Here is a 121,896-nt window from a genome sequence, read left to right as displayed (position 1 = left end):
GTTATATAACAATATAGATATAGCCTATATATTAATATACTTTTAGTAGAGCCAAGTTAAATCAGGGTCCATAAGAGTCATCCTTGTCGTGCAAAATGTACTTGTTTTAAAAATGAGGGGACGTGGTCCGGAAACGATAGGTGTCTTTTTGTGTAAGTGGAGAATAACACAGTACCACTCGTTTTCTGGATGCACGCTTCTCGCACGCGAGAGACAAAAGCGTCACATGGTCTTATCTCCACGGGATGCGGCTGTGGCGTGTGGTTCGCTACACCGCGTAGCTAACGTACCCTTCATGTTTATTTGCTTTCTTTCTTTACGCATGTAGCTAATAATGATCACGACGTGGCAATAGTATGCGGTGTTTTAATTTTACGGATGGGAAAATACATATTTTAGTACTCCTAAAAAAGCGCAGTTGATGAAACCTGCTGGTTCTATTCTACTCTGAATTATTCATGATTATCTGACCATATAGGAGCTTTGGGAAGGTATTTCAGACCTGCTGTTATCTCACTGACTCGACTCGTCGACAAGCGCAACGCCTTTGCGGAGCTAGTGTATGTCTTCATCACTGCTACATCATCGTAAGCATACTGAACGACGGAGATGTACCTGCGTTATTAACGTCTCCAGTAATGATGGAAACAAACAGATTTTTTAAAACTTAAGTTTCTTCTATGCCTTGAACATCCTTGAGCATGCGAAACGATTCCGCGCCTTTAACCAGCTGCGAGGTGGGACGCAGCATTAGAATTTCCCTCGCTACAACCTACACCTTGATGTGCGTTTTCGGGACAGCGCTGAACCTTTTGGTAATTTATCTGGTCGTTTCTTTTAAGAAACTAAGGACCGCCAGCAACGCATTCATTGTGAACGGTTGCGTTGCTGACCTCTTGGTGTGCACATTTTGGATGCCTCACGAGGCGGTGTTCATCTCCACCGGAACCCCTTTCGGAGATGGGTACCATGCTTTTAAAGAATCTGTCCTTTTTCTTGGAATCACTGTCTCTCTTTTCTCCCACTCTCTCATTGCTGTCAACAGGTACGTCTTAATTACTAAAGTACCTGCAACCTACCTGTCACTCTACCAGAAAAGACACACCGAATGGATGATCACTGCTTCGTGGCTTCTATCGCTCGCTTGTCTGTTGCCTTGGCTCACGTCGTCTCCGTACCCAAAGGAACGATGCTCATATCTACAGGTTGCAACATCTTTCTTCACCAGGAAAAAATCTGTATTGTCCAACCCTTTTGCAGCTGGTACCTTAGCTTTGACCATTTTTGCTCAGACTGTGGTTGTCCTATACTGTTATTTCAAAATATTTCGCAGAGTGCAGATCAGCGTGAAGAGAGTTAGCATATTAAATTTCCAAATCGTGAACAATCTCCCCTACTCCTTCCCTAGGAAGGACAAGCGTTTAGGGTTTTACGTCTTGGCAGTGTGCTGCATCTTTCTCATCACCACCGAACCGCTGCTCTGGGTTTTGTTTGTTGGTCTTTTAGTAAAATTGCCCATGGCAGTTCGGACAGCTTCGTGGATGGTTTTCTGTGCCCTCTTCGTTCTCAACCCGTTTCTCTACACTTGGAAGAACGAAGAGTTTAGGAGGTCTTTCAGATCCGTGGTAAGAGGAGAGTTTTGGAGAGGGTCGACGGTGGGCGTCGAGCCGGTCATGATCAACACGATCTCTCACCTCTTACCGAGACAAAACAGCAGAAGAGCGTTTCTGGGAGAAATGAGCTGAACCACTGTTATGCTTCGGCTATCAATTAACTAATTCAACACGTGATTCGAAGAAACTGTCATAATATGTCAGTAGATGTTGATTAGACTAACAGCAATGCCTGAGGTTTTGACATGTTCATTATGTACAAACTGACAAAAATGTCAAAATGCAAACAAGGTATTCAAGCAAAAATAAAAAAGTTTTGAAATCATTGTAACAAAACAGAGATGAAGGGTTAAGCTTGAAGGTTGACTTGAAATTACGCGTAACACATGATTATTTGCGGCATAGTTTTCCTGTTGCATTGATGCGCATGGTGTTTGCCATTATCTGCTCAGAACTCCCTAGGGTCCTGCATCCTGGTCCTTTAGGGCCGCTATCCTGCAGGTTTTCACTCCTGTTTTTCCACAGCTGGCTTAGATCCGAGCGGAGTCGTGTACGATTGTTCAGTTAAATTGAATTATTGCTGCTTTAAGGGCACAGGTGGAAAATGAAGATGGAGGCCAGTGTGCTGGAGGAATAGCGCTGGATGCTCCTCTAAAGTACATGTGGACTGCTTCTTCTACATTCATTACTGTGTGTGAAAACAAAAGAGGCCGCTATATGGCAAAGATTCGGACAAAATATGTTCTTTTTAGGTTCTTGAATGTTTTCATGTACATTAGTACTATTTTTTTCAGTATGTCACATTTGTACAATCCCCTTGAACAATGTTTATATCTCTATTTGTTTTTTTTTTTCCTCATTTGTTTTTATTTTTGTCTCGCTTATCACTTAATCCTTGTAGATTATCTTCCCTTTTAATTCCTCATGAATGTAACAGCTGTGATATTGTTCTTTTCCCCAAACATTTTCCTTTGTTGAGTGTACAGAAATGCACATTTGAAAACCATGGCATCCAAATGCTTGGCTGAAGACTCATTGCCCCCAGTTCTTTCTACTGAAACGTTTGCCATTACGTAAAAGAAATAATAACAGGAAGGGCGTTCAGATGCTGGGAATCTCCAGCGCAAATCAGTGAGAACTCAGTGAGAACCAGCATAACTGCTATGTACAGGCATACAGCGACATCTGAAAGTGAAAACCGTTATGAAAACCTTTAAGAAGAACATGAAGATGACCGTTATAAAGATTGTTCTCTGCATCTCCCTTCAGATTTCAGGTGAATATTGTTTCCAAAAAAAAAAAAAAAAAAAAACATAAACTGTGCATGCAGTCAAGAGATTTACTTTGCATATCAGTGAGAGTTCCAACAAATTTGATTTTTTTTTTATCGATATTTGATTAACTTGAATTCTTCAGTATGTAGCCTAATTGCCTTGACCCACTTTGCATTCTCACCCGTTAGTCGTGCATAAGACCTGTCTGTTTGTTTTGCTTTTCTGTATTTGTACATTTTTTTTTCTGCAGCTGTCTCCCCCGAAGTTGATCAACAAGTTGCAAAAGTCATTATTTCACCAGACAGAAATGTAGTTAATGTGATCCAAGGTACCTCGTTTCAATTCACCTGCAGTCTAACCGGGAAGAATTGCAAAACTATCGAATACGAATGGAGAAAGCCTGTGACGCAAGATTTTGATAAGACAACGTTCGCAAAGAAAGCAACTCTTTCCTTTCCCAGTGTAACTTATGCAGATGCTGACCTATACACTTGCGCTGTTACATGTGATGGGGAAGAAACATCGAAAAATGTGAAGATGAAGGTTTTCTGTGAGTACCAGATGTGTTTTCAGATGTGTACCCAAAAACACTCATTGGAAATTACCCTTTGAGGTTTATCAGTGGAGGTCACCAACTATCTTTACAGTTCAACAATATTAATACTCATGCACATATTCCACAAAGTATTCTGAAAGAGGAGTGCTGATGGATTTTTATTATTTTTTTTATTGTATTGCTACAAAAACGCACTGTACATTCTATAACTGTAATCCTTCCACTTTGGTCACTGTAACAAAACAAGACAAAACAAACAAAAACAATAATTTGTCTTTTGAATGAGTATGACAAATTACTCCTAATTACACCTATCTCTTCCTTTTAAATGACAACAGCTTTTGATGGACCAGTTCTGACGATGCCAAGCATTTTGAAGGAGGGTGAAACGTTCCCTGTTACATGCAGCACAAACAAAAGCCATCACATTAGTAACATGGACATAAATTGGTACATTGGAGGTAAACTAGTGAAGAATGATACTAAATACATGAAGGATAATATTGAAGCCATTTCTACACTGATGTGGACCCCAGAAAGGATGGATCATGGGAAAATTCTCACCTGTGCTGTTAATTTAACAGACTATGATGTCGTTAAAGAAAAGTCCCAAACTCTGACAGTATACTGTAAGTACTGTTCCACCACCCGACTCATACATACTGTGGCACAATGAAGTAACTTTCTGTTGTTTAATTCTTCCAGGTATTAGTACAACTGTTAATAACACATAATAATATCATAATGTTTTTGCATTAGAATGCATTTGCTGGGCAATCCAAAAATCCATCATCATGGGGTATATATTTCACCATTACTACTTCAGTTTTGGACCTATCAAAAACCATTTGGCTGAAGTGAACCCATCCAGCATATCAAATTTACCTTTTTAAATGGCTTGGGTTACTAAAGGTTTTTTATGAATGGATTTGAGGTTGTTGAACAGGTATTTTTTTACAATATTGATGCAGTACGTTTTATTCATGTTAAATGTTCGTTGGCAATTCATCACAAAACACATGGCATCTAGTCATATTTCAGAGTTCCTTTTGTCTGAACATTAAGAGTCACACAATGGCTCAGTCTCCTGTGGTTGATAACAGGCATTTGAGATAACTGTCACATATTTATCTTTGTGTTCACAGATGCACCCAGACTTTTTGTCACAGGGCCCTCGTTTGTTTATGAAGGACACGAGGTTCACATGAGCTGCACTAGTGATGGTCGCCCACTACCAACTACTGAGTGGAAAAGGCCAGGTCAGCCCTGGCCAAGTGATCTGCGCAGACATCCCAATGGAAGCGTGAGCGGTGTTCTCCACCGTGCTGACCGAGGAAACTATGAGTGTATAAGTTTAAATGCTGTTGCAGAAGCAAGGGAAAACGTATCCCTGGAAGTCCACTGTGAGTTTTGTCTTTCAAATAAAAAACAATTTTAACACAGGCAGTTTAAGAAAAAAATTGATGTTTTCTGTATTGCATTGGAATGATTGGAGTTGATTTCAGGCTGGGTTTAGGCTAGGCCTTCGTTTCAGTTTACGAAAGGTCACAAACATGGCCATAGAATGTAATTCTAGATTCTATGCCCATCGTCTAATTCTAGATCCAGTCATGCATAGAGTATCTTGTCTTTTGTGCCTCACAATATCTCATCATGTCACACAGATGGGCCTATGAACACGTCCATCACGGTCCTCCCAAATAAGCTCATTCACCAGGGAAGGCTGATAAATCTCATCTGTGTGACTGACATCTACCCTGAGGCCAAGCATTACACCTGGAGGAAGATCCCAGCCGCGACTCTGCCAGAAGACGCCAACATGGCTAACAGCAGTTTGACCATCAAGAACTTCCAGAAGGCCCACGAGGGGATTTACGAATGTGAAGTGACCCACATTAGTGGAAGAACAGAAAGGGCCTACTTCAATGCCATACTGCAAGGTGATAAAATCCAATCATTGTTCATCCTAAATTGCTGGAGATTCTCTCATTAGGAACTGTGCTAGGAATACCCCCTAGGATGATTTGCTACATTCAGGTTTTAAGTGGAGCCAAAGCGTTGAAAAAGCTGGAGCACTGGCTTCACCCTTGATCTGCGTCTGCTGCCAGAGTTGATTCCCTCTGTTTCTCGCTACAGAGCCCACGGAGAGCGGGACAGGCCAGCTGATAGGAGCGGTGATGGGGAGTGTGCTGTGCGGTGTCATCATAGGGGCAGCTGCTGGCTTCCTGGTGGCAGTGTGGCTCAAGGGACGATCCACTTGAATGATGAATTCAGATCGTTTCTCCAACTTCCTCTATTCTATTTTCAGTGTGTAGTCAAAGCAAAGCGAACCACAGGTAATTTCCTATTCTGTTGCCGTATTTAGGTCTCATTATGCCAAAATGAAAAATATTTACTTTTTTTTCATTCATTGTTATGTTAATTGCTGTTTCAATATTCACATCTTAGCCGTTGAGTGGAAACTGTAATGTATTAAACATGTGTCACTACTCAGATGCTCTTAGACATATTGTCATGATTGACAATCAATGAAACAGGATGTCACGTTTTCTACTGCACTTGAAGTGACAATGGAGTGCCTCTGTCGCAGTCCTAAGAACTGAAGTGGGTCATCACAGCGCAGACTCATCATGAAAGGCAAAATGCATTTATTAAAGTAGCAGAGGGAACAAAGGGATGTATTTATATTCATGAAGATGTGTTCATTATTAAAATGCAAGTTTGACTGTGAGACCATTGTACATAGTCATTGTATTCATTGCTGTTAGTCCCCGTTTCTCATCTTTGTTATCCGAGAAATATCAGAAGACTGGCCTCGTAGTTATACCACTTTTAAATGACAGTTGCAAATACTGTTCTGGTGTACATTTATGGAAATATTAGACAATTCTTTTTCAGTCAAATGAAATATGTATAAGTGTCAATTCTGAATGCTTTTGCTTAAACAATACCCACAAGAGTCCCACAAAATTTACCAACCGCTTGTATTGCTTCATAGGTCACAGGATCGATTCCTGGGTGGAGCGCTGATGTTGTTGCTTGGTGCTTAACCTGACGTGCTCTAGTAATTATTCAGCGTGTACAAATGCATAATGTGTAAATATGTGAGCTGTGTGACTCGCCCTGGCTTTGGGTGTCATCTTAGCAAATACTTGGTGTAAATGTGTGATTTTTCATAACTGCCAGTAAGTAGTTGATTAGCGAAGATGATTCAGAAGGGAAGTCATGATGCATATACCTAGGTATATGCTATGGATGAAGCAGATGTGACTGTGGGATATCTGAGCTATCTGGATAGCTCTAAGGGTATAAAATTCAAACTCTTAACTTGATGTTGCATCGATGCAGCTTATTCTCCAAAAAATATCTATGTTGGGGAAAGTTGTCATGTGTCATGTGTCATGTGCGTTCTTCTGAGCACAGTAAACCATTATAAGTAACACATTATAAGCATGGAATTTTATTTGATTAATTTTACGTTCTATTGTACTCACTGGAAAGAGAAATGATAAAGAGCAGGTATCTCTTTACAGTTAGGTCATCATCTTGACATACAGACACATTTTCAGTTTCAGCCGTTTGGGCCCCATATGCCCCAAATATTCCACTGTATGAGCTGAAAATAACCTTGTATGTCTATACCGATGATATCTGCTATCTCAGAATGAACACCCTTTCCTCAACAATCATGCTACCTGAAAATAGAAACATACTCCAAGGAGAGCGAGTAGTCTAAAATTGAAGAACAGGGTGGTTTGCAGTGTGGATTCAAATAAGATTTCTGTTCCAATATGGATTGAAAACAAACAAATCTTGAAGTCATAGGAGAGCAGTTCTGGAGGAGCTCACCTGTTGCAGAAAACCAAACTAACGTGATTTCTGTCCCTCACTGGGACCCATACACTTTCTTTAGATTTAAAGACACACCATACAGTGAGAATAGCTGGTAAGGTTCATACATGGTGTCTTCTACATGATTGTGAACACAGGCCACTACTCTGATTTACTGTTATATTTCAGATTTGCAAATGAATCTTCATAATGGGTCTATCATTTCAGAGCAAGAGAGGGAGGAAAGGAGGGGCAAAGTTTTGAAATTACAGGAAGTACTAAACTAAAACTAAAAGTTTTATTCTAGATATACAAAGAGATATGACATATAAGATCAGCCGTTATCAAGGGTTTGGAGAGTTCCAGGAAGTTTAGGCAATCATGTCTTAAGTTTTGGAAGGGAAGCCAAAGAGAGAGCGACTTGGGCACAATCCCAAATATTTAATCTCCAGAGAATTTCATATTTGAAGTAATTTTATACATGGTACAAGTGGATATACAGTGCCCTCCATACTTTTTCCATTCCTCAGATTAATAAGGAACACAAAAAATGCTTTAAAGGAAAAAATAAATATTCGGTTTTCTGTTTAATGAAAATATACTTTTATACTTAATATCACTGAACAGAGCAAAGTCATTTTGTTTTCAAATGATACATATCATTCTAGAAAGCTTGAGGGTCACATTTATTCACCCCCCTGTAGTTGGCATTTTGTAAATCCTCCTCTGGCATGGATTACTTCCTGTGGAGTTTTATGAGGTTCTGCCTCATCGGAGTGGGGATTACAATACATTCATTTTGGAAGAATTACCCTGCGTTCATCAGATTCTTTGGTTCCCTCTTGTGTGAACTGCTTTTTGAGTTGCATTCTGGTCTGTTTGAAATGATCAGCTGAGAGCATTGACTTGTGCTAAGTTAGCTATTTCATTAGACATTTGGATGTGTATTCTCTGAGACAGACAGAACAAACATCGGAGCACACCTGCCAATACAATACTTACATGGAATGTAACAATCTAGATTTCAGATTCCTGGAAGAGGGTAGTTTTAGTACATGTTATAGTTTATTACTCCCTCTGTCTTACCATGGGCTCCATGACCCATTTATGCCAAACAACCCCAAAACATAAAAACACCATGTTTCATAGTGGCCATGGGTTATTTTTCAACGTATCTAAAATCAATGAAAACAAACATATGAATGATAGAAAATCTTATCTGACTCTTTCAGTAAATGGCTGGTTTATAGATTTATTGTACTGGGAAATATTGTGTAAACAATCCTTCTATGGAAAATTCCAAAAATCCATTTAAAAGCCTGAACAACAATCTGTTTCAGTACCAAATTGTCCTCTGTTGGAACATGGCCAGGAGAAAGGGAGATTGAAATCACCTCTCGCCACCAGTCCCTGTTGGCTTCCGTTTTGCTTTCAAAACGCAAACCATGACGCAACCAAGCCGTTTCTTCTAAAACATATGGTTTCAGGTAATGGGCTTACTGACGAGTCATGTAAGTCAAAGGAATTTCTAAATCTCAGGTTATTCTAAATCTAAGGTCTCGCTTGCAGACAGAGAGTGAGTGAGAGATTGTTTTGGATTGTATTCTAGGTTTAATTGTTATTCCTGTCTACTTCACTGTGCCAAATGGCATCTCAACCAACAGCAGGAATGTGGCAAATTTTTACTTCAGTGAACCACTCCAGCGGTCATACACAAATACAGTCATTTTCTACATTCTTAACATGTTTCATTAACAGTATTTTGCTAGATAATACATAATTAGACAAAGGACTTAATGGCCCATAGTGCTGATACATCTTTCAGACCAGACAGAGGGAGTTGTTGGCAAGTGGTTTGTGGTGAGTGAAGCTCTAGGTGCAGCTGTGGGTCAGAGAAGTGGCTTGACCCTGATAGCGGTTTCTTCAGCTTGTCCTGGAGAGCACCCCAGCCTTTTCTCTCTCCTGTTTACTTTATTTCCTGTCTTTCAATCTATCCTGTGTTTAAAATATCAGGGCCAGCCAAAGCCAAGAGGTAGTGGCAGCAGCCAAAAGGCAATGATACTGGACCCTGGACAAGCACGTAGGTGGAGTGGCTTGATAAGAACGCCCAGGCCTCTGATGCTGCACTGAATATCTGATGCTGCACTGAATATTTCCTTTAAAATATCTAAAGGTGACATGGTGACATAACAGCTGATCCATATTGCATTGCGCACATTTTTATACTGGAATAAGCATACTGCAGTCTGGAATCCAGCCCCTGCAGAGATTCAGAATACAGAGTGAATTCTCCGTTGGTTCCCAGTTCCAGATTGCGGCGGTATGTGGGTCAGCTCATCAAAAGAAAGTGTTGTGCTGATCTTTGATGTTGAGCCACAATGCGCTCTGAAAATAATGTGCAGGTTTTTACCTCTCCAGTGGCACTCACGCCCTCTTCACCAAGCTGTTATCTGGAATAATCTGAGGTAATCTTTCAACCCACTGTGGAGGGCCCTCATCCCATCTCATATGATCTCCCTCTGTGGAAGCTGATTGATATTCCACACCGGGGCTCTTTAAACATCTTCTGGTGTGAAACACGTCAGGTTTATTCAGTTATTCCAGCATGACCGCGATGAGCAGAGAACAGCCGCAGTGTTGGAATGAAGGAGGAGCAAAGAGTAACAAAATGTCTGTCTTGCAGTTTGGGTGTTTAGGGTGCTCTAGAGGTGGAGGAAGGAAAGACTAATCGTTTGTGGTTGTCCCGTCAAGGGCTTGTAGTTCAGCATTGATTTGAAGCAGTTAGGACTCCCCTCTCCCACATGGTTTCTACAAACGGAGTTCTCGGTATAGCTTCTTCACAGGATTGTGCCCTGAGCTTCTGCTGTATCAGTCTGCCCCGGCAGGCTCTGTGTTATTGTGTTGTGTAAGGCTGAGTGGGATGGAGACTCTCCCACTGCCGCACACTGGAGGCATTTCCATCTGACACACGCAGGTGCCCTCTCTCACCATGCATGCGGCTCATCCTAACCGAGGTGGTACAGTGTGTGCAACAGCCATGTCTTCACAGACTTGGCCCCACTACCCTCTGAGGAGGGATGTATACAACGCTGAGTAATGGCTGACCCTTCATGTGTGTAAAAAAACAAAACACCTGATGCCTAAACTTCATCTTATTTTTCCCTGTTGGTCATAGTGAAAATCTTTCTGCTGAAATTAATGATGTTAATGATGTCCAGATGGATGGCCAACAATCTCAGCCCATGGCCTATTGTGAGCCCTTCATTGGACTCCAAGCCATAAGTACTACTAGAACCGTATCAATCGCAAACCTCATACTTCAAATGCAAGGAAAGTTGTATCTACTGCATCAAAGGTTTGCGTGCCATAAGTTTCTGTTAAAATTGTCATTTGCAGGCATTACTAGTGTTACAGGTGTCATGAGTTGCCTGTCTCTCACAAATGGCATGATGTAGCCTACATGTGTGGAATGCTTATTTTACAAAAGGTAACTGTAAATAAATAATTCTGAAATCCAATATTGAATCTGTACTGTGTGTGTACTTGCCATAACATTTGGTATGGAGACAACAAATTTGTCATGTTTTGTCAAATTAAGACATGGTTTACTCATAATTCCACAATATAATAAATGCTTCAAATTGATTGGTTGACTTACAAAGTGTAGCAGCCATGGTTTTACAGATGTAAACATGATGTGCAAACATGTACGTGCACCAAATTCTGCGCAAATCAGTAAAAGCTTTGATGTTATTTTCTCTTATGTGTAAATTTTAAAATGTGTGTTATTGTATGAGGCACATGTGTGCAAAGTTTAAGGACCCAACAGCCCACCTTGATTTATTGTATTTATTTTTATTTTTTGTAATGACAAAATTGGTCTGCCCTATTGGATTATGCATCTGAATCATGTGGCCGAAGGATATGTATGCAGACTCCTCTGATGTGGCCTATCGCCCTCTACAAACCTACGGCATTAAACGGTTTGAGTTTTACAGCCTTTTTTTCCCCCAAAACCCTTTCAACAGAGCGTCATATTGTCAGGAACTTTCAACTGTGTCCTGTCATGGATTAAAGAGTATCCTCGGAGTCGTTCACATGTTTATTCAGATGTCTGTTCTTTAGTTAATGAGGACAGCTGTTGAGCGTTTGTGAAGCAACACGTATTGTCGTTGGAACGCGTGTTCATAATTAGTCTGTGTCAGTTTGCGAAAACTGTTACTGAAGAGGGCGCAATTTTCTCACTATCGCTCACACAGAGATCCTCACGCATAAGTCGTTAAGACAAACTTTTCCCGGGGGCCGGGAGTAGGGGAATTCATGCGTGACGTATTTGGTATTTTCAATGAGGGCATTTTTTCTGTCCCATTGGAACCCCCTCACATCCAAGCTATAAATCCTTTACCACAGTTTGGGCCCCAGCATTACACTGAAGACCATCTGGCTGACAGAGGCAGAGACTCATCTTTTTACATTTTAATAAATTTACCATCGATAATTTTCCAAAGTATTTCATAGTTAACTTTTAAACAATGGCGTTCACTATGGTAATGGTTTTGTTGCTACCAGTGGCAGGTAAGTCATGCTTTAATTGTTAGCGGTACGGAATAAAATGCTGTTATTATTATTATTATTATTATTATTATGAAATACTCTCTTAAATTAAATATTTTTAGCTTACGGTATAGTATTTTACTTTATGGCATTTATCTGCTTATTTATCTTATTTATTTATTAAACTTACTGTATTTTGCATGGTTTTTGGATTTTTGCATATTGGTCAGGTGCAAATCATACAATTACAATACTTTTGGCAAAGAATCTGAAAACGTTTCACAAAATCTATCCACAATATAAAATAGAAACTTTATGTGCTCATACGTGTACGTATTAAAAAGCAGCTTAACGTCTGTAAAGTAACTTAAACACTCCTTTCTTTAATCAGCGCTGTCGCTTAATGTGGAACTGATGCCACGGGATCCGGTGTTCAGAGCTGGCGATAGCCAGACGCTGAGCTGTAGCGTAAAGGGCTGCTCCGAAGACCCTACCTTTGTGTGGACCTCTTTAGAAGACAAGCCTCTGATGGGGAAGATTCAGACAGTGGGCTCGCAATCGCTCCTCACCTTCGACCGTGTAACTAGAGCGCATGAGAACTTGGTTGTGTGCAAAGTCCGCTGCGGGAGTGAACTGAAATCACAGCATACCTCCGTGCGCGTGTACTGTGAGTTCTCTCTGCTTTTATTTTCATTTACTTAAAACTTTTGACGCTATGCTCATTTAAAAATGCATTAGGACGAGCCAAATATCCTCGGATCTGATGCAAGAAAAAATAATCATGAACCGTTTTAGATAATTGCTAAGTATACACAAGCAGTTTTCCAACCTGCGCATAAATGTCTGTAACAGACATGTGGCGTGGTTTTTTTTGTAGAATATATAAAATTATTTTTATTTTTCATAGCTGTAAAATATCGAATATTTATCATTTCAGCTTTCCCAAGTGATCCTGTCATATCTGGGAATGATCACATGCTAGTGGGTCAAGAAAATGTTCTTACATGCAAGGTGCCTGACGTCTACCCTTCGGAGTACCTGGAGATTGAGTGGCTACAGGGGAACACGGTTGTTCACACAGACGAGGGGAGAGTGGACATTTCAACTGTTTCTTCCAGATACACTTTCACACCAACATCAGAGGATAATGGCAAGACCATTACTTGTAGAGCCAGTCATAGTTTTGAAGGAGTGCCCGAGGACCAGAAGATAAAAGAAACTCTTGCTTCCCTCAACGTGCAGTGTAAGTTATTACACGCTATTATAGTTATTGTGCATTCTTTGAAAGTCCACTTGATGTATGCTAATGCACTCTGCATGAATAGTAAGAAGTGGTTGTATTAAGTAGTGTTACTCTGCCTACCTGTTTTTATCCGGATTAAAATCTGTGAAAGCAAATCATAATTTTTGCTGTCACTTCTGCAGATGCACCCAGAGATATTAAAATATCAGAGGCAGTCACTGTGAAAATGGGAACGAGTTTCCAGCTGACGTGTAGCGCAGAAGGAAATCCACGACCAGTGACCTTGTGGAGGAAACAAGGACAGTCTGAGGCGGTTGGTTACAACAAGACCCTCGTCATTCATAATGCTACAACGTTCCACAGCGGCGAGTATGAGTGCCAGACAAGGAACGTGCTGGGAGACCTTTCAGCCACAGTCAATGTCATTGTCCAAGGTTAGTGATGATAACTTTAACAACTGAGTTCCTTCCTGGCCTTGTATGTTTGATGAGCTTGCTGTTAGACTGATCATGTGATGATGGGGAAGTACATTGTTTGTTGTTGCTCCATAGACTGCGAGCCCATATAATTTGTGTGTTTGTATGTAATTTTCAATTATATATAATTCAAAATAATGAGTAATGTGAAACATAGACACAGTTACTAAAACATCTCTTTCTCTTTTTGTGGTCTTGATTAATGAATTCCAATTTTTTCTCTGGCAGCTCCACCCAGGGACACGACCATTGTAGTGAGCCCCACCAGTGGGCTCAAGGAAGGGGACAACGTGACCATTTCTTGCCACTCTGATATGGTGCCAGCAGGCCGCGTGGCCCTGCGCAGAGTGTCTGAGGACCAGAGGACAGAGCTGCAGTCCAGCTCCAACTCCTCCACCTCCATCACCCTGCCCTCCATCCAGCTGGCTGACTCCGGCCTGTATGAGTGTGAGGCTGTCAACGAGTATGGGAGCCAGAGAGCCAGCGCCCAGGTCTCGGTTGCAGGTGAGAATGATAATTTTTCACATTGTGCTAAAATACGACATAATTTTTTGTGTCCTCTCATGACTGTTTATGAACACTGGTCGGGGTAAGCTGAGAACCAACACCCAAGGCAGCAGTAAGAAAAGGGGAATTTGATTTTGTGAAGAAGAAACCCCAGGTCCCCCAGGGGACATACTGGCAGAGCTGTGTGGAAATCACAGTGCCCACTTCACTGTATAAAAGAGTCTGAGTCGAGTGGCACACAGGCTGATGCTCTGAAGTGCCTAACACGTCGATAATTTAGCTCTCGCGCTCCAGGCTTCTAGAAGCACTGTAATGTTGATTACAGCTTTAATTATTGTGAGCTTGTGTTTCACACACTTTGCCGGGGGTAAGTGGAGAAGAGGAAGTTTTAAGAGCTCTAACAGAACACGGCGCTCTCTCTGCAATCATCACAGAGAACCAGAAATTAAGAACATTGCAATAATAGTGATAATAACTTGTGTGTTCTAACTGGTCTTTTCCCTTTGCTCTTTCAGTGCATCCACTTGAGGTGGTGATTAAGCCAGGAGAGGGTATGATCACAGCAGAGAGGGGATCCAGCCTGGTCTTGGCCTGCAGTGCCACAGACTGCTCCAACCCGGCCTTCTTCTGGAAGACCCTCCTTGATGGGCCCGTCCACAACCATGCTGAGACCCAGGGCTCCACCTCAAAGCTCTTCTTCAGCCCGGTAGAACTGGGCGATGAGAGAGCCTACACCTGCGAAGTCAAGTGTGGTTCGGTCCGCAAAGTCAAGCACACCGAAATAAAGGTGTTCTGTAAGTATATACATAAAACGAGATTTCCTTTACCAAGTGGAAATATGACAGGAGCATTTGCTAGGAATAGATAACTAGCTGTAGTATATCAGCTAACAAGAGAAATGATCCCGGGCAGTATATAACTATCCCATAATTCACAAATTTTTCTGTCGTTTGTTGTAGTTTGGGTAAAGTTTAGTCGGTAGCCCAGATGACCGGCTTCACCGTGGCTTTGTGCTCTTGTGTATTGTTAGCTTTGAATTATTTCAGGAAGGCAGGCTTGGGGTGAGGAAGCGTGGATGTCAGTGCGAGCGTCTGCCAGCACGACCTTTACAGAGGAGCGCCAGATAACACGCTTCCTCTTTACTGCATATGAACTCAGAGCTGAATAGATCACTTAATGATGCGGCTTCCACCCCCACGACATGTGACAGATTTAGGGAGTGCAAACACTCTGAGGTCACCGAAGAATTCTGTACCCTTCTGAAGTGGAGGGACAGCGTGTGTATTGCAGTGATCACAGGCCATATAGCAGCAGCTGCCCTCTAAGAGTCTTTTCTCTGGCGTTCTTTGCCTCGCACTTCAAAAATTGCCTGGAAGATAAATTAAGAGGACTTCCTCCTGACTGGAGTTGGCAACACTCCCTATTCCCTGGACAAAACTTTGCTTAGCTTTTCAAAACATGTGACAGTGCAACCGTTCCAGACAAAAGTTATGCAACAGCTTTGTGCAGCTAAAGCACTATGGCACATAAAATTTGTTATGTTAAAACGATGTGTAACAACAGTGTTATTGAGTTTTTGAAAGGGGAAAAGTAGAATGCAGACATCACACCCATTGGAAATCTCAAGCTGTCTTGCTTATGACTGTGATTTCTGTCCCCTGTCTCAGCCTTTCCCGCAGATCCTGTCATCGAGAGCGGCGCGGCCCTCCGGGAGGGCGAGGAGTCCGTCCTGCTCTGTACCGTCCAGGACGTGTTCCCCGCCAGCCTCCTGCAGATCCAGTGGCTGGTCCAGGAGGACAAGGTGCTGCTCACCGAGGAAGGCTCCTTTGACAACGCGCTGCAGAACATGACCTCCGTGCTGTCCTTCACACCCACGGCGGGTGACCAGGGCAGGCAGATCACCTGCAGGGCCACTTTGAAAATGGAGGGCGTCCCCGTGAGCAGGAGACAGAGGTCGGCTGTGACCACCATGACTCTTCAGTGTGAGTTACCAAGGTTTATATGCTGGGGCTGTAGGAGAGTGACAGTGTGCGTAATGTTGTTTTTTTTTACCTGTGAGGTTTCAGAAACTGAACCCTAATAGCCTTGTTCTCGTTCTTCAGATGCCCCCAGGGACACGACCATTGTGGTGAGTCCCGCCTCTGTGCTGAAGGAGGGGGACAGTGTGACCATTTCTTGCCACTCTGATATGGTGCCAGCAGGCCGCGTGGCCCTGCGCAGAGTGTCTGAGGACCAGAGGACAGAGCTGCAGTCCAGCTCCGACTCCTCCACCTCCATCACCCTGCCCTCCATCCAGCTGGCCGACTCCGGCCTGTACGAGTGCGAAGCCATCAACGAACATGGGAGCCAGGGAGCCAGCGCCCAGGTGATTGTCAAAGGTAAGTCCCGGTGCCCGGTCACATGCCGCTCTCTGTCACGCACTGCGATAGTGACATTTCCTCTGACCTCAGTAAACCTGTTTTGTAAATCTTTATTCAATGAAGTCTGTGTTATGCTGCCCACAGACACAACCCGTGCTCTCACTTCCCCTTTTGATTTCAACAGTTGTATGTTTGTCAGGCTATCACAGGATTGCTGTTCTTCTCTTTTTGAGTATGTCATCTGCATATTTTCACATGACTGCTAATGAAGTAGCAATAGAACAGAGGGACAGTTTTACCTGACCCATACTGGGGTATTCCCTTTGCTCAATACAGTAAATCACTAAACACCAAACACTGTGGGGTGTACTGTAAAACTGCAGACCTTCTGCCCACGATCATTATTACTGCACTATCACGCAGTATCAATGAAAGGTTTGGCCACACCTACTCACAGAAGGGTTTTTTGCTGTTTTCCACATTTTAGAATAATAGTAAAGATATTTAAACTATGAAATAACACAAATGGAAATATGCAATGCAATCTTTTATTTTACATTCTTCAAAGAAGCCAAAGATATTTTTTAAAACTAATTTTTTTGGAAAGAAATTCATACATAGGCATCGACTTCACTATATGTATTTGTCTAGGAAACAAATTTCAGGCATTTAAGAATAAGTCTTTAGATAAAAATATCTTTGAATGCTTATTCACATTATCTTAATCAGGTGTGTCCAAACTTTTGACTGGTACTGTATGTAGTACAATCATTATGTAATTTGTAATGTGGTAGTCAAAAGCTTCGGCTGTCTTTGCCTTTTGGTTGACTATGTTCCCCTGTAATCCCCCTGCTCCCAGGGCCCCCCAGGAACACCACAGTCCAGGTGCTCCCCTCCCCGTATGTGCAGGAGGGTCAGAACGTCACCATTTGCTGTAAGACCGTGAGCTTCCCCCCTCCCGCCGTCATCCTTAAACTGGGCAATGGCACAGAGATTTACTCCGCCGACGGCAACTTCCTCCTGGTGAACCTCACGCCCAGCGATGCGGGCGAGTACCAGGTCAATGTCACCAATGACCTGGGTTACGAGACGGAAATCTTCACTATCAGTGTACTGGGTGAGTGAGATGGAAAGGCGTGGGGGGGGGGCTCGGAGGGACAAAGCTGGAGGCCCCAGGCAGAGGCTTGGAAACAGGAGAGGCAGGCAGCGTGAGACCCAAAGAAGAGGCAGGGGAGAAGTAGTGGATGGAATCTTCCAGAATAGACCATCTCTACAGAGGCATAAGATTTAACCAGTGCTAGCTGAACTGTGTTTTGGGAAATTTTTTCCCACTTTTATCTTGTGGGAACATTGTGCTTACCGTATGATCCTAATTGTTTTTTTTTTCTTGCCACATTTAGAGAGGCAGTCCAGCCCTCCACCCAGCTGGAATAACTTTGTCATACCTGTCATTGGCCTGGGAGGCCTGGTGATGACGGCGACTGTAACCGGCCTGGTTGTCCACTACCTGAACCAGGCCAGGAAAAGGGGATCGTACGAGCTGGCCAAGTGCAATCCCAGCACTGTATAAACAGCCACTCACGGATGTCATTGTGGATTCACTCACGGATGTCATTGTGGATACCAACAAAGCTAACATGGAGGAATGACTGATGATGGGGAGGCCACAGGAGAGCACAAAGGACTGATTCTCCCAAGCTGATGTTGGTATTACAGTTGGTATTACATCAGTGTTGACGGTTTCATTTCAGTGGACATCTGCAGAGGGACAGCGCGGTTTGTTACTATTTGTACTGGTTGTTCGCCAGGCTGCGTTGGACACGCATTAAAGACTATATATGTTCAGGTCGGCTTTGTCGGACAACTCCTGTAGATAAATACTGAAAGACTGCAGTGACTGTCAAATGCACAGGATAAAGCCCTTTCCCCTATCTTCAGCTCCTCTGGTTCTGGGCAGCTTTCACTCAAACCACTAAGGTCAGCATTAGCACAGGAAAGGTGAATGTAATTTCTTTCAAGAGACTGTTGTTTTATGGTAGAAGCTGATGTTAGCCATGATAAAAGATGCTTAGCTATCTTAAATGTACTTTTACCAAGCAAACGCATATTGAAAGAATGCTGGAACAGCTTTAAGCCAGCAACTGAATTAATTGTGCAATTTCTTGCTTATAATGTACATTAAATGGTCGATTAGGACATAGATTAGAACTTTATTTCTATTTCTACCCTAATAGGTCATTCTTAAATCAGGAATCTGAAAAGGATGGGAAAGATGTATACAGTGCTGTAATACTCTGAGAGTGAGACAGTAATAAGCCTAGAAGATCCCAGCCGATGGATACTACTGGTTAAATAACTGATGGCAATGAAACAGTCACTGTAATCCCTTGACATTCCTTTGATTACCGAATCAAGTGATCTTCACTGATTAATCCTATACTGTTTGCATCAACTTTAAATCTGATAGGGCCAGTTTGGTACATTTTTGTTTCAAATGTGTGATTTTATCTAGACGGAACATTGTAAATATCATTGTACAGAAGTAGTTTAATGTTATGTCCATAACTTCTATTTTCACTAAATTTTTGGAATGTTGGAAAATATTTTTCATGTTTGTGTACTGAAATAGAATGTTGTGATAAGCTGTCTGTTTTTTTTTTTTTATTTTATTTTACAGATTTTTTCTAAATAAATATTTATTTTTAAAAATTAATCGAGGAAAGTATATTTTGAGCAGAAGAACATCAAAAGTGTATTTTAGGGTACTCGTAATGCTGGAAAGCACAGCTGGGAGATTCAGGGTCGTGAGGGGAAACCAGGGGAATTTCTATACCCTCACTATGTTTCCACTGTGAGTCACTGACTGCATGTGCGATGGAGTGTGCACTTTCACTTTCACTTCCCAGAGAGTGCCTTCTGTAAAGAAAGCACCATGTGCCTGCGTGTGCCACTAGGGAGGAAGCTCCCCCTTCCTCTACACATTACAATCATTCAAAATGAGGGGGGGGAGGGGGGGGCATTCAGATGAAATGTTTGGAAAGGTTGAAGCTGTAAAATGATCATGTGTGAAATATTGATCTTTCAGTATGAGCTGATTTCTTTGAAGTCACGTTCACAAATAAAATTGTAATAGGAATAAGCCATGCAATCTATTGAACAAATATCAATAGATCACAAAATACCCGAATAGGTCATTTGATGTTGGCAACATTAACATCTAGGGAATAAAACTATTTGTACTCTATTTGTAGCTATTTCCTTATTTTTGCTTTTTTGTCTCATTATATATAATGCCAAAATTACTTTAAATGTGCCTGCACAACAATGGGAGTAGAATTTAGAGCTTGTTAGTGGGATAATGAAGTGTATAAAAAGTGCTTATTCAAGTGCATTGTGCAATGTTTCTTTTTTCCTCTGCTTTTTCCATGTACTTTTCTTGCTTCCAGAATAGACAGTAGTCATGGCAACAAGACAGATGTCACCCTATGTGAGAAGAGGGTTTTTTTCTGTAAGCAGTGGGAGAAAGGTGCAAATGGAGCATTGTGGTTTTGCAGGGATGGGGTGCTGTGGGAGACCCGCTGCCAGGCCATCTATCCCTGTTTCCTCATTTAGTTGATGTTATATAATATAAGTTGACCTGTGAAAGTCAGCAAGTTGAGTCAGATGAAAAGAGCTCTTGCGCTAAATGCAGTTAAATACTCACAAGGTCAGTTGTAGTCTCCCTGCTGCTTAGATTTACACAACATCATAATTAAAAGGTATTGATCCAGGGCCTGATGTATAAACTCAGCACTGGTGCTAAGATGCTGAGGAAACAGACTAAGCCTCCGTTTCTAACTAATTAAAACAGACACAGGATAATTCTGTAAATATTTTTTGCTGTTTTTACATAGCACTTTTTAACAAACATAGCTTTTAGATCTGATGGAGAAAACTGTTGTTCAGTAATAATAGTATTAACAGGGGGTTCACAGTTTGTTGGGTGTCGAGCCCGCTCTTCTCACTAAAACCGTGTGACTATCGTGTGACTCAGTTCAGAAGATGAGGTAAGACCATGAACTGTAAGCCAATGCAGTGCGTAGCTCAGGGGAGTTAAGGTCCTTTCTGCTTTGTGTTGCTCAGGAAACCACCTACTCAACTGTGCTATGATCAGGCATCGGTTGAGGTATAACTAAAGATGTACCTAAAATACTGGTCTACAAGGCAGGTGTTTCTAACACAATACAGGGTCTGCCTTGTTCTTGCATCTGCGATCGGGAGAGTACTCATTTCAGCATCACTGCTGTTAAGTTTGGGTAGGTTTCATTGGTACTTTCCCATTAGCATGTGCTCATTGTGAAATTAATACCAGCTAAATCTACTGGTACACAGGGTTATAAAGATAAGCCAGAAACGTGAGAAAGAGGTTCCTCATACATCGGCTGGCTGAGCATTAGCTTGTAGTATTTTATGACTGTTTATGTGAGAGATTATTGGGAGGGCCTCATGGATCAGGGATGTTGATGTTGACCTCTAACCCTGTGTGGTACAAAGAGTGAGCTGTACAATGTGAGCTCTCCAGAGATAATATATCTGTCAAAAAGAATAATACATTTCCTTTACTTGCTGTTTATGCTGCCCATTTCAGATTGAAAGCCTTCTGAGGAAGATCTTGAGCACGAGCAGGAGCTCTTAAACTTTCGTAACCTCTGGCTCCTGGCGATACAGACCAGAACAAGGGAGGATGTTCTGTAGTACATGGACATCTAAAGTCAGAAGCAACAATTTGTGCTGAGTGGTGATATTTTTTACATATGGCATTTCCTGGCCAGAGTTCCTCAAGGACCAAATCCAGGTTTTTGAAAGGACAGACACAAGCTGTTTTAGTTTTTTAGCTGTTTGTTAAATCACCCCTGAAACAACACCAGATATTTGTGGAACTAACCCCCTGGTGAAGCAGATGTCAGCTGACCCGTGGGTCTCCAGTTTCATAAGGAATGTCCGGTAGTTCTTTGGCTTTGACTCAGGAATAATCGAAGTAATATTGCCGTCAGTGTCAGCAAAATTTTTTAATGTCAACACACTTGCACTGCTGGTTTGAATAGAGGTTTTTATTTGTTTGGACAGATCATCATGTATAACATTACAGCAACAGCATGGTACATAAGGTTTAAACCTACTATAAACCATACTCTGGTTAAGTAAGTTATTCACCATGTAAAAACAAAATGAGGATTTCTTACTTCAAATACACCATCAGTGATAGGGTTGGAATTCACTCTGATGCAGCTCTGTGCATGTGCAATCAGTTTTGTCTCTATGGTCAAGGAATTGTCCGCTGAAACTCCCTGAAGTGCCCACGTTATTTTCACATGTTGAAATTCTTTGCCTCTGACTGTTGGTGTTGCACCATGTAACCTTTCAGCCAGGATTCTTTTATTTTATCTGGTCTTTTATCTGGTCATCTCTTCAACCAGTTTCCTGTGCATGAACTCACCACAATGTTGCAAACATAATATTCTTGATAGAAATAGTTTTGGTTCTGTTTTCTGTACTTTTCGTCAAGATTAATCTGAATAAAATATCATTAACTAGCCTCAGTGTTGGCTACTTCACTCAAAAGTTTTCTTGTTTTCTTTGAAATTCTAAGAGTTGAAGAAAAACAAAGAAACACCCCAGTCTACTATCCAGCTAGGACCAAGACTTTTCTAGCTGCTCTGGTCCGTGTGAGAAGAATGTGGCAATGAAAGTGAATTTGTGTGGGTGAAAGATGAGCATGTTTGTTTCTGTAATTATACCCAGTTACTCTAGTCTCCATGGACACTGCCTGCATGCCAAATAAGGTCATCCAGCTGGGGGGATTTCCACAGGACCACATAGCTATGGGGGGCCAGAATGGTTGGGCAACATCCAATGAAAACTTCAACAGGATAGAAGGATTGATGCAGCAAAGATACAGAGGATAGATTTCATGCAATAAGAAGATAAGATGAGACATTGCCAAGAGGAAAATGTCAGACTCATTAAATGTCTATTGCACTTCAGCCTCCCCATGACATATCTGTCCTTAGTCAAAAAGATGCAACAATAAGTAAACACTTTTGGCAACACAATTTCTGCTTAAACACTACTCTGTGTAGTACTCGGTATACTTGTACATTTCAAGCTGTTGTCTTTTTCACTGGCAGAGATGTTTTAAGTATCCAACCATTTGGCCAGTTAAAAGGATTCTACAGTTTGCCTGACTTACCACTCCTGTCTTCTCTTTCAGAAAAGGAAAACACTCTATATGGAGAATTCTGTGTCTTCCTGCGTTTTAAATACATATACTCTTGTGCAATTTTTTTTTAAAAAAAAGAGATGGACAGTTTCATTTGCAGGGCCTATAAAATTATGTTAGATATACTCCGCCATGAACTTTTGGCTGCCTTGTCCCCAAGAGATGCCTTGCGCAACAGAATAACAATGTGTCAGCACAAGGCCTGTGCCTTTCCCGGCAGTGTGAAGATATTGATGAGGATCAAAACAAAATCCCTTCCAAATGCGCACAGGCTTCAGAGATGGCAGAAGCTTCACTGACCAAGGCCTTGCAATCAACGCCAACATTCCTGAGCTTTGGGAAACAACTTAAATCTGGAGTGGCCTTCATAGACTTGTCGTTAGCATGTGATATTTTCTGATGGGAGGGTCTGATACTGACGCTCTTTAAAATCTCCCAATGCCACAGGGTTCACAAGCTCAAAACCTTAACAAACTTAATGAGCAACCACAAAGTTTGCATCTATCATGGGGGCAAAATCAGTGAAAAATGGTGATCAAAAAGAGTTGCAGCGGGGGAAGTACTCATGCCATCCCGTTATAACTCAGAAAAGGTAGCAGAGTGTGCATTGTGCCTGAACAATGAAGACACCAGAACAGGAAGTACCTTAACGATGACCCACACACCAAAATATCTGTATGTTGCCTTGCAGAGGACCTGTCATAATAAACTTAACAGCATCAGTCAAAAGGCAAAAAAACCAGGATCGGTGTGGTCTGGGAATCTGCTGGAATGTCATGAGGAAACACAGTTTGAGCCATCTTCACTGCAGCAGTGGCCTGTGTCTACTCTCCTGCAGAAAAATGCCTTGCCTCACAGCCCAGGCCACCATAAAAAGACAACAGATGTAAGGTAGAACCTGTTACTGGGACAGTAACGGGGATGCTTAAGTGTAACTCATTACATTACATTATTGTCATTTAGCAAGTGTTCTTAACAAGAGCAACGCACATAGGTTACAGCTTTACATGTTACTCATTTATACAGTTGGATATTTACTGAGGCAATCTGGGGTTAAGTACCTTGCTCAAGGGTACAGCAGAAGCGCCCGATCAGAGAAACAAACCAGCAACCTTTTGGTTACAAACCCTGCTCCTTACCACTACGCCACACTCCTGCCCAGTTGTGTGGATCCTGGTGCTGTCCCATATCATACTGCCTGCCACCCATCCTGACTCCAGTGTGCAATGCGAAATGAAAAGATAATACAAAAAGTGAGAACAACCTTCAAAGTGCCTACCTAAAAACACTTGGCCAACCTGTCTGAAGAGCCATGAGGTGAAACCAGACATTCTCAGCCACTCAGGGATATAGCAGCTAACAAGTTTGCTTTTCATCATTACGTTTTCATCCAGAATAACCAACAAAGTATGGGTACAAACTGCATCTAATTCTCTAATACTTTATCTAATGCCTTTGGCAAAATGATGGATGGAATTCTTAAAATGGAGCGTCTGCAACATAGCAAATCAACACTGACATAAGAGCAGAGCTGCTTGGCTTTGACCTCTCCCCAAACACAATGGACAGCACTTGACCCCATCTGCACAAGACTCACTCATGGACAAACTCAAGTGTTGCTGCGACCATAAGCCTGAACGCATCGCTTCCTCCTGCTGAGTTCTGTTGCAGGAAGAGCTTCCCTTTTCTTTTTAGGATACCACCAAATGGCCCACCAAACTTCACATCCCACTTGCATTTCCTGCCTTATGAAAGGCAAAGAAAAATGTCATAGTCAGCTTTAGCTGCACTATAAGTCTTATTTGTGAAGGCTGGATGGAAAGACTCAGGCGTGACCTGAAGCACCATCAAATGGACCAGAATGGTTTACTCATGAATGGTTTACAGAAGTCTACAGAAAGCACTACTAGTTTTGATCCTTAAATGACAACTATAAGAAGAATGGCTAAACAAGAATGTGTCTGTAAGTAGTTCATTAAGTCAGCCTGTATAAGGGAGTTAAGGGAGTTTAAGAGAAAGAGTAAGAATAAGAGTAAGAATAAAATCATTGCTTCATGTTAAAAGTGGCTGAAGTGACTTTTGTGAAACTGGTGCTGATTTGTTCATTCATAAGAGCGACATCAAACACTGGCAAAACATCAGTAGTATGTATTTCCTCTCAATGAGGCATTTCTGAGAAGTGGGAGTGCACAAAGACCCTGGAGTCTTATGCTGGTTGAACACCAGGGCACTCACACTCAGGCAAATCAGAGCTTTTCTGTTAGTTGTAATTACTTGGGCATTTCTGAAAAGGAAGTGAGTCAATGCAAACATGAGTTTTCTACATTAAATAGTTCGATATGAGATAACATTTAGTAGGAAGTTCCAGAGCTATCTCCTGGTTAGCGCAGCTCCTTGGATTTCCTTTTATTCCTAAAATAATCCAAGCATAAAAGAAGTGCCCTTTTTTAGGTGTAGATCTAGGTCACAGAGTACAAAAGATTGTAGTACACTACAATTCAAAGTGAAACACCCAACAACCCAGCTTCCTAAATGTGATTTTCACTTGCTTGTTTGACTCACTATGTAAAAAAATGGATGCTACATGAAATCTACTACTTTGCCCTTCAGTTGGCTTCTAGTCAGTGAAATACAGGTCACAGGGCATGGCAGACATCCACAACACAACTATTAATTAACAGAGAAGACATTGTGCACAAGAAGGATTTACAGCTTGCCTAGATAATTCTATTCATTTTGTCTCCCACATAATAAAATATTTTTTGTTCTCTTTTGTCAATGCTTACACAAGAAATTACAGGCAAATACTGCTAAGGAAGAAAACATTTTATATTGGCCATTGATAATTCATACACATCCTTAAAAACCTCTGAACAGCAAAAATGTGAATGGGATTATATCTTACAAACTCATTTATTTAGATTATTTAGCTGTTAGCAACTAGCTGTTGCCTTCCAATACTAGGCAACAGCCAGCACCATGGTGTGTACCATTACATGAAGAAGAGAATTTTAAAAAGGAACATAATGTAGCGCTAGTCACGATTTGTATGGTGGCACTGACCTGACAAAAAGTGTATTATTATCATGGTTATGAATATTAATGAAGCTATTATATCAAGGACTTTTAAGTCTTTTAAGATGTAATTGTTCTGAATAATCCATTTAATTTGAACTTAATATGCATTCTGTTGTCTTTTTAAACGCATCCTATACATATCAGGCTTGCATCACATCAAACAAAATGATAGCTATCAATCTGTTGTGATCATTGTAATTATAATGTATCCTACCAACCCACCCTCACCATCCAAACACAAGCATTCATTCAATCAAAAAAGCGCATAAATAATTAAAGTCTACATATAAATGCAACTGGGCTAAGTGGAACTAACATTTGATTACAATAAGTTTCTAGTGGTTGGGAAGATGTTTGGACCTTTTGTCCAGAGAGAACACACTGGAGGGGTAAATTGGGATTACAACAGCCTTCAGGTGATGAAAGTGGCTTTAGAATGTCTTGGAGGTCTAGCTAATGCCCTCTACTGTACGTTCATCCTCTATGCTCACTCAGATACTCCTCTCATGTCACTCAGTTGTGTTTCCTTACAGTTGCAAATACTACATACACCGTTCTTTCCTTACAGTCGCAAATACTACATACACCGTTCTTTCCTTACAGTCGCAAATACTACATACATACATTCTTTCCATTTCCAAAACTAATTACAAAACACTCTCATAGCTAGATACCTACAGTGTCTAAGCTGAAACATGATTCCCTTTTTGCAACACATTTAAATACTTCTAAATATTTTCATAGTTTTGATCAGCATTAATTTATTTGTTTAACATAATTTTATACTCGTTAAAAACTATGCATTTTAGCCTAGAAAATCTTGTACTTTGTTGGCTTTGTTGGCTGGGTAACGTTGTTCTTCTGCTCAGTGAAACTGACCCCATAATTAGTAGAAATATTTCTTATGTTTGTGACAGGGCTCTTCAACAATGCAGATGCCGACCACAACATATCCCATTAATTTACCATCAGCTAAACCCTCCAAATATGACATTAAATAATAGCATAATTTAATCAGTGCTGATCTAATTTGCAACATAAATACAAAATAAAACATCAGTGTGCCAGTCTTGCAGCTTATGTGATGAATCATGGATGTTTTTGAACTCAACAAGGGTTGTTACAAATGAAAAAGTGTCATCTTTGGACCAGATGTCAATTAAGCAGCTCTCTGTCTAATAAGGCCTGACAGACATTGAGAGTGTCTGAGTCTGGCTAACTGGGCCTGCTGTCTGGACTCCTAATGGTGCCTACAGAGAGAGTTTCCATGGGAACCTTTCCATTCTAATGTTTTGGAAGATCATTCTCTTCCTCGCTCCTGAAGATTTTGTTTACTCAGATTTTTTTTTTTTTTGCTACAGTGTTTAAGATTCTATCCACGTACAGTACATCTTGAGCCCTTTCTTGTTAGTATCCATGTTATCAATGGCCCTTCGTTTAATCTTTTTTGAACTGTTCCTGCTTTTTGATTGTGTGCTTTAATTGTGAATGACCCAGCGTGCACTTGCATATTCTTGTTGCTATAGAGACTGTGTAGGAATGTCTTGTGTTTAAAACAAGGCAATGCAAGCCTTATTTTGGAGATTAACAGAAGAGTTTTCAGACCCCAGCAGATCTACCATTCTACTGCAAGATAGCTGCAGGCGATTTTAATAAGTCGAGGACAGGACTTTCCAGACTTCACTGGGTGAAGGCTTTGCGTGCTGTTTGTGTTTTTAAATCGCCAAACAGATTTAAAATGGAAGCTTCTGGGAAATGTCTATTTAAACAGATTGAAAAACCCGCATCAAATAAATAGCTCTCCATTTACACTTTTTGTGATTTAATGATGCCATGGAAAGTTTCTCTGCTGCACTGTGTGGTGCAGAAGCTACTGGAAAGGATTCTGGATTAATAGATTGATAGCAGGAAAGTCCCAAAAAACAAAGACATTTTCACAAATATAATTACAATAATAATTTTATCATTTACATTAGCTACATTCCAGTTTTACAATTATTTAAATACAACATAAAAGTGGAAGGAAGGCATTGGTCTCTGTCTGTCATGTAACGGATGCCCACAGTTTATATTCACATTATTCCTGATGTATTATTTTGGAGGAGGGGCTTTACAATTAGAAAACATACTGCATAACAACACATTGTTTTCTTGAAATAGACTTCTTCAAGCTGAAGTTAGCAATTTAAGCAATGATTGCCTCTTTGATGCTTGGGAGACATCTAGAGGGAAAACATGGAATGTTTCCATGTGACCTACTGTATCTTCTCTCTTAGAGAAGGATTCTTAGATTGAATCCTTTAAAAAGGATATCTGAAAGCATTCCTTTTGTCTCATAATTACATCTGGACTCAGCATTTGTTGAGTTAAAGTTTATATTTCTCAATCACTGTCTTCAACAGTAAAACCATTCCTATTAAAAAGTAACATATAACATAATCCTAATTTGAGTGAAAGGCATACATGGTAGCAAACATTTGTATTAGTGATGGTAGACTGAGGCCTCATGAACCCTTAAATGGGTAGAGCTAATATGTTCAGTGGCACACAATTGCATCATAGAATTTGGCCATGAAGAAAACAGTATTTGATTAGCTGAAACACATCAGAGAATGATAGGATATGCTCCACTCCACCCCGTGTGAGATTTATGAAACTTCACTTTCCTATCACAAGCTCATACCATAGATTAATTTATGTTGTATTCTCATTCATCCTCATTTAAAACTTACTTGTCTGCAACAGGACACTAAATACCACAGACATCAATACAGTAGATGTTTATGGTGGATTAAAATACAATTTCTTAAGATTTCAGTTATCAGTTATCAGCCAGCATGTTTAATATTTGGGGTTCTTTGTGGTCAGACAAGAACAAATGTCAGAGCCCAAAGTATGACATGTTATGTTGTGGTCACTGTGACAAGGAAAATTTGCACAATGCTGCCATCTGCAGGTGAAATGTAATGCAAACTCAACATTTATGGCGACGTACTGCAGTCCTCAAGCTTTAGGACAGCTGAATTGATGATATTTGTATGTGGATGCCAAATGCAATGACAGATTGCCAGCAGTCAGAAGGCATGAAAGACAGAAAATAAATGACACCCCATTTACACATGCATACCTTCTTCCGAAGCACTAGTCACTGAAATGGCAAATCTTCATGTCAAACATCCAAGGAATCCAACAGTTCTTCACCACATACTTTAGCTAGATACCATCTGTTCTCCCATCTGAACTAAAGCAAATTTTCACTTACAGACCTCCCTGACAATGTGATCCATCCAGTTTCAACAACTATATCTCTGCATCTCGACTGGTTTACCTTTCCCAAAATATGTTGTTCCTCTCCTCCTCTGCATGAAGTGCCATCAAGGGATAGATTGTAATCCCATTGGTAGCCTACAGTTTCCACTACAACATGTACAGGGTAGGAGAGCATAGCATAGGTTATTTTTTAAACTCTATTGGCATAATGTTTTGGCGATGAGAACTACATACAGGAACTTGTTTTGCTGAGGTAATTAATAAGAAGTCACTTTCTTAAAGGACCACTCAGTGCATGGTGAAAATGTATAATCTGAGGTTCCTGAGAGGCTCCTGAGTAATTGTGAGAAGTGTCCAGAGGAGAGAAGCCTAATGTACAAATGCTGATTCCAAAATAGGATTGAATAAAGGGGAAAAAAGCACAAAGAGTGCTTTAAAAATCAATAATTTGATATTATGTAATTTGTATGAAAAATGACCTTTGTGACTGAGAATGCTGCTTCAGAGTCCAGCTGTCCTGCTGAGTGTTGCTGAGGTAAGGTAGCTTTGAGCTGCTGCTGTAAGCTAAGTGGTGATGTGGGAAATTATTGTCATAACTTGATTCAGCATTTCCCATTTTTGATGAGCAAGTCATGACATGACAAGTTTTAAAAAACGTGCAGACAATGGAGAGCAATTTGCTCACCAAAAATAGATTTTCCAGTTACTTCATATGACCACTTAATGGCCACAGTCTTGCCATTAAATGACATTGAATGACATCCAAGAACAAGCTGCTAGGGAAAAACGTCTTCCCTGAAGCGTCAATGCGTGAAATGAGTCAGGAAGTGAGGCAATACAGATTTTCAGGTTTCAATTGCAGTGCAATCTTAACACATGGAGCACAAACAACTAGGAGCAACACACACAACACACTTGGGTACTAAAATCGTCTTATATCTAACATACACTAGGGTCCAAAATTATTGGGACACCTGGGCATTTTGTGGCTAAGTGTGGGTGTGTCCATGTAGCTATTAGTTTTATCACTCCAACCTAATTTATGGTGTGGCGAAAACAGTTACATGTTTTGGCAACTATTAACATTTTCAAAACATCTCTTTATGTGGTTGGCACACGATTGCCTGATGGCCACCCTTATTTCCAACATTTTAATAATATGTATGACATTAATTCTGCCAAACAAACTGACAATTCCATGACATTAACTTAATTTTAAAAGGTATCTACATACTTACTGAGTGCAGACAAGTGAACAAAAATGACCATCACATCAATTAGGCCTGCCCCCTAACGTTGCCCTGCCCCCTAACTGAACGCTCATACTGAAGCCTATATAAACCTAACAAGGTTGGAACATGGTCACAGAAGATGAAGCTGAAATTGACATTGACATAAATATGACTTTCCCAATGTCTGATGGAATATGCAGCAAAAATATTGTGGGTTTTCAGAAAAAAAAGTGAGTGTCCACCCCATCTAAGGACAAAGCTGGGGAGAAGGAGGAGAGGATGTGACCTCCCTGTCCAACCTGCTGGCAGGAAGACTTGCATAATTTGTATGTGCTGTGAGATGAAGCACAGAATCCAGGCAAATGCCTTAGAATCAATACAGAATTTAAATAGACACATAAGAGTTAGATACCAAGTAGCCCTAGCCTCCTTCAAAACAAAAGAAAAATAGTAGTGTAAATAAAGAGATGACAGAGATGCACAGCTGGTTAGGGAGGCTAGAGGTATTAAATAACCAGGTGCGAATAAGTGGCAGGTTATGAGTCAACCAAGACTGTAATATGATTTCCTTTGAAACAGTGAGAGCAGGTAAAAGGAGTCTAGAATTTGAGACAGATAAATATAACTTAGAAATCATAGCAGAAACCAAGATGTTTTAGGGCGTTGTTTTCAATCAGAGGGAACTGGGCAAGGATTGTTAGACACAATCTGCAACTGTAACAGGCTGACACAAAATATGTTATAGATATTCTTTTTGTATATATGTACATTTTATGCAAATATTTGCTTCCCTAATCTTTCAGTTAGTGAGAGAATGAGAAATGATAAGTACAATATAGCATATCATTTCAATAATTAACAATGTATTTATTATGTATATCAGAACTGTAGTAGAAGAAAGTATATGGAACCAGAATAAGGAACCAATCATATCACCCTGAATCCCTCAAATTCCCAGTGTGGCTCTACCTATCTAAAAATTCTTAGGTTTGTTGGCTAAAGAAATCCTTGCCTCCTGATATCAGCTGATGTATGTTAGTGTTCAACGCAAAATAGCCGCTGCACCTCATCATATGAGTGGAAGACACTGGTGGTTGTTGAGGCAAGTTACCAAAACACTCAAAAATGCTTTGGTGTCCATAAAAGGCACTATATGAATATAAGTTATCATCATTACCATAACTCGCTGAATTGTAATTGTGAAATGTACTTTTATCACAAAGCGTGACCGTGAATAATTTGGGTTTCTTGCATCAACATTTATTAGCCACGTAACCGAAGAGAGTATTATTTTATATTAGGTTATCTTGGGGAAAAAAGTTCCTCTTCAAGGCCTGGACACTGATACTTGCTTGAACTCGTGTTATTACAATGCACAACGGAAACAACTGACCAGAACTTTGAAGTCAACGAGCGGCACACACATAAAAGTGTCGCGCAAGGTTACATTAGTTAACCAATAAACATATCAGCGCCCCCAGACGACCGGAAGTGCGATAGCCCCTTCCGTGCCCAAACTGAGCAAATCTCTGCCCATATTCTTCACTGTTTGGGGAATCAGTGTGGAGATCTGGCTGTATTAAGATGTTACCATTATCCATCAAAGATGACGAATACAAACCTGCGAAATTTAACCTCCTCGCCAAAATATCCGGATGGTTTAGGTAAACTGCGCTTTATTTGTTGCTTCATGTGCTTTAACCGGCTACATTTAGCGGTATCAGAGTGATGGTGCACCCGGGTTGGAATGACTCTCATCGGGTAGTGTTGACCCTCACGCATCGAGGCCGTAGGTGCCTATCTGCATCGAAGTAGCAAGCTTGCAGCAAGGCAATGCTTGATGTGTCTGGATAGCGAGGTAGCCACTGAACATTAAAGTCGGAACCAGTAAGAAGTCAGATATTTTTACTTTGATTATCCACAGCCAGCTGACTAGTCAGGCCAGGCTTATAGCTGACTTGCTGGCTACAGTCAGTTGTTAACATGATCAAGTAGCTCTACTGCATGTATTCGGCAAAGTCTAGCTAGTTCTGCTAAAAGTCAATGACTAGCAAGCTGACGCTAGCTAACTTGGCTAAAAATTTGTTAATTAGCTAACTGATTAGCTCGATCGCTAACCAGCTGGTTGGCTAGCTAGGCTGTTAAAATTACTGGCATGAACGCCAGGGTTTATTTTGAAGGAAGTTAGCAAGATGGCAAGCAGTATTTCAGTTGGCAGCACAGACTTGTAGACAAGACAGCCTGTTTTCTAAGGCTTATCTTACTGTTAGTCTAGCTAGACAACGTTTGACAACATATGTGTGTAACTCTGGAGTACAATTTTTGTGATATGTAGCAATGTAATTAGTCTAACTAGTTGCTTGTACACGTTTAACTTTTCTATTTTTTATGCGCGCCTGGTTGCCGATTGTGGCGTTTGATGTGAAATTGGATTTAGTTAGTGAGCTAACATTGTGTCATGTTCTGTTTCCCAAAGTTAGCTACCCAATTAGACTCCAGTGTGCTTTCAGCGGAAAGTATTTTGATTGTGGTTTTGCTTGTTTTCAGATCCATTCTGTCGGACAAAACATCACGAAATCTCTTCTTTTTCCTGTGTCTGAATCTGTCCTTCGCTTTTATTGAATTGTTGTACGGCATATGGAGCAACAGGTAGGTAATAGTAGCTAGCTAGCTAGCTAGCTACAGTAAGAGGAAGGGGGAAAACCATAGAAACATCTCACAATACAGGATGTGCCACGTAGGTCTTAAGCGAAAGGAGGATCTCACGGTCGGTGGACTATGAATTAGTTGCCACATTGAGTGAAAGGTTGTAAACACGTACGGGCGATGAAATACAAATATATTTCAGCTGAATGGCTGTTTTGCATGTTTTTGCATATGTTTACAAGGATAGCGTCGCGTTGTCCGCACTAAGAAATTACTCTGACGAGTTCACTCTCCAGTTTGCTTTATTCCAATAGCACCTCAGTTGAGTTCTAAGCAGTTACTGGTCGTAGTCTTAATAAACAGCCCCGGAAGTGTGCGTTACAGCGGGGGCTATATTCTGATAATTACCCCCAATGAAACCTATCAGGTGTTACTGTTAAGCGTCTTGAGTTGCCAGGTCAGAGGGTGCAAATCGTTATTATGTGAGAGGTGATCACCTAACCAACAGTAACACAGGACATGCTGACACACCTTCCCCTAGTACAGACGGCTACAAGACACTCAGACACCAGCTCTGCATTATATTTTTGTTTCCTGGATAACAAGGCACATCACTTGAAAGGGTTTCAGCACGTGTTTATGTATGAACTCTTCAGCCTATACCCATTGGTGTTTAGAGTTCTGCATCCATGTGCCCCAAATTATACAGTAAGCACTTTCAAAACCTGCCAACTTGCTGATCAATAACACAAAAGAGACTTCTGCTGTGGCAGGTGAATTGAGAGAAACATGTGAAATGGTAACCATAGGGTGTGTGCGTACTTGTTGTTTGACAAGGTGGGGCTGAGGTCTTAACTTTGCCATCAAGATATTTTAAGTTTTACAGTCTTCCTTATGTGTTTAACTGGTGCCTGTTTTTCACCATCAGTTTATGGCACTGACCTGATCTCCTCAAACACACACCGCCCTCAGGTTGCCCCTTGCTGTTCCGCTGTTTGTTATTGCTTGCTCAGAGCCTTTTCTTTGGAGAGGTGTGACTTCCATTCCTTACCAGAAAACAGCGCCATTTTCCAAATACAAGTCAGTCAGACTGGTCCCTTGAGTAAACATCTCAAAAGATGGACTTGTTTGCCACTGCTGCTATATTTGATCCACTGCAGAACATTGACAAGAGCTGGAGGACATGCTGATGGGCATGTGAAAAGACACTGCAACAGCCACTGATTGTTCAGCTGTCATCTCCTCAGTTGCTGCCATAAAATTGGAGCGCTTGCCAATACCAGAACAAGCTGCAGAGCACACAACAGAGCGTCATTTGTCGCTCTGGCTAATTTACTGTGTCTTACATTGGCTTTTTGGAGTAACAGAGTGATGGACACAGTACTCGCCCACTCACTCGAGGAGAGTTAGATTTTTTTTAATTACCAAGTGTAAATATTACATACAGTATTTTTTTTAGATGGTCCATTCATGTGTTACTGATACATTTCGTATATTTCAGAATAAATATACGTATGTGCACATCTGTGTCTTTGTAATTGTCAGTTTCTCATTAGTGTCATCTCACCACAACCTCTGCAGTCGCTGAAGTCAGCTGAATGCAATCCTCCTCCACTTACATACAGGCAGCAGCTATTTTTCCCACTACATGTCCCATGTTGCACTACACTTAACAGGGCACCAATTGGAGCATGGGTGATACTCCAGAGCGACTCTCAGGTGCCTTCACATTTTCTGTTCAAAACACTAAATTGGTCAGCTTTGGGCCAGTGTGCAAGCACCTGTAGAAACTCCTGTCAGTGTAACAAGGAGCCTTAGTATATTTGCTGTGGAGTCAGCATCCAAGCTGAAAGTGATTTTTTGCAGTGGAAATATAATGTGTCATTTCACTTCAGATTTACTTGATATATTTAGTGATGTCAGTTTGTCATTCATAAACTAATTGTCGTGGTGAAGCGGGTAGGTGTCTGAGGACCCTGCTGAAAGCATGGTGGTTGGCATGGAACAGCCACTGAAGCATTTGAATGGTCAGGTAAAACCAGAATGCACAGGGGAGAATACGCACTGATCCGCACCCTGGCTTAGAGTAGGATTCTTCTGACGGTCACTCAAGCCAGAATCGTGAGTGCAGTTATTAAATCAGCCCACCCACCGTCTTTATTCAAAACATAGAATACTGTCAATGGTCCTTTCTCAGGAAATGATGCAAGGACTCAGAGGCTCGTCTGAGGTGTGAACCTAGTTTGAACGTAAATTTTGTGTTAGCACTCATTTCAGGTTTTTGTGTGTCACAGTCCAAAAGCCTCTACATTACATTACATTACATTACATTACATTACATTTATTTAGCAGATGCTCTTATCCAGAGCAACTTCCAGCACAAAAGAACAGAAGTGTATCCATTCAGAGAATCCATCTGTCAGAGAATCAGCTCATATGGGACAGCCTTTCTCACCTGTGTGTCCTGTGATGTGCGTGTCTCTGTGCCTCTCAGTTTAGGGTTGATATCGGACTCCTTTCACATGTTCTTCGACTGCACAGCTCTCCTGGCGGGGCTTGCAGCCTCCGTCATCTCCAGGTGGAGGTCCAATGACGCCTTCTCATACGGGTAAGAGGGGTGTCCACGAATGACACTCTGTAATCACATTGGCTAGGTCACTGACACGCATCAGTGCACTGGAGCTTTCACGTGGGGTTTGGACACTGATGTTTCGCTTTATTAGTAGGTGGTCATCAGTGTGAACAGAGTTTTCATTTCTTTGAAACGATACCGTTTTATGACGTATAACTGAAGAGTGCCATATGATGTACAGCTAAAAATAGAACACAGTATAAATATCAACTGAATCAGATGTGACTAATTTATATGGATCACTTTGGATGTGCAGAATTTCTCAGGACTCGCTGTCCTCACTGGGCTCCCCGCAAAAAGCACGCTGCAGCTGTTAAAGTTATAACCTCACAGTTCAAAGTGGTAGAACATTTTCACACATAGAAGCCTGGCAGGGAAAGTATACAGGATCTTCATTACTGGTGTGACCTGGCAAGACGGACCACACCTCTCTTGCTCACCTACTGTCTCTCTCTCTCACAGCTACGTCAGAGCGGAGGTGCTGGCTGGCTTCGTGAACGGCCTTTTCCTTATCTTCACGGCCTTCTTCATCTTCTCCGAGGGAGTGGAGGTAGGTCTGGCTCAGTGCCCAGAGATGGTGGGTGTTTGCTGACGTAGTCCTATTTTTTTTTGTTAGCTCTGTGACCCATGGTTATTCACATTTGATATTGGTTGCTCAATATCTCCTTCCTTCCCATTTTTTCCCCATAGAGGGCGCTGGAACCCCCAGATGTTCACCATGAGCGTTTGCTGCCGGTCTCCATTGCTGGGCTGCTGGTCAACCTGGTGGGAATCTTTGTCTTTCAGCATGGGGGTCATGGGCACTCTCATGGCGGGGGCGAAGGTAGGGCCACAGGCACGCTTCACTACAGCTCGTAGTACTTAACCTGCTGGTGACTTTTTTTAGGTCCTTGAAGCTGAACTTACATTAAATACTTTGAATTTTACGTATCTGTCCCTTCTACAGCAAGAAAGCATTTTTGCAGTGTGTTGAACTGTGTTTACCACAGAGATTTTGATTTAATTCATTGGGTTTGATCAATCTTTTTGCTCGGGCTCGTATTCACTGTTATTCCTGATCAGCATCTCTTCTGTCTAGGACATGGTCACAGTCACTCTCTGTTCAATGGCAGCGTGGGCCATGGACACAGCCACGGAGGTCATGGACACAGTCATGGGTCCAAACACGGACACAGCCATGACCACGGTCACGGCCATGACCACGGTCATGACCACGGTCACGGACACGGTCACGGTCACGGTGGGCACGGGCACTCACACGAGGACACACACTGTCACGGTAGAGCCAGCTTTACCCTTGTTCTCAGACATTATTTTTCACTGCTATCCACTGTGTGCAGGGGGATGTGCGAGTATGACTGTGAGCGTAAGACTGAGCGGGTACCTGTAAGTAAGGTACCTATAAGTACCTCTGAAAGTTTCTCAAATGGCAGGGCTTGAGCATGGCTTTGAATTCAGTGGAAAATAGAAATAATGTTTCAGAATCATTCCATGTTATGTTTAGTGGAATGTGCAGGCTTTCAAAACACACTTTTTCTCCTGTAATACATGTCTGTCTTACTTTCCAGATGACCTTTCACCAGGAAAAGGCTCCAGCAAACAGATTTTGGAAGGTAAATTGGTATAAAACTGTGTAATCAAAAGAATGAAAATGTATATCACCACTAGATGGCCCCAAAGCATGCTTGCTAATATTAATTTTGTGAGCCATCTTTCATTGCTCAACAGATCTTTTTTGCCATTCTGGTGTTTTGTTTAATATGTGATGTGAGGACATCTGTACTTCAGTGATAATTAATCTTGCAGTACAAGTATTTTACCAACAAAATCTCATTTATGCAGTTTCTTATAAAGTCCTGCTTTTTTCTGAATTAGTATACTGTAGTGCTCAGTGTGCACGGCAAATGCCTTCACAGCATTCTCTGTACAGGGAAGTATACTATAGGTCAGTATACTTAATGGTCATTGTTAACAGTATCTGCTGAAAATTGCTATAAGGAATCACCTGTAACGTGTCTGTGTGGCTGGTCAGAGAGGCAATCTTCTTTTTAGAAACTGGCATCTTCTATTGAAAAACAAAACTTTTTTTCCTCATGAAGCAACACATTATTTTTGGTTGCACTTTACAGCTTAAGATAAACATGTGAATGGTAGCATGGCATTTTGAAGTTTGAGTTGGCTGAACTTCCTCCTGAGTGCTTTGCTTGTTCCACGAAAACAAAACAAAAAACAGTGCCTTGGTTATCATAGATGTAAAATAAAATGCTATGTGTCACATGAACGAACACATGACACAAGTGTAGGACTTCGGAGGGAAGTGTTTTGTTCTTTTTGCGGTCATCATCTCCATCATTTCATCAGGTCATCCCAGCTCGTCCTTGTCGGTGGTTTTATGTGGGACATGGCATTTTGTGTTATATTTAATTGGTTAGCGGATGCTCTTACCCAGAGCAGCTTACAAAGCTTAAAATTTTTATGTGTTATCCATTTATATAGTTAGATATTCACTGAGGCAACTCTGCATCAAGTGCCTTGCCAAGTGCAGCTACAGTGCCGCATGGGGTTATCAAACCGGCAACCTATAGGGTATGAGCCCTGCTCCTTGCTGATGCCCCACACTGCTTGGTGTACCCAGGGACATGGCTGTGCTCCTGTGATTTAGTGGTTTGGTGATGCACAATGTCAGCGCGGTGTCTGGGAACGCTGTCCCTTTAAGCGCCTTTGTGTGGGGACCTGCAGGGCTCTCTGTGCGGCTGGTGGGAAAGTAAAAAAAGGGAATGTGGATTGTCTCCTTCAGTCTTGCCCGCAGAGAGAGAGAATGGGCTCTTTGGGAGGCCAGCGGCGGGAGAGAGCGACACAGAGCTCCGAGAAAGAGAGGACACCCGAGAGAGAGGGAGGGGAGGTGACCAACCCCCTTCTCTTTTGTCATCGCTCTAGAAGCCTTTCTCTGCCTGTGATGAATTGTGTTGGCTTGTATTGGGGTTGTAGCGTGGGCAGATCCTCTGACTCTGGCCCCCGTGCACACAGTGAACCCTCGTGGGGCTCCGCGGCCCTCTTCCACATTCCTGCCTGGCTTTAAAATCCCGTCCACGCAGGGTGCATGCTTTTGCCCCACAAAGTGAAAATGAGCCGCCTTGTTCTGAGGTCTGTTTTGTGTTACTGTCCTCCGCAAAGCCACGGCTCTGGTGACTTCACTGCGCTGTTATGTTGCGGGCATCGTTTGGAGAATTCGTACGGGCGTATTTACATCACTCGCAGTAACACGAGCGGAGCCGGGGTTGCTCACGCGCGCATCTCTTTCGCCCGGAGCCCACAGAGTGACACAGTGAGGAAGGAAGCGTGGCATCAGACGAGCAGCGGGAGAGGACGAAGCCACGCACCCTGTCAGCGATCTCGTTTCTCTCTCCCTGGGTGATGCGTGCAGCCCTGGCGGGGGGGGCTTCCTGTTTGTCCCGCGTGGGGGGACCGTCGCGGTGATGCTCCCCAGGGGAGAGGTGTAACGCAGGGCCCCCGCTCGCACGGCCATGCCGGTGCGGACGCTCGCCGTGTGGACACAGCGCAGTCCTCACTGCACACAGGCCACTCCTCAGCCCCTTTGTGCTCGTACTGTGGATGTTTGTAGGGTCCAAATGCGGAACAGCTAACGAAACGACTGCGCTGACCAAACATCCAAATGCTGTTAGCAGTGCAGCAACATTGAGAAGTAGCAGTACAAATACGCTAGTTTACTTTAACACGATTTTTGCAACTCATCTTTCAAAGTGGGCATATGGTCTCTGGAATTCAGCATTTATTTTTATGTGTATGTGTGGAAAGGCATAAGTGCTTTCCTTAAACATATTCGTATGCATTATGTGTTGACTTCTGCACATGTGTTTTGGTATGTTATAATCAATGTGTGTATGTGGATATGTCGTGTCGTATATTATTATTATACACTCATATTTAATCTCCTATATATTTATTTATTATTTCTTTCATTCGGGGCATTTAGGGCCAGTGCTTCACCTGTGTGTTCAGACGGTGGTATTATTGTCCTGTTAATCATTGTGATTGGGTAATGGAAGCACAGTTTGTAGCTGGGGCCTGTTCTCCCAGTGCCCTAACCGCGTCTCTGTGCCATAGGAGTGTTCCTGCACATCGTGGCCGACACCCTGGGCAGCATCGGCGTCATTATCTCTGCCATCCTGATGCAGAAGTACGACCTGATGATCGCCGACCCCATCTGCTCCATGCTCATCTCCATTCTCATCGGAGTCAGGTGAGCGTACCCGCTGGATACGACCACAGGATTCAAGATCGTGACCTTGCCCTGCAAAATCACACACACACACACACACACACACACACACACACACACACACACACGAACATTATGGTAAGTCTCTTTCATACTTGCTGGATATGACCATGATATCCTAGCTTGTTAGCATGCACTGCAAAATTACATTACATTAAATGCATTTAGCAGACACTCTTATCCAGAGAGACTTCCAGCACAATAGAACATAGGTGTGTCCGTTCAAGTTAATTGAGCAACAGTGTCAGACCAGGCTAACAACACTCCCAGACCAGTGAGCGTGAGCATAGACCAGCAAGGGTGAGCATACACACACATACATTGTGGTAAGTCCCTGTCATACCTGTGGCATATGACCATGAGGTCCTAGATTTTGACCTTGCCCTGCAAAATGACACTCACACACAATTGTAGTACTTTAAAGAATTTTCCTCACATAATGCATGACCAGCTCCACCTCTGACCCGCAGAGCCGAATGTAAACATGCCCCGGGGCATGTTTCTGCAGCCACTTCAGAGCAACGGCTGCTGTAGCTGCAAGCGGGAGGAATTCCCGGAGCTCAGAGCCGGGTGGGGTCCCGGCGTCTGTCAGAACATGTGGTCTCTCTGAAAGCGTGGAGCCTGCTCTCTCTTGTGGCGTGGCGTTTTGGGTAGTTTATAGCTCAGACGCGATACACGTGTGTGAGTACTGTAGGCAGATGTGTAATTGCTTTGAGCACAGTTTATGGAAAACATTCCTTATCCCAACATATCTTTCTTTTTACGGTGCATATGTTGTCACGTTCCTGCTGTTGCAGCAACATTGAATAGCAAAATAATGGTAGTACAGTGGTAGTTAGCGTAGTTGTCATGCTCGTTGATTTAGGCTCTGTCTGTGAGCTGCTTGTGGTTGCTGTGATGGAGATTTGTTTGTGTGAGAGGTGGCGTTGCTAAGAGGTGAGGCACAGATGGAGCTCCCCCTCCCCCCGTTGATTGCACACCTGGTGGCGCTGTTTACCTGCCCCTGAGGCAGTCTTACGTCAGCGGGAGATTCGGTCTTTATAACTTACAGCTGAGCTCCCTGAGGACCAGACCTGTTCTTCGTAAGTGTGGTTTCTGGACCAAATCACAGCGGACTCATGATCTACAGAAAAGAGCAGACGGCACAGGGCCAGGGCAGCATTGTGGCTGAGTTTTCCAGTGTATTACTGTATAGAGAGCAATCTGTTCCAGTAAAGGGGCACAGTACGGTACTGACAACTGTGTGTTTCAAAGAAGGCGTGCATTACTGTACTTAGAGCAGTGTATTCCAGTAATGCCGTACAGTACTGAACTGAGAGCAAAGTGTTGCAGTGAAAGGGTGCATTGCTGTGCAGAGAGCAGCGGTACAGTACTGTACTGAGTGTAGTGCCTGTGATTCACTGTGTTACAGGGAAGGAGTATTACACAATAGCAAGAGATCAGAAGCGGGCCGTTTATTCAAACGCATGAATTGCTGCCGAGCCCCTCCTGTATAATCTTTTTCCTCACTCGGCATTTCAGACTCGTCTTTGTACCGCTGGAATGTGGCCGTGATCTGTGACTGCTCTTTTAAAATATGCCGGCACAAAGGCATCCTTTGCTACGGCTTTTCCCCCTCTTTTATCGTACCCCCGCGAGTTGTGCTAAGGCCGTCTCTCTCTCTCTCAAGCCTCTCCTTTCAACGGCGGTACTGGAATTGCATAGAAATGATCAGTTGAAAGTTTTACAATAAAGACAAAAGGCCTTTTCTCAGACGCGGTCTTTGTCACGGCGCGGAGCATGGGCCCGGAGCGAGAGAGGGAGAGAGCGCCGTTTCGCTACAGGTGCTGTTTGTGAACGGAGGTGAAGAAGGGGCCAGGTTCTGCAGCCGCGTTCCCACAACAGCACAAAAGCGGGACTTGGCCCCCCCCGAGCAAAAAATAATTGGTAACAGAAACGCGGAATGGAAATTGATTTCAGTTTTGACTTCTAAAAACACCTTAACGAGCAGCTGTTTTTTTTTTTTGTTTTTAAAGATGCTGGAGGAAGGTTTCGTTGCTGCATTGGGGCTGCTCATTTGGCGTTCAGATTGTTTGAAAGTGGAGAGGGGGCGGAGAGAAAGTCTCGCTTGGGATTTGCAAACATTTCCCGTTTGTGGTTATTTTGCAGGCGCCCCACCCAGACGTGTTAACCATTTCAAAGATGAATATCCAATGCCCTCGATATCGCTTTGTTCAGCCCAGTTATGCTCACCATCCTGTTTACCTTAGTCCTCATGTCTCATGCGATATCTTGATGTAGATCTTGGATTACTAGACACGTGTGGAGAGGAAGGTCGGCCTGCAGAGTCATGTAAGGAAGCCGGCTTCCACCTGAATGTCTTTATCTGTCATTCTGGGGAAGAGCAAGGCCTCAATAGCTGAGGTCTGTATTATCTGCCACTGTGTCTGTTCAGCAGTTATGTAGCAGATATACAGACATCCTCACGGGACTGATGTATGTATGTCAGTCACTGTGTGAATATGCGGAGTGGAAGTGTGTTTAGTTTGACCCGGGGAGGAGGGGGTGGCGTTTAGGATGGAGGGAGGCAAGGACAGAACGCTGGCCAGTTGAAGTGATGATCGTCTCTCTGTTCTCACCATGGTCCCCAGCTGGGAGATTGATGCCACGGAAAAACATTCTGTTTTGCTTTCTTGACAGTCACCACATTTTGAGGTCGGAGGACGGCGGGCGGGGGTGGGGTGGGGGGGGGGTGCGCCGTTCCCTCAGCGCCGTGGCTCAGAGGAGCTGCACACGCTCCCGCCTCCCGCTGCTTGCACATGCACATGCATCTGGTCCGATCCCCCCGTGTCCCCACGGCATCCAGACCGGGCCGGGCGCGCTCGCCGGAGGGCAGATGTCTGGAATAGCTGCGGCAGGTCCAGTTGGCTCTACGGCCTGTGATTAGTGACTGACTCTGTGGCCAGTCCTCGGGCCCGGGGATCCTAAAGGCAGCGGGGTTCAGACCCCGTGTGGGTCCCTCCTGCTGCCCCGGACCCAGAGCGAGGCGCTCCTCTCACCCCCACCCGGTCTCAGCGGCATGAAAGACTTCCAGGGACCGTTAATCACCTCGGATTTAAAGCACGAGGCCAAATGAATGAGCAGAGTTAAAGCGTGTTTAGCATAAATTAACTCTGCGGCTGGCCGAAGGCACATTGCTAATCAGGGCCTTTGAAACCACCCAATAATTAGGAATCTACGAGCAAAGAGAGAGGGCTGAGCGAGAAGCAGCGGGCCGCTTTAGCATTCTTTTGAAAGGGCTGCGATTACGCAGCGGAGTGCTGCTCGAATGAGAGGGGACCTCGGGGTTTCTCAAAGGTTATGCTGATAGGATGCGTTTGCCAGTCCTAATGCTGGAGGGGTTATTTCAGGAGCTTTGCTTCTTATGCAGTTTGAGGAGATTGACATTCTTTGAGCTGTGCCTCGTGCCCTTACTAGCAGCGAAGTTAACCAAGTATCAGTGTAATGCAAACAGCAGTAAGTTAGATATAATATAGGGTGTACAAGTGTTTTAATTTGTACTGTTCTTATTCTCTAGTAATTCTTTACCCAGCTCACTGAAGTGGATCAACAGTCACTGTGTAAAGGAGCAGATATCAAGCTGAAGCAAAATCACATATGCTTTGCCATTTTAATGTGAATATGAGTTAAGAGAAAGTGTTACATGTGTTGTTGACACAACACTTGGGTTTTCCCACTTTTGAAACGTGAAACATGCCCTAATTGTGTGCTTGCGACACCTCTACGTGTAAAACAGGCTTTCGCCGTTCGAAATTCACGCCAATCCGCCACGTGGTTTCACTTGGAACGGAGAGAGGAGACGCACAAGCTCCTGATTTAAAGCTGACTGCCGAAATGGGGTCAGCAAGTTCACACCTTCCGCGCAAAGCTGTTAGGTGCTGCTGAAGAGGGGCACATGGCCTCCGGTAGAGTACCTCTGGTCTGCTAGACTCAGGCAGGTGGCAGGAACCCAGCACAGCTGCTCACACAGTGAAACAAATGGCCCTGTCTTTTGTATTGTTGCTTCTCCTCTTTTGCCCTCAGACTGTAGTGATGCAGTGTCTGAGCGAGTGCCGCGTGGAGAGCGGTGCTTTTTTTTTTTTCCCTACATGCTCTGTGGGGCTGCGCCTTCAGCTGGTGCGTTAGATTTGGTGCATTTTATTTTGTGCCGCATTTAGTTTTAATGTGTGTTGTTTTGACCCTTTCCTCCACGTGCGAAGCAGACGTTTGGAGTCGGCGGTTTGTGTGCTGCCTCTTGCCATGTGGCTCACACGTTAATGGAGGCATCGAACCCTAAGCTTTTTGCAGGTGGAGCAGGCGCCCGCTTTGCGTCTGTCTCAGCGTTTATTCGGTTACCATGTGTTTTAGTTTCATACGCAGGGGACACCATAGGTCATACCGCTGACCTGCGGTATCAGAAATAAGAAAAGCTACTACCTGGCTGATGCGGCATTTTAACCCTGTACTGGTCCAATCTCTCTGACCCACACTTTGGCACACGTGTTATGTCAGTAAATGTAGCACCCACCACAGATGCAATCAATTAACCTTCTTTGGGACCCGCTGTACCTTTATACATAGTGTCATGCTTTCAAGGATGACGTTTTGTTGTGTTTTCTCCTCTGAGCATCGAGGCTGTGCTAATGGAGAGAAGAGCACAATAGAATAAAAATTCATGAACGTCATACACCAGTAATCGGCTTCAAAAATGACTGCAATGGTTGACTCTTCCTGCGTCTTAGTATCGGTTTGTGTTATTGTTTTTTTTTCCTTCGTGTATGTTTCTTCTTTGTTTTTTTCCAGCAAAGCACCCCATCCAATAATAATAAATGTTTACATGTACTTTCCAGTCTCTGGAACATCTGAAGGCTTTGTTTGTCTTTGTAGTGGCGCAGAGAGCCGGGGTTAAACGAGATGGTTATCCCACATGGTGTTTATTGCCGTTGGCTTTTGCATCTCGCTAATAACAGGTTGCAGGGCTTGCTCCTCCGACGTTTTATCCTGCATGTATTCATTTTCAGCCGGTTCTGTCCAGTGTCAATTTCAGGGCTGAGCTTCTGATTCACCCCCCCCCTCCCCAGCTCGCTGAAACCGCGGCTTTAGCCTTTCAGATCTGGTACAGTCTGGTTGAGCTGAAGCGTCGGAGGACGCGGCGAGTTGGACTCGGCGGTCTCCCTCCTCCTTTACGGTCCCAGGAGCACGGGAGGAACCTGCCGAGTGCCTCTGGGTAAACCTTGGGGAGTCTTATTACGAGGTGTGGCGTAACTGAGCAGCGGTAAACGCAGGTCAAAGGGACGCTGGAATTTGAGCTCGGAGATACAGCGTTTCCATTACTTACTGTGGCACAGGAATTGCCGACATTCTTGGTGTACAGACAGGCTGGCAGCGACCATCTAAAAGAGCTTTTGTGGCGGAGGTCTGATTGAGAAGTATTTTCCTGTGTAATAGAGCAGGCCCTTAAGTAATGTCTTGTAATGAATGTCGATGTCAGAATGAAACATGTTTTTTCCTTGATTTTTTTTTGGGTGGGGATTTCATTTCACCTCTTGATCTCCTCTTAGAGCGTTATGAGTTTCAGTTGTAAGCGGTGCTGTGTGAAATGTTGTTCAGCTGAACAGGATTTGTCATGTACACAGTTCTACATTAGATGCGGGGTGTATGGGGAGAGGGGTGAGTGTGCCTCTGTGGTACATGCTTTGGAGCAGCTTGCCGATGCCAGCTTGTGGGATTCTGTCCCGCTCCTCTTGTAGAGATGCCCTTATCCGGGACAGCTTACTTGTGATCCGTCTCTACGGCTGGATATTTACTCTCCGCCAGAGTAAAGCCGGCAAGCGGCATGACAGCATGCTTTGTCCTGCTGGAAGGTTGTGAGCCCAAAGGAGGGGCAGTGAGTGAGAGTTCAGTGTGGCATCGTGCAGTCACTGTATACTCCTGCCCAAGCCAGCACACTCAGGCCTATCTTTGATTGGCCTGTTGTGCACAGCAGTGAATGTATCATTCTGCAGGTCTGCACGACATTCACCAGAATCCAAACTCCTCACTAAACCTGGTCCAGACCACGTTACATTACATTATTACACTACATTATCGCCATTTTGCAGAAGTCCCTATCCAGAGTGATTTACATAGGTTACAGTTTTTAGACGTTATCCATTCATACAGTTGGATATTTACTGAGGCAATTGTGGGTTAAGCACCTTGTCCAAGGGTACAACAGCAGTGCCCCATCACAGAATCAAACTGGCAACCTCTCAGTTACAAGCACTGCTCCTTCCCACTATGCTACACTGCCGCTACATCATGTTAACGGAGTGAAGGCCTTGTTCTGTAGAGAAGCAGGGCAGAATCGCTCCTTCATTGTTAATCTGCAGCAGACTGGAAGTGTGGTGGGCTGAAGCTGACTGAGATGTGCTGCTTGTGCAGAAGTTACCCACTTAGGCATACCATGGTCTGTCATGAATGATCAGTTCGTCAGATTGACTCCAGATGCTTTTAACCAACATCCAAAACCTATTTTTCTTATAATGTATTTGCATACAAAAGGGTAGGTTTCTCTTCGTGCTAAATACGTGTTGATTTCTGACTATTACAATGTCTTGAGTGCTAATGGATCAAAAGCCATAGAACTCTGAGGTGGGCAATGGTAAAAGTAAGCGTGTTAGATTTGTAATGCGTTTCCACATTTGACCCTGGCATGACTGGGAACATGTGCTTACCTTGAACAGTGTGGATCCGGTTTCTTGTGTAGTGCCATGAAGTCGCCAGAGAGGGCTTGCAGTGTGCGAAAAGGCAGGTTCTGCCAAGGCGGCAGTCAGCCAGCCAAGAGCCCCACATCTGCCTGCTCGGCCTCTGTGACACGCGCACCTCCCCTGGGCCCCGCTTCCTGTCAATCACACACCGCCTGTCTGGTGTAGGGAAGGAGCTGATATCACAGGGCGAGCGAGAGCCGTGGGCTCACGGTTATCAACGCCAGTGGTGGGGAAGCGGGTGCGGGTGCCACACGAGGCGAAGCAGATAGGATGGAAATCTCAGCGTAGAGGGCACAGATGAATTACATCGAGCGACACTGAGATGATGGAGAATTGCTAGCCTTCATAGAGAGGTGAAACTAAAGAGGGTCAGAGCAAGGGGATGCAAGGCACAGCTGGTCTTGCATTTTTGTCCCACTCACCTTTACGCCCCTTTTACCCGACGAATGGGTAGCAGTGTGGTATAGTGGTAAGGAGCAGGGCTTGTAAAAAGGTTGCTGGTTCAATTCCCTGCTGGGGGCACTGCTGCTGTACCCTTAGGCAAGGTACTTAACCAAGAATTGCAAATATCCAGCTGTATAAATGGATAACATGTTAAAAAAAATTGTAACTTACGGAAGTCACTCTGGATAAGAGCGTCTGCTAAACGACTTTTAAAAAGTGTCGAGTTTGTTTCTCCCTCCTCTGATTTGCTGTAATAAAGCCAGTGTGTGAAATAGGGGGGCCCTTTAAATGAGTACGGGCGTGAACCAGGGAGGGGAGACGGGAGGCGCGCATTAACGCCACACCGTCGGGAGCGCATGGCCTCCCTCCCCAGCGCTGCACAGGAAGCCCGGGAACAATGGCGTGATGTCAGAGCCCGGCAGGGGCCGTCACGCTGCGCCTTCCTGTTTTCATTTCGTTTTCAAGTGACAAACATGAGGGCCAGTGGCGGACGGGGCCAGTTTGCGGGCGACGGTCTGCCCCACCCCGCAACCAGGGCTGGCTGAACCGTGTGACTTACTCAAGGGTGCCTGCATTTCCTCTACTAGGCCATAAGCCTCAGGATACACTGCCATTTTTATACTGGATAGTACCTGCTTAGTGTTGTAATGTCAAAAACATTTTAAAATACTGCTATAGAAGACCCACACGTACAGTACCAGTCAAATGTTTGGGCACACCTGATTAAGATAATGCGAAACATGCATTCAAAGACGTTTTGATCTTATGCTTATGCTTGTATGCTTGCTTGACTTAAGTGCTTGAAATTTGTTTCTTAGGTATCAACTTCACTATTTATATTTGTCTATGTATGAATTTCTTTCCAAAAGAATTTTTAGTTTTAAAACATATTTTTTGGCTACTTTGAAGAATCTAAAATATAAGATTGATTCGTTTTTTGGTCACTGCATAATTCCATTTGTGTTATTTCATAGTTTTGTGTTTACTATTATTCTAAAATGTGGAAAATGGTAAAAATGAAGAAAGAAAGGTGTGTCCAAACTTTTGACTGGTACTATATTTGTTGGCAAAGTTTATTTTTTTTTTTCCTTGCTTCTGACAAATGGATGTTCTGTGGTGCTGCCAGAATGTCAGGGTCTCACAGTCAGACACATTTTCTACCCCTTCCACTCAGATGCAAATACATCATAAATTAAAACACGCATATGTTAAAAATCATGGCTTATATGCATTCCATATGGACTGCTGTCTGATTGCTCGGTAGCAAACCACAACCTTTCACAAGGGAATGGAGTATTAGGCAAAACGCTTGCATGTGCTGGATTTTGTACATGTATTTGCTACCATTACCTGACCACAGAGAGAGTTTACTGTTAAGGAGTGCTGAGCTATCAGGAAATCCATAGATGTACCTTAAAAACAGATTTTGACAGAATTGGGGAAGTGGTGCTGCACGCATCTCATAAGATACCCCATTCTTTTGCCATCTGCTTGAATCAAGTGACTTCAGATTTAAAACGGACATAAACAAATACTTGATGCAAGCGGCGTCTTTTTTTAGCATCTGTTTTACGGTCCGAGTGAAGAGGGTGAAGCCTTCGAACTGCAGTCTTGTTCTACACCAGTCTATGTGTGTGTTTAGTCTCCTATCTTTATTTCCTAACAGGCTTTTTGGTGTCTGAAAAGGGCAATTGATGGTGCTCTAGCTGTCTGATGCCAGCTGGGGCAGCACCTGATGTTGGTTAAGAAAAGGGCAGAGAGGAGTGCCTGTGCCTGTGCCTGTGCCTGTGAGGTGACCTGGCGTTTGTGGCGGTCATATTGATTCAGACACATTCAGCAGAGCATCCTGCATTCAGAGAGGCATGAGCGAGGCTTTTTACAAACATTTAGCAGATGCTTATTCAGAGTGACTTACATATTCTACACTTTCTACATGTTATCCATTTATACAGCTGGATATTTACTGGGATTATTCTGCCCAAGGGTACAACAGCAGTGCCCCAGCAGGGAATCAAACCAGCACCCTTTTGGTTACAAGCCCACTCCTTACCACTATATGATACTGCCAGCCTAGGCTTCCTGCCTGCCTTTACAGTTTGGTATGATAATGACACTTCAGCAACCCAGAGTGACCTTCAGTGCTGTCAGTCTGATAAAGGGACAGATGGATAAAAAGAGTATTTCTCTGTGAGCTCTTTGTTCCCGGTGATAACAGCAGTTTATGGAATTTTGTTGACGTGGAGCGGTAGAAAGGGAAAGTGTGCCTACGTTGACAAGGACCAAGTGGAGATGTTGGGGGTTGCAGGCTCGGAGGGGGATTTGGTGTGGGGTTGGGGGGGTTTGGGGAGAGCAGGGACAGACGCCAAGCCCAGTAACCCTCTAATGGGTTTCATATGCGGTAGTGGTCGGCCTGTGGCTTTGGAAGAAGACGGAGGACGTCATTAGAGTCTGGCAGAGTATGACATGGCAGAGCTGGCTCCTCCTCAGCAGCAGCTGAGATGATTTGATGTTGAGGAGAGAGAGGCGGGCGGGAAGGCTCTGTGTGGTTAGCATGGCACTGTCCAGCGTGCGCTGTGAGTTCATCTGGGAGCTATGCTACCAGCCTCAAGAGGGGAGGGAGGGCGGGGCTTGGACGTCCCGGCCTCGGCGGAGGAGGGTGGGGTGAGCACGGTTGGAGCCTGGTGAATGTTTAGGGCTCCGACACTGCAAGGGTTTTTACAGTGAGCTTCAAAGATATAACAGAAAGCCAAAGCTCATCAAGAGCAGTGTAGCATAGTGGTTAAGGAGCAGGACTCGTAACCGAAAGGTTGCCGGTTCAATCCCCGCTGGGATACTGCTGCTGTACCCTTGGGCAAGGTACTTCACCCACAGTTGCCTCAGTAAATATCCGGCTGTATAAATGGATAACATTGTAAAGAACTGTAACCTATGTAAGTCGCTTTGGATAAAAGCGTCTGCCAAATGAATAAATGTAAATGTAAATGTAAGACACTTTAGAGGACAGCTGAAGGTTCGTTTTCTGACTTCAAAACTGAAGACATCAGTAAAACAAACAAGCCTGCACCCAGTTCTCCCTTTTGTGTGGAGGAGCAGTAATGTGATGCTTTCCCGCTCAGCACACAGGGCAGTGAAGCGGTTGGGCTTAGCTGGCTGCCTGCACACTCGCACAGGAAAGCTTAGGTAGTCATCAGTCAGCGTTCCTCTGACTGGAAGCCACTGGTCCGGGAAGGGTCACCCCTCATACCACAGCCCATCAGTTTGATTTAGTTTGAACTTCACTTTTCATACACAGTTACAGGATTTTATTACATTTTTATCTCCTGTCAAACAAGCAGCCACATTATTGAAGAAATTCTGTACTGTATAACTTACACCAGTGGCCTTGGTTTATCTTTTTTATTTTAATTATAATCCACTTTGGCTTCTGACATTTTTCCCAGACTGGAGATTCCAGTTAATCTCAAAATCGGTATTTAATCCCTATTTTATTTGGCAGCTTCAGTTTGATTTGCACTGGGTCCCAGCTGCAGATGCCAGGTCACCTCTGACCTTTGACCCAGTAGATTGCTTTGTAACACATTCACTGTGCTCACCATTCTGGGTAAACTGATAACAGAAAAAGGACCACCTACTGAACTGGAGTGCTCTTTTGGGCCAGAAGTGTTTTTGTGGTGAATCAAGACAAGCCCTGTTGTATTTTAGCCCCATGTAGAGCAACATTATTTGGCTGTGAAATTGCTTTGTAATATTGTTACTTCAAGTGTGATTGACTGATTGAAGTCTTTGAGTGGTACTTGTTTACCATTTGCCCTGTGTTCATCGTACCTCACATCATTCATTTGTCTGTGCTCAGTGAATATTGGACTGTTCACTAAACTATGGTAGATCTATTCACTTCTCGTAGTAAATGCTGTTTTCCTCCTCTAGCACAGGGCCTTACCAGGCATGGTAATGTTGATGTTACTTGACTTGTACCCCAGTAGGATAGCGCACCTTTGCCCTGACTTGGCAGCCTGTGTGTGGGGCCTGTGAGACTGCTATTACAGGACAGCCCAGAGGAAAGGAGGGATGCTGACCTCTGTCCTTTTTTTATTTTCTTTTTTTTTCAGCGTGGTGCCTTTGCTGAGGGAGTCCATCGGCATCCTGATGCAGCGCACGCCTCCCACACTCGACCACGCCCTCCCAGAATGCTACCAGAGGGTAAGCCCTCGGCCCACCCACGGTCCCACATCTACCGGCCTGTCTCATGTCCGAGACCCTTTACTGTGGGGTGGTAATGATAGAGGTGTGCATCTGTCTGTGCTGATGACATACTGTGTGTGTTTGTGCACGTGCGCATGTGTGTTGCAGGTCCAGCAGCTGCAGGGCGTGTATAACCTACAGGAGCCTCACTTCTGGACACTGTGCACAGACGTCTATATTGGGACACTCAAACTGCTGGTCGCCCCTGACGCAGACGCTCGCTGGATTCTGAGCCAAACGCACAACATTTTCACACAGGTCAGGAGGACGAAACGGGCACCTGTGCAAATGAATGTATCATCAAATTGAATTGTCTGCATTTGTCCTTACAGGGAAGTGACACGTTTTTTGTGTGTGTGTCCTTCTCTTTGTCTGCAGGCCGGAGTCAGGCAGCTGTATGTTCAGATCGATGTCGCAGCGATGTAGTGTTGGGTACTCGCCTCCCTCTCTCTCTTCGGGTGTCCTGGGACCAAAGCCTTCTGCGCTGCTGTGGGGGGGATCACTGCACCCCCAAACTCTGTTCTCCCGCCCAAACCAGGGACCAAGATGGAAGCAGCTACTCGACTCTTCACCAGGAAATGAAACGAAACTTAAAACGGAAAAGAACTTGCCAATAATGTGACGTCTGTAAGGAAAACATGGTGACCTTTGTCACCAGTTGCCAAAACTGCACATCCCGCCGAACTGCCATGGATTTTTATTTGTCATTTTTTTTATACATTGTGGATCCTTCCTTCCTGCCATCAAGATGGGGTTTTAATTCTCTGGTATGAGTGTGTGCACACGGGGCAAAGTTGATGAAATCCCACAACGGTACAAAAATGAATCAGTGCAGTCTCCTCTGTTTTTGTTTTTCAGTTCAGCCTCTGACACCACCACACAGATCTAGAAAGGAATGAATTCTAATCGGCCGTCTTATTGCACATAGCAGACCTCTTGAGCCAAACAGTATTTCATGGTTTCAAAAGTGCCTTTTTGATTAAATCATGGACAATCTGCAGTTTGTTTATGTGTGTGTGTATGTGCGTGTGTGTGTGTATGTGTGTGGAGTCAGTCTGTAGATTCAAACAAACAGAATCAAGTAGAACACTGTAACTAGAACCTAGTGTCAAACCGGAGGACAGAAGGCCTTCAGATCTGTGTTATGGTATTCCAATGCAAGGTTTTATCTAAGACCCAATTTTCCCCCTTTCGTGAGTTTTTTTTTCTCCCCCCAGATATTTGGAACGTTGAAAGAATTCCACTTGACCATTCTAAAATGTTAACATGTTCCCTGGACAGCACACCAGCTTGACAGAACCTCATAAACATCTGTATTTGACCCACTGAAAAGGAAAGATGGCGAAAACAGATGTGAAAAATGAAGTACACCCATGATTTCATCGCCCCGATTCGTCTTAATTTTTATTTAACAAGCCACGTTTGCAGTTGGCCAGTTGTATTTTTTTTTTTTTTGCAATGTAATAAACAACTTTACTGCACTTTCAAAGTCATTTCTGCTCATTTTTGTTAATGAGTGGCTAAGCAGGGAGTGGGAGGGCGCTAACATGGAGGCACTCAGTCACACCTTTGTGTGAAAGCCGTGGTAACAGCCCTTAAAAAGGCCACGTCTGTTTTTCACATTTCTGCACACTTATTTTCATATGGCTTTTTTATTTGCCTTTTGAGATTTTCTAAGGGTGACATAACTCTGCACCCAAGGCTATTGGTGAACTTGGGTAGAACTGTATGTTGCCTGGGTTTAAACTGTTATAAACTCGGGGACGACAGTTACAGCTGCGCACCGTTGCCCATTTCTGGCCAGCACAGTTTCACATCAGGTATTTAAGTTTTCCCCAGATTAAAGTCACTTGTGAAATTTGGAAACTACCGGGAAAATGTTGAAAATACTGTAAAAAAACAAACTGCAACAAGAGAAAATGGACAGAAAAAGCACATCCTTCACATTCGTGTCCTACAGCACGTTTCTCAGCCGCAGGAATGGCACCAAAAGCTACGATTTGATTAGATTTATATTATTCTGTAAAATGATTTAACCCTAAATGCAAGTGCCATTCACTGAAGTCTCCCCCCTCCTCTGTAAGAATGAGGCGTGACTGGGAACTGATTAAATGGTGTGTTGCACATTTCTTTCACTACCTGTTTTTCTGAGATCAGGCACATTCTGTGAAATCTTGACAGAGATGTGTTCAGTAAGAACACATCCAGCCGTAAACCAGTTCCACATGTTGGACACAAACTGCAGGAAACCAGTGGCTATAAAATGAGTTCCTGAATTATATGAATGATAAAAGGTCTCATCTTTAAAACATGACGCTCTGTTCAAGCTCACAGCGACGCATCTCTGAACATGAACGTACATGTATGCGTGTCTATGAACAAAATGTTCATGATCATACAATGTCAATACGGTAGACAATTTTGATTTATAGAGAGAGTTTTAGTTTTCCAAAATTACCAGTTTTCATTTTCTAATCTGAACCAGATGCTGTGGGCAGGGTATTTCTCTACGACCTCTTTTCATTTCCTTTTTTGTTATTGTAATTACGTTTTCTGACACATGATATAAAAGACTGCTGTACATGAAGGTAATTAAGAAAGTCTTGCAGCAAGTCTGGCCTCTCTGTCCAACCTGGCAAGCTTTACAGGGGTTTATTTGATCTACAGAAACACTTATGTAATTGCTGCGTCTCGCTCTGCCTGAACTCCACCTTCTAACCCGCAAAGATAATCCTCATCTTAGTTGAACTCTTTTGCCGCATCGCTCGGGTCCCACCCTGTCTTATCTGCCTCAGTCGGGGGAGCTCTGTTGCTTAGGAGGTGTATGTGGAGCTGTCCATTGTCTTCAGGTTGTCTAGCGCACCGGGTTGGACGGCGAAGAGGCGGAGCATGTCCAGCTCGAGTGGGTGCAGGTGACCCGTCACTATGAGGGAGTGCAGGGGTCCGCCCAGGTCACAGGCGGCCAGCTGGCGTAGCGTCCCCGCCCTGATCGCCTGGTCCCCGGCCCCCACCCTCGCCAGGCCCACGCACACTGTGTCCTCGGTGTAGGCTGCGGGAAAGGAGTAAAACATGCAGAGCGTCACAGCCGTTAAACTCCTCTGCTTAACGGTGAAGCTTATAAAATGCTAAATGCCCCCTCGGGCGTTTCTCAGCTCTGGTCCTAGAGACTCACTCTGCTGCTTTTAGGGCCAACTGGTCTTAATTAACCAGGTTTCACTGAGCTGTTGACTTGAATTTGACCTCACTCTACAATTACCTGCAAATAAGCTGGAGAAAACACAGTGTAGTTTATCAGTGAGATGAGGTGAGGAATAAATGAACAGTTCAGTCAGACCTAATCCACTGAAATGCAATGGGTTGTTGGGACTGGAGAGAATAGTGAGATATGTCGGTCAAAGCCTGCTGCCATGGGGAAGATAACCCTACTATTTAGTATCCTGGGATGAGAATTTCTGAGATCTTACACTACATCTGTAAGAGACAGGTGATCCGGGATCAATACAGGGAAGGAGATGGGGCTAAACCAAGTGTTCAGCCTTCAATGTGCTTCCTGGGTCCTCAGTCACCAGCACAGAACCTTGGCTTAACTTGTGCAACCTGACTGGACAAGCGAGTGTTGTGCACACAGGCTCTGGTCTGGGAGTGCTGTTGGCCTGGTCTGACACTGTTGCTCATTCAAGTTGAATGGATACACTTCTGTTCAATTGTGGTGGAAGTCGCTCTGGATAAGAGTGCCTGCTAAATGAATGTAACCGGGTCACTCACCTAAGGCCTCCTCCCTCTGCCGCCGGTTCTGCACGATCTCCAGGAGCTGCTCTGCCGCCTGGCTCACAGTCATGTACCTGGGAGGCTCGTAGATCTTTCGGCCCCTGAGCACAGAAGGGATAGAGGAGCTGAGAGGAGGCACTGATACCCCTCTGAGCTGGGAAGGGACAGAAGGGCTGAGAGGAAGCACTGATACCCCTCTGAGCAGGGAAGAGACAGAAGGGCTGAGAGGAAGCACTGATACCCCTCTGAGCAGGGAAGGGACAGAGGAGCTGAGAGGAGGCACTGATACCCCTCTGAGCAGGGAAGGGACAGAGGAGCTGAGAGGAGGCACTGATACCCCTCTGAGCAGGGAAGGGACAGAAGGGCTGAGAGGAGGCACTGATACCATTGTGCACTTGTGTGAGAGGAGGCTCTGATAACCCCCTGCCTTGTGCACCTTATGCCTTGCTACTGTGCTGTGTGTCACTTTTATCTCTGCATGTTTCTCTAAACTGTACACAGCTCATATTACTAATCACAGTTTAGGGCTATGAGAAGAAAAGAAGAAAACAAATCTCCGGTTCTTCTTTAGACTTGCTCTGCATTAATCAAAACTGCTAACACCTTCTGAGCCTAGGACAATTCTACACAAGGACCCTTAAGAATGTAATGAATGCCTAAGTGTAGTGGAAAGAGGCTGGGTCGTTTTTCACTTATAGGAAAGTGATCACTGCACAAACATTTAATTCTAACCAAAATCACGTAGCATACATTTATTCCGTTTCTTTATAATAGCATAACTGCTCTGAAAAATCTGGGAGAAATTATGTCTCTTTTCACTGTATATGAGAATTATGCTTTGGCTTCCCCCACCCTTACTGGTATATATGACTCAATTCTAAACTGTTTACCTTTTTCATGGATTGAGTTACAAGCTGACTGAGTCCACTCCCACTGAGAAATGAACTACCTTATACCGCCAAGTTAGAGACCAGTTTGCACACCCGCAAATGGGTAAACTGAATACTAACATCATGTAAAACGCATCATCTTCCCCTTAGGAACCACTGTATCCGTTGAAAGCAACAGCGTAGAAGGAAGGGAGTGTTTGCGCTCAATTAGAAAGCGTCTTGAAAAACTCTTGGAAAGTGAAAACGCAGAAAGGGTTCGCAGAATTCCTTGGAGCCGGCCCAAAGACAGCAGTGACAGCCAATCCGCTGTCCAAGCCAAACACATCTTCCCCTGCCATCTCCTAACTCACTGACGTGGATCCCCTCCAACTGTGTACATAAATGTACGTTAAGTGAATGCCTGCAATAAACCTCAAATCGCCCTCAATTCGAAGCTCTGCTTTACAAAAGCGCCTGACAAGATATAAATCAGAAACCGGATTCCCTGCGCAGGGGAAAATGTGAGAGGGGACTTACCTCAGTAAATTCTCCATCGACTGCTCTTTCACTTTGATATCTGGAAAACAGAAGCGGTTTAAGAGTTGTATGATAAACGTTTAGTTTGTCTTTTTAAGTCTAGACTTTTTCCCCCGTTTTCCGCGGGCCATCTGTAACCACAACGGCCATGGAGGGACCCTCATTCTGGGTCTTTTCATGCCAGCTCTTCTCTTTAGGTGCAATGTGCGCACACGTGTGCTTTCACCAACACATATCATTTATCCTTGATTTCACCATTTTAAAAAGATACTGTACCTTCAAACCACCAAATTTCAACACTGAACATAATGAAATGTAGAATGTCACTGAAACTACTGACATAAATATGTACCAGTCGAAAGTTTGGACACACCTGATTAAGATAACGAGAAGCATGAATTCAAAGACACTTTTATCTAAAGACTTAAATACTTGAAATTTGTTTCTTAGACAAATATAATTAGTGAAGTTAATGCCTATGTATGAATCTTTCCAAAAAAAATTGGCTACTTGGAAGAATCTAAAATAAATAATATTTATATATTATACAGTTTTGACTTGTTTAGCACTTTCTTGATCACTGCACAATTCCATTTGTGTTATTTCATAGCTTTGATGTCTTTACTGTTATTCTAAAATGTGGAACATAGTAAAAGTAAAGAAAAACCCTTCTGGGAGTAGGTGTGTCCAAGCCTTTGACTAGTACTGTATATACTTACCAAAACATAAATCCCCTGCTGATGACAGTCAGCCTTATCATTATTTTCATGGTTTGTTTCTGTCTTTGTCATGCAGATGGGCAGTCCCCACGTTGCTCACTGAAGTGATTTATAAGCCAATCAGTGCGGCCTGCACGGCGTCTGAGAGGAGCGGCGCGCGTGTCTGCCTTTTGTTCTCTCTGATGGCCATTGTCTTTGATGTGCACCCCTCCCTTCCAGGGGGGGGGAGGTGATGCTGCTAATCCCAAGCTCTCACTGGCCACTGATGAATAATGAGGTCAATGATGGCGCGCTCACGCACTCAACCCCCCCCCCCACCCCCCAGCTGGGGACGCACCTGGGGACACACTGGGACTCGCCCCCCCTCGGTGCAGAGGGGCAATAAGGAGGCGAGTTTGCCCTTCAGCTCCCCTCTTCATTATTCTGAATTGCGGGGGACGTCGTCACCAGGGGAGCCCCGCCCGTGATTCAGAGGGGACACAGCCAGCTCTTGTGCTCGGGAACTAAATCTCAACCCGCGCAGGCAGAGGTAAATTATGAGCATTCTGACCATCTGCCTCCTCTGTATGTAACAAGGGCCTCCTCCCCGCTAAAGAAACACACTTGCAGCACCTCTTTTGTGGATCTGAATGAGGCTAGTTTAATATGCAGCTGCGGGACGCCGCAGTGGGGAAACGCTTGCTTTGCAGTTTTGTGGAAACAGTCGTAACCCGGGTCTGGGTCGGTCCCTGGGGTTGGCTGTGCGTGTGATGGATAGGGGAGGCTAGCGCTCACAGCTCCAGTCAAACTCAGCCCAGGCAATCTGTCATTGCAGAGTCCTGCGTTTTTTTTTCCCCCCTACCCGGAGCGGTAACATCAGACACTGGAACTGTGGCTGAGGAGAAGCCAGGGGAGGAAAAGGAGGGAAAATGGAGCCAGGGGACCGGATGGAGATCCAATCCATCACAGGTGCGCCGATACCCAGCGGTCCTTTACCTCACAGATCTGTGGTTCACGTCATGTTATTAACACAGGTGTGCTGAGGTCCATATGCTGACTCCCTACACACTGCACAGGGTAATAGATCCTTATGGGTGGGTGAGGATGACTACCTGTTCAGCGGTCAGAAGCAGGAGTGACACTCACCCAGCAGACACAATGTGTGCATCCCGCTCTCGCGGTTCCTCTGGATTTTGTCATAGAAGCTCTCCGGTTTCCAGGTGTCTGTCCAGAACACAACGGACACCGTCTCTCCAAAGTTGTACAGCTGGAAAAAGAATGCACAAAAAGGGCGACTTATTTTTTTTCCCCCACATAACTCACTTGTTCGGCTGTCGTGTGGTCCACACGGTCAGCGATTAAGTCATAGTTTTTGGGAGTGGCAGATTTCTCAGAATACGTTTTCTCAGTCCACAGGGTGCCGGCACGTTGAGTAATCCGTTTCTGTACGTGGAGCTGTGAAACCTGGGTAATGTCACTTGTGCCCAGCGGCTGGGACTCGTAATCTCACCAGTCTCATGAAGCAACGCAAATCTCGACGCAATCAGACGCTGGAACTTCTGCATTCTGCTACAGGGGCTGATTCTGGGGAGTTGGCTCCTACCCTGTGTGCCGTTTACACCTCTTTCCTCCAGAGGTGATGGAACCCCCAAGCGGGAGAATCTGAAAGCTGACAGCACACCCCGCACGTGACCGGGGGCCCTTTGTCCGACGAGCCAAAAATGTAAACAGAGAGAGCCATCTGGAGAAGGCCGCCTGCTGCAGTGTGCTGCGGCCCTCCAGGTCTCGTCATATGAAAAAGCAGGGTCCATTAGTCACTTCTGTCAAAAGCGCTCCGTCGACTGTTTACTTGGGAAGGTGTTCTTTGTTAAAGGCAGCTTCCCAAAACCGTACCTAAATGTGTAGGCTATTTTTCTTTGTGGTTGTGATGAATGGGGAGGAACTGACAGACGGGCTCAGGAGTGTGGAGTTACCGCCTTGGAATGCTGATAGCGGAAACTGGGGGCAAAGCATACGTCTTCATACAGAAAACTCACCTAAAAAGAATTTAATTCGGACATCAGTCCAAACCAGATTTCTAGAGGTATACATTAGTTCTGGTAAATGCTCTATTTTCTATTGACTATTTGGGTCAATTTGCGGTTTGCTTATTTGTTGATTCTCGCTTGAGTGTCAGTCTGCGTCCACGTGAGGGTGGGTCCGTGCTTTGTTTGTGTGTGAAAGTGTGTGTGTGTGTGTTGTTTTTTGGGGGGGGGGGGGGGGTTAGTGAGCAGGATAGCTGCTGCAGACACTGCCATCGCAAAGCGCCCCAGACAAGGTGCTTCCTGTTATTCACTGCGAGTGACGTCACGCGGCAGAGGAACTACACGGCATTCTCTCTGGCGCTGCCAGAAAACATGCGCCAGGATGATCACGGACATCAGCGCGGCGAGCGCATGACACGCTCTGACCCCTCTTCTCCGATATCGCAGCTGCGGCGCTGAGCTGGGCTCACTGGCTCTGTCAGTACTGCTATCTGCTGAGCCAGAAAAAGCCATAGGTGATCAGATCTACCAAAATACAAACGGAAACAAAACCAGATCAACAGAATAGATAGACACGGGGGAGCGCACGCTCGTTTTATTTCCTGTCTGAATAAGGCAGATATAGATTTGCAGACAGGAAAGTGCTTGCTCAGGCAAACGCAACTTGACCTGGCCCACCCCCATACAAATGGTGCATGCTTAATTACAGAGGCAAATCCCGCTCCTCTGTTCCCGCCTGCCGACGGCTCTTTGTGCGAGAGAGCCGGGCCGGCCAATCGCGTCCAATTAATGTGTCTGATGTGCACCCAAGGAGCGGCGGTAATGGCGGACCCGGTATGCCGCGGTCCCCCAACGCTCTGCGCGGTATAAAAAGGCCAGCTGAGCTCTGCCAGTGGCCTGAGATCACACACAGACACTGCGGCGCGTAGGCTAGCTGCACCATCAGGGCCTCAGTGCTCACTGACAGGTCAATTCACTGGCCCCCTTATTAATGGGTGGGCCCATGCGGGGAGAGCTCCAGAGCTGCCTTGCTTACTTCCCAGCTCCTACTTTTTCACCAGAATAGAAACCGTTGACGGGCAGCGCTGACGAGAGGATTTGGAGTCCCAATTATGATGTGACCGTTACGTTACAATTTCATTGCAAAATGCAGTAGATACATTACATGCATTTAGCAAGCGCTCCTATCCAGAGCAACTTCCAGCACAATAAAACATAAGAGTATTCATTCAAGTTAAATGAGCAGCAGTGTCAGACCAGACTACCAACACTCCCTTACCAGTGATCTAGATATAGACCTACAGATCTCTGGATATACAAAAATGGCTACGAATTGGTATTGATCACCAGGAGTTTTAGAATCCCAAAAAATAAATCGGAGGCTCTACCTGAAGTCCACAGCATCCAACCGCATTCAAGATGGAGGCGTTGTGGATGACCTTGTACTGTATCCCAGCATTCACTGCTCTAAGGACTAGGTCACTGTGGGTGGTGGCCCTTGAGACAAAAAACAAACAAACAAAAAAAAACTGACACACAAAACTTACACAATACCCATAATCAATTACAGTCCATTGTATTGTAACAGCAGGTCTTTCAATACAATTATGATCATCATTATTATTCCATTCGATAGCTCTTTTTCGGTTGTTTCAAAAACCTTGCTTGAGCTGGCAATATGGCCCCGGCTTACACGGGAATTAAGTACCTGTTTATTGGTTACTGCTCTCTAGAGCTGCAATGCAGTGTGAAATGGAAGAAAAACTCCATCTTGGCTCGAAGGTTTCGTCCTTGGCCTCCCGATATGTCATTAAGTTTATTAAAACCGAGCAGCCTTCCGAGCGCTCCGTGACCATGACGGAAAAGGAACGCTCGGGCGAGCCACTCATTCATGTGGGCCTCGGTGGTTTTGGACGGAAAAATCGCTGAGCCCGGCGTTCTGCTGCTCCTCGCCGTGACTCTCGCGTCGAGCGCGATTCAAGTGGTTCTAGCAGATGGGGCGCGGCGCAATCAGCGGAATCTTTCCAGAGAGCTTTCTGAGTGTTTACGCAGCGCTCCGCAGTCCGAGCCGGGTCACACTCATTTCTTTCCTGTGACCAAACTGCAATTGGACCTGAAGCAAACTGCAGTAAAAACCACTCTGTTGAGCCCTGCGGTGTTCTGCTCGACGTCTTCCAAACCGAAATTTTTTATTTCTTAGTTTTTTGTTTGTTATTCATTTAACATGGTTCCTGTTTCAGCCCTGACATGTTGACGGGGGCCATCAGCAGCCCTGTTACCTTTATGGATGGGCACAGTGAAAGCATCCGCTCACAATGCGCCAACACAATCATTCCCAGAGTTCACCAGCATAATCTTGGCTTCCCATGGGAAGCAACGGAACCTCTGTCTTTTTTGTTATACGTGGATATGAGGTTTTGAGTAATGCGTTATAATAATGTGCATTATAACTATTCAGCTGTTTCACATTAATTAAATGCAATTAAATCATTTTATCTTGACAGAGGTCACGTTGATGAGCAGACATGTCAGTTCTCAGAGTCAGTTAAGGCTCTTTTTCTGAGCACAGGGTGAGACCAATGACGTGGGATCGTGCCCAGCTGTGTCATCTGCTGACAATGACTGGGAGCCCATGGCAGCGGAACAAATAGGCTTTGTTCCACCGGAGTAGGGCAAGTTTTTCGTCGCACCATTCTTGGCACCCTGCAGCTCATTCAGGCACCTGTGAAAATTGGTTGACACTGATGTGCATTTGCAATGGAGGATTGTATTCACTACATATGGCGGAGGTTGTTTCAGTGTTTCAGACGAGCCTAATGTACAACTGCCATTTACAAAACATCAGGTTAAAAAAAAAAGAAAAAAACAAAAGTGTTTGCATTTGATGTGGTAGTTATCTGCTTTTTCATACTGTCTTGGTGTCGAAATTATGTAGAAGGGATAACTGGTAACCTGTTCAGACTGTAAATTACATTACATTACATTATTGGCATTTAATAGTGACTTACCTGGGTTACAATTTTTTATGTGTTATCCATTTATACAGCTGAACATTTACTGAGCCAATTCTGGGTGAAGTACCTTGCCCAAGGGTACAACAGCAGTACCCCATCGGGGAATCGAACCAGCAACCTTTCTGCATTAATTAAGGGTGGCCACAATGGTACAAAGGTGGCTACAACGGAACAGAACAACAAGCTGTGAACAAGAGGACTGAAAGTTCTCATGCTGCTGCTACATACGCCAAGTATCTGTGACTGTCACATTACATCAGATCCCCTTGTGAGTCAGAGGGGTGGCTGAGCTCAGGTTAAGGGGGTGATGTAACCTGTCACACATCAACCCTGGTGAAACTCTAGCCAATAGAAAACACAGCCAGGAGCCAAAAATACCCAATGTCTTAAGAGCACAGCTCATTTTTGCAACTGGTATGTAGGTGGATGGATTAAGTCAGCACATCGTCACTTACCGTTTTGAGGGGTTTCCAAGTTAAGATACAAACTTTCGATTTTATAGCCATTGTCATTCATATAGCTTGCAATATACCAGTAAATGCACAACGCTGGGTGAAGATTTAATTTGTGCAGTCTGTATCATTAGTACAGTCAACTTTCAATACAGGTGCATTAAGTGGTTGCTGTTTTACATACTAAAAGAGGAGTGAATTAGAAAATGAATTTTCTGAGCTGTCTAGAGTTGTGATTAACTGGTAAACATTCCACGGACAATGAAATACCTTTATTATCACACCACAGCCTGTGTAGCTGATGCATTAAACTGTATGAAGGACTTTCTCTTCATTTCTCACATTTCTCTTCATTTTATGATAGCAAAACTTCACTATAGTCTGTATCAACAATTTTGTTTTCACAGACTGTTGCAATGACATACACTGGTTTTTACAACCATGAGACAGTAGCTGTAATTAATTAAAAAGCTGTAATTATTATTCTTTTATTGTAATCCCTGTTTGTGTCTTCTATATTGTTTCTGTTATTGTCAAAATTAATTTGAATTCTTTGTATAATATTCTGTGGCCATGCCATTGTGTACTTTGGTTACAAGCCCGTTTGTACTGGTGCCCTTTTGCTGAGCTTACTGTATCTACAAGCTTCCTGACAAAATCACTGGAGCCTGCCATGTTTTTGTCTGAACTTCCTCAGTCTGCAGCGGACCTCCAATCTGAGCAGTCACCTGTGTCATGCCATTTAAAATGTAGCCACTGGGCAGTACGCCAATCATAAGTCTAACTCTATGCAACAGCAGTGGTGAGACCTGCTCTATTTATCCCGATACTGCAGAATCTATAGAACTTGGGAACAACATGAACAGTGCAAGGTTGGCCCCCACAGGCAGAGTCCTGTCCTCCTTACCCAAACGGGTCACCCACCACCAGAAAGGCAACGTCGCTGGTATCCGCCCCCTTCAGGATTTCGTCAGCCTCCTGCTCCACCATGTCCCGATCTGCAAGGATCAGCTCACGTCCATAAAACTCCTCCTGAAGGTGATCAAACACAACATCCCAACATTTTACTGATCAACACTAACCATGGTTCAGCTTAGACAAACTGTGTTTCATGCGGCACTGGACGGAATGGAACAGGAAAAAGAGGAAAATGGACACTTTAAATCAAGCGGGGATGCTAAGGCCACCATGCTCACTGACTTTGTTGGTTATTCATACCATCTGTGACCATGCTTACAGACGTTAACACTAAATCCATATACCACTGCCACATATTCCGCAATGCAAAGACCATACTGTGGTTGCTACGTTTTAGTGTCATTTGCTGATATATGCAGGATTACAGATGTCATCTTGCACCACAAAGTTAAGGACATACTGGCAGTAGGCAGTATCTCCACTTGTAAACAAACCATCTGCTGATGTAACACAACAGAAATTAGGTGATCTAGGCAGCCTGTCTTTTTTTCACACAGCCTAGTAAGTGTTAGAGATTTCATTAAAAATAATTTCTTTTCCCTCTTTTTTCAAAGAAACTGCATGGAAAGTATACCTGTATACTTTCAAGTCAACTTTCAGTTCACATTTACTTTACTTTAAAACTTGGTTTTAATCCAAACTGGGCTATAGGGGTGAGAATTGGGCAATTTTAAGTACACTGCTCAGCAGCAATGCCTCACCTCAGGATTGAACCAGCAACCTTTAGGTACAATCTTATTAATCTTATCACTCTTACTGGTTATACACTTTCATCATTTATGTATGATAATTAAAAAGGAAACCCATTTCACGAATTAACATAAAATCAAATAAAATGTCTTTGTGTATAGCTATGTTTAAGTTCAATACTTCAAAATCCACCTGTTTCAATTTCAGTCAGGGACTACGACATGAAAGGTTAAGGAAGGTTCCAAGATCCAAATAAGAAGACTGATGGATGTCGACTGAGCAAGAGATCATTTAGATCTTTAGAATCGTCAGATCAGCAGAAGGTGTGAGATCAAACGATTGCGTAAGAATTGGTCCGAAATTAAATAAAACTTTAAAGGACAATTATTATGCGTAAACGTAACATTTTTGCTACAATATGATATGGCAGTAAACTATGTATTGCCATTTGTTCCCGCACTTCAAATTAATGGGCATCTGCTCAACAGCTGGTCTAGCTAACAACTACTAGCTCTAGCCCGCTACCTACCTACCAGCTGTTAACATGACAGACTGAATGTTAAAACAGGAATATGTCATAAACCCAATTTAAGTATAGGCAGCCACGGTATACTAACCATATATTGACCGGCTATTTTATCAACAAATAAAATAAAGGGTCAACCTACCAACGCCTCTTTCCCGACAGTCAGTATGGATGTATATGCTTCCAGGTAGACGCGACTGCATTGTTTAACAATTTCGAGTCCCTTTACAGTAATGTCTTTCGTATCTCCTAACCCAAGACCAATTAGGTAGAGCATGGCGATAAAATAGCCAGATATCTATCTTACTTTGCAGTCCGAAAACCAGCCTATCAGATTACTATGGTCTACGTACAGCTACGGCACTCCTAGTTATTTTTTAACGTACGCCACTGGCATAACTAATCAAATGACAATATTACAGACCCCATATGAATTGTGAATTACTCGTCTGTGTACTGCAGTTAGCCACCGGCTTTCACCGTTCATAACATGCTGCTTTTACTGACCGAAATACGTCTTGCCGTATAGCAGACGATTTTACGACACAGTCGCGGTCTTGCGAAGTCAGGTCAGACCGTAGGATAATGCCTTTCGCTTATATTTTCAGTCACTCCTCATAAAAGTCAAAACCGATATAAACACGGTGGGATCAGAATAAAAATATCAGTTTTTAAAGTTAATTACGTAGCACACAACCAATAAATGCAGTTTTTTTGTTTGTTACTCATTAGCAACAAATGCACCTGTTTTTCATTTAGCCTAATTCCAAGTGTTGAAAAGGAATCTCTTCACATTTATGAATGCCAGTTTTCGGTTTGAAAAATTATTTAATATAAGTGATGTAATCCTCACGTAAAGAGTGTGAATGGAGTTGCTTTGCTTTAAAAAAAAAAAAAAACTCAAGAATGCTGTACATGTATCATCTCTTGTCTGTTGATACCCACAAGGCAGAAAACAATAAGATAATTATGTCCTCAAAGCTCTCCACCTTGGGACTCTGCACCCAAAAACTTATATATTCCAGTCTGACAATATGTCAATGTATTGTAAATAGTATGAGTTTTAAACCCACTTTATTGGGACAATAGATCACTTGACATAATCTCTGACACAGCAGACATAAATCACTGTAAACAGCACCAATAATGACACAAACCAAACAAAATACCTCCACCTCATCAAGCCAGCCACCACACCCAAAGGAAAAAAAAAACAGCAAGGAAACAAAACCCCACAATGTTGGTAAAACAAAGCCAAAACCAAAACGACTCAAAGCAAGAAACACGACAAGGAAACAAAAACACTGCCTTACAAAAATGCAAAATCATTAAGAAAGACACAAAGAGTCATCATGTGCACCCAATGTACATGGTAAAACAAAGCCAAAACCAAAATGACTCAAAGCAAGAAACACGACAAGGAAACAAAAACACTGCCTTTCAAAAAGTTGTTCTCTTCAAACAGTTAGATACTGTAGATGAATGGACACATAGGTACATAGATAAACAGATGGGGTAGATTTTCACCCACAATGATGCTGTAGCCATGTGACCTCCTTTTATAGACCATCCTTCAGCTCTCATATTGAATGCTGGACACTTCTCAGAGTAGTTCTCGGAGCTCAGCACTAAGCACACCCACACAAACAGCAAGGGAAATGGAAACGCCATCAATAGAGAATTCTGTCCTTTGACCCCCAGCTCAGAGAGAAGTCAGACAAGGTCAACTGTGGGCAATGTTTCTAAGGGCTAGTGTGGGAAACTTTGGCGTTTCAGGGGGCATTTGTAGCAAGAGTTTTCTTCACATCTTCTCCAGGTGTTGACCCAGAAAAAAATATATGCAGTTTCTTTCTTGTCTGTTGAACAGGGTAACATCATGTGTAAGTAAGTCATTCTGGAGTATGTTTGGAATGGATTTATTAAACACATTGTTCCATATATCCACAGAGTGGATTAGAGAGAGAGAGAGAGAGAGAGAGAGAGAGAGAGAGAGAGAGAGAGAGAGAGAGAGAGAGAGAGAGAGAGCTTCCTCTACACTGCAGGGCTGTAGCTTATATCTGTTGCTTCCTGCATATTGTGCACATTCACATTTAAACAACAAGGAAATGATTTTTTTCCCTTAATCTAGTGGGAAGAAATAAAAACAGAGAGGGGGACTGGACAGAGAGGCCAGCACTAAAAATCTTTTGTGGGACTCTGCTTGTCCCCACAGAACCCTTTCAAATCCAAACACTGAATGGGCTGACTGAGGCCGGCGCAGGCCATTGTACAGGGGGGCTGTGTGGGGGGTAGGGAGACCCCAGAACTGAACCTTTATAACCTTCTCCTGTCCCTCCCTCCACCCCCATCCTCTCAACAACACAATAAATCATCTCTCTACTTCTTACCTCATCTGAACCCTGAACTTCTCCCACATCAAACACTGGCCTGTAGGGGCATCCACAATTTCAAGCATCATTTCTTTTATATTTTACAAGTGGAGGGAACTGCTTAAATTGGAATGATCCTTACTTGCAGTTTTCTGGGGTGATTCTCCTTGATTTGTATTCAGGATTTCTGAATAACTTCAAAAAGTGGGGTTCAAGATGAATATTTTCACAGATCAAACGCATGCACATCATAGGGAAGAATAGTTGAGAAATTTCAGATGAAATGTAAGTTATGAGCACATATGAAAGGTCTGCTCCTTCTTGAATTGTTCCTCTTTTGCACAGCAAAAACCAGCAGGACTGTCACTAAATGAAACTCCAAAACCAGTTTGTCACAGGGCTCTGTGGGTTATGAGTTCTGGTAGTTCTCATGTCAAGAAAAGGGGATTTATTTTCCTTTTTAGCACATCAGGTCAAGGGAGAGGGCAATGAAAACTGTATTAATGCTGTAACATCCTCTGAAAACATAATAATGTATTCTGATGTTGTCAGAGATCAGTGCTTGAATGCAACATTTTCCATTTTATTGTACAGAAAGAAATCATGCAGGCTTCACATGCTTACTCACACACACACACATACACGCACACAAACAGCAAGCTATCATTTGTCACAATTAAGAATTTCACTGACATATAATCTGTGCTACTGTGGAAGCATCATGTTTGAATCTTGGATTTCATACAGTCCAAATATTCTTAATGAAATAACTAAATTCTCTCTAGGTTGTGAGGGGAGTTAGGAGGAGGGTCAAAAACAGAGCAGCAAAGAAAAAAGGTCAAGCCACTGGATAATGCTGGCTTTCTCCTACCTGAAGATAAACCTGGGATTAGAGAGAGGGCTGAAGCAGGGCAGCCATGGCAGTGACTGGAAAGATTGTCTGGAGCTGATAGCCAGGCATTCTGCAACATTATCTGTCAGCACTAGCCTTACTATCTAGAAGAGTATGCTGCAGGAAAAAAAACTTGTTCCCAGTGTCTGAAGGGTGTGGAGATTGGAGATTGCTGTGGGATTTGTTATTGATTGTAAACACAGAATTCTTGTACAAAAAGAGATAGTGTTACAGATTATTATTATTATTGTTTTAAATTTATTCAGAGTTAAGGTGTAAAAGAAAAGATTTGGTCATGAGTTTCTGCTCAAATCTGTTCTCACCTTTTTAAAACCACTCATTGAGAGGTTCGTGCCAACTTTTTAAGGTAGTGGAAATGATGTGAAAAACCATGTAGTTCAGGTATTTTTAATGATTCAGTGAGGTCACTGAGAGCTCAAAAGAGCTATGAAGCAGTAGACACCTGTAGGGGGAAATCCAGTACCAGGGCTGAGAGTCAGAGGTCTAGACCTGGAATGACCACCTCCAGTCCCTCTAGGGCAGTGGGGCCACTTTCTTCCTTTACAGCAAAGGTCTAAACCATATCATTGAGGTCATTGTTTGGATAGGAAGTCTATGGCCTGTTTTTCACCAGGGCTTTGATTTGTTGCTAATTGAAACATCTCTGCAAAATCTTTAAGCCTTGAGGACTGGAGAAGGGAGCCTTCTTGCTCTGACATTTTTTCCCGCTTATAGCAAATGGGAGTTGTCTTTTGGGGGTGGGGGGAGGAAGCCATGATAAAATGTGATGAATAAAAAAAATGTTGTAATGTAAATGGAAGAAAATGACTTGTCGGGGGTGCTTTCCAGTGGTGTTTCCTTGCCATTTATAAGGAGCAGAAAGGGCCCCGTCAGTGAACATTGTGCTGGGCAGAATGGGCTTAGTGAACCCTGGCAATAGGATTTGCAGCATGCCCGGATCTCTCGCTGCCCGCCGCACCACAGAGACGCCAGGCTGCTCCCGGCTTCCCAGCCGTTTCTAGGGAAACTCTGCACGTCCAGCATCTGAAAGCAATTTGGCTGTTAATGAGAATTTATTTTGCACAAATGGTGGGAAAATGTGTGGGGGAGGGAGAGAGTTTGAGAGAGAGAGAGAGAGAGAGAGAAAGGCAGGAAGGAAGGAATGAGATCTTGTTCCCTTGTTCTTGCATACTTGTTGCATTCTATGTGTGCATGTTTTGATGGGGGTATGGGGAAACGGGGTTAAGCTTTGTGCATCTGTTTATTCTGTAACTCTTAAAATCGCTCTTAAATGTCCAGTGTTTCACAGTGGCACTTAAATTCAACATGCTTTCAGGCATGCACATTTTGAACCACCAATTCTGCTAAAACATTTCAAATAGTTATTTACATGCCACTGAAGCTGTGTCACAGTTCAAATTCTCTTCTGCTAACTTGTATAGTTTGGAAAAGCAATGAAAGCACAGTACGCTGATATTGTATGAGACCTCAAATAGTGCAGAGGGTAATGAAGGCACTCTGCAAGTTGCACTTATGTTTGAATTATGTGCAGTTCTGCAGAAGCACTGAGAGAAAGCTCACAACAATCTTCTCTACTTAATGTATTTAAACACTAGGCCTGCACTCACACAGAATGACTGATGGGCGCTTCTATGGATGACAAAAAGTTTACTCGGATTAAATCCAGTGCATTGTGCTACTCCCCATCCATGGCTTCAGTAGTAAACAGACCTTATCTATTGGACACGTGACCCTCCGAGCTTCAATACTGTCCCAATTAATGGAGTTGATTGTTGTTTTTGTGAGAGATTATGTAATGGCGCTCTCTCGTCTACTTATTCAGCTTGTTGAAGGGGAGCGAGCCAGCTTCAACTGGATGCTCTCTTTTGTCTACAGGTTCATTTTCCCCTGGTTTTGTTTGAGTCCAGTCAGCCAGTGGAAAATTCCCCCTGCAGCGAGGGGGGGTGATCCAGTCTGACTGCACAGAGAGTGTCTCCTCACCAGTGTTAACTGTTTATCAGCACGGGCTGTCTCTTCCCACTGCCTGTCCTTAACTATGGGCAAGAGGGAGCTTGGGAGCTACAGACAGAAATGAAGGAAAAGTATAGAGAGACAGCAGAGAGGAAAGAGGAAGACAGAGCTGGAGAGAAAGAAATGGAGAGAGTGTGGTTGCAGATTTTTTGGAGAAGGAGGCAGCTGCATAACTAGGAATGAAATTAAGTTACTTGGAGCACCAAAAAATCAAAAAATCATCCACTCTCCAGTTATTATACATATCCAAATTTTCTCCATTGAATTACTTCATATGTATACTGGGAGTCAAAGAACATGTATTTGGTAAATGTTCCTACGTACAATGAAGTACTTAAGATTGTGAGTGTAGCATATTGCTACAATCTAAACTATTTTAAAAACTTGAAGTGTTTCTCATGGTGTCACAACCATAGTATAATTACCCAGGAGTATATTTCATCTTCTGATTACAAAAGAATATTTACACAATATTTGTGCTGGAGGAAGAGAAACATAAAAAGAATGAAGAAAAACATGTTTTGTGAATGAACGTTGTGAATGAAAACTCCAGTGGGAAGTCACTGACTTGAGGTATTTCCTAACCTTCTTGAAGTTTTGTTTCACAAAGTTGTTACACAAAATAATTCTTCCCGGTAACTGAGAGAACAGGAAAGGAAATAGTTTTCGCACTCTCATTGTCTCTCTCTCTCTCCTTTTCTCTCTCATGACCTTCAATCTACATCTTGGTTTGTCTTTTTTCTTTCTCCCTCTCTCTACATTTCACCCCCCCCCCCCACCACCACACACACACACACACACATACATACACAAACATCATTTTCTTTCATAGCAGTTCAGTTCAATTCAGCTGTAAAATGAGTCAAATAAGATGTTTCGGTGGCCTATTGTTTAATTTCCCACTGTGTTTTATGAAAATCATCCCATGAAATTCACATCCCAAATCATCCCATTAAAATGGATATGGAATATTGTGAATGGATCTCTTAGAAGCCACTGGATGTGACACACCAGGCTGGAGTGCCACTCTAATGTTGTCTCAAGGTTACCTACGCAGAAACCTCAAAACTGAATCATCTTGGTTTAGCTAAGGTACCTTCCCCACTCTAAGAGCTTACATGTCACATTTAGGTCACAGAGCCAGCCTGGAAGGTGTGGACAGAGTGCCAACTCAAGCACTACAATTGATAGGAGAGGGCCAAAAAATGTAGGCCAAAAATTGTGAAAACATTAAGTGGAGTTTTTGGTCTCATAATGCCTACATATCGGGACACAAGCAAATCATCCCATCCTATGCAATCTATAGCTGAGTTGTAGAAAAGCATACAGAGAGAGAGAACAATGCCTTCAGTTTGCAGGACAATGGTGCGAATCAATGGATCAGAATGGGATCATTTCTGCTTAAAACAATGAATTTACACTATTTTCCTCCCCTTGGCTCCATAGCTCATGGTAGTACCATGCAATAGCATCAGGTTGGTTTGTGACTGCTAATTTTTGACCCTTTAGTGGTTCAGAGGAAGTGAGAGGCCTCCAGATGCCCTTGCACAATAAGAGCATGTTCTCTTCTTCCTTCCAGTTGAAAGTTGCATGCAGTTTGAAGAAGTTACTGAAATACTGAATATGAACTTCCCATGTTTTTGGGATGTTCTTCGGAGCTGATTTAGAGGCAACACGAGCAACTCCTTTCCCTCAGGGCCAGAGGCTTTCTGCTAAATTTATGGGTGCTCCGCTTACTATGCGGTTGCGTTGTGGAAAATAAGGCAGCTTGACTTTTTAAACAAATAAAAACTGGACGTTTGTTATTTAAGGTGTCATATATTTTGGAAGCCCAGACTGGATTGTCCTTCGCCTGTTTAAAGCTAACACTTGCAGACAGATTATCAATCAGGTTGGAATGTTGTGTGTTGGAGCTGACCAACCAAATGAAAAATACATTTAGAAACCTTTATCTTGAAAAGATTTATAATAGTTTAATAGTTTTTTTAGATCTACTTAATTCTAATATCATATATTTTATAATAGTAATTGTTGACACACATTATCATATATATGTAATATTAAATAATGAAAGTTGAAATGTGTCAATATCGGTATTAAGAGAATGCAGAAATAATTTAGTCAGATTTAGGTTCTGGAGTTTATTGAAAAACAGTCCTTGTTAAAAAATTATTTCATGAATGGAGCCTGAAATGAGAGAGGGGGAGCATTGCAAAGTATATTAAGATAAACGTCCTCCATCAACACAACAACACTAACAATCTCTGAAGGATAATTTGATCAAATAAACTATTTGCATGACGGCTCTCCGTGTTTCTCTATCCTCCAATCGAAGCATGAAATGAATGTTTTTCTTAGGTAGCTATTCATTTCTCCCACGACTCAGAGCAGGGAAGTCACTATTCCCTTGGTAGGTTGTTGCTACCAAGAACCAGACCTCTCAGGGGAATATTCAAGAATTTCTTTTTTTGGTCGTGGGCTGTTTTTATAGCCCCCTGTGCCCCCTCCCTCCCCTCTCAGCCCTTTCAGTGTGTGGGGAAGGCTACTCCTAAAATAGCCTGTCGACAGCGGTGGGCACAAGGAAAAAGCAGACAGAGAAATCTTCATCACGGTGATCCTCTGAGCTACAGAGACACCCTCCTTTACCTGTCTTGGAGAACAAGGGTCACTCAGGGTCTTTGCTATTTTTGTACACAATCAGTGATTGAAACAAACCCAATGCCAGAGGTGCCAGTACTCTGGGATTCTGTCATCTTCACTTCCCCTGTATGAAACATACAGCTGCACCAAGTCAATCACAACTAAACATCTACAATATTCAAGTGCTCATGAACTGTGGTGCAGCTGTGTTTCTGTCAGAGATTGATCAACACCAGTGGGTGTTAAAATCAATACTGATGTTTCATATCTTTGCTGAAATTGCTATATATTGTGTCCATTACCATAAAATGAGTTCATTAAGTTGAGCTGATTCAAACAGCAGTAAAAAAAAAAGTGTAACATAAAAGTGCAGTGAAGGAAAGCAATGACGCAAAGTGCTGTCTTTAAGGATAAACCTTACATTCAAACAATAGAAGGTCAGCTATTAAGTGGACATGTCTGCAATCACGGTCGCTGACTAATAGTGGGAACATGCGTAAGGGCAGGAGCCTGTCAAGGAGAAGTCAGAATGGAGGGAAAAAACTTAAAAGATATGGCAAGAGACACTCATATCCTGGAACACCCGAGCTTCCCCTCAGTGGAGTGGCCTCAGTCTCCAGTAAAAATTCCACACATCCTTCCCTGAGTATATCAGAGGACTGCACAAAAGTGCCAAGGTGCTACTTGAGCTGAGAATAAAAAGAGTAATTGCAATATTACTCTAATTGCAATTGGATTTGGAGCGTAAGACGTGGCAGTTGAAACGTAGTGTCGTGTAGCAACATGCCCCCTTCCAGATTGTGTCTGGAAGTGGCGTTAATGCTTTCCCTACATGTTTTCAGGAAGGCGGGTGAGCCGAGCAGGATGCCCACTCATATGGCGAATTCTGAATCACTGGGGTGTTTCCTGAGGAAAATAAACCTCCACTCTTTTGAGTAACTCTGAACAGGAACAGGAATAAACATATGCAAAATGTTCGCACACGTCTTGTGAGGGGTTTTTCCAAAGACTCCGATTAATTACAGTCCATTGAGTTAGATTGTTTAAATAAACACTCAATTTATTTAATTATTGACAACTGAAGTTGTGGTGTGACAAGCCCCTCCATCGTGCTTCATAAGTGTTCCTGAGTGCACCCAGTGGACCGGCTCTGTGCTACAGTGGAGTCCTCATACCAGTCAGGGTAGAGCGCTCATTATTCATGCTAAGACCCGATGCCGGAGCCCACAAGCACTCAATGAGCTCCTTTTGTCTGGTAATTGGAGATGGTTCTGTGTGCTTCACAAAAAGATGCTCGGCCCCCTCTTCCCTCTTTCCCGCTACCTCTCTCTCTCCCCCCTGCATTTCCCTCCTCTTTCTCCTCTCCCCTCTCTCCTATCCTTCTCATTAGGATTCCACAGTCTCTCACTCAGTACTTGTGTAATTTGATGCATAAAGATACACTTGCACAGCAAAGCTCACGTTTGCAAAAGTCTTAAGGAATATTTGGCAGGATGTGGTCTTTTAGTTGTTATTTGGAGGCTTTGGTTTAACCGTTGGCTTAGAACATACTGATCATGCCTGACTGTGCATTACTCGGTCTCATTCAATTTCTCCGTTTTTCTTTCAACTTGCCCATGTGTCATGATTGACAGGTATCTGCAGTATCCACCAGGAACCCCCAAATCCTATAATTGCAGCTGACAAAACAAAGAAAGTCCGTTAAATCTAGTCTTGATTCTGTTCAGATGCTTGTCCCCACTTCCATAGGTTATATAAACAGGAGTTGTGAAAAGTAGAATCCCAGACTTAAGGTTTACTCAGAAAAAAAATATTTTTTTCTTCAATTTCACTATAACCTTAAGCATGGAATGTCCAAGAGGTCATCTGATCTGTCCAGTGGATACATGCAGCTGTTGTGGTCTTACTCATTACTTTGTCTACTTGGTTTGTATGCATCTGCAGACTTAGTTATTATGGTGATAAACATTCATTGCTGATCTTTTTACATTCACTTGCAAAGTATATTTGCCCATAACTTACTCTTTGCTTTTTTCACCTGCTTAATTCCAGACCATTTAAGCACTGTACACCATATATGTGTTATACACACTTCGCATAACGATAAGGCAAGGTGTATGACCACCTGATGTATACGCACTTCCAGGTGCATAGCATGATTTAAGTCAATACCTGAAGTTCCAAATAAATATTCTGAGTTTAATATTCAGACAATCCCCACACAATCAACCGAACCTAGACAAACCGGTCCCTTTCACGTCTATAAAAATTCATCTTATCAATCCCTTCTCCCACCCCAATCCCCCTTTCTTTTCCCTGTTTATGGTGTCCAAATGCAAGGGTTAACAACCTCTGCCCTTGATCAGGTGCGATACTTTCATCAGACTCCTAGCCAAATAAAAGTACTGCTATAATCACATCAAACACAACATTATATTATATCAACAGAAAAAGAGAAATGGAACCTAAGTACTGATTTTCCCTTCATATGTGGCAGGTTATTATGCAAGCAGATCTGTACGTCTTTGTCTCGGGACATTGTAGCTGTAACTCAATGCTACTGCACATTTCTCAATGGAGCCAGGACGTAGAAGGAGAACAATGACCTTGCACCATCAAAAGGCCATACCAATACCACTGACATTGCACCAGTGAAAGGCCATATCAATATTCTCATTCTGTATCTCTCAGTCCGTGACTCTGTCTGCCTCTCTCGTCTTCTTGCCCTCCACTCCTCCCTCAGGTACTGTGCACAATGGCAGGAAACGGCAGTCAGTGGTGTTTTTATCGGAGAAAGGCTGCCATGCGAGGCAGTCTGGGAGCACCAGGGCGTGTGTCTGAGCACTGTGCTGTGGCACTGTGGAGGGTAGAGTACCAAGCAGGCCTGCAGGCGCCAAGAGGGTAAGCAGCCAGGGTAAGTGTCCTGAGTGCGGAGAGGTGCAAAACGATAGCTTTGTCATTGTAATCCCAGGACAGGAAAAAGACATAATTGAATTTATTTTTCTTCTGTAAGCATGTTTGGTATAATTTATGTTTTTTTGAAGACAGCTGCACAACAAGGACCTAGACCAAATGAAAAGTGAGACACCCCCCCACCCCCACTTTCTCTGCCAATCTGCTGTTAACTGACTGGTACAAGCTGGAGCCAAAGATGGATTAGTTGATTCAGCATATTACATGACATTATTTTCATTTAGCAGATGCTCTTATCTAAAGCGACTCACATATGTTACAATTTTTTTTACATGTTATTCATTGATATAGCTAGATATTTACTGAGACAGTTGTGGGTTAAGTACCTTGCCCAAGGACACAACAGCAGTGCCCCAGCAGGAAATCAAACTAGCAACCTTTCAGTTATGAGCTCTGCTCCTTACCGCTCCTTACCGCTATGCTACACTGTCGCCCCAACTGCACAACTGCATCTCCGTTCTTTCCCTACAACCAGAGCTGTAGCTTATGACATCATGCATTGTGGATTGCAGAGGGTAGCGTCACAGTAATGACTTCACTCTCGAGTTTCAGTTTTCTTGTTTTTTAAGTAAAAAGACATGCCATTATCACTGATAGCAGCGTGGTTTCTATTTCTTCTTCTTCTTCAGTGGCTTTTTCTGTCAGCTTGTGACCGCACAAATTGCTGCATCTTACCGGACTGTGAAAGAGATCAGTGTAGATCGGTGCCTATCCTTCTGATGCTGCCCCCCATTCTGGTCTTTGAACTGAGTAACCTGAGAGCGGATCAGAGGACACTCTCAACATGCTTCCATCTCCATGCACATGCGCACCCCTCACGTAGATTAACCTCATTTTTTCGTTTTGCTTTCAGAGCTTGCATAATGTGAAATTGCAATTTACAGTTTACCCTTTTAGGTTCTAAGCTTTGCATTTGAAATGATTACATTGATTTGATAAAACTGAACCCTGTCTTATCTAAATGCTGAAATATGCTGTGAAAAATAAAATGCTACTGCATAGAGAGCAGTAATGGAAGTGGACTTACATTCCAGTGAGTTGGGATAATTCAGCTAATTGGCACACCTGACAATCAAGCACGCTTCCAGGACAAAATCAGTAGAGCAGAACTAGAAGCTGTCAACACTTCTGAGACAGACTTCTGAGACCCACACAGACTCAGATCAACTGACCACACATTAAAATAGGCACCAATCATCACTTCTGCAGCATTATCTCTGGCATCCATATGAACCTGTTGAACATTGGATAGGCAGACTCCTCTGTTTTTCTGCTGCTTTTTCACCACAGCAGAAGCAATGTTGCATTGCTCCACCCACAGCTTGCTTGTAAGCTTGTAAGCATCAGTAACGGTAGAAAGCAGAGCCGACACAGTGCTCATTTAGTTACAGTAGTGGAAAAACTGCCTGGAACCTGAACTAAGCAGGAGAGTGCGGCTCCTCCTCTGTGTTGTAAAAAAGAAAGTGTGAGAGTATATGTGTGTGTGTGTGTGAGCACACGCGTGTGTGTCTGTCCCTGTCTAAGCATACGCAGGGTGAGGAACAGGAAAACAAGGGGTCACTCTGGGTGACAGAGCAGACTGCCCCTTTACCCTAAACCATGGTACTGGTCTATCAGTTTTGGTCTTTGCGTGCAGAAATGCATCAGCATCAGCATGAAAGGAAGAAAAGAGGAAAGAAGAAGAGCTTAATTCCCAGGGATGGTCCTGTAAACTAGCAGATCCTTCAATGTTTTCAAAAAGACAGCCAAAAATCTGCTATTCCCATATTCCCATGTGTTGTTAAAAGATTTTCCACGTTATTTTAACAACACATGGGATAAAGGCATGCAATCACTTGTTTTATGTACAAATGTTGTAAATATTATGGTGAAAAAATAACGCATTTTGAATTTTCCATTTAGTGGCTATGGGAAGATGGGCTCAGTTTTGACAACCCAGCTTCCATAATGTCATTCTTTTAATCAACTCATCAAGGATAAGTATCGTCACTAATAAAATCCCACCTGCTTGTACCAAAGTATGTGGTATGTAGTTCCCTTTGGTCAAGCGATTGGCTCATTTCACCATACCCCCACATGTGGACTCACTTTTAAATAATCAGTGAGAAACTATAATTGTGAGTTCTGGCACAATACAGCTTGTGGAAGGTCAGCATATGAGCCCAGTCTGCAATGAAAAATAACCCAACAAGCTGTGCTTCCATATATGTGCTCAGTACACACTGAAGAAACAACTAGGCATCATGGTAACCTAACAGAAGCAGGAAGTGATGTCAAAATAGAAGGGAAATAGTGTGCGCAGATAGCAACGGAACCTTTTTCTTCTTTTCTCCTTCTCTCACAAAAGGCCATGCCAGCTGTGAAAACAATCATTAAGAGTCTCTGACGATAGACGGTTGAAAACCATTATACCTGCTTGCTTCTCAGCGTCCTGCACAGGGTGTGAGAAAAACAGTTTTTACAGGGCTGATATTTTTCTTTCGTCTCCCCTGACAGAAGTTACCATGGCCAGTCAGTCGTCGTGGCATTGTTTTTGAACACTGGTGGGAACGGGAGTATGTAAAGCATCCCTCTCTAGGATGAGACATACAGCCCACTGGAAAGAATTACAATCCCACATGCTCAACAAAACAGCAGCGAAAATGAAGAACCAAGACATACCTCCACATGTATTTACATACCGCTGTTATTAGCCTGCTGTCAGTCACTCCCTACTAAGGGTAAACAGTGTGCTGCATAAATCACAGTGCGAAAGGTTACTTTTGCAGCGTCTGACTGCTCAGGAAAGCCAGGAGCCAGCTGTCGACAGCAGATAAACGTCCTCACCCCCCACCCCCCCACCCCCTTCGCTAGCACCTCGCTGCTGCACTGTATGTGCTTGTCTGGAGGACACAGGGGGAGGGAATGATGATAAATGCTATCTAACTGTCAGTTTATCAATGACCCAGACCTCTGAAAAATCCCACTAGTCATTGGATGCCAGAGAAAGCTGCAAAGATGCTGTTATCATGTTGAGATAATATTCGGCCAGAGTCACTGTTCCTGTGTCATATTTGGATTTGATTGCGTCTCTGTGTGGTGCAGAAAGTGTATTTAGAAATGTGACGTCTTAACAGAAACATCCTTGTTTTTATTTTAGCCCGGCCATTAAATGTATGTAATTGTCAGTATTTGAAAACATTGCACACCCTCTGACCCTAGCGTCTGGAATTGTCTGGGTCTGTATTACTATGTGAATAGCTTGTACAGCATCAGCTTGGACATCACTCAAATTGTCACATTACATGTATCTCACCCTGTTCATCCTCAGCTTGACACCCATGACGTCTACACCCAAAGAAAGAGTGCTTCAATGGACAGCATCCAAACACACAAAGAAATTAGGAAGAAAAGAACAGAATGAGCCCTGGTGGAAGAGCCTGTTGTGAAAACAAAATGAACTGTTTTATGGGTCCCTTGCCTCTCGCTGTCTCCAGCAGGGGGTTGTTCTGTTCGTGAGGACGTGTCATGTTACAGCAGTGAAGCGAAACAGCTGTCACACGTGGGCACACGCTGTGCCGGGACGGCCTCTATCTGGAGCTCAGCGTGCAGCCAAAGGACCACCTTTAACGCACCGGGAAACAGGCATTACACCAGGTAACGTGCAGTTTGTCAGTGAGTATGACTGACATAAACATGCAGTCCACGCACTTGAGTTGACAGATGTAAAAAAAAAAAAAAAAAAAAAAGACAAATTGATGCTAGGATCAGGGTGACAGTTTTGCCATCTATAAGAGTGTCAACACTGATTTGCTCAGGTCTCAGATCTGTCACGTACGCATGGGACATATTGACTGGAGTGGGCAGAGATGTGAAGGACTCCTAGCAGGGCTGAAGGAACGCCAGCAGTGCCATGAAGGATGAAAAAAATGCCATTCTGACCCCTTGGGTTCCACTGAGCACCACGGAATACCTGCAGCTTATCCATGTGACCCTGTGTCGGCCTCACAATCCTAAATGTCCTAAAAGGTACAAGAATTGTCTTACTCTCACTCTCTTGAGCCAGTTACAACTGCAGTTAAAAATCCTTTGCAGAGCTAAACCTGCCTTTTTTGGAACAATGGAAGTGAGTGGAAGTGAGTCAGTGAATATTAACTTACAGCAATGGCAGTGACCTATAGTGGACCCGACCACCAAACAGAGGCCAGCGCTTTCCTGTTTAGCTAAATACTTTTGGCTCACAATAGCATGTATCAGTACGTACCACATTTTTCCCTCACCTACTCCCCCCCCCCCCCCCCCCCCTTCTCTATGTTTGTGTCCTCAAGGACAGCGTGCCCTGGTGTTTTATGGAGAAATGAGATAACGCCCTGGAGAAGAAGCACCAGCAGTGTCTCCACATGTCTGTCCGGGGAGACCGATTTTCCCCGGATAAGGCAGCTCTGTTTGTATTGAACACCCCTCTGCCTTCTGCATTCTGCTTCTTAGGTTCATAATTCTCCGGCCAGACACCTTTGATAAGTACACCATGCAGAAAAAAATAAATAAAATGCAAAAACAAACAAGAGAATTTAGTGTGTGGCAGGTAAGGTTATTCCGTGGAGGTGTCTGAGAATGCAAGCGCATCATTTATGTTTTCTGATGAGCGTGTGTGAGCCAGGGAGTCTGGTGTCGCAAAGGCACATGGGGCCTGAGCATGACTTCACTGCAAAAACATATTCCCACTTCTCATCTACAATGGGCTCCATGCTGGTGGGTACTTCTTAGCCCGCGGAGCCCCCAGGGGTCATCAGGGGACGGTGGGGGGCTTGCAGAACGAAGAGGCTCCCATGAGGGGATTAGCGCGGCGCTGTGTTGATTCAACACTCTCCCACTACGCAGTCAGACAGCACGAAGGACAGAGCAGGGGCCAAGGTGCACTGTGTGATGTCGGGACGCGGACACTTTCTCTCTCTGTTTGTGGTCTGACTGAAGGGTAAGAAGATTACTGCCACAGACATAAACAAAAAGGGCGAACAAAGAAGTTGAACAGTTTGCAGTGGAGACTGTGGTAAAAAAAAGTAGTTTTTAAATTAATCTCTATAAGCACGATTGAACCAAGTCTTTTTAAGAGAACTAGAGAGGAAGACTGATTATAGACTGGAGAAAAATGAAGACAGATACAATGTCAGCCCCTGTTAACATCAGTAGCTGGGCTGGCTTTGGAAGCTCTTTTGGTGAAAGTGCAATTTTAGGCAAGCTGTTATTCTGAGTGCCCCCTCCTTTTGCTTCTCAGGGGAATAAAACACGAGAAATTTTTGAACAGGAAGGAGGAGAGCTGTGAACTCTGACCCCCAAGATCTGACCCCTTGCTATCTGATAGTCAGTGTGACGGTGGCTGCCCACCCATCACTCACCAAATGCTGGACACTAGAGGCATTTCTCAGGACCTCTGTCCCACTCATCCAGGGCCTAATATTACATGTCACCTTAATTAACTTTTGCTTATCCATTTATTCATGCATTTATTTTTCCTATCTTTTTCCACTGTACACACAAAGAATTTGTTTTCCATGGAACTGAAAGCACTAGTGTGCGGTTTAGACTGAAATCACTGAGTGTTTAGAATGTTCCAGAAACCATGGGGAGATGCGTGTGTGTATGTGTGTGTATGAGTGTGCCCGCCTGTCCGTGCATGTGTGGGTTCTGTTGTTTGTTTAATAATGAATTGTGCGCATGGGGAAAATGGGCAGAGGTCTAGTTGATATTGGTACTGAGCTGTTCACACATAATTAGTAATACTGAAGCCTAAATTCTCCTATTCCTGCTTGGTGTTCTACTCCTGTGAAGGGATCTTTTATGTAATACCCTTCATTGTTTGGGCATATGTATGGAGCACGGTTACGGAATGCTTGACATGGTACAGTGCAGATAGTTGCTCTGGATAAGAGCATGTGCTAAATGAGTTTTAATGCAATGTAATGCAATGCCTCAGGTGTGTGATGACTGCTTAATCTGGAGTTTGTTAGATTTTGTGTTTAAAATTATTAATGATGGACACAAATGAGTTAAGAAAGGCAAAGAAAGGTATTAAACATGTTATGCCTGTCTGTTATTTTCCATAATGTTGGTGCGCATTGTGTGAGTTTAGCTTCTGTGGTGTTTTTTTTTCTTTATTGCTGTGTGTGTGGTGCAGTGCAGGTCTTCACCATGTGGTCCCCATTATATCAGCTGTGAGCCCTGGGTGTCTCCAAGGACAAATGAAGTGTAACCCAGTCCTTGCACTCTCTCCACACCCCACCGAGTGACCCTATCAGCACCAGACACGTACCACTCACCTATCATTATTAGTAATAGTTAGGGTGGTGCTGGCAGTGGTGATGCTGGTGGTTAAAGCAGTGATAGCAATAGTAGTGGTAGTAGCCATAGTACTAGTAATCATTGACGTTATTATCATTGTCCTTCATGGGTGAGCTGAGGCCTTAGTTATGTGCCCCCAGTGTGCTCCTGGACTCCAGCTCACAGGGGTTGTCCCCCTTGAACACATAAAAACTCACTCCTCCTCCCCTACCGCTCTGGGAATGGCTGAGTAAACCTGCTTCTTCCCCTTCTATCCAATAAATGTTTTGCGATGAATTTGGGACTGGGCACTGAATACTGTGCATTGTTCATTTTCTTGGGTTTACTAATGTTTGTGCTGGTGGAAGAAATGGACTTCTCTTAGGGGGGTGATCATTCAAAGTTCGGGTCAGCAGTACGAATCGTCTGAAGCTCGTCAAATCAGGGGTTTAAGTGGAGGAGCGAAGTGTCTTTGACCCATTACACAAGTCATCACGCCTCCTTAACGTGACTGCCAGACCTGAAACTAATAACAGATAACAAAGCAAAAATGCACCCGCTAATGCACTGCAATAACTCAACATGTCCCCCATCAGTGAGATTAAGGTGATGGCTATCGTTTGACTCATGTTCAAAAGTACTCCCAGATGAAAGATCCCTTTGTGGAGACTAGTGAGGAGGATGCTCTCTGGCCATGATAGTTATCAAGGTCAAATCCAAAGGATCTGTGTGTGTGTGTGTGTGTTCTGGTGCAATCGAATACATGGGTCATAATGCCTTTTTTCTTCACCCCTGTTGTCCAGCTGTTGTTTGACAGTTGCCGTGGAAACCACACGCCTTTGCAGAGCCCAAGCCACAATGTTTGATATTTTTCACTGTCCAAGAGCATATTTCATGTCTCCAACGGACCAGTCAAGCTCCTTCGTTTCAAATCCAACAAGTTCTGCCTTTGAGGTTTTCTGGAAAAAGTCATAAGCTTTTGCAAATGAACCCAAAGGGAAAAGGATCATTTGGACTTTGGATGTGTGAACCACGTCAATGTCGTGCAAAGGCTGGTGTGTAATGTTTGATGGATCCGACATTTGCCCTGTGTTTCCTCAAACAACTATGAGGCACTATTCATTTCGGAATAATTCTGGCTATGCTTTTTGTTATGTAACAAGGTAGACAGACGTGAAATAACAGCAAAGGGGCAGTGATCTAAACCTCCTCTCTGAAGCTGCAGGGGTTTTATTAACTCTTGGCCCACGGGACGTTTAAACCGAGCCAAGCAAACACTCACCATTTCCGGGTTTGACCTCACGACGGGACCTTTCTCAGGAAAACAGCAGGTTTTAAAACATAGCCACGCCGGGATATGTTTGTGACCAAGTGGGTCCTGGAGTCCCTCCTGGAGACGTAGTGACTTTTTCTGCGATGTTCTTCCAGGGCCCCACACCTACCCCCTAGGTGACGTGTGGGCTGCGTTGTGTAGCAAAGGGTCACTAATTATAGCAACTTATCACAGTAGCATTTTTAGTGCTGATGACGCCCTTCTCTTTGAATTCACTTGTCCAGCAGATTTCCTCCGTTGATAGGCGGTCTTGTGCCATTGTTGCCGAGAACACTGCGTCCTTACAAGAGCCTCTTAGCTCTTTCTCTTTCTCACACACACATACACATAAACACCAACACACACACAAGCATCTGTCCTTTTTGCACTGTTGTTTGGATACATACCTCCGCTCCTGACCCCTGCCCTGCCTACATAGCCATATGACACATTTATTATCATATTTTCACTTGCCTGAGCCAACCAACTTAAACCCTTTCCTTCCTTTTTTCCCGCATTTATTGTTTTGAATTCCCAGAATCTGAATGCTGGCAGATGGGGATCCCCATCTTGGTGAACTCCACATTCCACGACAGGAATTTAGCCCTTTTCCTCATCTCTCTCTCCCTCTGTTTGTAACAGATAAAGACTATCTCTGTTCTCAGTGCTGTGCTCAGGGCCATCAGCTGCCAGGATTATGGTGTAATGCCTCACTTGTAATATTTCACTGCCCTCCTTTCTCATGCTAATAATTTTTATTTACTGCTGTAACAGAGGCTCCTCTTGGTGGCACTCATGTATACAATGACACGTCCATTAACTGAGGATATGGCAGTCCCCGATTAGCATGTCTGGAGTTGTGCTGATTTTCCCATGTGAAACCAACATCATCTCTGGATAAAATAAGGTAAGAGACAAAGCCAAAGGATGCATACAATGGTGGCGCCTCCTGGTCAGAAAAGTATGAGATGTGGGAACATATCCAATCCAATGACATAATCCAAAAATGACTAAAGGGCCACTCATTCATGTTAATCTTATCCTCAGTAGATAGAACATCCTGGCAGCTTCCTCCTCCCATTCCCTGTCACTGTTTCTCAGTGTGAATGCCTCACCCTCTGACGCCCATATGTGGAAGGGTGCACCAGGCAACAGCTATTGTAATAAGCACCTCCCACATTCTCCAGTATTGAGATCTAAAAGCAGGATGGCACTGTGGTGCCAATGCCATCAACCTGATGTTGACTTTCAAAAAATGCTATAGCATCACTTCTAGTCAAAAGTTTGGACTCCTCTGATTAAAATGATGGAAAACATGCATTCTGATCTAAAGACTTAAGCTTAAATATTTGACATTTGTTTGTTAGACAAATATAGTGAAGTTGATGCCTATACATGAATTTCTTTCCAAAAAAAATCATTTTAAACAAATATTTTTGGCTTCTTTGAGGAATCTAAAATAGCTTTGGTTTGTTTAACACTTTTTTGGGCATTTGTGTTTTTTGGGCATCTGTGTTTTTCCATTTGTGTTATTTCATAGTTTTGATGTCTTTTGATGTCTATTATTCTAAAATGTGGTAACTAGTAAAAATAAAGGAAAACCCCTCAATGAGTAGGTGTGTCTAAACTTTTGAGTAGTATTGTACATCCCACAGTAGTTCCAACTGACACTGACACTAAGCTCATCGGCAGTGCTACAGTCCTTCATAAGAGAGGAGGGGCCCTCCAGTAATAAATATAGCTGACGCATGGATAATGATGGGCAATGGACAGGTTGTTAATATCCATGGTCATGGACCCTTCACATTTCACTTTGACAGCTCCAGTCCTCTTGGTTTCTAAAGTTGTCATTTCAGCACAGTTTTTCCCTCATGAGATCACTACCTGTTGAAGAGGTGAGTAGCTGTGTCTTCCCATATCACTATTTCAGAATTCTGGAGCTTCCTCAGGACCAGTTCTTGATTCACAGATGACAAAGACATTTGATAATGCTTTTTATTATTTTTCAATAGCCAGAGTTAATCTCTTTAGATTTAATAAATAGATTAATTGTATCCCCTTCGTTTATGTTAATTATTTGTGTGCTGTTATTTATCCCATATATACAAATATATCATATTCGCCCCTTGATCTCCAGCTCCCTGCTGTCACAGTGCTGTACGTCTCCAGCAGCTAAAGATTACTAATGCCAATTGACATACAGAGCCATTTGTTTGCAATCCTGGACAAAAAAGTTCATTCAGGATTTTTCTCTCCCTGGTTTGACAAGGTGTTAAGTCAAACTTTGTACCTCACACACAACATTCGGTAATTTTCCACACCTGTGAGTGAGTCTTAACAGGTGCAGCGACGTGCTGAGGCAACGGCACACATATGACTCGTCAGTTTGTGTGCAGTAGCCTTTCCCAGCAGAGGCCCGGGTGACATCAGAGGAAGTGAGGGAGAACAGGAAGCAGCATTCCTCTCTAATGTTTTCCTGTGCACCCTGGGCGGCAAAGCACTGCACCATGTCCACACAGATCCCCCTGTCACCACCACCCGCCCACGCATATACACACACACACGCACACACACACACACACACACACACACACACACACACACACACACACACACACACACACACACACACACAAACACACGCGCACACACACACACACACACACACACACACACACACAAACACACACACACACACACACACACACACACAAACACACAATCACAAAAGTCATCATCAGTCCCGTGATCTTCCTTCTCAACTATACCCCGTCTGCTGTTTCCAAAACTACTTCCTACGGCAGGCAGCGAAAGCATCCAGTGAGAGTCGTTATTGCTAAGAGTCTTCCCACAAGGGCCGGTTTCTCATCCGTTGACTAATCTGTACAATCAGGAGCTGACCTCACAAACATCAAAGTGTTTCTTGAGTCACTGTGTTTGGTCCAACATCAGTAACAGTGTTTGAGGCTGAAAATCAAGTGTGCTACTGCATGCGACACACAATGTATTGTATGACATCAGATCTGAGATTATCTCACAGAGTAGGTCACATTACTGTTTAAAAATGACGCAGCTGCTTTGTCAGCAGCATCATACCTCAATGTTTTGTGTACAGTGACACACTGACTGGTCTCGGGGTGTTGTTAGCATGGTCTGACACTGTTGCTTTTTCAACTTGAATGGATACACTTCTGTTCTTTTGTACTGGAAGTTGCCCTTGATAAGAGCGTCTGCTAAATGAATGTAATGTAATGTAATTTGATTGAGAGACACTGGCCGTTCTAAACCCAAGTAGTTAGAGAGACCGAAGTGGATCTGGCCGGGGGCCTGGTACCTCACATTACCAAACTGCACGGTCCGGTTCTGAAACCTGACGCTTCCTCCTCTTGGGTGTGTTTTCCGGCCCAGTCCAGTGGGCGGCTGCAATTTTCGGGGCTGCCCCATTTACATTCACTCTGCACGCTTGGCTGAACCCATTGACAAACCGCAAGCCACTCGTCCCCAGACTCTCTCTCCCTTTTTTGAGCCTCGCGCCAGCCACCACCCTCCCTCGCTGTCCCCCTGAGTCCTCTCAGAGCACCCCACCCAGCCCCACCCCACCCCCCACAGGTCCGTGAGTCCCATGTCTCCTGATGCCACTGTTTCCTCATTACTCCTCCCCCCCCCCCCCCCCCCCGCAAGACTGCCTCACTGGTAAATGATAGCTGATGACTGATATACTATAATGATGTGAGATTTGAACAGTGGCTGTCTGACATTACAATTTACATTCCATTCCATTATCTGTTTGGATAACCTAGCACTTTATCAAGCTGATATTTCTCATAAAATCTTATACATGCTGTCTATATGCAGGGCTAAAGTTGTTTTTCCCTCTGTTGGGGTGTTTTTAAAATGTAAGCAGATGGCAGGCAATTAGCAAAGTTTATCTTAGCTTGCCTCTGGCTTACACACACCTTTCTAAAGAATTTTCAGAATTTTTGTAATTTTGTTAATACTGCAGTGTTTTGACAAAAATAGGAATAAAATGAAGACTGAGGTGGCTTTGATTGTGCAGCCTGGTTTGGCTAAGGGTTTGGCACTGCGCCTGGTCTCAGTGAAGTGCAGTTGATTAAATTTGCACATTGTTGATAATTCACTGATTTAATTTAAATGTATAATGAATTGAAATGCCATTGGCAAAAGCTGGCATTCTCAGATAAAACATTAATTGAATTTCAGAGAGTGGAGTGTTGCATGTCTGTTTACATAAAAGTCAGGTTTCATTTGTGTTATCCTGTCAGGGGGAGCCTTTCCAAAATTCCATCCTGGCTCCCTCACATTAATTTTTCTCCCACAGTTTATCTGAATAATTGCTTTAATGATAAGTGTAATAATCTTTTGCTATTCTTTACTGCCAAGTGGTTTTCAGTTGTTGGATTCTGAAAGAAACCGTGTCTGTTAATGCACTGTCAACTGGGCTGGGTTCTATGCAGTTTTTTTTTTTTTATTTTCAGGTCTTTTGCTCAGTGCTTGAGAATATCAGCACTGATATTTATGTCAGTGTCACTCCCAGAGAGACTCATTCTGGTATGATGAATTTACATAATGTAGCCAGGTTTATTATTTTATTTTCTATCTGTCTCATTAACATACTCCCAGTATTGTAATTGATGATATGTAAATTAGCATGATACAGACATGGCTGGTGCATGAACATGAGTTACAAATGTGGATTACATGGAGCTTACATACAAATCAAATAATTGGTACTTATTATAGCGTGTGGCCAATGGAACATAATCAGTGTCTTCAATGCCCCCCCACCCCCCCCACCCCCCCCCCCCCCCCCCCCGTCTCTGTGTGAATAAAATTAATCAGAGGAAAGATTTATTCCCTTGAAAGAATTGCCTCCCCCCACCCTGTTTTTCATTAAGTATCACATTTGAAATTTCCACCACGTTACCATAGCCGCTGCAATAAAACTGCCTTTGTTTCCTTTGTGTCTCATTTGATTGAGCGCACATTATTTATTTATTAATTCCTGGGTCTATATTTTGTGACACTTCAATTTCGTAGATTTGTTTGGGGAGAAAGGGACCGGTGTGCCTTTTATTTCCCAGTTGGGAAAAGAAGCTGGGGCATATCCCAGAGTTTCCGCATTTCCCCATTGTTTCTAATGACATCAGGTGACAGCTGGTGCCTCCCGGAGTGATCACTATTTCCAGGAACATCTGTACACCCGGCCAGATCTCCCTCTAACACCAGGCTTCAGTCCAGACAGGGTAATGTTTGATTTCACGGACACAATGCGGTTCATTTTAGCAACCGTGATGCAAAGGTAATCATTATAAGGTAATCATTATAATGGTGCAATAAACTCCAAAAGCCGTGAGGTGAGGTATAACCAGCTCAGCTGAGACCTGGAATGCTGGGCTCTGGGTACGCTGCTCTCTGTGGCGTGGCCGGGTGCAGGTGCAGTGTGAAAGGTCAGAGCAGGGATTGCTTCCTGAGTATCACAGCCAAGTCAGCAGTAACGATCATAATAATCCCACAAATGATAACGTTAAAAATAGCAATCTGTGCCGAAGTTCCAGTAAAGGTGGACTTTTGTGGGTAATATCTGCGGGGGATGGTAGGGGGTTCACGCTGGCAGGATGCTTGGGCGTGCCTGGCAGCAGCTCTCTCCCGGGCTACCCCGCCCCTCCGAAGGATTCCCAGACATTCCAGGGGTCAGGTACCTGGGATGCGTCTGCTCCGTGAACCTACTTCCTGCCCAGCGGAGACTTCAGAGCGTGCGACTCCAGGGGCCGATCCTCGTCGCCTTCAGAGTGAGCCAGGCCATTGTTCGCGACCAAGTGAGCAGCTGGAGCGGACGCCGCGTACCAACAGCGCTGGATCAGGAAGCAAGCCTGGAAAACGAGACCGCTGGCTTTTCCACATCTCTCACAAATTTGGAAGACCTGATGTTGTTGTTGGCGCCGGCTCGTGTGTTTTCTCCTTGCTTATGATGATAATGGTATAATGCACGCATTTTCTTCTTCAGTTAAGCCCTTGCCAGGGGTTTCAGTAATGGCACCATAGCACGCATTGGTCAGACTGATTTTTTTGGGGTGGTGATCATGGAACAGTAGCACATAAGGTCTCTTCTCCAGTTCCATGATGCAGTTAGAATTTACAATGGGTGGAGTCACAAAAACATCCTGAACACTGAGCAGGACAGCAGTGTCTATTTATACCCTTCACCCTGACGTCATCAATGACTTGGTGTTTGTGGAAAACATGTATACCTCTTAAGATGTTGAGTAAACACTGAACAATACACTGAATGCTGTGACACAGATAGAGTCCACCGGCAGCTGAGGTTTCACATGATTGCATCAATCATAAAAGACTGTATGCACTGTAGGTACAGTACCAGTCAAAGGTTTGGACACACCTGATTAAGCGTTTAAAGACATATAGAGCTAAAGACTTATGCTTAAATGCTTGAAATTTGTTTCTTAGACAAAAATTATAAATCATGAAGTTGATCCCAACATATCAATTTCTTTCCAAAAAAAATTTTAATTAAAAAAAAATTTGGGGGGTATTTTGAAGAATCTAAAATATAAGATTTGATTTGTTTATAACACTTTTTTGGTCACTGCTTAACTCCATTTATAATGTTTCATAGTTTTGATGTCTATACTATTATTCTAAAATGTGGAAAATAGTAAAAATAAAGAAAGAAAAGTGTGTCCAAACTTTAGATTGGTACTGTATGTTTAAGCCAAATAATATAGGTAACGCTAGCAAGGTTGGACTGGAAGTCCTAACTCTAAGGGGAGAGGAACAGGGGGTCATGAAGGCAGTTTTTCTCAAACAAAGGACTTTCCCTCCTCAATATTATTCTCTCTTTTCAGTGGCTGGCATAGTTTCTTCCTCACCTAGGTGACCGGCCCCTGAACCAGACCTCTCACAAATGCTGCCTACAGAGTCACTGTGCCTATATCATCTTCTCTAATTCTTTTCTGGTCGTCACAAAGCCTCCTTACTGGAAGCGAGGAGTTCCCCAAGTTCAGGGCTGCAGCCACATGAGTGAGTCAAGCCATAGCAGCTACCGCACGGAGACAATTTGTGGGATGAATGCCTGAGTCTTAATGTTTGCCTACACAATCACATGTAATTCTGCAGCCACACACAAATCACAAAAATGCACAGCATTCCTCCAGCAGGAGAGACACACTGAATCAATATTCATGGGTATTATGAATAAAAATGAAATTGAATCATATAGCATTCCTTATGTAGTGAATATCCCAATTAATTGAGAGAAAAAAAAACGAACTGAGCCATTTTTTGCAGTCCAACTGTATAGACATTTACATTTACATTTATTTATTTAGCAGACGCTTTTATCCAAAGCGACTTACAAAAGTGCATACAGTAGGTACAGCGACAGTACGGGGACAGGATGTGTACAGTTCCACAATGAGACAGTTCTCAGCTGAGAGCAAGGTCTGTTTGAGGACGCAGTACTATCAGATTTTTACAATTACAGCCTAAAGGGCAACTAGTACGATATACTTTCGAACGGCAAACTTCAACAACTTCAAAACGGCACAATGAGCGTCAGGGTTAAGGCGGCAACAAGAGACAATTTAAAAGCACAATTTAAAAAGCACAGCAATTTTTGAAAAGCACAGCAATTTACAGCACTGATGGGCGGGGGGGGGGGGGGGGGGGGGGGGGCAGCAATTGTGTGCTGGGTCAGTCCAGGTAGAGTCTGAAGAGGTGCGTCTTCAGGCCCCGTCTGAAGGACTGGGGTGAAGGAGCTGTCCGTAGCGAGACCGGGAGTTCGTTCCACCACTGGGGAGCGATGTAGGCGAAACGCCGATGTCTGGCAGAACGAGCACCTCCTGCCTTGACCATGCAGGGAGCAAGGCGTCCAGTTGCTGCTGAGCGTAGGGGTCGGGCTGGTGTGTAGGGCTGGATGAGTTCTTGGAGGTAGGCAGGGGCTGTCCTGTTGACTGCAGAGAAGGCGAGGGTCAGGGTCTTGAATCTGATCCTGGCAGCAACAGGAAGCCAGTGGAGGGATTTCAGCAGGGGAGTAACATGGGAGAATTTGGGGAGGTTGAAGATCAGTCGGGCAGCTGCATTCTGGATGAGCTGGAGAGGGTGGGTGGTGCATGCTGGGAGGCCTGCAAGGAGAGCGTTGCAGTAGTCCAGTCGAGGGAGAACTGTGGCCTGGATAAGGAGCTGCGTCGCGTATGTGGTTAGGAACGGGCGAATCCTCCTGATGTTGTGGAGGAGGAATCGGCAGGTCCGTGACGTGCGAGCAATGTACTCCTTGAAGTCCAGGTTACTGTCGAGGGTGATGCCCAAGCTCTTTGCTGTCCGAGAGGATGGTATTGTGGTGGCATCGAAGGTGATGGAAAGGTCATGCAGGGGGGAAGGGCCGGCTGGGATGAAGAGGAGGTCCGTTTTACTGAGGTTCAGCTTCAGGTGGTGGGATGTCATCCATTTGGAGATGTCAGCCAGGCATGCAGAGATTCTTTCGTTGACCTGGGGGGTAGAGGGAGGGAAAGAGAAAAAGAGTTGGATGTCGTCAGCATAGCAGTGATAGGAGAAACCATGCGATTTGATAACTGAGCCAAGAGAGTTTATATAAATTGAGAAGAGTAGGGGTCCCAGTACTGAACCCTGTGGGACTCCTGTAGTGAGGGGGGTGGGTGCAGAGGTGGAGCCTTTCCAGTAGATCTGGGAAGATCTACCAGTCAGGTAGGACATGAACCAGGAGAGGGCAGTTCCAGAGATGCCCATCTCAGACAGCTTTGATAATAGTGTCTGGTGGTTGACTGTATCGAAAGCAGCAGAGAGGTCGAGGAGGATGAGGACAGATGACGAGCCGGAGGCTCTAGCCGTGTGGAGAGCCTCTGTCACAGCCAGGAGTGCAGTTTCTGTTGAGTGTCCACATGCACAGATTTAAAAAAAAAAGGGGGGGGGGGGTGGAATTACCACTTAATCACACATTCCAAATTCCCAACCACAAAGATCAAATGGAACTGGTTTGGGCAGCAGAGTTGGTTGGATGGCTAAGGGCTGATTCAGTCCTACTGTGCGAAGCTTGTCAATGACTCCCCCGCTTTCTCCTCAATAATCAGGCCCCAATATCGCCTTACAGAACCCTGTGTGAGAGTGCATTGGTGTGTGTGTGTGAGTGTGCGGTTATTTCTGTGTTTAAAACACAAAGTCCTCTTTTGTTCTGAAACTTGCAAAGCCTTTCTAATAAATGGCCCTGGCGAAAAGGGCTTTCACTGAGCTGAGTCACGTCGCCCTAAGATTTGCACAACAACAAAGAGATCTGAGCGGTCCTCTGAGCTGGAGGCCGGATTGCTGTTCCTTCTCAGCTCCTTTTCTCTGGTTTCGCGCCGGTGTTCCAGAGCGTTCGTAAAACAATCCCTCTGGGACGTTAGATTGGTACGCTAACATTTTACAGTTTGTTTATGTTCGTACTTTATCCTAATGACTGAATAATGTGTGACTTTCTCATGAACGATTTATTACATTTTTGTTCAATTTGAGTGGACTGACAGAAGGAGTTGGAACTCGAATGCAGAGCCCTGTTCTTTTACCAGCTCCATTCAATAAGAAGCTGGTTAAGAATGTGTGAGTGGTCGTTTGGTTCTTGGTGTAACGGCTCTGTGACAGATCAGTGACAGAGAGCTGGGATGAAAGGCAACTCGAGAGGCCCATACTGTGGCTCTGCAGCTCTCACTCAGTGTCTGTACGAACCTGTCTGAGCATCCAAAGGCCCCTGGGATTATTTCTTCCGTTGGGCAACAAACCGTGCACCCATTATACTAGCATTATAAATCCTATTGTTTACTGGGAATTATGCCTTCACACACACACACACACACACACACATATATACATGTACACAACCAAATGTACACAGATATATCCAGAGGAACACAAATCAGTTATCTGAGGTCAGTACTCTGGCTTTTCTAAAAAAAGCTGACTCTGTGCTGTTGTATGGAAATTACCCATTGCTTACTGTCTTCCTGTTACTGCTGCCCTATGGAAGCTGACCACTGCCTACTGTCTCCCTGCTTCTTATTTCGGTGTTGTGTGCTTTCCCTCTTGCTCAGTGGCCATATGGTGAAAACATTCTTTATGCAGGTTCGAATTCATTTCCAGTGCCCTAGTTTAAGCTCATAATTCCATGATATTTACAGTATCAGTCAAATGCTTGGACACACCCACTCATAGAAGGGTTTTTCTTTATTTTGACTATTGCCACATTTTAGAATAATAGTAAAGACATCAAAACAATGAAATAACACAAATATAATTATGCAGTGACTAAAATAGTGTTAAAGAAATCAAAACTATTTTTTTATATTCTTTTAGAGCATTTTAGATTCTTCAAAGTTACCAAAAACATTTTCTGTCAAGAAATCCACATGCGTCAACTTCACTATTTATATTTGTCTAAGAAACAAATTTCAAGCATTTAAGCATTTTTAGATCAAAATGTCTTTGAATGCATGTTTCCCATTATCTTAATCAGGTGTGTCCAGACGTTTGACTGGTATTGCATATGGAATGGTTTATAGCATTCCAACCTTTAACATTAGTAGTAACATTAATTTTAAAAGATTTATTGATACTCAAATCTAAATTAAGATAAATGGGGAACGGTAATCATGCCTAGATGTTAGCTTCAATACAGATGAAAAAAAAACATGGCAGAAATGATTGTACGATTGCAAATATTGCATGTGGGGACCAGATTTCACCATCTCCTGTGGTGTGGTACCCCTCCCACCAGATCTAGTGGAGAACCGTGATTAGGGGGTTCATTGTGTTTGAGGGGTAGTGCAACTGTCACCAACCTCACCTGCCCATTCCTCCAGCTGCACCCTATAATGAGAACGTCTTCCACACCGTATAGTTGTGTGTGCCACTACAGGTACTGTATTGGTGGGACAGTTTATTCTGTTTTATATATTGTATACATTTGTTTTTCCAGTTATGTAAACTCAGTGGGTGTGTGGTGGTGCTCAGATCTCTAAACATTGCCAATTTAGTATGAGAATCAAAAATTTCAAAAACAGCTTTACAGTTTTTCGTGCAAATTTGCACGTTTCCTCCATGAACATTATGGGATCATTTCTTTGATTTCCTCTATTTCTCTCCCTTGTGCCCTGTAGTTTTGTCATCATGTAGTTGGCACCATTCCCAAGACAGCTAGAGAGGAAAAGATTTTGGAAAACTGTCAAAGAGAGTAGAGTGTCTCTTTGACTTTGCAAAGAAAAAAAAAGGCAAATTCCTGGGAATTCACAGCTTCCCACATGGAGCTGATTAGAGGGGAGGTATTTACAGTGCGGCCAAAACGGAGAACACATGTGAAATCCGAGCGTGTCATTGCCTTCATATGATTCATCGTAAAACAACGGAACGGCCACGTTTATGTCATCACGAGGAAACACTGTTCCATGTGCGTGACCTGCAACCGAGTTATGGTCATTATGTATATTGCTGTCTTATATTACTCAATACAACCTAATTCAATCTGAAGTCAGCCAGCTAAATCAATGCTATTCCACCTTACCTGCTTAATGGCTGGGAATGTGCACCAACTTGGAGACAACTGAAAATTGAGTTTGCAAGTGTTAGCATATCCACCTCTCATTTTTACAGTGTTTACATGTCTCTACTTCTCTGCCTCAGCTATGCTCTCTGTCTCTCAACCCCAACATGCTTCTATCATCATATTGCCTTGTATTACACACTGGCTATGTAGGTAACAGATCAATGTGACCGATTGTGGACTTTCAATTCAAGCAAGCACTATACAAACACTACATGACGTGTCCACGATTTTCCGAACAAATTAATTAGGAGCGAAAAGCAGTCATTTCTGGTGAACGGTCTACACAAACATCCTAAAGCTTCATAAATCTAATCTGAGCAGACTGCTGAATGAAAAATACTTTTTTAGGTATGCTTTGACAACTTCTGAGGCCTGAAAAAGCAGAAGTTTCGTGCCTGGTTTCTCTCATCGTTTGTAGGAAGAGAATGTCCCATGTTGTCCCTGTGGAAACGTACACTCCAAGCTGGCCTTGCCTGCCTTTCTTCCTACTGCATCTAGGTGAACAACATTATAAATCTCATTCTGTTGTCATATAATCAGAACTGGACAAAAACATGAAGTCATATGGAAACAGTCATATGGAATAGATGTTTTTTCACAAACACGGTTATAACATATAAACACACAGAATGGTTTCCACAAGGCACATTTAAAGTCAAGTTTTATCCTTTTTATTTGCTGGGTCTTGCTCTTCCTTGAAAAATTGTGAATTTTTTAAAAGAGTAAAAACTCTTGTGTATGACAATTGAAAGAGACACAGAGACAACAATGATTAAACTACAGGGAAGGCACAATCTGTTAATTTGAACCATATAAATATGTGATTATAATGTATGTAGCGTTTGTGTATAAATATTGTCTTAGCAGACAAACTCAGTGATGGCATCCTACATCTAATAATTAAGTAAAAATACATGACTGAACCATGGCATCCAGTTCTGTGGGTGTCAACGATTGTATTAATTCCCAGGTGAATGTATACAAACAGATGTGGATGTGTACCCAGCATGTCTTGTCTTGTGAGATCAGCTGACCTGTGTTGCTTGTGAAGAATTTCAAGCTCATAGATTCTGACTATCTCTTGGGGTGGGTCTGAAGAGGGTCTTCCAAGCTTGATTGTGAGAACCGGAAAGAGGAAGGAGAATGGTCTTGTTTTAGGGCATGGGGGGATTGGGGGGGTTGTGAAAGGATGTGATGATTGCTATCTTTTGTGAGATACTTTTCTTTTCCTTGAACAACCTATGTTTTGACCTGATGATGTTTGCGTAATTGTTAGGGTTGTTTGTTTTACTGGCTGAGTTTTTAAACAAATGCTTGGTGAGTAAATAAATTGCGAGGGGACTAGGGGGAGAGTTTTTGCCTGGATTGTCCTTCAGGCAGATTTAACCAAGCAAAGACAGATGCAGAGAACTTTACATTTTGTAAGGCCCTTTTGTTTCCTAGAACAGGACTATCGCAAGGCACTTCTTTGAGCTTTTTCCAAAACACATGTTCATCCCTGTCTGTGTTTGTGTGTAAACCATGGTCTTGCCTTGTTGCTTTTAATCTAAATACATTTCTGCATGTTATTAAACTTACGCAACACCCTAGGTGGTTTCTAGAACAATGTTTCTGAATTAGATCCATTTACGCCCTTGATACTCTCGCGCTCAGTTTCAAAGCTTCCTTGTCCGCTCATTTGTAGTGCATTTCCTGCTATCAGATTCCGCTGGAATGCTTTACAAGTGCAGTTTAATGTTGTTAGTACACGGCGCGGGTATTTTTACGAGTCCTCTTTGAAGGGGTGCCCGATTCCTTTACTCCTTTCCTCTCCCAATAATCCCGAACACTCTTGGCCTTGGTGTAAATCCCTCTCTGGACACCTTTGCGGTGATTGAAGAGGGTCTTAGTTTTCCTCTGCGGGCTACTCCCATGCCCTCAGTGCCCCTCTCAGGTTCAGACCAGGGGGGTTGAGCTCCAGTGCCAAGCAGAAGACCAAATTTTCTGCTTCACCTCCACTGACATGGCTGGTCCTCATACAGTGCTCTTCAAGGTCTAAACAAGACAGGGCTGATACATTTTGCCAATGGTGGGGGCAGGAGAAACTCTTACTGACTGTCAGTCAGTGATCCGTCAGGCTGTCTACTTCAGAGGAGACTGCCCTGTCTCTCCCCTCTGTGGGTGTATGTCATGATGTCATGGTGCTGTACTCCAAGCACAGAGAATGGGAAGGTGGGTCCTGTAACGTCCATTGTCTTTCTGATCATTCTTAAAGGAGGGGAAGCTGCCCTTTTGTTCGATGTTCGTATGGGTGCGGTCAACAGTCAAAAAATGAACGCTAGTACCAATAGCCAACTGAATGTCTTAAAGCTGCACTGATTCATGTGTGCCCCCCACCTCACCCCCCCCAACTCACTTTCTCTTCTATATCACTGTAATCCTCCGAGTCCGGTCATTCTTCATGGGATCAGAAAGAAGGAGGCGGCCAGAAACAAGCTGCCAACATAGAGAGGAAAATGTAGCTAATGGACAGGGTCACATAAAGACACATGGACGCAGGGGTGCATGGGTGTGGTGAGTGGGGGGGGGGGGGGGGGGTGAGATTCGCACCTCCACCAACTCTCTGCATGTCCAGGCTCACGTTCTCAGAGGTGACTGCGCTCCCGAAGCCCCGCATGACGCCGACGCGTAGCATCAGTGACGATGGCGAGGAGGATCATGACCAGCACGTCACCACGAAGTTCAGTATCCCTGCATATTGTTACTGTCTATTTTTACTGGCTGTTCTCACAGACGCGTTCACCGGTGAGTAATTCCGCACCTGGGGTAGCAGCGGGGGGAGGGTGTGTGTGGGGGGGTGCTTCCTCCTTTCCTCGCGGAGCCATGACCTCACCTCCTCCTCGCTCTCCGCTGTGAGTCACACACACGCCACTCCGAGGGACCCAGAATAGCCCAGTGCGGCCACCCCTCGCGCTCTTTTTTCCTTTTTCCTTACTTTTCCGGATGATTTCTCCCCTTCAGACCTCTCTGACAGCAGGGGGGCTTGCTTCCCGAAAATCCCCAGCTGTTTTGTTTCGCACAAGGAGAGTCTCTTTTCGCTCTGACATTGTGTGTTAACTGCCCGTGAACCTCAGAGGGCACAGACTGTATTGATTCAGATTTTTTTTTAAATATGAAAGCGTATATTGATTTTTTTTTTCAGTTATCATTTATACACAGTATTTAAATGATCACGCTAGTTTACGTCTGCCTTTTGCCCATTTACCACAGAGGCCTGTCATGCCAGTGTGTTTTTGTCCGAGGACATTTTCTAGGATGTGGGTTTTAGTCTAAATAAACAATTGTTTCAGTTTTACTGGGATCACAACTTGTGCTCATTTCCAGGTCTGCACGACATTTTAAATTGGGTTTTAATGCATTGTTGTATAAGCGCTGAGCACCAGAGGACATATCCAAAAACTCTTAACATTTGTTTCAGATTTACGTTGATACTCAGTCACACCACAGGATCTGCGCGACTACTGCGGGTGGGTGAATGTAGCTTTTATCTATTTTCAAAAAAGCATCTGGGTAATTTCATGCTACATCTAAGTGGACGGGGTCGAAAATAAATAAATAAAAAAGTAGGGTGACCACGCAGCCTCCCAAATGAAAGACCTAAAGCGTCTTTTTCCAAGCACTCTTTTGATCATGCCGGGTTTTGATGGGTGTAGAGCCGACGGGGATGGTGCCAGTGTTCTCGCACAGACCATGGCAACCACAGTCCATGCTGCTGTGAGTGGCAAGCCCCCCTCTCCCTTTTAAAGCTTTCCCTCCAATGCTCTGGCCAAGCTTTCAGCTGACTGGCTGGGCCACGGCTCTCTATTCTGCCACGCGATGCAAAGGGTCTTGTGTTACGCTGCTGTTTTTGAAAAAAAAAAAGATATTTTCATTTGATTTCCTCCAGAAGTGAGTTGGGGCATTGCTTTTCATGGAATCAATTTCCCGCAACACCATCCAAGAGACCACAGTCATTTCGCTCGCTCCGTCCCTGGCTTTGGGCTGCTTCTTTAGACAAGTGAGACAGCTGCGATTTGGCGTTTGGTTATGTTTCTTTGGCCTTTGGGTACTTGAGAAGGACGTGGACTGTTTTGTGGGACCCCGCAGTCACAGAGGGATGGTCTGTGTCTCTTATAAAAGGGTAGTGCAGCAGCTGGAACCAGCCAGGTCTAAGTCTGAGGCAGCTAGTAATATAAAAAAGACAGTTAGCTCATAACATCATCGACTCTGCTGTTAATAAACCTTGCACGCCCCCGTCCCCCGCCCCCCCAAAAAAAGGTTATCTAAAAGTGTGCTGAGCTATGCAAATGTCTGACTGAGGTTCCCATTAAGCCTTTTTGTCCTTGCTGTCATTTGCATGCTTGAGAGTGAAACTAGGCTGAAGAGGAATACCGCTGTCAGGCAGTTCACCCCCCCCCCCCTTAAGCCCCTCACTGCAGAAGACAGCGTGCCATGTTTCCTCCTGCCCCACTCCCTGAAGGCATGAGGACACGGGAGAATGCGAGCAGCAGACTTGAAGAGACTGTGCTCTCCGCATGAGATTAATGTGCAGGAGAAATGGGGGCACAGAGGGTGGCTGGCAGCCCTCATGCATATATGTTTTGGTAGGTGGTTTTTTGGGGGGAGTGGAAGGTGGGGGGGGGGGGGGGGGGTGGAGGTACCCCACTGGTGCACTCTTTGAAGACAAAGTGAGGGAAAGACTGACAGTCAAATGATAATAACAGTGATTAAGTAACTATTATGAGGGCTTTTATGAGCATTGATGAGCTGACATCAAAGCTATTTTGTAAATTTTGCATTGTAGATATTTGTATATATTTGCATATAATTCTGGACTCAGTCTTGGAAAGGAAAAATTAACTCTATTCAGCTTTCCAAAACAACATTTTAGAGGTGATTTTTTTCAAATATGACATGAAATAAAGTATGAATTAAATTAAATAAACCTCTTGATTTTGAAGAAAATGTCATATTGATAACTCAAAAATGTAAAAAAAAAAAAAAACTGAAACCACAGCAACCCTTCACCATTGAAACCTGCTTTCCGTTCGTCTGACCCACTCTCATTTGTCTAAACCAGACAAAGGCACACAACCAGCTCCAGCTAATCCCCTCATACTACTTCCACAGCAGTTGCTAAATTGCTGAACTGTGCAGAACGGCTTGAAAGCCAAGAAACCAAAAACATGCCTTTCCCCCCAAGGACGCATTTGGCCGAGACACAATTATGCTAATAGCAAAGAGAAGCGCGAGAGCTATGTTATCATTTCAGCTAACAAACAAAAAGATGAACACTAATGTATGATGATAATGACGATGATGATAGTGATTTTTTTTAAAAGAAAAAAGAGCGTGTATGATTCAATATGTAGTATATTTAATTAACTACTAAGTGAGTTAAGGCAATTTGTTTTGATTAATAGACAATTAATGTAGAATCGACACAGAGGATATAGCCATATGACAAGGCGGCAGACCAACTGTCAGACGGCATTTCGTCGTAATTTTGATTTAGACGAGTGTAATGGAATTGAGCATGACGTTTAAAATCGGGAGGGGGTGGGGAGTGGAAACTGAATGCAGATGAGTTTAATTATTACTAAATGTAGCATTAGGGGTTATTAACCTGCATACTTTAAATGAAAGCTATTGATTATGTATATCATGTTTTATGTTCGTGAAGCAACAGAGACATTCTCTTACTTGGCAAGTTGGCATGTCTTTTGTTTTGGACTGGTGTTGGTATTGGTTAGGTGAAGATACAATTTGTGACTGAAGAAAAATGAATGAACATGAAGGGCTATTTTTATACAAACAGCGTGGTTAATTTCCATGTTTAATGTTTCGTTTCCTTTAATTTCTGATAAACCGGTTTTCATTAATGCGGTTTCATTTCAACATTTCTAACAATCTCAGATGTCTACGATACACGGATAAGGCATTGCGACCTCGGTATAATAAACGTGAAGGGGGAGGGGAGAAGGGGGCTGGACCTACAAAACGTGCTTTTACAGTTAAGCTGCAGTTGGGCTTGCTGTTTAGTCCTTACGGTGGACGTTGCGGAGTGAAGTCGTTGATTGGAATACGTGTTATTACTTTGCTTCTTTAGGATGTATTCTAGCAGTGCTACTTGATTAAGACTCGCATGGATATTGACCTATGAGGTAAGACATATAGCAGTAATGATGTGAGTAAAGTAATTTTATAGCATTTAAGTTGATTTAAAAAAAAAACGTTGGTTTGTTTCTGATATTGACGCGCAAACTTAAAGTTGACCGGATTTATAGACTACTTTACATTTGGCAAGTGAGCAATGGTATTCTGTTTCATTTCATTTGTATTTACTTTTAAATTAGGCTACATAGTGTCTCCTGTACATAAACGTGCATTCTGTCCGGAGGTAACATTGAATGTGTTGGTTTATCTTATTTTCTGTCTGATTAGCCTATTCTTTCAAGTCAGGGTTGGTGGTACCCGCTGGCTGTTTAAGGGTTTATTCTGCGACCGCGGGCTATATGTCCTGTAGCTACTCATGTCTGTTTTTCAAATTTTGGTTGAGTATCTTGAACAATTAAACCAATCCCCATGATCGGTATTTTCAATCCCATCCCGATGTTGTCAAAACTACAGGGCAGACAGTGCGTCGCTTTCTGCACAATTGGTTCAAGCAATTATGATCCCGCTATCATCTCTATCAGTTTCCAAAACTTTGTCACTTACATTGGGTTCGATGTTTGTAAGTGGACTGTTCACGGCCACGAAAATGAACCTGTATGGCTCTCATATGGAAAATACGGTGTAGGGATTTGCGCGCCTACTCACAGTGGGTTTTATTGTCTTAGGTTTATGAATATCTGCCACTTTGTTCTCCAAATGAGTGAAATGTCGAGCCTTTGAAGTTATCAATGATCACAAATCACAAACTAATTAATTAATTTGGCTTTCTGTTGTTCGCTTATTGCAGCTATTAAAGCATGCCGTTAGCAAAGAAATATCACTAACAGTGAAGACTTAATGAAGACTTGAGCTCAAGAGGTCAGTGTCGTCATTCCTTCACTGGCCCATTAATTCTCGTCGAAAATTCATGGAATTGCTCCATGATAGTCGATGTGATCCGCTATTACGCTTGCATGCTCACACCCTGTTTTATCAAGTTTAAGCGACTTGTCGAGTCTTATTTTGAGAGACGATCAAGCGTTTACCACGGTGGGATGACTATTGAATGTTGTGTTTATGATGCATGCTCTGTTACCCCCTCAGCTGACATTTTATTCTCTCTTTAGGGTCTCTTCATGATGTCGTCTCTCTGCATATGGGTCATTTTCTTTCGTAATAAGGAGTTTTTCTTGACCTAAGAAAGACTGTAAATAACAACACATAAACACGAAAGGACTAGAATCGCAAGCCTTGTCTTGACTGGTCCACTAGCGCCGCAGTCTGGATATCGGGAGGAAATTTCAGCTGACGGGATAAGTGGCCATGGCAGACTCTATGTATTCCGACCTCATAGCCAAGCACTATAACTTCACGGGGAAACAACGGAAGGACTCCGGGCTCAGGGCGGACTCCGTGATCTTCATCATCGTGTGCTGCTTCATCATCCTCGAAAATGTGCTGGTCCTGCTCACCATTTGGAGGACCAAGAAGTTCCACAAACCCATGTACTACTTCATCGGGAACCTGGCCCTCTCGGACTTGCTGGCGGGGGTGGTGTACACGGCCAACATCCTCCTGTCGGGGGCCAACACTTACAAACTGACGCCCACACAGTGGTTCTTCCGGGAGGGCAGCATGTTCGTGGCCCTGGCGGCCTCCGTGTTCAGCCTCCTGGCGATCGCCATCGAGCGCCACCTCACCATGCTGAAGATGAAGCTGCACAACAGCGGCAACACGTGCCGGGTCTTTCTGCTCATCAGCACCTGCTGGTTCATAGCGGCCATCCTGGGCGGCCTCCCCATCATGGGCTGGAACTGCATCGAGAGCATGCCTAGCTGCTCCACAGTGCTGCCGCTCTACCACAAGACGTACATCCTCTTCTGCACCACCGTCTTCAGCGTCATCCTCATGGCCATCGTCATCCTCTACGCCCGCATCTACGCGCTGGTGCGCACGCGCAGCCGCAAGCTGGTCTTCCGCAAGGTGTCCAACGGCCGCGGCGGCAGCAAGAGCTCGGAGAAGTCGCTGGCGCTGCTGAAGACGGTCATCATCGTGCTGAGCTGCTTCATCGCCTGCTGGGCGCCCCTCTTCATCCTGCTGCTGCTGGACGTGGCCTGCAAGAGCCACCGCTGCGACATCCTCTACAAGGCCGAGTGGTTCCTGGCGCTGGCCGTACTCAACTCGGCCATGAACCCGCTCATCTACACGCTCACCAGCAACGAGATGCGCCGGGCCTTCCTCAAGATGCTGCTGTGCGCCTTCTGCAGCCGGCCCGGCGGCAAGTTCTCGCGGCCCATCATGGGCGCCGAGTTCAGCCGGAGCAAGTCGGACAACTCCTCCCACCCCAACAAGGACGAGCCCGAGTACTCGCCCCGGGAGACCATCGTCTCCTCTGGGAACATCACCTCCTCCTCATAGGAGGCCCCCTGCCTTGGACTGGTGTGTAAATGAGTGAATGTATTTGTTTGCTGATGTAGGCCCGGGACTTTTTCGCTCCTGATATTTCCAGAGGAGTTTGCTAGAAGCATATGGGCTTCCACACTGAGAGTGCTTATGATGAGGGATGCGTTCAGCCAAAAAAAGGGCTAAACTGGAGGGAAATTATTGTGTATGTATGTGTGTATATACAGTATACACACAACACCCATACCAGTGGTTAACTTGAACTGGAAACTGTTTTTTTATTTCTTTCCTATACCACTGAGCAACTGTTAGTGTTGAACTTGTCCCACATTCACACAGATCTATAATAGGGAAGCACTTAGCACCTGATTTGTAACCCTGACTAATCAGTATTATCTACCAAGCCTACTTTTTCATGGATAAAAGATCCAAGCAGTTTCAGTTCAAGGTGTATTTGTGTATTACCTGCAGCACTTGTTGTAAAAGTGCAGATGAAGAGCTGTTATAGGCATTACTGACACTCTAAAATGTGTTTTGAAAGAGTGGGGTTAGTTTGTTGATATTATTATTGTTATTGTTACTATAATGAAATATTTAAGAAATACAATTAAATATGCACTTGTATTTCTTTGACTTAACTCTGAAGTCTAGCACCATGTAAATGCTACCCCTGATTTGAGAATGTATTTTGTACTTAATTTTGTATTATATCACCCTTATTCAGTGAAGTTATTCCTGTAGCAGTGCAGTGTAGTGGCAATAATTTATCTTGGAAGCAATTAAAAAGCATTGTTGTCTGAAGAGTGGTTATGCTGTTCAAACACGATGGAGGCTGACTTGCTTTGATCTGTTATGTTTTATTGTTCTTTCTGCATGTTTCCATTGGAGAAGTTTCTGTGTAGATTTTTGAAATGGCTCAAACCTCTCGTGTCTTGCCAAAAATGTAAGGTTGGCCTCTCCATTGTTTCCATACTGTAAAGTTTGCTTGAGTCGCTTTCTATCCTGTTGTATTTGCAGATAAGCAGTCGGATATGTATAAAGTGTCTGAAAGGGGTGTGACAAACCACTAAATGTGTCAGAAAGCCTTAGGGGAGTATGTAAGAGGCCTGTGTTATCTCTGAAAGCTGGGGAAGCTGACAGTCGGGCTCTGCATTTCCTAGGGCTTTCCATGTCAGCCTGAAACTGGATTCTGGCCCGAAAATTAAGCACAAACATATAAAATATTTACTGAAAGCTAATGAACAGTAGAAGTGGCTCATTCTAAAGATGTCCTACAGAAACTTTTATTTTGTTGTTTGTGTAAATTGTGTAAAGATGTGTTGTTATTGCTGAGCTCCGCCTCACTAGTGTAAAGGCCTCTGAGGAGAATCAATTCATTGCAGTTTTGTTGCCAAAATGTGTTGCTCTTTTGTTGTTTCAATGTTCTTCCACTTATTATTTGCACACTGTAATGTTTGGTTTGTGTGGTTATTGTTGTTAGATGTTAATAAAAAATGTCAAATTAAAAGGATGTCTTAAATTATTTTCACATAATAACCACCTTAGGCTCGGATGTCAAACCTACAGCTGGAGGCCCATTTCTTAAGCTGTGACCACCAGATTGTCTGGGTATAGAATCCAGGGCTGTGCACTGTGTGTCAGATATTCTGAAAATGCGCTAATGGTTGCAACAAAGATAGAACATCTGAAAAAAAGCAGAAAGCTGTGAATTTATCAGATTTCCTATACCTCCAGTGAACCAATGTGTTCATTTCTTCAGTTTGAACCTCTCCTTGATCTTTGTCTGATGTCAATTTCTTGCATTCCTATGATGTTAGTCATTTTGACTTCAGACAAGCATTTCACAAATCTCCTTTTCACCCCCACAACTCCAAAGCACACAACCCAAATTGCGTAGGACAAAATCCATTGTTTTTGGTTTGAACATAGTACTGTGCATTTTTTCTGTTGAATTCAGTTAACATTGCACTTAAAATATCATGAGGGCAATATGATTTTATGTGTCACTTAGGACCCTTGTATATGTTCTTGACAACCCTTCTTCTGTTTTTTAAAATAGTCTTAAACAGTGATTTGACAGTAATTTAGAATTTGATGACCATCCTGGGCATAGTATTTACATGTCCCGCCAAACTGGCAAGAACAAGCAAATAGTTGAATGGATTGATGAAGACCTCATCTGAAGGACTACCCAAAATAAATATAATAAATACATGAATGTGTGTATATGTGTAATAATGTGATAAAAGAGATCGTTGACAAGAAGCAGGTACTAAATTGTGCACCACATAAAATGCATGAATAACTGCAAAGTACTGTATGCCTTTGACATTTCCATGTCTGTAAAAGGCACTGTAAAGTGATAGGCTACCTTATCTGCAGATACTGAAACTTAAGTTTTATTTTCCTTTCCTTGAATGTGTTTTAGTCTTGTGATTGAAACTCTGCTATGAAAGTACAGTGAAGTAAAGACAAACACCCTTGCATAGCTCATTTTTATCTTACTCTGATTAACTGTCAGACTAAAGTCAGCTTTACAATAAGCCTCACTGCGCCAAATACTGCAGAATTCACGTAATTCACGCTGGATCAAAGAGGATGGATCTAACACAGATTGTCAGTACAATACCCTAAACTGTCGCTAGATGCTGCTCAATTCTCAAGTAAAATAATGCTGATACCCCATGCACGTGTAGTTGTGGGTTACTGCCCTCCTGGTCACTTAAAGGGAATTTCTGAACAAAATCAGGTCCGCTGACAGAGAGCATGCTCACAGATCTTTAGTTAGTAGACGAGGTACAATTTCCTTGCACTTTCCATTGTCTTACAAACAATACCATGTCCCGTTTCCCAAACCTTCCCCTGACGCCAATAATGTCATGTTTTTGGATCGCTCTCGTCATGACTTCAGGTAAGCAATAAAGATTGTTTTGCTGGATTTTTGTTCCCATGTAGAATTGGTTTATGATAGGCTGTTTTACTATTTAGCTGACTGAATTCGACCCAAAAACGTGAACGCAATGCGTGACGTGTGTAATATGTGACACGTCCCCATGTTTCATTGACGCTGCGTTATTTATGGTTTGATTTGTAACTGAAAAGACACTGCGCTTTGAGGTTGTCCCTGTGAGAAAGTGTTATAGGCCTATGTGTGAAATTAGTATTGACTTAATACACAAAAATGAATTAAGCCTTGATGAAAGAATATGTCTCTTGTTTCTTTTACAGGTTTTAGCAGAGCTGCAATATCATACTGGAGCAGTAAGATATTTTGTTTGTGATTTAAGAATGAGTGCTTCATTTGCTGTTTAGCCTAATCAAATAGTTTAGTCAGTTACAGACAAACATACGCGTTTATGTAACATCCAGTACATCCATCTGTTGCAGATAAGCCGTGGATCAATGTCAATTCATCCGAAATTTCGGAGGGAGAGTGGGTGCGCGTGCTTTGCGGTGTTCCCATCGATTACACCGGTGGCTTCTGCCGCCTTTACAATGATCAGAGGACAACACCTTTGATGTCGCTGCAGACTCATACATACACTTGCCAGTTCCTCGTGTCCTCACGTCACCTTTTGGGAAGGCGGTCGGCCGGGGCCCGAACAAGTGTTCGGTGTGACTACACACTGCAAGACTATGAATCTGTTTCTAGTGACGATGAAGTAGTGGTGGTGTGGGGTAAGTCTGTGGTCACATGTTCACATGCGATACAGCGTGAGAAATGTGCTGTCCTCTTTGGTATCTTCTGTTGATAGTATTTTTTTCAATCTATCTGCGTTTTTATTGTTGTTCTTTCTTTTTATGTTACAACAGGAATCGTCGAAAAGCCGGTGCTAACAGTGAGTCCGCTGGTGGTTATGATGAATGACAGTGTCCAGCTTAACTGTTCAGTGCCCGGACAGCAGGCCGCCAGCTGTAGTGTGTACCGGGACGGGTTCGCCATTAATGGGCTGCCTTGCAATCATGCAATCATGATGGGAAAACAGCTAATGATATGGCAGTCCACCTCACTATTAAATGAAATCGATGTAACTTGCGAATACAACGTGGAAGGACTGGATTACGTTCGATCGAAAACTAGCAATCCAGCAACGATTGTTATCGTGGGTAGGTCACTCATGCAGGAGTAGTTTACGTCCCATCAATACGATGCATGCTGATTGTTTCGGAAGAGTAACAATTTGGAATAACTGTCTGTTGCAATACATACATACACACACACACACACACACACACACACAGGACTCGGAAAATTAAAGCACACTATCTGTGTCGAATTTCAGATCCCGGAAGGATTGAGCTTTCCACGAATCATACACATGGCACATTTGTCTGTGATGTCCCATCCCGTATCCACGACTTCGTGCGATTGCAGACCGGCAACGAGTCCATCAAGCTGGAGCAGGGCGGCATACTCAGACTGCAAGCCATAAATACCAACACTGAACCGTTCAACCACACATGTCGACATGTTTAAATAGTTGCACAATAATTACGTGCGTATGCGCATGCAAATATAAGACTACCATCTAGGCTGCATAATTTAAGATAATTGTCAAGCTATAACCAGTAGCCTAGTCTATATGCAAAATGGTCAGATTTGGGGAAATTTAATTAGATTAGACGCAAAACGGCTGTTGAAAGACATGAGCTAACTGAATGTTACCTCTAGAATGTGAATGCAATGGGGGGATAGTGACGTTTTCCTTGTCAGTCAGCTATCACTTTCGAATTTTCAAAGATCATCATCTTTGATTCCACATAGCCTTTAACAAACATTACAAGGCAAAATAAAATATAAGATATTTATATAAGATAAAATATAAGCTCAGCACACACCTTAAGGGCAATTCCTTCAATAGGGCGTGAGCGTTTTGGACGTACGCATGAAGGTTTATAAACCTCCTTGAAATGCATGTGGGTTATAACTAGCCTACTGTGTGGCTTCTTCGTAGATACAACACTGTTGCGGCAGATTTAAGTAAGGAAATGTGCGCTCGCGGGTCGTCAAAAATGCCGCGAGGAAACTTGTTAGAGTTGAAAAGAAAGCCTCCTGTCAGTTGAGCGTCCAGTCCAATCGACCGCAAGTGGTTTTCTGTGATCTGACGGGGAGGATAAATGTCGACTGCTTTACTTTGTGCTGTCCACGATGATCGAATTTACGTCAGCTTACTCATCTCAAAGAAGGAGAGTATAACTGATGTATCTAGACATATCTAGATGTGTGAATTTGGGTAACCGTATATCCACCAAGTCCATGCCATGTTGTAATCAGTGCGCATTTTGAATGAACTGATACTATCTTTTCTGAGAGATTGTCGGAGGCTATAGGCTAATGTTCTCATTTTACAATTCTTTAAGCCTATATCATTCTGTCTTTTGTTGGCTAGCACGGTAGAGTATTACTTGTATCTCATCAATTGAATTCAAATTGAACTTGAATCGTCCTGAATTATGACATTGAGAAAAATGTAGCCCATTTAACTACATGTCATTGTTATACTGCATGTCGAAGACCACGATAACCACAGCCTATATAAAAAAAGATGCATTCTGAATAAATTGTATTGTGAATAAGCTATACTGAATAAAACATAGAAGCTGATGTCGCATACTAATGTTCCTCATAAAAAACTACAAGCGAACTACTTTCCCCAGAATCCCAGCATAGCCTTTTGCAACAAGGCATGATGGGACTGGAAGTTCTATGCATCCTGTATCTTACTTCTCTTCGACAGAAATACCTCGGAAAGAACAACATTTCCCGAAAGATTAAGCGTCTTTAACTGTATTTTGGCCCGCCCCGTGTAATGGAAGTATGTGAGCGGCGAGAGGGAATAGCCTAAAAAGCCAGATTTAAAAAAAAATACTTAGTGATGCATGACAATTTGAAATTTGCACACCTCTTTAGGCTACGGTTACGTGTAATATTTAGTTATTTGTAGGGTGTTTCATGCTTTGTTTTTGAGACTTGGGGTTAAACCAGGCAACACCCCGTTTCTGGCAACAGAGTGATACTGGGTAGGCTTCGGCTGATCACCGTCCTGCAGTATGTTGCGTTGACCGAGAAGGGGGGCTTCGGCGCGGGTGTAGTGAATGAGCTTCATCGGTAGGCAGAACGACAACGAGAATAAAATACGTAAGATGTGCATGTTGTATAGCTAGCTAGCTAGAACTTATCTCACTACATGGCCAGAAGTGAGCTATCAACCTAATGCTATCTTGCTAATATGTTGGTGTTTTGTTTGTAGACTAAAATAAGTGTGTTATCTAGCTATCTTGTAACCCTTGGTTAGACTGCATTAGCTACATCATCAACTTAGGAAAGAAAAGACGGACACTTATATGATGTTTTACAAATAAAATGTCACATATCGTGGGACGAACTGGTGTATTGCTTCTTTTTGTAGTCTGTCGGGGCGGACTAGTTCGCTTGATGAACTTTTTCCCCAGAACAAGCTAGCTAGGTAGCTAGGCATGTCCGTGTCTCTCCAGATAGCCATCGCCAGCTTACTAGCTGCGTCCTTTGGCGTCTTATTAATGTTAATGAGCTACAGTAAGACTGATTTAAGCATCTAACTTGTCAGTGCGGTTAGTAAACGATTGTCAGGTAGCTATAAGAATAGTGTAACTCGTGATGAAAACGTCATTGCTCATACGTGTCGTGTCATTAAATCTTACAGATGTGCATTAACTAGGTAAAAATAGTTTGTATTGGTACCAGTTGTTATTGCCGAGACTTTGATGTACCATGCCAGTCTGAGCTAGCTACAGTTGTTGTCTATGATCAGGTTGAGCCCATAAGCGCGATGGAGCGAGCAGGCAGCATCCAGCTGGACATCCCCGACTTCAGCAACTCCGTGCTGTCCCACCTCAACCAACTGCGCATGCAGGGGCGCCTGTGCGACATCGTGGTCAACGTGCAGGGCCAGAGCTTCCGGGCCCACAAGGTGGTCCTGGCCGCCAGCTCGCCGTACTTCCGGGACCACATGTCGCTGAGCGAGATGAGCACGGTGTCAATCTCAGTGATCCGCAACCCCTCAGTGTTCGAGCAGCTCCTGTCCTTCTGCTACACTGGGCGCCTCTGCCTGCAGCTGGCCGACATCATCAGCTACCTGACGGCCGCCAGCTTCCTGCAGATGCAGCACATCATCGACCGCTGCACGCAGATCCTGGAGGGCATCCACTTCAAGATCAGCGTGGCTGACGTGGAGGAAGAACTGGGGGGTGGCGGCGGGCAGGCGCACAGGGGCGGGGGGCGGACCTTGGAGTCAGGGAGGGGGGGCGGTGGCGGGGGGCCGCGCTCTCTCAGCCCTCGGCACAGCAGCCCGCGGGGCGTTGGTGCGCGGGGAGGGGGCGGAGAGGGCGTGATAGAGATCCGGGACGTCAGGGAGGTGCGGGAGGTCAGCCCCCCGGGAGAGTCCATGAGCCCCCAGATCGTGGAGCACAGTGGACTGGGCACGGAGGGACTGGGAGGGGTGAGCAGCGTCGGGGGCAAGGAGCCCATACTGCGGATAAACCGGGCAGGGCAGTGGTACGTAGAGACGGGGCTGGAGGCAGGACGCGGGGGCGAGGAGGACGTGCGGGTGGTGGACGGGCTGCGGATTAAGACGGAGAGGCTGGAGGAGTGGATGGGGGCGGAGACCCAGGCGTCGGGGGAGGAGGGGAGCAGTGCCGAGGAGGTGGCCGCCATGGTGATCGACACTACGGGACATCGAGCGCTGCCGCAGGAAAGCTTTGCCACTGGGGCCTCTGGGGTCAAGAGCTCACAGCCCTCCAGCAGCTTCAGTGAGACAGAAAGGTGTGTGTGCTTAAGTCTTTACATGACATGAGGTTACATTATATTACATTCATTTAGCAGATGCTCTTCTCCAGAGCAACTTCCTGCACAACAGAACAGGAAGTTGAATGAGTAACAGTGTCAGATCAGGCTAACAACACTCCCAGGCCAGTGAGTGTGAGCAGAACACTATTCAAGCCCTACCCTAAGTTATCTTGTGCAACCTGACTAGACAACAGAAGCCAAGTATACTATAATACATCAGTCACTAGATCACAGAATCCAAAACACATCGCAATACTACACATAAACAGCAAAGTCTTAAATAAGAATTTCCTTCTTTGACACATAGATGACAAGATGCTTATTTTTAGAAGCAAGGGCGTCTGTGACTTTGTGAGTCTTCTCTTGTGTCGGCCTTGCCAGGTTCAGTCCGACAGATAGCGTGGTGGTGATGGCGGACCGACAGAGAGCCAAGAGCGAGTCTCCGGGGAGAGTGGACGACCAGAGGCATCCCACCTCACAGGTATGACCGTGTGATCACCCTGTGAGCACACACCGCCTGCGCACAGGGGGACACAAAGGGAGAATCGCTCCTTTCTTCAAGTCCTGAAATTCATGTAATGAATGCAGGAGAATTGGAAACTCCACATATTTAAAGTGGATGTCAGTAAGTTTGTAAGTAAGTTTGTGCGCTAAGCTTTCCCTTCTTCGCTCACAATAACTATTCTATTCTCCTGATAGCTAGATAGCTAGATAACACACTTATTTTAGTCTATTCTCCTGTCAGCATGTTTTGCAGTTTAATTTAAGAGAGAACTTGTGTCAAAATGTTTTCATATGTTATATATAAAGTATACGTGATACTGTTGATACTGAGATGAATGGGCTTTGTGTTTTTGTTGCGTAAATGTGTCTCGATCCATTGTCCAGTAGAATTTTTTTTATTTACCTGTTGATTTGTTCCCTCGCACCTTTTTTTTTCTCCAGGGGGAGGAGCAGGCTGTTTTTGACATGGGAGGATACGAGGAGTACCTGCGCGAGCAGGTAGGTGATCGCTGGTTCCGCTACAACCCCCGCCTCACCTGCATCTACTGCTGCAAGTCCTTCAACCAGAAGGGCAGCCTCGACCGGCACATGCGCCTGCACATGGGCATCACGCCCTTCGTCTGCCGCATCTGCGGCAAGAAGTACACGCGCAAGGACCAGCTGGAGTACCACATCCGCAAGCACACAGGGAACAAGCCATTCCACTGCCATGTCTGCGGCAAGAGCTTCCCCTTCCAGGCCATCCTCAACCAGCATTTCCGCAAGAACCACCCAGGCTGCGCCCCTCAGGAGGTCTCCCACAGTGCCTCCCCAGAGACCACCACCGTCACCTCCCGGGGTGGCCACAACGAGGACGAATCCCCCAGTCAGGAAGAGGCAGAGGGCAGCGGAGGGGGCGGCGCCTCCTCCTTTGGAGAGCCCGTCCAGCCCTCGGTTTCAACCACCGGCCCCGATTGATGGAAGAGCCCGGAGGGCCGGGGTGGTGAGGTCATGGTGGAAAGCCGGGCTCAGTTCTCTTTTCAAATTACTCACGTGGATGCGTCGGATTCCAGGCTCTCCGCTCTCCCATGGAGAAGGTCTGAAAACAGAAAGGAGATGGGGGAGCACCAGCAAGGCTTACTCATTTACCATGTCCTATCAAAAGAGGGGTGGCTTGTCATGCTGAAAGATGACTAACCACCCCTTTTTTTCTCAGCAGAAAATGAAAAGGGGAGTCTGAAGGAGTTTTTTTTAAGTAGATCTTTGTATTCATGCCGTTAGCTAATGATACTTTGCAAACAGGGCATACACTAAGGTTACCTACATAATTGTAATACTACATACATTTTATAGTACAGTTACTTGTATATGGAGTGTCTCACTTATACCACATCTACCTTAACAGTGAAACTGGGCAGGAAAATGTAACAGAAGAACAACCGCCACCCTTCAGCGACCTCACAGCCCCAGCGGGTGTGGTGCGTCTTGTCCTTACCCGTGTTATACTTACGTTTCAGCTTTTGTACTTGTTTTATTGACGTTACTTACAGAGACCAGGGTTAAAAAATGCAGCAAGACACACCTTGAGATTATGATTCAACATTATCCTCTACAGTCAAGGTGTAGTTGTGACTTTGCCAAAAGCTTCAGTGCCAGGCAACATACCTGCAACTTTAGAAGTAAGAATTTGTTTCAGATGATATAATATTTCATGTCCTCACCATTTGCCTTGAGACAATCTTGTTGAATGAGGTGGGTCATAAATTGTCCCATGCCTCTCTTATTTACTAATATTAATAATAATAACCAGTAAGATTTGATACCTTCTGTTGTACCCCCACCCCTGAGACTGATCAAGATTCAGTGTGTTGTCAGTTGGAGTATTTAATAAGTCCTTCTGCTTTTAATTGTTTTTATCTCTCAGTTTAAATGAGCACGTATTGCTTCAAGCAACTTGCACAAACAGTGAAAAGAAAGGCAACTGTGGACCAAACCAGCTCAACTACCCATAGTAACTGGTGGGGACATGCTGGGAAAAAAGTTACATGTAGATTATGAGTGCTCACAGAAAACTTTATGCATTTAAGTAGTCCAGCTGGCTCAAAAATAATATTGGCATAAGCATCATTAAAAAAGCCAGTGGAATTGAGAGATTGCTTTATTTATCTGTATTTATATTTTCCTTGAACACCTTCTAGTTTTTTAATACTTTCCAAATGATGAAATCAGCTGCTGAATGTTTTTTTTACATTTAAAGAGAGAACACAAAACGGACTTCAACTGCAGATAAGCTAAACTACAGTTACCTCTCTGGATTCAGTTACCTCTCATACACACATATCAATACGCAATACAGCTCTGCTACAAGCAGATTGGTGCATGCACTCTGCAGAACTGTAGGTGAATTTCTTGTTTTTTGTATGTTTTTGACTGTTTTATCTGGTAATACGTGTTGACTGCTTTGGAAAAAGGCAGCTGTCATTTTGTACCTTGTTCAGCTTTAGACTGCATGTGACTGTTGGCAGTCAGAGCTGGGGGGGGGGAGGGGACAAAAAAACAAAAAAAGTCACTTCTGTGGAATACCTGCGTCTGTGTTTCCAGGGCAGGGAGGCGACAGAAGAAGAAATGCAAGTGAACGACAACAACAGAAAATCAAAATGATTGCGTTTGTTGTTATCTTAATGAACTGTCTTTGTGGCAAAGCAGGAGGATATTAACCGGGAATGTGGAAAACACCGGGGGAGGACCATAATCAATGGAGCAGAATGCACCATCTTCAGAAGGGAGGTCCTTTGCCGTAGCCACATGACTGAAGCTCTTTGAGTATTTTGAAATTGCCATGTATCGCTGTTACGTTTGAGTGATTGACAGGTTGGTGCAAATGGAGTTCTGAGACGAGTCCGCAAACCAGAGGCGCCTCCCTGACAACCAAAATAATGGAAAAGGAAAAAACAAGGGTTTGATTCCTCCTCCTGCACGTGCAAGCCAAAACGACTACATCGAGCACTAATAGAAAGATGTTTAAAACTATAAATAATGATTTTTAATGACTCTATAGATATATATTATATATACATGTATTTAAGCAAAATTGTATTTATACAGCAAGTAAGACTTACCTTAAAAAAAACAAAAAACTTAAAAATGTTTAAAGGAAATGCTAAGGCAGCAGAGTGGTCTAGCTGTTACCAATGTTCAGTCTTTTTTTTTAAACTGAGCTGTGAATCAGATGTGGGTGTGACAGGATTTTTAATCGCTTGAATGCGAGCATAAAAACAGCTACTGATTTTTCTATTGGGTTTTCACTCACTTGCTTCACCTAATAGATACTACCAGATCTCCACTTTCTCTATGCGCACCTCCGGTTACACATCAGGGCAGAGACACGTCCTCAACACTTACTACAGCAGATATCAGGTATTTTATGTTACTTACTCATTTTTTTTTTTTTTACGCTAACTTGTTTATATTTGAGGTTTAATATAGACTACATTTTTGGGATTCTTTCTGTATCCAGGGGTGAAATCTTACATTATATATGAGCTATGTTTCACAAGTGCAGTTTGGAGAAAAAAACAGCTTGACACATTTCAAATATTAGTTGCTTTTGTATTGTAAAAAGTATGTTATTACAGCATTAGTGGTAGTGGTGAACTAAGATAAACAGGCATAATAAACATATTACAACTAATATTTTGAAGCTAAGGTAGCGACACGGTTATTAAAACTGTTGCGATGGATATACCAGATGGTTCGGTGTTACACATCAAAATGGCATTACTCATTAACTGTGGGGCCACTCACACAGTGGCTGTGAGAACTTCCGAAGCGCTCTAAAAGGATGTTTAACTAGCATTAAATCTTCAGTCCTTAAATCTCTTTCTTTGTTCACTGTTCAAAAATAATTCTTCAGAAAAGCATATGTTCCACCAATTGGTATGGTATTAATCTATATCTTTCTACTGAGGAGTTCTTCGTGCTCCACATGTAGAATATATTAAAGAAATCTCACTGTTGTCTCAGATTTAAAGCAGGGAATTCCTGTTTCTGAAATGAAATATTGTGCTGCTTTCATAGCACTGTTGCACCAATTGTGTACAAGATTTAAGTATGATAGATGATTTTCTAGTGACATTGGCCAGGTGAGAAACAATCAGCCTTTTTTCACAATGATTAACGATAGATTTGTTTAAATAAGCAATTCATTTCAAGCCAATTTCCCCCTTATTCTGAAGCTGAAGTTGTCATCAGAACATGGATCTGTACACAGAATGTGCTTTATTGATTGAATCACATTTGTTTAACATTGGAAATGTGCAATTTGCCCTCTTAGAGTATGCAAAAAGTAGAAAAGTGTAATAGGAAGCAGAGACCCTCTGTGGCCTTTGGGTACTTAGAGTGATCCCACCCAGCACTGAAGGAAGTGCTACCATTCTGCCTTTTTATCTCGGTGCAATTTTAAAAAAGTCTGAAATCGTTTTAAATCTTTATTTTAAAGCTTTAATAGCCAACCAACAAGAAGAGAAATGTATATTTATAGTGTAAATATGAATATTTAAACAATTTTCATGCGTGGATGTAATACTAAAAGGTGTTATTTAACATCGATGACATGAACGAGCTTTCTCTCACAATTCACCACAGCTTTGCATTACAGCATTTTAATGTGCGTTTATGGTTGTTTTTTTTTTTTGCCCATTTACCTCTGTATTGTATGTGAATTTTTCAAAGGAATCTTAACAAGCTAGTGAAAGGTTATCAGTTACGACCTGTAGCACTGTACTAGGTCTGCCATACCGTTTTTTTTTGTTTTTTTACACCAAGCTACTCCAGTGCAGCTGAGCTGTGAAATATGAGCTGTGAAACACACTGAATGCTGGCCTTAGATGAGCTTCTTTAGTGTATCCATCTTGTGGTGGGATGGGTTGTGTCAAAGACAGGATTCCAGCACAGGACTTTCAGAGGGAGTTTGAACACACTTTCTCAATAGAATGGTGAAACTACATTTCTTATAACATAGTTCTTGCTGCGCACATTGTCTCGTCAAACGCTTAGAAATCAGGCTGAACACAATGCACCGTGTGTGGGGCAAAATAATGTTACAAAAATACCAAAATATTCAAATGAAGTAATTTGAGGACACCATATTTAGTTTTTATAGGTGGTGATATCATGATTTTACTTAGTGGACATTGATTTTTTTCTTGTTCTTGGGGAATCTCCTTTATTCTTTCAGCATCCTTATTTTCTTTTACCTTGTCAAATGTATTTATTACATTTGTTTTTATATACATTTTTCTTGCTTAAAAACCATTTTCATGAACATGATGAAATGAAACAATTCTAATAACATCATTGCTCATTTTGTTTGGATTACAAAATGTTAAAAAAGCAATCACAAAAAAAGCAATGATTAGAAATGTATTAATTATAATTAGCAAACTGGAATGAAAAAATACTTCTAAAAGCTAAAAGCTTTACAATAACTGAATTTTTGTGTCCTCAACTTACTTTTTCTGAATCAGTGTTTTGGAGGTTTTGCTTTAGTTGTGTCTTTAGATTGCATGGTCCACTTTAAAATAATTGTTCTGAATACATTTGTAGTTTAGGAGTTAAGCTTTGGGGTAATGCCTGTAAAAGAAGAGTTAGATTTATTGCCTAGGGTCATTTTTGGGGCCAAAGTTTTTTTTTTTTTTTTACTTTGTGTAAATGAAATGAACTTCACAACCACTACTGCACCACGTTCAATAGCCAAACAATGTTCCCTCATTTTAAACACTCACTCTCTTTCTGAAAAGAACTAAAGCACTTTAAGTGTTACTGTGAAGGAAACTTTGACTGTCTAATTAGTGTGTGAATGGCCCAAAGTTTTGTTTGTTATGGCAAGACCCATGCATTTCTAATATGAAATAAACGCTGTTTTCATAACTCAGAAATGTCATCTATGACTTCTGTGTTTTTTTTAATACTTACTCCCCTGTTAAATGCCATTGTATTTTTGGGCTTTCCAATTGTATGCTATGCTTGTCTCACCGCAGCAACCTGGGCAATTGAGCAGGAGTGAGACAAATGCTGAGGTGAGACGAATACAATCCTCTGATTCAATCGCATGCAGATGACAGCAGTTCTGAGCTGCATCACACCATGCACTATGACGTCGTCCAGGCAACGCAGGCATCTGACAAATGGTAGGGAGCCTGAGCGCAGTGAGATGGTGGGACCCAGGCCGACCCATTGAGGAGAGCGCCTTAAACGATGAACTACTCAGAAGCATGCTGGTGTCATTTTTGACAATGAAGACATATAATGTGTATGTCTAACATGTACACTGTAAGCATTTAGAAGTTTAGAAGTATGAGTGATAAGTGGGTCCTGAGGCTTTATTTCCACTAGAAAATAATGCTGATATTTAGTAAGAGGTGCTGTGATGGGAAGGCCTTTTTATGGTAGTGGGGTTGGTGTATGGGATTCAAGGCCATGTGACCTTGTCTGAAATATATACATATTTTTTTGGAGTTTTTGTGATTTGTGAAAATGTTTCTTTTTTCCCCATTTTATGAGATACATTATATGCTGCACCAGCTGAACTGAACTTTTGCTAACCGCCTTGCCAGTAGCATAAGTATGTTCACATTGAGCGCTGTTGCCTTCCAAATCACAAACCCGTTTATGCCTTTTGTTTTTTTTCCCTGTTCATTTATTTTGGAGGAGCAACAAAGAACAAAACATAGACAGCAGCATTTCATTCTCTTCAGTGGGTATAAATTACAACAGTGACTGTATGGTTCTGTTTGCAGTGTGGCGTCCCTGCACCCCCCGCCCCCCCCCCCCCCCCCGCTCTAAGGTAATCAGGTGTCACTGGGGAGCGCGTGTCACTAGCTGCTGGAGCAGGGGTCAGCTACACGACCTGTGAACACCATGGTGTTGATGGTGGATTCCCGGATGAGCAGGAGGAAGGGGTGATTGGCGATGAACCGCTCACGGTTGAGGTTTATGGAGCGGCCGACCGCCACCACCGCGGTCGCCGCCGACGCCTCGCTGCCCTCCTCGTTCACCTGTGTGTGTGATGTTTGTTATTACAATTCTGGCAGTCAAAGTTGAACACAAACCACCTGACAAATAGCTTGAATACGTAGTTCCATTACTCTTGACAAATAGCTTGAATAAGTAGTGTCGTTACTCTTAGCTCAAACAGTCTTTTCCCACTTGAAATGGATTGTGTGAAGGTAAGTTGTTCCGATTAAGTGCGACCGGTAGTTTGTCAAAGGGAAACCGAATCCTCCCCCGCAGAACCCCAAGTTTCAGTAATCAGATGCAGACATTGCTTACGGTTTGTATCGGGGATCCACAGTGCTACAGAGTTACAGTTGTGTAGCCCACTCTTAATGTAAGAAATGTTTATGTCTAAACATGCTACCCCAAACATACCTCTAAGAAGGCTTTGTGGAAGGCTTCTGAAATGAACAGGTTATTTGCCTCATCTTCAACAATTCCTAAAAACACAGAACAGCAAATGTGGAATTACATTACATTATTGTCATTTAGTAGACGCTCTTATCCAGAGCAACTTACAACAGTTACAACTTTACATGTTGTCCATTTATACAGCTGGATATTTACTAAGGTAATTATGGGTAAGTACCTTGCCTAAGGCTACAGCACCAATTACAAAGTCGGGAATCAAACCTCTAACCTTGTGATTACAAGCCCTGCTTTTTACCACCACGCCGCACTGCCACCACTGAATATGTAAACTGTGGCCTCCAAGTTCATTCACACCTTTTTATTAACTATTTACAATAAAGTTAAGCAGATAGGTACATGCAGCTTTTTTGCAGGAATAAATGAAATTACACAATTTGTTAATGCTTCCAGGAATTGCTTGCTTTTTTCTAAAGATCAGACCAAACTGAATATGTCTGTAAAACTCAGTATCTGTGTCACCTGAAGAAATCCTGACACCAAATATTATTACAATGCAGTCTGACAATTAGCCGCTGTGTGTTTTTATGCTTATTGATTCAGAAGTGGCTCTTCCTTTCTACCTCTACCATCAGCATCTTATACATGCATTTGACTTCTCTATGGTATTTTACGGGATGTTGCATCTTAGTAATGGCAGACTTTTTTGAAGAAGCAGTCTTTATCCAATTATTTTCCCAAGGTCAGCACTTGCCACGTTTCCTATTTTAAACATTGGGATGGGATTTTCTGACATCCTATTCCTAATAGAGTAACAAGTATCCCAGCAGCCTTGAACATCTATGCTACTGAAACTTAGGTTCAGCATCTTTGGATTTTTTTTTATAGCTTCCAACTGACTTGTGGAGGTCAATGACTCTGAAATTACCTTAAAATTTGCAGATGGCTTTGGACAAAGAAATTTCTTTGCCCATGTATCTGGTGCTAGACACGAAATATATCATTCGAATGCTCTGAAATTTGATCACTGAATACTGTGATTGCAGTCAATTGGGGTTAACAGCCATATCTGAACAAATCATACAGGGTACAATACACCCTCCTGAGTCAGGTTTACCAACTGGTGTTGGAATGATGAGGACGCTCTCTCAGGCTCAGTGATGGTCAGGTGTGCTACCTGGCAAGCTGGCATGGTGGGGGTGGAAGAGATCCTCAAGTCCCAAGACCTGCAGCTTATCCTTCAGGCTGAAGCTGTCCTCAATGCGAAATCGGGGCATCTGTACGGCCACTGTGGTCTCCTTCAGTGCAGCCAGCCAGTCGGTCAGTTTCTTCAGCTCAAGCTTGTCCTCCACCTAAATGCAGGTTAGATACACACACTGTACATTTAAGACTACAACACAGCATAAACAGAATCCTGCACGTTAAACAAACACATATTTCTCCTTGTTGGGATCTATAAAGTTCCAAAACATCTTGCGCAGTGAGGTAGCTAATTTAATAGTGGTAAGGCCAAAAGGTTGCTGGTTCAATTCCCTGCTGGGACACTGCAGTTGAACACCCTTGGGCAAGGTACGTAACCCACAATTGCCTTAGCAAAAACCCAGCTGTATCAGTTAATTTGCATAGATAATAAGAACAACACAACTGAGCGCATCTGTGAATGAGAATATGAACTGTCAAATAGCTTTAGCAAAAGCTCTGATGCTGACCTCAGATAGGGGTGTCCCTTTGAAAGGCAGGATCAGCACCATTGTGATGTCTTCACCCTTGTAGGGCAGCTCCAGCACCTGGACCTTGTCTTTTTCAAATCTGCCATAGCGGAATTTGGTTTCCTGGTGCATCATTGACACCGAGCAGGTTGTAGTATCGGCGAGGAAGAAGTCATCCTTGAAGACGTCCTCCTTATCAAACTTGCTCTTCCATTGACCCTGTGAGACAGCAGGCAGAGAAAGCATGGCAAAGGGGGAGGGCAAAGAAGAGTCAGCTAAAGAACGCATTTAACACAACTTTAAGATGCTATTGTCAAATGGCACCAACATGTACCATTTAAAAAATAAATCAATTCCAAACAAGCGCATATTCATCCAGACAGCCTTTTCCTTGACAAATAAGGAAAATGGAAAAGATAAAAATGACACTGACATTCAGATCCAGTAGTGATCTAAAAATGTTATGTTATTGCACCTGGATGCTTTCAGGAAAAGTTTCCTTGGTCCAGCTTCTCCTCTCCATTACCAGCTCACCTTGAAGTAAATGGTGTTGACCAGAACCAGCACCGTGTTGCTGTCAAGTGCCCCCTCTGGCAGCGTTTCCTTAATCCTGTTCTCAGTCTTGTTCGCGATCCACTCATTGATAATCATCCTCGACTGATCCGGCTTCTCCTGTAAGACAGACTCCCCGATTTAAAAAACTAAAACAGAGCAAAAGGCAGACGCGCACAGAGCGGTGCTAAACAGTGCAGGGAAAACGTGTGACCTTGAAATTGAGCGGCAGCAGTTTGGCCCCGTACACAAGCTCGCTGATGTTCTGGTACGTCTCGTTGAAAGTAAGGGATTTATCTCCGAACAGACGGTTGGCTGAGACCAGCTCAGTTGTCTTGTCTTTCTTGC

The 121,896-nt window shown here is 43.4% G+C and overlaps 9 protein-coding genes across 12 annotated transcripts in view; 7 read left to right on the top strand and 2 right to left on the bottom strand.

Moving 5' to 3' along the window:
• Positions 1-259: 259 nt before the first annotated feature.
• On the top strand, positions 260-1,745 carry gpr88 (G protein-coupled receptor 88). Its single transcript, XM_036522859.1, has one exon. It carries the CDS (start codon positions 702-704, stop codon positions 1,743-1,745), a length of 1,044 nt encoding a protein of 347 aa, XP_036378752.1. The 5' UTR covers positions 260-701.
• Positions 1,746-2,478: 733 nt separating this feature from the next.
• Positions 2,479-6,588, top strand: LOC118773295 (vascular cell adhesion protein 1-like). The gene is made up of 6 exons (XM_036522165.1): positions 2,479-2,889; positions 3,138-3,437; positions 3,782-4,072; positions 4,589-4,846; positions 5,108-5,383; positions 5,580-6,588. Exons 1-6 carry the CDS (start codon positions 2,817-2,819, stop codon positions 5,702-5,704), a joined length of 1,323 nt encoding a protein of 440 aa, XP_036378058.1. The 5' UTR covers positions 2,479-2,816; the 3' UTR covers positions 5,705-6,588.
• Positions 6,589-11,724: 5,136 nt separating this feature from the next.
• On the top strand, positions 11,725-18,927 carry vcam1b (vascular cell adhesion molecule 1b). Its single transcript, XM_036521834.1, has 10 exons — positions 11,725-11,849; positions 12,220-12,495; positions 12,766-13,071; positions 13,254-13,505; positions 13,776-14,051; positions 14,570-14,848; positions 15,722-16,036; positions 16,157-16,432; positions 17,274-17,531; positions 17,815-18,927. The coding sequence occupies exons 1-10, from the start codon at positions 11,807-11,809 to the stop codon at positions 17,982-17,984; spliced, it is 2,451 nt and encodes an 816-aa protein (XP_036377727.1). The 5' UTR covers positions 11,725-11,806; the 3' UTR covers positions 17,985-18,927.
• Positions 18,928-31,757: 12,830 nt separating this feature from the next.
• Positions 31,758-51,743, top strand: slc30a7 (solute carrier family 30 member 7). Its single transcript, XM_036521602.1, has 11 exons — positions 31,758-31,917; positions 32,801-32,902; positions 35,394-35,507; positions 35,994-36,081; positions 36,222-36,354; positions 36,610-36,810; positions 37,100-37,144; positions 39,657-39,792; positions 51,152-51,242; positions 51,393-51,542; positions 51,663-51,743. The coding sequence occupies exons 1-11, from the start codon at positions 31,838-31,840 to the stop codon at positions 51,708-51,710; spliced, it is 1,188 nt and encodes a 395-aa protein (XP_036377495.1). The 5' UTR covers positions 31,758-31,837; the 3' UTR covers positions 51,711-51,743.
• Positions 51,744-54,076: 2,333 nt separating this feature from the next.
• On the bottom strand, positions 54,077-65,332 carry dph5 (diphthamide biosynthesis 5). Of its 2 annotated transcripts, none has more exons than XM_036521604.1 (7): positions 65,265-65,332; positions 63,554-63,678; positions 60,569-60,677; positions 58,303-58,423; positions 56,459-56,498; positions 55,050-55,153; positions 54,077-54,333 (listed from the first exon to the last, which is right to left on the bottom strand). In XM_036521604.1, the coding sequence occupies exons 1-7, from the start codon at positions 65,325-65,327 to the stop codon at positions 54,098-54,100; spliced, it is 798 nt and encodes a 265-aa protein (XP_036377497.1). In that variant the 5' UTR covers positions 65,328-65,332; the 3' UTR covers positions 54,077-54,097. The 2 variants fall into 2 exon arrangements, with proteins under 2 accessions (XP_036377497.1, XP_036377496.1); XM_036521603.1 differs by lacking the exon at positions 65,265-65,332 and adding an exon at positions 64,983-65,256.
• Positions 65,333-101,040: 35,708 nt separating this feature from the next.
• s1pr1 (sphingosine-1-phosphate receptor 1) lies at positions 101,041-105,015 on the top strand. Of its 2 annotated transcripts, none has more exons than XM_036522502.1 (2): positions 101,041-101,162; positions 102,282-105,015. In XM_036522502.1, the coding sequence occupies exon 2, from the start codon at positions 102,478-102,480 to the stop codon at positions 103,570-103,572; it is 1,095 nt and encodes a 364-aa protein (XP_036378395.1). In that variant the 5' UTR covers positions 101,041-101,162; positions 102,282-102,477; the 3' UTR covers positions 103,573-105,015. The 2 variants fall into 2 exon arrangements, with proteins under 2 accessions (XP_036378395.1, XP_036378396.1); XM_036522503.1 differs by lacking the exon at positions 101,041-101,162 and adding an exon at positions 101,951-102,033.
• Positions 105,016-106,309: 1,294 nt separating this feature from the next.
• Positions 106,310-108,079, top strand: LOC118773421. The gene is made up of 5 exons (XM_036522354.1): positions 106,310-106,468; positions 106,786-106,818; positions 106,945-107,235; positions 107,371-107,664; positions 107,841-108,079. The coding sequence occupies exons 1-5, from the start codon at positions 106,396-106,398 to the stop codon at positions 108,032-108,034; spliced, it is 885 nt and encodes a 294-aa protein (XP_036378247.1). The 5' UTR covers positions 106,310-106,395; the 3' UTR covers positions 108,035-108,079.
• zbtb37 (zinc finger and BTB domain containing 37) lies at positions 108,076-113,856 on the top strand. Its single transcript, XM_036522353.1, has 4 exons — positions 108,076-109,666; positions 110,349-111,358; positions 111,764-111,863; positions 112,328-113,856. The coding sequence occupies exons 2-4, from the start codon at positions 110,367-110,369 to the stop codon at positions 112,841-112,843; spliced, it is 1,608 nt and encodes a 535-aa protein (XP_036378246.1). The 5' UTR covers positions 108,076-109,666; positions 110,349-110,366; the 3' UTR covers positions 112,844-113,856.
• Positions 113,857-118,522: 4,666 nt separating this feature from the next.
• Positions 118,523-121,896, bottom strand: part of serpinc1 (serpin peptidase inhibitor, clade C (antithrombin), member 1) — a 5,322-nt gene continuing 1,948 nt past the window's right edge. For both annotated transcript variants that reach the window (XM_036553368.1, XM_036553359.1), the window contains exons 3-8: positions 121,763-121,896; positions 121,531-121,668; positions 120,997-121,215; positions 120,465-120,639; positions 119,294-119,358; positions 118,523-118,920 (exon numbers count right to left, since the gene is read on the bottom strand). The exon at positions 121,763-121,896 is cut by the window's right edge and continues 82 nt beyond it. In XM_036553368.1, the coding sequence (XP_036409261.1) occupies positions 118,741-118,920; positions 119,294-119,358; positions 120,465-120,639; positions 120,997-121,215; positions 121,531-121,668; positions 121,763-121,896 (911 nt within the window). In that variant the 3' untranslated portion in view covers positions 118,523-118,740. The remainder of the gene's footprint in view (positions 118,921-119,293; positions 119,359-120,464; positions 120,640-120,996; positions 121,216-121,530; positions 121,669-121,762) is intronic.

This window comes from Megalops cyprinoides, chromosome 2 (genome assembly GCF_013368585.1).
Source record: "Megalops cyprinoides isolate fMegCyp1 chromosome 2, fMegCyp1.pri, whole genome shotgun sequence".
Taxonomy (NCBI): domain Eukaryota; kingdom Metazoa; phylum Chordata; class Actinopteri; order Elopiformes; family Megalopidae; genus Megalops; species Megalops cyprinoides.
This window is presented reverse-complemented; position numbering and strand designations above follow the sequence as displayed.

Bases quoted from the DNA above. Each gene is read 5' to 3' on its own strand.
- gpr88 (XM_036522859.1), top strand. From the start codon at position 702: ATGCGAAACGATTCCGCGCCTTTAACCAGCTGCGAGGTGGGACGCAGC.
- LOC118773295 (XM_036522165.1), top strand. From the start codon at position 2,817: ATGAAAACCTTTAAGAAGAACATGAAGATGACCGTTATAAAGATTGTT. The intron at 2,890-3,137 runs GTGAATATTGTT...TTTTTTCTGCAG, and splicing joins CATCTCCCTTCAGATTTCAG to CTGTCTCCCCCGAAGTTGAT. The intron at 3,438-3,781 runs GTGAGTACCAGA...AAATGACAACAG, and splicing joins TGTGAAGATGAAGGTTTTCT to CTTTTGATGGACCAGTTCTG.
- vcam1b (XM_036521834.1), top strand. From the start codon at position 11,807: ATGGCGTTCACTATGGTAATGGTTTTGTTGCTACCAGTGGCAG. The intron at 13,072-13,253 runs GTAAGTTATTAC...TCACTTCTGCAG, and splicing joins TGCTTCCCTCAACGTGCAGT to ATGCACCCAGAGATATTAAA. The intron at 16,433-17,273 runs GTAAGTCCCGGT...CCCTGCTCCCAG, and splicing joins CGCCCAGGTGATTGTCAAAG to GGCCCCCCAGGAACACCACA.
- slc30a7 (XM_036521602.1), top strand. From the start codon at position 31,838: ATGTTACCATTATCCATCAAAGATGACGAATACAAACCTGCGAAATTT. The intron at 31,918-32,800 runs GTAAACTGCGCT...GCTTGTTTTCAG, and splicing joins AAAATATCCGGATGGTTTAG to ATCCATTCTGTCGGACAAAA. The intron at 51,243-51,392 runs GTAAGCCCTCGG...TGTGTGTTGCAG, and splicing joins TCCCAGAATGCTACCAGAGG to GTCCAGCAGCTGCAGGGCGT.
- dph5 (XM_036521603.1), bottom strand. From the start codon at position 65,117: ATGCTCTACCTAATTGGTCTTGGGTTAGGAGATACGAAAGACATTACT. The intron at 60,678-63,553 runs GTAAGGAGGACA...TTTTGTCTCAAG, and splicing joins GTGGTGGGTGACCCGTTTGG to GGCCACCACCCACAGTGACC. The intron at 54,334-55,049 runs GTGAGTGACCCG...CCTTTCCCGCAG, and splicing joins GCAGAGGGAGGAGGCCTTAG to CCTACACCGAGGACACAGTG.
- s1pr1 (XM_036522502.1), top strand. From the start codon at position 102,478: ATGGCAGACTCTATGTATTCCGACCTCATAGCCAAGCACTATAACTTC.
- LOC118773421 (XM_036522354.1), top strand. From the start codon at position 106,396: ATGTCCCGTTTCCCAAACCTTCCCCTGACGCCAATAATGTCATGTTTT. The intron at 106,819-106,944 runs GTAAGATATTTT...CATCTGTTGCAG, and splicing joins TGCAATATCATACTGGAGCA to ATAAGCCGTGGATCAATGTC. The intron at 107,665-107,840 runs GTAGGTCACTCA...GTCGAATTTCAG, and splicing joins AGCAACGATTGTTATCGTGG to ATCCCGGAAGGATTGAGCTT.
- zbtb37 (XM_036522353.1), top strand. From the start codon at position 110,367: ATGGAGCGAGCAGGCAGCATCCAGCTGGACATCCCCGACTTCAGCAAC. The intron at 111,359-111,763 runs GTGTGTGTGCTT...CGGCCTTGCCAG, and splicing joins AGCTTCAGTGAGACAGAAAG to GTTCAGTCCGACAGATAGCG. The intron at 111,864-112,327 runs GTATGACCGTGT...TTTTTTCTCCAG, and splicing joins AGAGGCATCCCACCTCACAG to GGGGAGGAGCAGGCTGTTTT.